Source organism: Coregonus lavaretus (genome assembly GCF_964263955.1).
Source record: "Coregonus lavaretus genome assembly, contig: HAP1_SCAFFOLD_47, whole genome shotgun sequence".
In the NCBI taxonomy this organism is placed as follows: Eukaryota; Metazoa; Chordata; class Actinopteri; order Salmoniformes; family Salmonidae; genus Coregonus; species Coregonus lavaretus.
Genome location: NW_028161510.1, coordinates 1,843,596 through 1,987,774, shown reverse-complemented (window position 1 = coordinate 1,987,774; position 144,179 = coordinate 1,843,596). Strand labels below are relative to the sequence as shown.

Genomic DNA, 144,179 nt, shown 5'->3' with positions numbered 1-144,179 from the left:
AATACAGTATGAACAGCAGTAGTTCTATAGGATGAGCTATGTCCAGAATACAGTATGAACAGCAGTAGTTATATAGGATGAGCTATGTCCAGAATACAGTATGTACAGCAGTAGTTATATAGGATGAGCTATGTCCAGAATACAGTATGTACAGCAGTAGTTATATGGGATGAGCTATGTCCAGAATACAGTATGTACAGCAGTAGTTATATGGGATGAGCTATGTCCAGAATACAGTATGTCCAGAAGTAGTTACAGTGCATTCAGAAAGTATTCAGACCCCTTGACTTTTTCCACATTGTTACGTTACAGCCTTATTCTAAAAATGGACTTATAGAAGGCCTAGCCAACATGCACTGAACAAAAATATAAACACAACAGTGTTAGTCCCATATTTCATGACCTGAAATAAAAGACCCAAGAAATGTTCCATACACACAAGGTGCTCCTGTGTAATGATAATGCTGTTTAGTCAGCTTCTTGATATGCCACACCTGTCAGGTGGATGGATTATCTTGGCAAAGGAGAAATACTCACTAACAGGGATGTAAACAAATTTGTGCACAAAATCTGAAGGGAATTTTTTTTTTTTTTGTGCGTATGGAACATTTCTGGGATCTTTTATTTCAGCTCATGAAACATGGGACCAACACTTTACAAGTTGCTTTTAGATTTTTGTTCAGTGTATGTTGGCTAGGCCTTCTATAAGTCAATAATTTCACCTTATTAGCGTAAAATAAATATGCTATAGGCTATGCAGAGCCGTGGTCGGGTCCATTCAGGTCTATTAGCTGTAGTTACATAGACCCGAGATCCGATGACAATCAAACCCACCCTGACCCGTGGGACAAGTTAGAATTTCAGACCCGAACGGGCCTGGGTCTCGGGTATATTCGGTTCACCTGGACCGTGAAGACCTTTAATTGAAATCCAAAGTTAAGAATCTTTTTATTTATTTAATGAGGCAAGTCAGTTAAGAACAAATTCATATTTACAATGAGGGCCTACCCCGGCCAAACCCGGACGACGCTGGGCCAATTGTGCACCGCCTTATGGGACTCCCAATCACGGCCGGATTGTGATACAGCCTGGAATCGAACCAGAGTCTGTAGTGACGCCTCTAGCACTGAGATGCAATGCCATAGACGGCTGCGCCACTCGGGAGCCAAATACACACAATATGAGTGTATTGTTATGTCATGATCTGCTTGTAAACTGTGTCAAATATTGTCAACTATCCTTCGACTGAATTATAAATAAAAACAGTTCAAACTGTCTGTGTAACACCTCTTCTTCATTGAAAGTGTATTATGTTGGTAGATTGTCTTCATCGATGACAAGTCGTATAGTAACATGGTAATAAATGATAAGGATAACAGATGCTATACACTGCACTGTTGGAATAATATAACATCACACTGCAGATAGAAATTAACTGTATTGATTGCGGTCTTGTGTTGGTTGAAAAATCTATTTGCATTTGTTTTGCCTGACTTCTTTCTGTCAGAGAGGCCAGCAAAACATGCACAGTGACTAAGCTGATATGACGCTCACGAACATTTCCTACATCATCTCATAATCCAGACCAAACGCACTCGGAAACTGGAGACATTTTTCTACCAGATCTCACCATTTCCTCAAATTATTTTCAGCCAAACAATTAGATACAGGAAATCAGTTTCAGGTAACCTATTGCTAATTTCTAACATTTTAAAATGATGCTTGTAGCACGGTATGTAAACCAACGCATTCCATGATGAAACGGCAGTGGTTGCCGAGGCCTGGCTTTGTTGTTATTTTAGCTAGCTGTTAGCCAGTTAGCAAGCTAACTACACATTTCCTGTCCAACCCGTTTGTGTAGTTAGCTAGCGAACATGCTAACTTCATTTCAGGATCACGGTTGAAGTGTGACTTTTATTTAATAGTTAGCCAGCTGTCGTGTCATCATGAGTAAAATGACTGTAGCGAGGAATTAGCTAGCTAGCTAACCGGCTGCTCATTGTTTAGCAACAGATAGGTTAGTTTATATAAAATATTTGGTTTAACGTTAGCTTTCTAGATAACGTTAGATCGCTAGCAAAATTAGCTGGACTAACAGTTGCTAAACTACCCGGCTACCGGTTTATGCAAACAGCTAATCCCAACGCCTCGAACGCGCCTACAGTGAAATTGCGAAAAATGGTACGCAGCATCATCTGGATATGTGTGCAACAAAAGTTCTACCTTCAGTTACCATTTCTGTCAAGCCTTCCACGCATACACTTTTATGCATACCTTCGATCAATTCAGCAAATGCACTGCAATGCTGTAAGGCAAGCGCAGCGTTACATTGGAAACCCTTAATGATGACTCACCTAGCTTTATAGGGCCATAAGCAAACGCTCATCCAGAAGCGGCGCACCTAGTAGTCGGTGCTATTAATGCAGGAAAACTTATATCCGTTTTACTTTTTACATTTTAGTCATTTTAGCAGACGCTCTTATCCAGAGCGACTTACAGTTAGTGAATACATTTTTTTTTTAATACTGGCCCCCCGTGGGAATCGAACCCACAACCCTGGCGTTGCAAACGCCATGCTCTATCAACTGTGCTACATCCCTGCCGGCCATTCCCTCCCCTACCCTGGACGACGCTGGGCCAATTGTGCGCCGCCCATGAGTCTCCCGGTCGCGGCTGGCTGCTCTATACTCCTGATTCCTGTTTACAAGCAAAACTCAAACAGGAAGTAACGATGACACGCTCAATACGGAAGTGGTCGGATGAAGCAGATGCTAAACTACAGGACTGTTTTTCTAGCACAGACTGGAATATGTTCCGGGATTCATCCGATGGAATTGAAGAGTTTACCACCTCAGGTTCGGGCTTCATTAATAAGTGCATCGATGACGTCGTCCCCACAGTGACCATACGTACATATCCTAACCAGAAGCCATGGATTACAGAAACATTTGCACTGAGCTAAAGGCTAGAGCTGCCGCTTTCAAGGAGTGGGACACTAATCCAGACGCTTATAAGAAATCCTACTATACCCTCAGACGAACCATCAAACAGGTAAAGCGTCAATACAGGACTAAGATTGAATCCTACTACACCGGCTCTGACGCTCGTTAGATATGGCAGGGCTTGCAAACTATCACAGATTACAAAGGGAAACCCAGCTGCGAGCTGCCCAGTGACGCGAGCCTACCAGACGACCTTTAAATAGGTTAACATTCACAAGGCTGCAGGGCCAGACGGATTACCAGGACATGTACTCAGAGCATGCGCTGACCAGCTGGCAAGTGTCTTCAATGACATTTTCAACATCTCCCTGACCCAGTCTGTAATACCTACATGTTTCAAGCAGACCACCATAGTCCTTCTGCACAAGAACGAAAAGGTAACCTGTCTAAATGACTATCACCACGTAGGACTCACATCTCTAGGCTGGTCATGGCTCACATCAACACCATCACCCCAGATACCCTGGACACACTCCAATTCCCATACCGCCCCAACAGTTCCACAAACGACCCAATCTCTATTGCACTCCACTCTGCCCTTTCCCACCTGGACAAAAGGAACACGTGAGAATGCTGTTCGTTGACTACAGCTCAGCGTTCAACACCATAGTGCCCTCCAAGCTCATCACCAAGCTAAGGGCCCTGGGATTAAACACCTCCCTCTGCAACTGGATCCTGGACTTCCTAACGGGCTGCCCCCAGGTGGTGAGGGTAGGCAACAACTCATCCGCAACGCTGAAACGCAACATGGGGTCCCCTCAGGGGTGCGTGCTTAGTCCCCTCCTGTACTCCCACAACTCCAACACCATCATTAAGTTTGAAACTCAATTCCAGTTTTATTTGTGACTCAATTCCAGTTTATCTGACAATCAAAGGATGATTATCTACAAGGTTATGGTTGAATGACTGTTTTAATGTTTCACCAACTTGTGTTTTGGTATTGGTTATTGATTGTATACACTGAATTCGGAAAGTATTCAGACCCCTTCCCCTTTTCCACATTTTGTTACATTACAGCCTTATTCTAAAATTGATTAAATAAATAAAAATCCTCATCAATCTACACACAATACCCCATAATGACAAAGCGAATACCGGTTTTTCGAAATGTTTGCAAATTTATTCTAAATAAAAATCAGAAATACCTTATTTACACAAGTATTCAGACCCTTTGCTTTGAGACTCGGTATTGAGCCCAGGTGCATCCTGTTTCCATTGATTATCCTTGAGATGTTTCTACAACTACATTGGAGTCTACTTGTGTTAAATTTGATTGATTGGACATGATTTGGAAAGGCACACACCTGTCTATATAATGTCCCACAGTTGACAGTACATGTCAGAGCAAAAACCAAGCCATGATGTCAAAGGAATTGTCTGTGGAGCGCCGAGACAGGATTGTGTCAAGGCACATATTTGGGGAAAGGTACCATAAAATGTCTGCAGCATTGAAGGTCCCCAAGAACACAGTGGCCTCCATCATTCTTAAATGGAAGAAGTTTGAAACCACCAAGACTCTTCCTAGAGCTGACTGCCCGGCCAAACTGAGCAATCAGGGGAGAAGGGCCTTGGTCAGGGAGGTGACCAAGAACCCGATGGTCACTCTGACAGAGCTCCAGAGTTCCTCTGTGGAGATGGGAGAACCTTCCAGAAGGACAACCACCTCTCCAGCAGGTCCACCAATCAGGCCTTTATGGTAGAGTGGCCAGACGGATGCCACTCCTCAGTAAAAGGCACATTATAGCCCACTTGGAGTTTCCAAAAGGCACCTAAAGGACTCAGATCATGAGAAACAAGATTCTCTGGTCTGATGAAACCAAGATTGAACACTTTGGCCCGAATGCCAAGTGTCTGGAGGAAACCTTGCACCATCCCTACGGTGAAGCATGGTGGTGGCAGCATCTTCCTGTGGGGATGTTTTTCAGTGGCTGGGACTGGGAGACTAGTCAGGATCGAGGCAAAGATGAACGGAGCAAAGTACAGAGAGATCCTTGATGAAAACCTGCTCCAGAGCGCTCAAGACTCAGACTGGGGTGAAGGTTCACCTTCCAACAGGACAACGACCCTAAGCACACAGCCAAGACAACGCAGGAGTGGCATCGTGACAAGTCTCTGAATGTCCTTGATTGGCCCAGCCAGAGCCCGGACTTGAACCCGATCTAACATTTCTGGAGAGACCTAAAAATAGCTGTGCAGTGATGCTCCCCATCCAACCTGACAGCGCTTGAGAGGATCTGCAGAGAAGAATAGGAGACACTCCCCAAATACAGGTGCCAAGCTTGTAGCGTCATACCAAGAACAATCGAGGCTGTAATCGCTGCCAAAGGTGCTTCAACAAAGTACTGAGTAAAGGGTCTGAATACTTATGTAAATGTTATTTTTCCGTTTTTAAAAATAAATAAATGTGCAAACATTTATAAAAACCTGTTTTTGCTTTGTCATTACGGAGTATTGTGTATAGATTGATGAGGGGAAAATCGAGGCTGTAACGCTACAAAATGTGGAAAATGTCAAGGGGTCTGAAAACTTTCTGAATGCATTGACTATTAAAGACACCATACTGTTGCTCTTGTTTTGGTGTGTTGACAATCAAGACTCTCAACACTATACCACTGCTCCTAGTGGATGAACATTGTTCAACATTCTATTGTTCTTACACTTCATACGAATGGATGGAATTAAACCAAACAATTCTAAACTAGAGGCCTCCCAAGTGGCACTGCGGTCTAAGGCACTGCATCGCAGTGCTTGAGGCGTCACTACAGACCCGGGTTCAATCCCAGGCTGTGTCACAACCGGCCGTGACCGGGAGTCCCATAGGGCGGCGCACAATTGGTCCAGCATCTTCTGGTTAGGGGACGGTTTGGCCTGGGGAGCTTTACTTGGCTCATCGCACTCCTTGTGGCGGGCCGGGCGTCTGCAGGCTGACTTCGGTCGTCAGTTGAGCAATGTTTCCTCCGACACATTGGTGCAGCTGGCTTCCGGGTTAAGCGGGTGGGTGTTAAGAAGCGCGGTTTGGAGGGTCATGTTTCGGAGGATGCATGACTTGACCTTCGCCTCTTCCGAGCCGGTTGGGGAGTTGCAGATGAGACAAGATCGTAATTGAATATCACGAAATTGAGGAGAAAAGGGGGTAAAATACAAAACAAATTAAAAATAAAACTACTTTTTAAATGATACAAAAACACATTTACTTGAAGAACAGTAAATGACGGTTTGTGCTGTTTGCTGTCAGCAAACTTTGTGGAATATTTTTTTTTACAGTGATAATTCTGTGTATCGGCATCACTCTGTTACCTTGGAATTGCCCCTAATTCTAACACAAGAAAATGCTTGTGTTGCCTAATAGCCTGTAGGCAAATGTAGAAATAGGCTACTGAGGATGGGGTCGTAATTTCAATCACTGAGTGAATCAGATATTAATAATATGAATATAAAATGAATATGCTTGTGCTCAACAGACGGTTTTCTTTTTTTTTTTTTACTTATAGCCTAATCTGAATGGCTGTTGCCGTCAAGCTTATATTTTTTTTAGGGAAAAGGGGTTTCTGCTGGACGGGATGTGGTTAGCTAGCTTAGATACATTTTTGTTGTATTTTCTGGAGCTATACCACGATCTAGGTTTGTGAAAATCACCCAGAACTCTTTGGGTCTCCTCTTTTAGATCCACCTCTAGCCTACCATGTCTGAACCGGGTTCTGGCTGTGGTGTTCCAGCCCAGAGGAGCTCACAGCGGGGTCCAGAGATGCTGACAGTGAAGCTGGGGGACTGCAGTCAAACAGTGGACTTCAATGTGATTGTCAAAGAGGAGGAGGAGGAGAGAGAAATCGATGAGGGGGAGGAGGAAGAGGGAAAGGAGGACAGGGACTCAGTTGACTCAGGTAAATTCAGGCTAACATCCTCTTTGGTTCAGAGAGGTAAACAGCCCAAAATAACTATTGATTTTCTGGTTCATTAAGAAATGTAAACTTAGATATGTTTTTGGTTGTTGAGTCAATTAGGCCATGCCAATTTCAAGCTTATCTTTCTCAAAAATAAAATGTTATTTCAGAATATTTAGGAAAGTTGTGAGGCGAGTGCCAAGACAAAAATGGCTACCAACCATTGCGCAATGCATTGTAATTTGACAATATGTGTGATGCAATGCAACAAGCCCCTTGCAAAGTATTTATTTCAATACTCTGTTAATCCAAATTAATGTTGAATCCTGCATTGTTGTTAAGCTAAAAGCTTTTTGTTCCTCTAAGTCTGTTTCTTACCCTATATATCTGTTCATATTCTTACAGAAGAGAGCCCCATCCCAGACTCAGTCAACAAGCCCAGTTCCACAGCATCAAGACTATCTGGACGTGGGAGTTACTTCTGCCCTCAATGTGAGAAGAGTTTCAGTTCCTCAACTATTCTAAGGAATCATCAAAGAGTACACACTGGAGAGAAACCTTTCCACTGCTCCACATGTGGGAAGAGTTTCAGTGAGAAAGTAAATCTTAAGAGACATGAGCGAGTACACAGTGGAGAGAAGCCTTACCACTGCACCCAATGTGGGAAGAGTTTTAATCATTCTGGAAGCCTTAAGGAACACCAAAGAATACATACAGGATTGTAGCATGCGTTTCGGTCAGCCAGGAAGTCTTAAGAAACATCAGAGAATTCATACAGGGGAGAAACCTTACCACTGCCAACAGTGTGGAAAGAATTTTCGTTTTGCAGGAGACCTAAAGAATCATCAGAGATCACACAGTGGTGAGAAGCCTTACAACTGCTCTCAGTGTGGCGAGGGATTCACTCAGCTAAGACGTCTTAAAAGTCATCAGAGAATACACATTGGAGGGAACCCTGTCTGTGCTTTAAATGTGATTGTCAAAGAGGAGGAGGGTGAGAGGGACATCAAAGAGGAGGAAAGAGAGAAGTTGAGGAAGAGGAGGACAATAGTCATGTAGTTGACCCAGATAAATCAAGACTACCTGGCCATGGTCGTTACCCCTGCCATCAATGTGGGAATAGTTTCCATTCCTCAAGTAATCTAAAGAATCATCAAAGAGTACACAGTGGAGAGAAGCCTTACCACTGCTCTCAGTGTGGAGAGGGATTCACTCAGCTAAGAAGTCTTAACAGTCATCAGAGAACACACATTGGAGGGAACCCTGTCTGTGCTTTAAATGTGATTGTCAAAGAGGAGGAGGGTGAGAGGGAAGTCAAAGAGGAGGTAAAGAGAGAAGTTGAGGAAGAGGAGGACAATAGTAGTGTAGTTGACCCAGATACATCAAGACTACCTGGGCGTGGTCGTTACCCCTGCCATGAATGTGGGAAGAATTTCCGTTCCTCAAGTAATCTAAAGAATCATGAAAGAGTACACACTGGAGAGAAGCCTTACCACTGCTCCAAATGTGGGAGGGGTTTCAGTGAGAAGGTAAACCTTAAGAGACATGACAAAGTACATAGTGGAAAGAAGCCTTATCATTGCACCCAATGTGAGAAGAGCTTCAATTATTCAGGAAGCCTTAAGGAACATCAGAGAATACATACAGGGGAGAAGCCTTACCACTGCTCTCTTTGTGGGAAGAGTTTCAGTCAGCCAGGAAACCTTAAGAAACATCAGAGAATACATACAGGGGAGAAGCCTTACCACTGCTCTCTTTGTGGGAAGCGTTTCAGTCAGCCAGGAAACCTTAAGAAACATCAGAGAATACATACAGGGGAGAAGCTTTACCACTGCTCTCAGTGTGGGGGTGGATTCACTCAGCTAAGAAGTCTTAAAAGACATGAGAGAATACACATTGGAGAGAAGTCTGCCTGTGCGTTCAATGTGATTGTCAAGGAAGAGGAGGAGGAGGATGAGGAGGAGGAGGAGGGAAAAGAGGAAGAAGTTGAGGGAGAGGAGAGTGACGTGAAATAAAGGTGAAGTGAGGATACATAGCTAACTATAGGTCTGGAAATTCACATCTATCCTTGCAATGGCGTATTCTGTGACAGCATGGTCATGGGCAGCACCGTTGAGGGCTAGCTTCATCTTCTTTTACTTCTATGAGTGTATTGGAACTTCACAAATGAACTCAACTTGAATACCACCACCTAATGTGCTGGAGTGTGTGCCTAAACCCTGGATAGCACCACAATACACATCAAAATGCAATGAACACATTCAACTACACATTCATATAAACATTAATATACAAGAAACACATTAAACTACACATTCACACATTCATACTACACATTTTATACATGATTCTAATATACACGTTATAATATTCTGAACAAGATAGCACCACCTAATGTGCTGTAGTGTGTATATTCTGAACAGGTACAAAGTCAAGGCTGGTGTTTTACTGCTACCTGCAGTTATGGAATGTTAGCGCAGGGTGTAATTCATTGGTTGACCCCCTCCTGTTGACCTGGATGGAATTATGCGATCCTTCCTTAACACATAGTAAGTCCCACCCAGTTGACCACTTCAAAATGGTGAAAACCCTCAATGGTGCTGCCCATGCTAAAACAAGCTTTGTCCAGGTGCGCCCTCTATCCACCTCTATGGCTAACGCACACAGGAGGCTCCCAGTGTGGGAGGAGCTTCTGTCAGGTAGGAGAGCGTCATCAGAAAATAAATTTCTCCCATGGGAAATATATTGTTCAATAAAGCATGGGATATACCGTATATCTGTATCTGGGCTGTGTTCTGGTTGCATACGTGCTACATCTTCGACTGCACTCCAACTACTCCAGGTGGCTCACAGATTCAGGCCAGTATTCAATCAGATTGCGGATGGTCATACAGCATGCAATGACACTCTAGACGATTCTGTGCTTCCAACTTTGTGGCAACAGTTTGGAGAAGGCCCTTTCCTGTTTCAGCTTGACAATGCCCCTGTGCACAAAGCGAGGTCCATACTGAAACGGTTTGTCGAGATCGGTGTGGAAGAACTTGACTGCACAGAGCCCTGACCTCAACCCAATCGAACACCTTTGGGATGAATTGGAACGCCGACTGCGAGCCAGGCCTAGTCGCCCAACACCAGTGCCCGACCTCACTAATGCTCTTGTGGCTGAATGGAAGCAAGTCCCCACAGCAATGTTCCAACCTCTAGTGGAAAGCCTTCCCAGAAGAGTGGAGGCTGTTATAGCAGCAAAGGGGGGACCAACTCCATATTATTGCCCATGATTTTGACGAGCAGTATTGTATTTTGGCCATGTATTGTATCTTCCTCCATTTTTTTTACTGCAAAATATAGAAACGCGCCATTTTCACATATGTTGATGTTGGGGTGGTGCTGGAGATGATGAATATGTAGTAGAATTTGTTAGAAATGTCCCTTTAAAGTAACGTATGCCCATGTACATGACTAAAATGTAAATGTAGTCGAATCTTTTTGAAATCTCCCTTTAAAGTAACATATAATACATTACTAAACTTTTAATGTAAAACAGTTCACAGTAGCATATTCTATATAGGCCTTGAGCTGAATACTTAGGCTGAGTGTCCCAAATGGCACCCTATTCCCTCTGTAGTGCACTACTTTAGACCTTGAGCCCTATGGAGTATTCTATTGAATACAAAGTAAGCCCATAGAATCAGTATGAAAGAATTCAGTTATAAATATTTATAAAGTCAACACAGTACAGTTATAAAGTCCATAGAATCAGAATGACAGAATTCAGCTGTGAATATTTTTTATACATGATTCAACTCAGTAGAAGGGCTGGTTTGTATTGACATCAAGTGTATTGTTATGTCATGATCTGGATGGAACCTGTGTTTAAAATATTGTAAAGAATCCATTAATTGAATAATAAATGCAAACAAACTGTAATCTTCTTCTTCATTGAAGGTGGATGATGTTGGTAGATTGTCTTTATCCATGAAAAGTCAGTATTGTATCATAGTGATAATAAATCATAAGAATAAGAGAAGCTAAACACTGCATTGTTGGAATAATATAACATCACCCTGCAGAAAGCTGAAGATAGAAATGGGCTTTCTTCTTTTAGTTGATAAAAGCTATTTGCATTTATTTTATGGAGTGGCTGCTGTTCTGGATTTTCTGGGACTCGTATTTTCCGGATAAAATATACAGAGCATTCTGCGCATGTGTAGGATTATCTACTTTACACACAGTCTCTGATCTACTCGTTCAGGATTATCTACTTTACATGCGGTCTCTGCTCTACTCATTCAGGATTATCTAATTTACACACAGTCTCTACTCTACTCGTTCCGGATTATCTACTTTACACACAGTCTCTGCTCTACTCGTTCAGGATTATCTACTTTACACACAGTCTCTGCTCTACTCGTGTAGGATTATCTACTTTACATACAGTCTCTGCTCTACTCGTGCAGGATTATCTACTTTACACACAGTCTCTGCTCTACTCGTTCAGGATTATCTACTTTACACACAGTCTCTGCTCTACTCGTTCAGGATTATCTACTTTACACACAGTCTCTGCTCTACACGTGCAGGATTATCTACTTTACACACAGTCTCTGATCTACTCGTTCAGCTGCCCAGAGAAGAGGCTACTCTGGATAATGTTTTTGATGAATGGAGAGTGGATTATCTACTTTACACACAGTCTCTGCTCTACTCGTACAGGATTATCTAATTTACACACAGTCTCTGCTCTACTCGTTCAGGATTATCTACTTTACACACAGTCTCTGCTCTACTCGTACAGGATTATCTAATTTACACACAGTCTCTACTCTACTCGTTCAGTATTATCTACTTTACACACAGTCTCTGCTCTACTCGTACAGGATTATCTAATTTACACACAGTCTCTACTCTACTCGTGCAGGATTATCTACTTTACACACAGTCTCTGATCTACTCGTTCAGCTGCCCAGAGAAGAGGCTACTCTGGATAATGTTTTTGATGAATGGAGAGTGGATTATCTACTTTACACACAGTCTCTGCTCTACTCGTACAGGATTATCTAATTTACACACAGTCTCTGCTCTACTCGTTCAGGATTATCTACTTTACACACAGTCTCTGCTCTACTCGTACAGGATTATCTAATTTACACACAGTCTCTACTCTACTCGTTCAGGATTATCTACTTTACACACAGTCTCTGCTCTACTCGTACAGTATTATCTACTTTACACACAGTCTCTGCTCTACTCGTACAGGATTATCTAATTTACACACAGTCTCTACTCTACTCGTTCAGGATTATCTACTTTACACACAGTCTCTGCTCTACACGTGCAGGATTATCTACTTTACACACAGTCTCTGATCTACTCGTTCAGCTGCCCAGAGAAGAGGCTACTCTGGATAATGTTTTTGATGAATGGAGAGTGGATTATCTACTTTACACACAGTCTCTGCTCTACTCGTACAGGATTATCTAATTTACACACAGTCTCTGCTCTACTCGTTCAGGATTATCTACTTTACACACAGTCTCTGCTCTACTCGTACAGGATTATCTAATTTACACACAGTCTCTACTCTACTCGTTCAGTATTATCTACTTTACACACAGTCTCTGCTCTACTCGTACAGGATTATCTAATTTACACACAGTCTCTACTCTACTCGTGCAGGATTATCTACTTTACACACAGTCTCTGATCTGCTCGTTCAGCTGCCCAGAGAAGAGGCTACTCTGGATAATGTTTTTGATGAATGGAGAGTGGATTATCTACTTTACACACAGTCTCTGCTCTAATCGTTCAGGATTATCTACTTTACACACAGTCTCTGCTCTACTCGTACAGGATTATCTAATTTACACACAGTCTCTACTCTACTCGTTCAGGATTATCTACTTTACACACAGTCTCTGCTCTACATGTGCAGGATTATCTACTTTACACACAGTCTCTGATCTACTCGTTCAGCTGCCCAGAGAAGAGGCTACTCTGGATAATGTTTTTGATGAATGGAGAGTGGATTATCTACTTTACACACAGTCTCTGCTCTACTCGTACAGGATTATCTAATTTACACACAGTCTCTGCTCTACTCGTTCAGGATTATCTACTTTACACACAGTCTCTGCTCTACTCGTACAGGATTATCTAATTTACACACAGTCTCTACTCTACTCGTTCAGTATTATCTACTTTACACACAGTCTCTGCTCTACTCGTACAGGATTATCTAATTTACACACAGTCTCTACTCTACTCGTGCAGGATTATCTACTTTACACACAGTCTCTGATCTACTCGTTCAGCTGCCCAGAGAAGAGGCTACTCTGGATAATGTTTTTGATGAATGGAGAGTGGATTATCTACTTTACACACAGTCTCTGCTCTACTCATACAGGATTATCTAATTTACACACAGTCTCTGCTCTACTCGTTCAGAATTATCTACTTTACACACAGTCTCTGCTCTACTCGTACAGGATTATCTAATTTACACACAGTCTCTGATCTACTCGTTCAGGATTATCTACTTTACACACAGTCTCTGCTCTACTCGTTCAGTATTATCTACTTTACACACAGTCTCTGCTCTACTCGTTCAGTATTATCTACTTTACACACAGTCTCTGATCTACTCGTGTAGGATTATCTACTTTACACACAGTCTCTGATCTACTCGTTCAGTATTATCTACTTTACACACAGTCTCTGCTCTACTCGTACAGGATTATCTAATTTACACACAGTCTCTACTCTACTCGTGCAGGATTATCTACTTTACACACAGTCTCTGATCTGCTCGTTCAGCTGCCCAGAGAAGAGGCTACTCTGGATAATGTTTTTGATGAATGGAGAGTGGATTATCTACTTTACACACAGTCTCTGCTCTAATCGTTCAGGATTATCTACTTTACACACAGTCTCTGCTCTACTCGTACAGGATTATCTAATTTACACACAGTCTCTACTCTACTCGTTCAGGATTATCTACTTTACACACAGTCTCTGCTCTACATGTGCAGGATTATCTACTTTACACACAGTCTCTGATCTACTCGTTCAGCTGCCCAGAGAAGAGGCTACTCTGGATAATGTTTTTGATGAATGGAGAGTGGATTATCTACTTTACACACAGTCTCTGCTCTACTCGTACAGGATTATCTAATTTACACACAGTCTCTGCTCTACTCGTTCAGGATTATCTACTTTACACACAGTCTCTGCTCTACTCGTACAGGATTATCTAATTTACACACAGTCTCTACTCTACTCGTTCAGTATTATCTACTTTACACACAGTCTCTGCTCTACTCGTACAGGATTATCTAATTTACACACAGTCTCTACTCTACTCGTGCAGGATTGTCTACTTTACACACAGTCTCTGATCTACTCGTTCAGCTGCCCAGAGAAGAGGCTACTCTGGATAATGTTTTTGATGAATGGAGAGTGGATTATCTACTTTACACACAGTCTCTGCTCTACTCGTACAGGATTATCTAATTTACACACAGTCTCTGCTCTACTCGTTCAGGATTATCTACTTTACACACAGTCTCTGCTCTACTCGTACAGGATTATCTAATTTACACACAGTCTCTACTCTACTCGTTCAGTATTATCTACTTTACACACAGTCTCTGCTCTACTCGTACAGGATTATCTAATTTACACACAGTCTCTACTCTACTCGTGCAGGATTATCTACTTTACACACAGTCTCTGATCTACTCGTTCAGCTGCCCAGAGAAGAGGCTACTCTGGATAATGTTTTTGATGAATGGAGAGTGGATTATCTACTTTACACACAGTCTCTGCTCTACTCGTTCAGGATTATCTACTTTACACACAGTCTCTGCTCTACTCGTACAGGATTATCTAATTTACACACAGTCTCTGATCTACTCGTTCAGGATTATCTACTTTACACACAGTCTCTGCTCTACTCGTTCAGTATTATCTACTTTACACACAGTCTCTGCTCTACTCGTTCAGTATTATCTACTTTACACACAGTCTCTGATCTACTCGTGTAGGATTATCTACTTTACACACAGTCTCTGATCTACTCGTTCAGGATTATCTACTTTACACACAGTCTCTGCTCTACTCGTTCAGGATTATCTACTTTACACACAGTCTCTGCTCTACTCGTTCAGGATTATCTACTGAGATGGTGGTACGGCTTTTTACCATATTCCATGTAACTCTTTTGCCAAGAAATCTTTCAGCCCCAGGAACCGCTCCGCCGCAACCACAATGATTTCTATCTTCCTAGATCTTTTCCCCATCTTGGCAGTTCCATTAATCACCATTGCTATAAAGGCCACAAAGTCCTTAACCTTTTTAAAATGTAAGGATCATCTTGTTGAAATGCAACCCCTGCATCTTGCATTGAAGGCTTATCTACCACCATTGACTCTTCACTGGCCACTTTAAGAAATGGAACACTAGTCACTTTAATAATGTTTACATATCTTGCACTACTCATCTCGTATGTATATACTGCATCCTATTCTATAATATTCTACTGTATCTTAGTCCATGCCGCTCTGTCATTGCTTGTCCATATATGTATATATTCTTAAATTCCATTCCTTACTAGTTTTGTGTGTATTGGGTATATGTTATGAAATTGTTAGATATTACTTGTTAGATATTACTGCACTGTCGGAGCTAGAAGCACAAGCATTTCGCTACACCCGCTATAACATCTGCTAAACACGTGTATGTGACAAATACAATTTGATTTGATATTATGTATGGGTTTTCTTTTGTTACATGGAATATTGGCAAAAGCCGTATCTCTCTCAGGTCCTAGAGACTGAGAACTAAAAGAAGGAAGAAATTTGAGTGTTGTTTGTTTTGGCAATGTATTATTTTTATTAGGGTGGATGGAGTAAGTTAGTATCACTAAGTATGGATTTATTTTTATTTTATATATTTTGTGGTTTCAAACTGTCCAGTTGGTGGCGGCAATACAACTTTTGGATGTAGTCCGCCATAAAACCCAGAGAAGAAGAATAAAATACATGTTGACGTTTCCCTCCGAGGCTGGTTGATTTAATTCAGTATAATATCCTAATTTAGCACAAGTAAGTATTGGATTGAACAAGAGAGGCCAGCAAAACATGCACAATGACTACGCTGAAATGACTCTCACGAACATTTCCTGCCGCTTCTCATAATTCAGACCAAACGCACTCGGAAAGTGGATAAAAAATTTTCCACTTGCTCTAGGAGATCTCACCATCCTCCTTGGCAGTTATTTTCTGCCAAACAGTTAGCTACAGGAAATCAGTTTCAGGTAATGTATTGCTAATTTCTAACATTTTAAAATGATGCTTGTAGCACGGTCTGTAAACCAACGCATTCCATGATGAAACGGTAGTGGTTGCCGAGGCCTGGCTTTGTTGTTATCCCAGCTAGCTAGCCGTTAGCCGTTAGCAAGTTAGCTACACATCTCCCGTCCAATCCATTTGTGTAGTTAGCTAGCTAGGATGCTAACTTCATTTCAGGGTCACGGTGGAAGTGTGACTTTCATTTAGTAGTTAGCCAGCTGTCGTCTCATCGTGAGTAAAATGACTGTAGCGAGGAATTAGCTAGCTAGCTAACCGGCTGCTCATTGTTTAGCAACAGGGAGGTTAGTTATACCAAATATTTGGTTTAACTATCTAGGTATCTCTCTAGCCAAATTAGCTGGACTAACCGTTGCTAAACTACCCGGCTACAGGTTTATGCATACAGCTAACGCCTTGATCACATCGACAGTGTCAATACATGTTGGGACACCTGAAGTACATTCATTTCCAATGGGACGCTGCGTTTGCCTTGCAGCGTTGATTTGCAGAGGCAGTGCGTTCTGTTTGGTGCATATGTTGAATTTATCGAACATATGCGTCAAATTGTATGCGTAGACGGGGCTTGAAAGAAATGGTAGCAGAAGGTGAATGTTGAACTTTTGTTGCACACATATCCAGATGATGCTGCTTACCATTTTGCGCAAAACACTGTTGGTGTGATCAAGGCATAATCCCAACGCCTCCAACACCCCTACAGTGTCATTGCGCAAAATGTTGGTTTGATCAAGGCTTACCCTTTTTCCATAATGTTTTCAAGCAAATTAAGAAGGAATGTCAACATAAGCAAAATAAGGGTTTCCATCAAAATAATACAGCTGTGACGCGGGCAAGAATAACTAAGTACTTCCGGGCCACTGATCTTTTGGAATCCTTCAGAATAAGAGTCCCCTCATGTATACCAAAGATTATGGATGTACTGACAAGATACCCGCCCTAACAATTGGAGTGGTTGTCCACAAAAGCGGCACGGTGGGCTGTCTAGCTCCCGCCTATCCTTTCTTTGAATTGGTGGATACATCTCATTATTGTAATCCTTTTTTGAATATTCGATGAGGGTTGTTGACGTCAACCACCTGTATTCAATGGAGAATATAGTGTCCTACTTATATCAGTACACTCATAACGACTTAAGGAGGATCTGGATAAATCCAGAAAATCACATTGTAGGATTTTTAATGAATTTATTTGCAAATTATGGTGGAAAATAAGTATTTGGTCACCTACAAACAAGCAAGATTTCTGGCTCTCACAGACCTGTAACTTCTTCTTTAAGAGGCTCCTCTGTCCTCCACTCGTTACCTGTATTAATGGCACCTGTTTGAACTTGTTATCAGTATAAAAGACACCTGTCCACAACCTCAAACAGTCACACTCCAAACTCCACTATGGCCAAGACCAAAGAGCTGTCAAAGGACACCAGAAACAAAATTGTAGACCTGCACCAGGCTGGGAAGACTGAATCTGCAATAGGTAAGCAGCTTGGTTTGAAGAAATCAACTGTGGGAGCAATTATTAGGAAATGGAAGACATGCAAGACCACTGATAATCTCCCTCGATCTGGGGCTCCACGCAAGATCTCACCCTGTGGGGTCAAAATGATCACAAGAACGGTGAGCAAAAATCCCAGAACCACACGGGGGGACCTAGTGAATGACCTGCAGAGAGCTGGGACCAAAGTAACAAAGCCTACCATCAGTAACACACTACGCTGCCAGGGACTCAAATCCTGCAGTGCCAGACGTGTCCCCCTGCTTAAGCCAGTACATGTCCAGGCCCGTCTGAAGTTTGCTAGAGTGCATTTGGATGATCAAGAAGAGGATTGGGAGAATGTCATATGGTCAGATGAAACCAAAATAGAACGTTTTGGTTAAAACTCAACTCGTCGTGTTTGGAGGACAAAGAATGCTGAGTTGCATCCAAAGAACACCATACCTACTGTGAAGCATGGGGGTGGAAACATCATGCTTTGGGGCTGTTTTTCTGCAAAGGGACCAGGACGACTGATCCGTGTAAAGGCAAGAATGAATGGGGCCATTAATCGTGAGATTTTGAGTGAAAACCTCCTTCCATCAGCAAGGGCATTGAAGATGAAACGTGGCTGAGTCTTTCAGCATGACAATGATCCCAAACACACCGCCCGGGCAACGAAGGAGTGGCTTCGTAAGAAGCATTTCAAGGTCCTGGAGTGGCCTAGCCAGTCTCCAGATCTCAACCCCATAGAAAATCTTTGGAGGGAGTTGAAAGTCCGTGTTGCCCAGCGACAGCCCCAAAACATCACTGCTCTAGAGGAGATCTGCATGGAGGAATGGGCCAAAATACCAGCAACAGTGTGTGAAAACCTTGTGAAGACTTACAGAAAACGTTTGACCTGTGTCATTGCCAACAAAGGGTATATAACAAAGTATTGAGAAACTTTTGTTATTGACCAAATACTTATTTTCCACTATAATTTGCAAATAAATTCATAAAAAATCCTACAATGTGATTTTTCCTCATTTTGTCTGTCATAGTTGACGTGTACCTATGATGAAAATTACAGACCTCTCATCTTTTTAAGTGGGAGAACTTGCACAATTGGTGGCTGACTAAATACTTTTTTCCCCCACTGTACATATGGGGTAAACAAAACATAAAGTCAGAAATACAACAGAAAATATATATACAGTATGTGCGAATGTAGTAAATTATGGAGGTAAGGCAATAAATAGGCCATAGTGCAAAATAGTTACAATTTCGTATTAACACTGGAATGATAGATGTGCAAATAGAGATACTGGGGTGCAAATTAGCAAAATAAATAACAATATGGGGATGAGGTAGTTGGGTGGGCTAATTTCAGATGGGCTGTGTACAGGTGCAGTGATCGGTAAGCTGCTCTGACAACTGACGCCTAAAGTTAGTGAGGGCGATAAGAGTCTCCAGCTTCAGAGATTTTTGCAGTTCGTTCCAGTCATTGGCAGCAGAGACCTGGAAGGAATGGCGGCCAAAGGAGGTGTTGGCTTTGGGGATGACCAGTGAGATATACCTGCTGGAGCAGACTACGGGTGGGTGTTGCTATGGTGACCAGTGAGCTAAGATAAGACGGGGAGTTGCCTAGCAGTGATTTATAGATGACCTGGAGCCAGTGGGTTTGGCGACGAATATGTAGTGAGGGCCAGCCAACAAGAGCGTACAGGTCACAATGGTGGGTAGTATATGGGGCTTTGTTGACAAAACGGATGGCACTGTGATAGAATACATCCAATTTGCTGAGTAGTGTTGGAAGCTATTTTGTAAATGACATCGCCGAAGTCAAGGATCGGTAGGATAGTCAGTTTTACGAGGGCATGTTTGGCAGCATGAGTGAAGGAGGCTTTGTTGCGAAATAGGAAGCCGATTCTAGATCTAACTTTGGATTGGAGATGCTTAATGTGAGTCTGGAAGGAGAGTTTACAGTCTAACCAGACACCTAGGTATTTGTAGTTGTACACATACTCTAGGTCAGACCCGCCGAGAGAAGTGATTCTAGTCGGGTGTGCGGGTGCAAGCAGCGTTCGGTTGAAGAGCATGCATTTAGTTTGACTAGTGTTTAAGAGCAGTTGGAGGCTACGGAAGGAGTGTTGTATGGCGTTGAATCTCGTTTGGAGGTTTGTTAACACAGTGTCCAATGAAGGGCCAGATGTATACAAAATGGTGTCGTCCGCATAGATGTGGATCCGAGCGTCACCAGCAGCAAGAGCAACATCATTGATATACACAGAGAATAGAGTCGGCCCGAGAATTGAACCCTGTGGCACCCCCATAGAGACTGCCAGAGGTCCAGACAACAGGCCCTCCAATTTGACACATTGAACTCTATCTGAGAAGTAGTTGGTGAACCAGGCGAGGCAGTCATTTGAGAAACCAAGGCTATTTAGTCTGCCAATAAGAATGCGGTGGTTGACAGAGTCGAAAGCCTTGGCCAGGTCAATAAAGACGGCTGCGCAGTACTGTCTTTTATCGATCGCGGTTATAATATCGTTTAGGACCTTGAGCGTGGCTGAGGTGCACCCATGACCAGCTCGGAAACCGGATTGCATAGCGGAGAAGGTACGGTGGGATTCGAAATGGTCGGTGATCTGTTTGTTAACTTGGCTTTCAAAAACTTTCGAAGGGCAGGATGGATATAGGTCTGTAACAGTTTGGATCTAGAGTGTCACCCCCTTTGAAGAGGGGGATGACAGCGGCAGCTTTCCAATCTCTGGGGATCTCAGACGTTACGAAAGAGAGGTTGAACAGGCTAGTAATAGTGGTTGCGACAATTTTGGCGGCTAATTTTAGAAAGAAAGGGTCCAGATTGTCTAGCCCAGCTGATTTGTAGGGGTCCATATTTTTCAGCTCTTTCAGAACATCAGCTGTCTGAATTTGTGTAAAGGAGAAGCGGGAGGGGGGGGGGGGGGCATGGGCAAGTTGCAGCGGAGGGTACAGAGCTGGTGGCCGGGGTAGTGGTAGCCAGGTGGAAAGCATGGCCAGCCGTAGCAAAAGGCTTGTTGAAATTCTCGATTCATGTAGATTTATCGGTGGTGACAGTATTTCCTAGCCTCAGTGCAGTGGGCAGTTGGGAGGAGGTGCTCTTATTCGCCATGGACTTTACAGTGTCCCAAAACTTTTTGGAGTTAGTGCTACAGGATGCACATTTCTGTTTGAAAAAGCTAGCCTTTGCTTTCCTAACTGATTGTGTATATTGGTTCCTGACTTCCCTGAAAAGTTGTATATCGGGGGGGTTGTTCGATGCTAATGCAGTACGCCACAGGATGTTTTTGTGCTGGTCAAGGGCAGTCAAGTCTGAGGAGAACCAGGGGCTATATCGGTTCTTAGTTCTGCATTTTTTGAATGGGGCATGCTTATTTAAGATTGAGAGGAAAGCACTTTTAAAGAACAACCAGGCATCCTCTACTGACGGAATGAGGTCAATATCCATCCAGGATACCCAGGCCAGGTCAATTAGAAAGGCCTGCTCGCTAAAGTGTTTTAGGGAGCGTTTGACAGTGATGAGGGGTGGTCGTTTGACCGCGGACCCATTACGGACGCAGGCAATAAGGCAGTGATCGCTGAGATCCTGGTTGAAGACAGCGGAGGTGTATTTAGAGGGTAAATTAGTCAGGATGATATCTATGAGGGTGCCCATGTTTACAGATTTTGGGTTGTACCTGGTAGGTTCGTTGATAATTTGTGTGAGATTGAGGGTATCTAGTTTAGATTGTAGGTTGGCCGGGGTGTTAAGCATATCCCAGTTTAGGTCACCAAGCAGTACGAGCTCTGAGGATAGATGGGGGGCAATCAGTTCACATATGGTGTCCAGGGCACAGCTCGGGGCTGAGGGGGGTCTGTAGCAAGCGGCAACAGTGAGAGACTTATTTCTGGAAAGGTGGATTTTTAGAAGTAGAAGCTCAAACTCTTTGGGCACAGACCTGGATAGTATGATAGAGCTCTGCAGGCTATCTCTACAGTAGATTGCAACCCCAACCCCTTTGGCAGTTCTATCGAGACGGAAAATGTTGTAGTTGGGGATGGACATTTCTGAATTTTTGGTGGCCTTCCTAAGCCAGGATTCAGACACTGCTAGAACATCAGGGTTGGCGGAGTGTGCTAACGCAGTGAATAACTCAAACTTAGGGAGGAGGCTTCGGATGTTAACGTGCAAAAAACCAAGGCTTTTACGGTTACAGAAGTCAACAAATGATAACGCCTGGGGAGTAGGAGTGATACTGGTGGCTACAGGGCCTGGGTTAACCTCTACATCACCAGAGGAACAGAGGAGGACTAGAATAAGGATACGGCTAAAGGCTTTAAGTACTGGTCTTCTAGTGCGTTGGGTACAGAGAAAAAAAGGGGCAGATTTCCGGGTATGGAAGAATAGATTCAGGGCATTATGTACAGACAAGGATATGGAAGGATATGAGTACAGTGGAGGTAAACCTAAGCGTTGGGTAACGATGAATGAGAGAGCATCACTGGAGGCACCGATTGAGTCGGTCTCCGCATGTATGGGGGGTGGGACAAAGGAGCTGTCTAAGGCAGGTTGAGCTGGGCTGGGGGCTCTACAGTGAAATAGTACAATAAGAAATAACCGAAACAGCAATAAGCAAGGCATATTGACATGGGAGAGAGGCATAAAGCAATCACAGGTGTTATTCGAGTGAGCTAAGACAACAGCTGGTAATGGCAACATAGTTTGGGCTGAGGCTAAACATAAACAGGATGTGGTACCGTATAAAGGAACAGTCCAGCAGGCATCAGCTGTATAGCTGAGTTATCATAAGGTCCGGTGAACAGCAATAAGAGAGTTCGGAGGTAGTTCGGGGGCTGCTACAGCACTGGCGAGCAAGAGGCCCGGCTTGCTTGTGCTAGCGGGCCGGGGCTAGCAGATGGATCTTTGTGGTCAACGTCGTAACGGGAAGCCTGTTGAAACCACATCAGACTATTTAATCGGCAAACCAGTCGTGTTGGATCGGCGGGGCTCCGTGTCAACACTAGGAGGTCCCGTCCGGTTGACAGAGAGGTAGATAGCCGGGAGATGGGCCTGGCTTGAGGCTAGCTCAAGGATAACTGGTGCTTGCTAATGGACAATGGTAATTAGCCAACTACAACAGCCATTTGGTTGCAGCTAGCTGGTTGCGATGATCCGGCGCTAGGGTCCAGTGATTCCGGCAGAAAATCCGATATGCTCTGGGTCGATAGCACGCTGTGCAGACTGGCCGACAAATTGTCCAAGCTAGAGCTGGCTGGTGGGTAGTGCCCCGGACAATGGTGAAGACGCTAACGGTGGCTAAATGCAAGTAGCCATTCGGTTGCAGCTAGACTAGTTTCAGCTAAAGGTTCTTGATAAAAGTTATAAAGAAATAATATAATCCTTTCCACGTTGGGTGAGGTGGATTGCAGGAAAGTATATTTAGTTAAAGAATGAAAAGTCAAATTGAGAAATATATACAAAATAGACAAACAAAAAAAACTGGCTATTTACACAAGGACACCTCTACGCCATCTTGGAGTGTATACTTTGTAAATTAATAATTAGTGCGAATGTGCAGAATTATCTATATATTTTATACTTGTTATACAAATAATAATTAAATGTATTTCTATAAGATATGTGATTTTATTTGTTAATATTTGCAAGCCTAAATGGTCAACAATGTTTTTTGTGTGTGTACTCCTATCATTTGTTGCACCGTACACAATTATCTGTACGTTGTGCTGCAGTAAAATGGCTGTCCATTCTACTCAGGAGCATTTCTAGTTTCCAAATCCACTGAGTTTACACCCAGAGGAGCGTCGCTGCTCATTCCGCGGCCCTTAAAGAGTGGCCAATCAGCTTAAATCAACTTTTTTATTTTTATTTTTTATAATCCGTTCACCTGCTCTGCGTCTCACAAAGACACAGCGGTTGGAACAAAAAATCTCAAATTTGGACTCATCAGACCTATGGACAGATTTCCACCGGTCTAATGTCCATTGCTCGCGTTTGTTGGTCCAAGCAAGTCTCTTCTTATTATTGGTGTCCTTTAGTAGTTTTTTTTTGCAGCAATTCAGCCATGAATGCCTGATTCACCTCTCAACAGTTGATGTTGAGATGTGTCTGTTACTTGAACTCTGTGAAGCATTTTTTGGGCTGCAATCTGAGGTGCAGTTAATTGCCGATTTCTGAGGCTGGTAACTCTAACTTATCCTCTGCAGCAGAGGTAACTCTGGGTCTTCCATTCCTATGGCGGTTCTCATGAGAGCCAGTTTCATCATAGCACTTGATTGTTTTTGTGACTGCACTTGAAGAAACGTTCAAGGTTCTTGACATTTTCCGGATTGACTGACCTTCGTGTCTATCGTTTCTCTTTGGTTATTTGAGCTGTTCTTGCCATAATATGGACTTGGTCTTTTACCAAATAGGGCTATCTTCTGTATACCCCCCTACCTTGTCACAATACAACTGATTGGCTCAAACGCATTAAGAAGGAAGAAAATCCACAAATTAACAATTTTTAGGGCCTTCCTCTAACACGGCCTGGTATAGAGGTCCTGGATGGCAGGGAGCTCAGCAACAGGGATGTACTGGGCCGTACGTACTACCCTCTGTAGTGCCTTGCGGTCGGATGCCAAGCAGTTGCCATACCAAGTGGTGATGCAGCCAGTCAAGATGCTCTCAATGGTGCAGCTGTAGAACGTTTTGAGGATCTGAGTTCCCATGCCAAATCTTTTCAGCCTGTTGAGGAGGAAGAGGCGTTGTCATTCCCTCGTCACAACTGCATTGGTGTGTTTGGACCATGATAGTTCCTTAGTGATGTGGACACCGAGGTGAATGGGATGTGCTCGGCCCTCCGTTTCCTGTAGTCCACTGTCAACACTGAACCATGCATGAAAGCACCAACTTTTCTGGAAGACTGTGTGATCACGTTCTCCTTAGCCGATGTGAGTAAGACCTTTTAAATAGGTTAACATTCACAAGGCCGCAGGGCCAGACTGATTACCAGGACGCATACGCAGAGCATGCGCTGACCAGCTGGCACTGACATTTTCAACAGCTCCCTGACCCAGTCTGTAATACCTATATGTTTCATGCAGACCACCATAGTCCTTCTGCACAAGAACGCCAAGGTAACCTGTCTAAATGACTATCACCACGTAGGACTGACATTTTTAGGCTGGTCATGGCTCACTCCAATTCACATACCGCCCCAACAGTTCCACAAATGACCCAATCTCTATTGCGCTCCACACTGCCCTTTCCCACTTGGACAAAATGAACACGTGAAAATGTTGTTCGTTGACTGCATCTCAGCGTTCAACACCACAGTGCCCTCCAAGCTCATCACCAAGCTAAGGGCCCTGGGATTAAACACCTCCCTCTGCATCTGGATCCTGGACTTCCTGACGGGCCGCCCCCAGGTGGTGAGGGTAGGCAACAACACATCCGCCACGCTGACCCTCAACACGGGGTCCTCTCAGGGGTGCGTGCTTAGTCCCCTCCTGTACTCCCACGACTGTGTGGCCGCGCACAACTCCAACACCATCATTACATTTGCGACTCAATTCCAGTTTATCTACAATCAGATTATCTACAAGGTTATGTTGAATGACTGTTTTAATATTTCACTAACTTGTGTTTTGGTATTGGTTATTGAGGGTTACCGAGTGTGAGAAATACTTTGTTACTCCTTGCTGAATACTGAATGTGGTTTTGGGAAAACTTCTGTTTGTTATTGAGCGTTTAATGCTGATGGTTGGAGAAACCAGTCCACTGCTCTTTATTATTTTAATTGAGTGTTACCAGTGTGAAGCTATATCACAGTGAGTGATTATATACATTGACCATGAAAGACACCATACTGTTGCTCTTGTTTTGGTGTGTTGACGATCAAGACTCTCAACACTATACCCCTGCTCCTAGTGGATGAACATTGTTCAACATTCTATAATTCTTAAACTTCATACGAATGAATGGAATTAAACCAAACAATTGTAAACTACTTCCACTGAAAATGATATAAAAACACATTTACTTGAAGAACAGTGCAGATACAAAGTTTGGTAACAGAATGATGGTTGGTGCCGTTTGTGCCGTCATTGTTACCAAACTTTGTAGAATTGTCAGTGTAAATTGTTAAAAGTAGTCCTTGTGCATAGAGTTGCATGGTTTGTTTAACTTTGCATTCATTGGGTTTTAGTAAAGTGACAACTCTGTGTGTCAGCATCACTCTGTTACCTTGAAATTGCCCCTAATTCTAACACAAGAAAATGCTTGTGTTGCCTAATAGCCTGTAGGCAAATGTTGGAATAGGCTACTGAGGATGGGGTCGTAATTTCAATCACTGAGTGAATCATATATTAGTAATATGAACTGAATATGCTTTTTTACTCATAGCCTTTTCGACTCTGAGTCTCAGCATCACTCTGTTACCTTGGATACCTTTTTGTTGTCTTTTCTGGATTTATACCACGATCTAGGTTTGTGAAAATCACCCAGAACTCTTTGGGTCTCCTCTTTTTAGATCCACCTCTAGCCTACCATGTCTGAACCAGGTTCTGGCTGTGGTGTTCCAGCCCAGAGGAGCTCACAGCGGGGTCCAGAGATGCTGTCAGTGAAGCTGGGGGACTGCAGTCAAACAGTGGAACTCAATGTGATTGTCAAAGAGGAGGAGGAGGAGAGAGAAATCGATGAGGGGGAGGAGGAAGAGAGAGAGGAGGACAGGGACTCAGTTGACTCAGGTAAATTCAGGCTAACATCCTCTTTGGTTCAGAGAGGTAAACTACAAAGCAGTATCAATGAGCTAGCCAGCTAACTTTGATAAACAACCCAAATAACTAGATTTTCTGGTTCATTTAAGAAAAGTTAACTTAGATATGTTTTTGGTTGTTGAGTCAATTAGACATATGCCAATTTCAAGCTTACCTTTCTAAACAAGACAAAGTAATTTCTGAATATTTAGGGTAGTTAGCTGGCTAACTCATTGATTCTGCTTTGTAGTTTACCCCTCAGGCTTCTGTATGTGTAAGAGGGAAGGAGAGTGACAAGACAAAAATGGCTACCGACCATTGCGCAATGCATTGTAATTTGACAATGGCATTATCTATGTGTGATGCAATGCAACAAGCCCCTTGCAAAGTATTTCTTTAAATACTCTGTTAATCCAAATTAATGTTGAATCCTGCATTGTTAAGCTAAAAGCTTTTGTTTCTATCAGTCTGTTTCTTACTCTATATCTGTTGATATTATTACAGGAGAGAGCCCCAACCCAGACTCAGACAACGAGCCCAGTTCCACAGCATCAAGACTATCTGGCCGTGGGAGTTACCCCTGTCCTCAATGTGAGAAGAGTTTCAGTTCCTCAACTAATCTAAAGAATCATCAAAGAGTACACACTAGAGAGAAACCTTTCCACAGCTCAGCATTTGGGAAGAGTTTCAGTGAGAAAGTAAACCTTAAGAGACATAAGAGAGTACATAGTGGAGAGAAGCCTTACAACTGCACTACATGTGGGAAGAGTTTCAGTCAGCCAGGAAACCTTAAGAAACATCAGCGAATACATACAGGGGAGAAGCCTTACCACTGCTCTCTGTGCGGAAAGATTTTCAGTCGAGCAGGAGACCTGAAGAATCATCAGAGATCCCACAGTGGAAAGAAGCCTGCCTGTACTTTCAATGTGATTGTCAAAGAGGAGGAGGAGGATGGGAAGGAAATTGATGAGGAAAAGAGAGAAGTTAAGGAAGAGGAGGAAACTAGTGGTGTAGTTGACCCAGATACATCAAGACTACCTGGTCGTGGTCGTTACCCCTGTCCTAAATGTGGAAAGAGTTTCAGTTCCTCAAATAATCTAAAGATTCATCAAAGAGTACACACTGGAGAGAGAACATTCCACTGTGCCACATGTGGGAAGAGTTTCAGTGAAAAATTCAACCTCACGAGTCATGAGAAGGTACATAGTGGAGAGAAGCCTTACCACTGCACCCAATGTGGGAAGAGCTTCAATCGTTCTGGAAGTCTTAAGGAACATCAAAGAGTACATACAGGGGAGAAGCCTTTTCACTGCTCTCTTTGTGGGAAGAGTTTCAGTCAACCAGGAAACCTTAAGAAACATCAGAGAATACATACAGGGGAGAAGCCTTACCACTGCTCTCTGTGCGGAATTAATTTTTGTTTTGCAGGAAATCTAAAGAATCATCAGAGAGCACACAGTGGAGAGAAGCCTTACCACTGCCCTCAATGTGGGAAGAATTTTACTTCCTCAGGTAATCTAAAGAATCACCAAAGAGTACACACAGGAGAGAAACCTTTCCACTGCTCCCAATGTGGGAGGGGTTTCAGTGAGCAAGCAAACCTTAAGAGACATGAGAGAGTACACAGTGGAGAGAAGCCTTACCACTACACCACACGTGGGAAGAGCTTCAATCATTCAGGAAGCCTTAAAGATCAGAGAATGAATACAGGGGAGAAGCCTTACCACTGCTCTCAGTGTGGGGAGGGATTCACTCAGCTAAGAAATCTTAACAGTCATCAGAGAATACACATTGGAGGGAAACCTACCTGTAATCTCAATGTGATTGTCAAAGAGGAGGAGGGTGACGGTACTCTCAATGTGATTGTCAAAGAGGAAGATGGTGACTGTACTCTCAATGTGATTGTCAAAGAGGAGGATGGTGAGAGGGAAGTCAAAGAGGAGGTAAAGAGAGAAGCTGAGGAAGAGGAGGACAATAGTGGTGCAGTTGACCCAGATACATCAAGACTACCTGGCCGTGGTCGTGAGAAGGTAAACCTTAAGAGACATGACAAAGTACATAGTGGAAAGAAGCCTTACGATTGCACCCAATGTGAGAAGAGCTTCAATTATTCAGGAAGCCTTAAGGAACATCAGAGAATACATACAGGGGAGAAGCCTTACCACTGCTCTCTTTGTGGGAAGAGTTTCAGTCAGCCAGGAAACCTTAAGAAACACCAGAGAATACATACAGGGGAGAAGCCTTACCACTGCTCTCTTTGTGGGAAGAGTTTCAGTCAACCAGGAAACCTTAAGAAACATCAGAGAATACATACAGGGGAGAAGCTTTACCACTGCTCTCAGTGTGGGGGTGGATTCACTCAGCTAAGAAGTCTTAAAAGTCATGAGAGAATACACATTGGAGAGAAGTCTGCCTGTGCTTTCTATAGCTAACGCACACAGGAGGCTCCCAGTGTGGGAGGAGCTTCAGTCAGGTAGGAGAGCGTCATCAGAAAAGCCTCACAATTTCTCCCATGGGAAATATCTTGTTCAATAAAGCATGGGATATACCTTATATCTGTATCTGGGCTGTGTTCTGGTTGCATGCGTGCTACATCTTCGACTGCACTCCAACTACTCCAGGTGGCTCACAGATTCAGGCCATTTATTCAATCAGATTGCGGATGGTCATACAGCATGCAATGACACTCTAGACGATTCTGTGCTTCCAACTTTGTGGCAACAGTTTGGAGAAGGCCCTTTCCTGTTTCAGCTTGACAATGCCCCCGTGCACAAAGCGAGGTCCATACTGAAACGGTTTGTCGAGATCGGTGTGGAAGAACTTGACTGCACAGAGCCCTGACCTCAACCCAATCGAACACCTTTGGGATGAATTGGAACGCCGACTGCGAGCCAGGCCTAATCACCCAACATCAGTGCCCGACCTCACTAATGCTCTTGTGGCTGAATGGAAGCAAGTCCCCACAGCAATGTTCCAACCTCTAGTGGAAAGCCTTCCTAGAGGAGTGGAGACTGTTATAGCAGCAAAGGGGGGACCAACTCCATATTAATGCCCATGATTTTGACGAGCATGTGTCCATATACTTTTGGCCATGTAGTGTATCTTCCTCAATCTTTTTTACTGCAAAATATAGAAATGCGCCATTTTCACATATGTTGATGTTGGGGTGGTGCTGGAGATGATGAATATGTAGTATAATTTGTTAGAAATGTCCCTTTAAAGGAACGTATGTACATGACTAAAATGTAAAGGAAGTCTAATCTTTTTGAAATCTCCCTTTAAAGTAACATATAATACATTACTATTTTTAAACTTTTTAATGTAAAACAGTTCACAGTAGCATATTCTATATAGGCCTTGAGCTGAATACTTGGGCTGAGTGTCCCAAATGGCACCCTATTCCCTCTGTAGGGCACTACTTTAGACCTTGAGCCCTATGGACTATTCAATAATAGAATCAGTATGACATTCAACTCAGTAGAAGGGCTGGTTTGTATTGACATCAAGTGTATTGTTATGTTATGATCTGGATGGAACCTCTGTTTAAAACACAGGTTGGAACCGAAATTATCTTCCAATCATTTCATTCTGAACAGAACCATTATTGTTTTTTGTTCCATTCCAGCTAAATAAAGTTCTGAACCGGTTCGAACCATGAATCACTGGGCATCTTGTTGTTTTGACATGCATTATCTGAATTAGGCCCACGGAATTATACCTACGGAGGAGCGGCTTCTATGAAGAAACTTTGAATGTCTTTGAACTTCAGAGAGTTGGCTTAATTTAAATAAAAGCAAGTCTTACCTTTTGGTAGTTAATAAATCCAATGTGAAATGTGATAACTATAGCATCCTTAACTAGCATTGAAGAAGTGAATCCATGTTCTCTAAAGAATCCCGGCTGTAACGTCAGTAGCTACAGTAGACTATGCGTGGGACTGGAAAAAATGCCCGGAACGTCAAATAACATTATTAATCAGTTCCTATGCTTTTAAAAATAACGGTTCTGTTCCAGAACAGTATAGATCCCAATCGTTGTCAGTTCTGGTTCTGTTCCTCAAAATTCCGGTTTTCGGTGCTGTTCCCTGAACCGGTTCCAACCCCTGGTTTAAAATATTGTAAAGAATCCATTAATTGAATAATAAATGCAAACAAACTGTAATCTTCTTCATTGAAGGTGGATGATGTTGGTAGATTGTCTTTATCCATGAAAAGTCAGTATTGTATCATAGTGATAATAAATCATAAGAATAAGAGAAGCTATACACTGCATTGTTGGAATAATATAACATCACCCTGCAGATAGCTGAAGATAGAAATGGGCTTTCTTGTTTTAGTTGATAAAAGCTATTTGCATTTATTTTATGGAGTGGCTGCTGTTCTGGATTTTCTGGGACCCGAGTGGTGCTTGTTTAATACAGTTAGATCAAAGCTGAATCAATGTAGGATCATAGGCTGAGTTTACACAGGCAGCCAAGATCTGATGTGAAAATATCTAATGTGATTGGTCAAAAGACCAATGAATGGGGAAAAAAAGCTCAGAATTGGGCTGCCATTGTAAACGCAGCCATAATGACAGTATTCTACATTTGTGCTCAACCTCCTTTCACATTTCTCAACATGAATCGTAAAATATAATTCTACAAGTCTTAGATCTTCTTACATTTACATTTTACATTTTAGTCATTTAGCAGACGCTCTTATCCAGAGCGACTTACAGTTAGTGAGTGCATACATTTTTCATACTGGCCCCCCGTGGGAATCGAACCCACAACGCTGGCGTTGCAAGCGCCATGCTCTACCAACTGAGCTACACGGGGCCCCTTGAGTTATGTACAGTGTTATTTTAAAGTAGCCGACAGTGTTCTGAATGATGTACAGTGAATCAACTTCAGAGCAGATGGAGGTAACAAACGAACCCATCTTTTGTTTCAATAAAAGCACATAACCTATTGCCTATAGTGGCTCGTTGTTGAGTTACCTATTGCCTATAGTGGCTCGTTGTTGAGTTACCTATTGCCTATAGTGGCTCGTTGTTGAGTTACCTATAGTGGCTCGTTGTTGAGTTACCTATTGCCTATAGTGGCTCGTTGTTGAGTTACCTATTGCCTATAGTGGCTCGTTGTTGAGTTACCTATTGCCTATAGTGGCTCGTTGTTGAGTTACCTATTGCCTATAGTGGCTCGTTGTTGAGTTACCTATTGCCTATAGTGGCTCGTTGTTGAGTTACCTATTGCCTATAGTGGCTCGTTGTTGAGTTACCTATTGCCTATAGTGGCTCGTTGTTGAGTTTTGTCGTCATGAGAGAAAAATGTGACCATTGGCAAAATCATCCTAAAATCTCCTAATAAAAGAGGGGGTGTTTTGTCTACAGTAACGTTATAACCTACTATGCTATTGTAGCCGACGCGGTCTGCTCGTTGCCGACTACTGCGTTGTGTTCCGGTGCACTGAAGACAAGACACTGGCGTACTTGAAGGCACTTTATTGTGTACAACTCTCTCAATCTGTTCAACATCAAGGAGAGAAAATGTTCAAAACTCTACCCTCGACCAGAATCCGCCTCCCTCAGTCGAGTAGAATGCAGACTCAGTATAATCACATTAAAAAATACAAGGAATAAAATACAACATAATTGGAAAATAAACATCGCATCTGGTGTATATCTTATGTATGTGTCATATTGCATGTTATCTCTGCCAAAAACTCTGAGCTTTTAGCCTTTACATTAATACTGTGCAACATGACATAAACCATCTTTCAAATAGGTAATACATACAGTAATATGCACGAAGCAACATGTAATCCTTCACATTTGAGCTTTTCAGTGCCATTAAACACTAATCAATACATGAAAACATTTTAAATGAACACATATTTTTAACCTGATATAGGGAATACATACCTGTTCAACATCAAGGAGAGAAAATGTTCAAAACTCTACCCTCGACCAGAATCCGCCTAACATAAAAAGAACAACGTGGGCTTCAACACAAGAGGATAGAATGACGATTGCTAACTTACAGCTAAACAAAACACGAGGTTAGCTAAGTTAGCAATTTCTCAAACACTCAAAAATAGCTAAATTCACGACACAGCTTGATTAAATGTACGTACACTCATCATATAATATACATACAAGTTACTATGTGCACTGAAACGTTTTAGTTTTAACAGGTATATCAAGTTTATATCACGCCGAAGTGAACACATACCTCCCTCAGTCGAGTAGAATGCAGACTGAGAAAATCATGAGACAACTCCGCATAGAACCAAACCAACACTCTAGAGGGCACACTTACACAACTAACTCTCCCAATATCTGTAAACTACATGAAATGCTGAACAATACAATATTTTGGTGAAATCAACTCACAAAATAAAATAAGAAATAGAAAATGAACGGTTGCAAAAATCTGTAATTCTTTGACCTGTTACACTATGATATTGGGTTCTGTTATGTAGAATAGTATCATTGTGTGATCCTGCTGACATTGATTCAGAACCATTCTCCATTCAGAATGAGTAGAGCAGAGAGACACAGAACGTGATCCGGATCCTTAGCTTTGAGAAAGATGTTTCAGAATGAGTAGAGCAGAGAGAAACAGAATGTGATCTGGATCCTTAGCTTTGAGAAAGAGGTTTCAGAATGAGTAGAGCAGAGACACAGAACGTGATCCGGATCCTTAGCTTTGAGAAAGAGGTTTCCTGGAGGGGCGGTAACTGCATACTGGAAGTGTGAGGGGGTTCGATTAATCCTGCCCTGGCGCCCATGTAGGCGTGTTTGCGTCGGCTGAAAATGGATTACATTCAATTTGGAACCGGACTACCTCTTGGGCTTGAGCCAGGTGCCAAGTTCAAAGCCTGCAGCAAAGTCGGCTCAAAACAAAAGTGATGTAATTAAGCACGTATAGTAATTACTAGGATTCTGTGTTTTCCCAATGCAAAAGGGATTGCTTTTGATAAAAACACGATCTGCCTTCCCAATGAAAACATGTTAGAAAATTCTAACATTTATTTTATGGAAAAGAGATGTTGTATGTTTCTGGACGATACCATGCTGCCTTGTTGACAACATGACAGAGAGAGTGGCGCAGATTACTGTTCGACAGGCCTATGACCGGAGCCCCGTGGCTCAGCATAACCAAATTGGCCCAGTGTCTATAAGTGGGCGTTGCTAAAGAAGTGGGAGGATCAACAGAAGTGGGAGTTTGGAAAGCCAATGAGCTAATTGGGCAGATTTGTTGCCACTCGACCGTTTTGCATGTCTGATGGGGCTGCACAGCAAGTCGATTGTTGACAACTGTAGTATTTTAGCTTAGCCTAACCCTAACCCTTTTCCTAGCCTAAGTCTCATTCTCATAACTACCCACGTTAATTATCCCAACCTGCTGCATTAGTTATCCTAACCTGCTGCATTAGTTATCCTAACCTGCTGCATTAGTTCTCCTAACCTGCTGCATTAGTTCTCCTAACCTGCTGTGTAAACATTAAACTAACCTGCGGCCAGTTAACCAATAACAGAGCGCTGATGTCACACCCATCACTGTTGATCCTCCTACTTAATGACCTCACGAGATGTGTTCCCCTGAAAAGGTTCCCCTCCAGACACAGAAAATGCTGCGTTCGTAACCAAGTAGAAGGTGGGAATTTACCAGTTGTGAAGTCGTAATTACCAGTTGGATGCGTTCACGTGATTTGAACATGTTAAGAAATGCCTTGGCTAATGGCCAACAAGCTGAGTAAACCATAAACTAAAAGTACAGCTATCATTCTTGTAAACAAATGATAGCCCCGTGTAGCTCAGTTGGTAGAGCATGGCGCTTGCAACGCCAGGGTTGTGGGTTCGTTTCCCACGGGGGGCCAGTATGAAAAAATGTATGCACTCACTAACTGTAAGTCGCTCTGGATAAGAGTGTCTGCTAAATGACTAAAATGTAAATGTAATGATAGTGATTAAAAAACGTATTAATAGATTGCTTTTTATAAATAGTGTTTTGTTGTTACATTTAATTATGTTATTGGGGTCATTTCCTTAGTAGGTGACGTCAGAGGTCAGCATGTGGGAGAAGTGGAAGCTCCAGATGATAGAGGAGCTTCCCCACTAGTAATTACCAGTTGGAGGGCTGTTCAAGTTGATTTTTCCCAGTCGTGTGTGGTAAATTCCATGTTCCCACTTGGTTAAGAACGCAGCACACCCATGCAGTTACTAATACTTGGGACGGGGCAAAAACTCCCTATTTGCAGCAACGGACTTTAAAAAAAGTGATGTCTCTGTCAGACGCCAAAAAATGCACAACTACTATGCTGATATGATGCTCACAAATCCAGACCGAACACAGTCGGCAGGATTAGGGTCATGGCAGCAACACTAGCTGTATAATAATAATAATAATAATATGCCATTTAGCAGACGCTTTTATCCTAAGCGACTTACAGTCGTGTGTGCATACATTTTTGTGTATGGGTGGTCCCGGGGATCGAACCCACTACCTTGGCGTTACAAGCGCCGTGCTCTACCAGCTGAGCTACAGAGGACCACTTGTATCCTATCCACATTAAGGTTTTCGGATTTTGTCTTTAAAATAAAAGTCCGCGGCAAAACTTTTTTGCAGCTTTGCAAAACTCATGTTAAAATGATGTAAAAAAACAAACAAAAAAACAACAAGACCAGCAACACTCCGTATTATTCAGTGCCCCATTTAATGACGCCATATAATAAATGGCCGGTGTCAGTAAACATCGGCAAAAAAGCGTTATTAAATTTTTGACAGCAGCACAGTTACAGTCACCAATGCTCTGCATAACATGAAAACAGCCTAACCAGCTCTGCTAGGACGAGTAAAATGGTGTCTGGAAGTAGCTAGCCAACGTTAGCCAGTTAACTCATCGGCCAGAGCGCTCTGAGAGCCAACACGTTTTCAATTTACGAACGGACAATCTGACAGCACAGTTGCAGTCACCAACGCTCTGGATAACATAACAGCCTAACCAGCTCTGTTAGGGCGAGTAATGTTCAGTGAGCTGGTCTGTCATTTGTTTCTGGAAGTAGCTAGCAAGTTAGCTTGGGTGATTGACTTCTGTTGTTAGTACAGAATGCTCTGATCGACCCTTAAAGAGACGGGTGGGGCTAAAGCTTAAGAGGGTGTGAACGATGCTGAATGGGTTTAGACAAGGAAGGGCTCTCCAGTAGTAGAACCAAAAGATTCAAAGGCCATTTTCTCCAAAGTGAGTTTACAAGTTTATCAACTTTCAAAGCAAAATTACTTTCCCATTGTTCCTCAACTGTAGTGTATGATATAAATTTTGTAGCTCTGAGTCTCCACTTTTAGCCAATGTATAAAACACCATTTCAAATTTTGCTACATAAGACCGATTTGAGCCGGTCGGTCACATATACACTGAGTGTACAAAACATTAGGGAACACCTTCCTAATATTCAGTTGCACCCCCTTTTGCCCTCAGAAAAGCCTCAATTCGTCGGGGCATGGAATGCTGAATCCAATGCTTCCCACAGTTGTGTCAAGTTGGCTGGATGTCCTTTGGGTGGTGGACCATTCTTTATATACACTGGAAACTGTTGAGCGTGAAAAACCCAGCAGTGTTGCAGTTCTTGACACAAACCGGTGCATCTGGCACCTACTACCATACCCCGTTCAAAGGCACTTAAATCTTCTGTCTTGCCCTCTGAATGGCACACATACACAATCCATGTCTCAAGGCATCACATTCCTTATTTAACCTGTCTCCTCCCCTTCAGCTACACTGATTGAAGTGGATTTAACAAGTGACATCAATAAGGGATCATAGCTTTCACCTGGATTCACTTGGTCAGTCTATGTTATGGAAAGAGCAGGTGTTCTTAATGTTTTGTACACTGCTTTGGTCACAATGCAGTGATTTGCATTGTGACCAATGGATTGGGTGGAGTAAAAGGCCAGCACCACGCCGTATAATTTAGTGCCCCATGAAAAGGTACCCTATATACATTCTACAGACCCTACTGATTATTCCCTACAATACCTCCAATAGTTTTTGCTCTACAAGCCAATATGTATTTCATATACAGTGATATGCATTGGGGGCATTTATTTGACCTTGTTTTAAAACACAAATGTAATGCAAATGTCACTTAAATGTGAATAAATAGGAATACTTGTTAATGTTTAGACAATTATTTTTCATATATCATGAATAAATACAGGTTGTTGGCACTTTTCTACTATTACGTGGGGGACTTTTTATTTGGAAAGTAATTCTGTGACCCGGAAGTACATTTTTAATATTGCTGACGACTCGCTGATGTCGGCAGGTGGATGAGTGATTCTGCTTGCGCTCTCACTGGATCTCATCACGTTCTCCTCAACCAAACAAGTAGATAAAGGAAATTAGTATCAGGTAGCCTACTGCTTACATTTTAAATGTGAGCTTGTAGTTGGGTCTGTAACTAACGCATTCCATGAATCGTTAGTGGTTGCCGCGGCCTGGCTTTGTTGTTATCCAAGCTAGCTAGGATAACACTCAAATCCAACCCGTTTGTGTAGCTAACAAAATTCATGGAAAGTTGAAGTGTGTCTTTTTATACTTAGCCAGCTATCGTTGCATTGTGAGTAAAATGTCTAGCGAGGAATAAGCTAGCTGAGCTAGGTAACTAACTAGCTAAATTAGCTTGACCAACCGTTGCTAAACTACCTGGCTACCGGTTTGTGCTAATCCCTGTTGGACGAGATGTGGTAGCTATTTTAGCTACATATATTTTATATTTTTGGAAATATCCCACGATCTAGGTTTGTGAAACCCGGTTCAGACATGGTAGGCTAGAGAATACACAGTGGAGAAAATCCTTACCCCTGCTCCCAGTGTGAGAAGAGCTTCAATCATTCAGGAAGACTTAAGGACCATCAGAGAGTACACCCTGAACTCTTTGGGTCTCCTCTTTTAGATCCACTTCTAGCCTACCATGTCTGAACCGGGTTCTGGCTGTGGTGTTCCAGCCCAGAGGAGCTCACAGCAGGGTCCAGAGATGGTCTCAGTGAAGCTGGGGGACTGCAGTCAAACACTGGAACTCAATGTGATTGTCAAAGAGGAGGAGAGAGAAATCAAGGAGGAGGAGGGAGAGAGCGAGGACGGATACAGTGACTCCGTTGACTCAGGTAAATTCAGGCTAACAACATCCTCTTTGGTTTAGAGGGATATACAAATCAGGATCAATGAGTTAACCAGCTAACTTTGATAAACAACCCCAAATTACAGTTGATTTTCTGGTTCATTAAGAAATCCAAACTTAGATGTGTGTTTTGGGTTGTTGAGTCAATTAGACAATGCCAATATCAAGCTTCAAGTTATTTCAGAATATTTAGGCAAGTTGGCTGGCTAACTCATTGATTCTGCTTTGTAGTTAACCCCTCAGGCTTCTGAATGTGGCAGGGAGGGAAAGTGCCAAAACAAAAATGTCTGCCCAGTACTCACCATTGTGCAATGCATTGTAATTTGACAATTGCATCATCTCTGTGTGATGCAAAACAACAAGCCCCATGTAAAGTCTATTTCAATGCTCTGTTAATGGTTTAAAAAACCCAGATAAAGCAACACCTCAAGGCACAACGCCTCTTCCCCTTTTGACCTAGATAGTTTGTGCGTATGTATTGATATGTAGGCTACATGTGCCATTTAAAAATTGATGTAGTTCTGTCGTTGAGCTGTTCTTATCTATTCATGTTCTGTATTATGTTTTGTGTGGACCCCAGGAAGAGTAGCTGCTGCTTTCCCAACAGCTAATGGGATCCTAATAATACATAAATAAAATGCTCACATCCCACCAAATTAATGTTGAATCCTGCATTTTTAAACCCAAAAGCCTTTGTTCCTCTCTCGGTTTCTTACCCCATGTGTGTTCATTTTCTCACAGGAGAGAGCTCGAACCCAGGCTCAGACAGCAAGCCCTGTTCCACAGCATCAGGAAAACGCAGACAGAAGCCCCTCCCCTGCTGTAGTGACAGTTGTATTTATCCATCTCGGCACAAATCACACAAACAAACTCCGAAAAGAAAGAAGACTTACCTTTGCCCTCAATGTGGGAAGAGTTTTCAGACACCAAGCAAACTAAAGGCTCACCAGAGAATACACAGTGGAGAGAATCCTTACCCCTGCTCCCAGTGTGAGAAGAGCTTCAATCATTCAGGAAGACTTAAGGACCATCAGAGAGTACATACTGGGGAGAAGCCTTACCACTGCTCTCTTTGCGGGAAGAGTTTCAGTCAGCTAGGAAACCTAAAGACTCATCAGAAAAATCACAAGCCTTACCACTGCTCCCAATGTGGGAAGAGTTTCAGTGAGAAAGTAAAACTTACAGGACATGAGAGAGTACATAGTGGAGAGAAACCTTACCACTGCACCCAATGTGGGAAAAGCTTCGATTATTATTCAGTTCTTAAGGAACATCAAAGAGTACATACAGGGGAGAAGCCTTACCACTGCACACTTTGTGGAAAGAGTTTCAGTTGGGCAACAAACATAAGGAATCATCAGTTAAGACACATTGGAGAGAAACCTACATGTACTCTCAATGTGATTGTCAAAGAGGAGGAGGGAGAACAGATACACATTAAGGAAGAAGAAGGAGAAGTTGAGGTAGAGGAGAGAGAAGTGAAGGAAGAGGCTACATAAGCTAACTCCATAGGAATGTAAAGGCACGCTGTCCTGTCCTTGCAATGCTGTGTCAGTACGGGCTTGGGAAGCAACATTGAGGGCGATCTCCATTTTAAAGTAGTCCATATCTTCTATGAGTGTATTGGAAGGTAGCAAATAAACCCAATGTACACATCACCATCTACTTTGATAATGTATAATGCCAAGGTTTGTGATTTACTGCCACCTGCAGTTACGGAACGTTAGTTCAGGAGTATAATTCATTCGGTTGATCCCTCCTGCTGACCTGGATGAAATTATGTGATCCTTCCAAGTGATTTTTGCTTTAACGTGTTGTCCCCTGGGTTGTACTCAGTGCTTGTTTTTCCACAGTAAATCAATCAATCAATAGTAAGTCCCACCTAGTTGACTACTTCAAAATGTTGAAAACTCTCAGTGGTGCTGCCTGTGAGCCCTCTATCCACCTCTATGAAAATGCTGCCTGTGAGCCCTCTATCCACCTCTATGAAAACTCTCAGTGGTGCTGCCTGTGAGCCCTCTATCCACCTCTATGAAAACTCTCAGTGGTGCTGCTTGTGAGCCCTCTATCCACCTCTATGGTGGAGAACAAAGTGCTGCTGGATATGTAGACACAGGCCCCTTAAAAAACATGTTTGTATTTTCCAACTCAGTTTACCTGAGACGGGTAGTAACGTTTTGTTCTCTACCGGCCACGGTGTATTCCATATAAACTCAGCAAAAAAAAACGGTGTTTATTTTCAGCAAACTTAACATGTGTAAATATTTGTATGAACATAACAAGATTCAACAACTGAGACATAAACTGAACAAGTTCCACAGACATGTGACTAACAGTCTGTCTGGTCCAGCGACGGTGGGTTTGTGCCCATAGGCGACGTTGTTGCCGGTGATGTCTGGTGAGGACCTGCCTTACAACAGGCCTACAAGCCCTCAGTCCAGCCTCTGTCAGCCTATTGCGGACAGTCTGTGCACTGATGGAGGGATTGTGCGTTCCTGGTGTAACTCGGGCAGTTGTTGTTGCCATCCTATACCTGTCCTGCAGGTGTGATGTTTGGATGTACCGATCCTGTGCAGGTGTTGTTACACGTGGTCTGCCACTGCGAGGATGATCAGCTGTCCGTCCTGTCTCCCTGTAGCGCTGTCTTAGGCGTCTCACAGTACGAACATTGCAATTTATTGCCCTGGCCACATCTGCAGTCCTCATGCCTCCTTGCAGCATGCCTAAGGCACGTTCACGCAGATGAGCAGGGACCCTGGGCATCTTTCTTTTGGTGTTTTTCAGAGTCAGTAGAAAGGCCTCTTTAGTGTCCTAAGTTTTCATAACTGTGACCTTAATTGCCTACCTTCTGTGAGCTGTTAGTGTCTTAACGACCGTTTCACAGGTGCATGTTTATGGTTCATTGAACAAGCATGGGAAACAGTGTTTAAACCCTTTACAATGAAGATCTGTGGAGTTATTTGGATTTTTACCAATTATCTTTGAAAGACAGGGTCCTGAAAAAGGGACGTTTCTTTTTTTGCTGAGTTGCATTGTATCGCATGGGGGGACAATGGAAGCGGCAGAGTATAAAGTGCTGCTGGATATGTACGACACAGTCCCTCTCATCAAGTAAACATATTGGTTAGTATGTAGGACACAGTCCCTCTCATCAAGTAAACATATTGGTTAGTATGTAGGACACAGTCCCTCTCATCAAGTAAACACATTGGTTAGTATGTAGGACACAGTCCCTCTCATCAAGTAAACACATTGGTTAGTATGTAGGACACAGTCCCTCTCATCAAGTAAACACATTGGTTAGTATGTAGGACACAGTCCCTCTCATCAAGTAAACATATTGGTTAGTATGTAGGACACAGTCCCTCTCATCAAGTAAATGTCGTATATGATGAATGGTGGTCGTCATTGCTGATGAACAAAAGGAGTCTGCTCATACTGAACGTTGATCATAAGGTTTATTCAGATCACAAGCTTCAGCATGAGTAACAGACTTGCAAGGTCTGGAGAGCAGTGTCCTCCAATTCTAATGGCTGCTCTGGGGTTTATTGTCTAAAACCCTTCTTATATAGACAATACCAAAATAAGGGTTACCCCCTCTTCTGGCCAATCACCAGTCTCCCCTCGGGCGTCACCCTCCAAGCGGCACATTTCAAATAACATCATAAAACATCCCCCCTCTGGCCTGAACAACCAACATTCCATTTCGTCATGAAAAACATTTAACAAAGGCATAATCTTCAGATACGATATTCCCCCCTTTCGAGACGAAATAAACGTCTCGAAAACAAACAGAATAAGATTATGACTATTAACCATTTATCTCATTGAGTATCTTTAACATTAAACCAAACACATTCTCCTCTAGAGTGTAAATACCTTTCTATGAAATACCTGTTTATGGAGTGTAAATACATTACTATGATATATGAAGAAATCTCTATGGAGTGTAAGAGCGAAAAACTGTCCAGCAGCCATCCATCCATATCAATCAAGACAGTAAAATTCTCTCACGGTCCCTCTGCCCCAGGCAACCACCGTCGGTACTCCAGATAACCTCATTAACCATGTAAATGCATTTGAAACTATGATGTAATTAAATACACATGTAAACAAAATCCTATCCATAAATATCCATTGTACGGCTGGTCAACCCATCGAATCGTACAATGAATCTCTCCCTTCCTAGACCTTCTGTCCCTAAACCCCATCGAAATAACCAAAAGCATCTAAGATCCTCATCTGCATTCAATAACATCAAACATCATTCTACTAAAATCAATACCTAAGAATATGACACAATTATGTATTACACATGTCTATATTTCATTGCCAACACTGGAATGTAGTCCACTACACTTCATCTCCCTGTAGTGTCCTCTTCCAATGGACTTGTTGATGATGGAATCAGCCACACCCTCCTTGTTTCATCTCCTCCAGTCATATTGTCCCTTCATATTGTCTTTGTTTGAGTATTCCAATCTCCACATGTTCTCCCAAATGCTTCTGGAATGACAAGAAAATAAACGACCAAACAGTATCTTTTGCAAAACAAACACTTTCAAATTAAACCTCAATTTCACCTAAGAATTTAAAAAATGATATATAAATGATGCATGAATCACATAAACCTATTCCCCCCTTTGATTCATAAATCATACCAACATCACCCCAATATTGAAAAAATAAAAATAAAAATAAATAATTTTTTTTTTTTGAAAAATCATCAAAATGATATTTATCCATCAGTAGTCCATCCATCTTCCTCCAGATCCGGAACAGTCAACACCGGCATCTGAGTGTTGTCTCCAGGCATCATTCTCCAACCTATCTCAATATCATAACTTTCTCAAAGATCAGTAACAAATTACAAACATCACAGTGTTATCAAAGCTGAAACTAAAATCTGACCCATCACTGCCCCTACTGGCCTAATTGATCTTGCAACCAAAAATTCTCAGATCTCCCAAACACATCCCTTATAATGCATCTATAACCCCAGTGATATTATCTGAACTATCTGGACTCAAAGTATAACTAATATTTATCAATATTATCTTCCCAAATGTTACACCATACCATGAATGAAGTCCCCCCTTCTCCCTGACCTTATCCTTCAATGATAGACTTGAAGACTATGACATGTCCCTTTTCATCCTATTTTGAACTCTAGTTTCAAATTTCTGTGTTGGTACCACTCCTCTTTTAATGGTAAAAACCTCATATGGAAGCTTAAACGTTGACCTGTAACAACATCCTATCCCCCATAGGGTAAGAATATACTCTATCATCACAAACCCACCAAATATCTCTAAAATTCCCATAGTCACATTGTCAGTCAAAAGCTAATCTTTTAACCATCAAAGTCCTGCTCTTCTTACTACCTGATATATAAAAAGTAACCTATTATTTGTCATTACTACCCTTAAGGTCATACTTATCCAAGGTTATCCTATACTCATCACACTCTGATATTCCCATAAACATACCCCTTACCTCATATGTTTTATTAGAACAACAACAACTTTTATCCTCACTGTTTCACCTGAATACTTCAGGGTTCCGTTGTTACCTGATTTTCCTTTCCCATTGAACAATTCCCATAGGGTAATCCCTTTACCCAAGAACACTTAAACCCTACTGTTCTGACAACTACATTATTTTATCTGTCAATGACTGTTGCCGATACCACAGTCATGACAAAGCATAACCCTGACCCAGACCCGCTAGAGGCTGCGCAACCGTCCAACACGTCTTGGGCTGGCATCCCCAACAGACATCAACCCCCAAGATTCCTCACTGATTCTTCCAGAATGAGTTAATCTATCTCTAATTTTCACAACAGAGGAACGAGCAGTACTGATCAGATACCCCCCCCCTCTGTCATCAAAATCAAAAGACCCCATCCTGCAGCTTCCATGATGAATCTATATTCTCCATTTCAGATTAATCTATATTGTTTCTATCTGCTCTCCTATTTTAATCCTATTCGTACTATCATTGACAGCCCTCTCCATCCGTAACATAAACTCCTGAGTCATTAATTTCTTTCCAAAGTTGTTGTCGATGTCATACTCCCTACATCGTATCATTAATCCCTTCCAAAGTTACCCTTAAAGTAGTTGATTTAGCTGCTGTATCAACCCTAATTACTTCTAGTGCAAAAGTTCCCATTCCCATTATCCTCTGTGTCTTATCTACTGTTGGAGTGACTACTGTAATCTACTCTTCCTGAACTCCTTCGGTGACTGCGGAAGCTTCAACAGATTTCAAATCTTCCATTATAGGCATCACTTTACGAATTACATAGCCCTTTAACCCATAATTCTTAACCGGAACAACTTCTAATGCTTGCACTAGATAAGTACACATATATTCTCCCTAACCTTTCTCTATAACATTACGCAACATAAGTGAACAGTCACTCCTAACCCTCTTCTAAACTATACCTCCTTTTACTCCTGGTCCTGATAACAACACTTATTCTCCATAATTATCTCTCCATATGGGAGAAACGTCCCCATCCTAAACCCTAATAAGTATTTTTCCCCCTAAAATTGGTGCTGTATTGGTTCCCTTATAATCAAATGCGATATATTTATGACTTTAATACCTATCAATGTTGAAAGAGTTAACTTGCTTCTCACTGTTGTTATAATAGACTGAAGTGTTAATGTCCTTATTTACTCCTAGTTTTCCCAAAGCTCTGAACTCTTTACTTGTACTTCCATCCATCACCACTAGTGTCACTTTTTCCCCCTTTCAGTTCTACCTCTAAACTTTAAACCTTCTGATTATAACAAAAGGTACCCACAATTACCTTGATCTTCCTATTCTAAAGTGTCATTCATTACTGTTCTCTCTCTCTCTTACTACTAACGTTAAAACTTAGCTTACTGTCTCAGAGTTCCTTCAACCCTAATCTACTCCTAACTTATTTTAATCTAATCTTTTCTCTCATAACATTTAAAACCTTTTCCCCTGATTTTCACAAAATCCCCTACCACCAAATGTTTAGACTATGTGATTGGGAAAGTTCCCCACCTGCTTCTGACTCATTACACACAGACTTGGCAAAACCGACTAAACACCTTTAGCCTAACCTCAAATCTCTTTGTGTCAGGATGTAACCCAGAATAACAGTCACTCTATTAAGTTTATTTTCCCAGACAGATTGTCTAACAGGTAATCTAATACATTATCATCCTTCCTATGATATTATCTTTTAAGCAAATGATTCCCAAAAAACCCTACTTCTTAAAATATTCTACCAGACAGTCAGTCGTCTAGTGTGCCTCTGATTGAACACTTCAATTTACACCATGCATCTCTTCCCACAATGTCATTGGTATATTGTCTCTTTTAATTCCTATTTGACTTCTATAGCAGAGCTCAATTGATTCCTTAAGAGTAATTAAACTGTTTTACTACTTCCAATCCCTATCCTAACCTAATTAGTTTATTTTACAGAGTGATATGTTTAACCTCTTTAGACTGAACCCAGATAAGTTTTTCCCCTATTCACTATCACTTCTAATGGTCGGTTGTTTTTACTTCAATTGTTGGCTATTTTCTCTTCCTCTCCAATTCTGTGTCTGTCCAGACCTTGGCTGTGGATATAACACCTGGTACCCCCCTTGACTGATACAATTGCATTTGATATTGTTCAGTTGAAGCTGTAACAGTGATTGTTGATTTGATTCACTCTGATTCTTCATAACCAACACTTCTTTTCTTCTTCTCCACCACCAGTTATAAGTTGTATTTGATTGAGTTTTCTTCGTCCGGTTCTTCTCGTTGTGGACCTATCAGTATTCTTCAAAAGGTTATCTTCTAAGTTCTGTTCTTGAAATATCATCTTCTTACCAGTGGCCTTTCCTTTGGCCTCACTGTATTATTCTTCTCCTTCAATTCTTGAGGTCTTCATCCAGTCGTGTTACTTCTTCCACTTCTCCATTTCTTCTTTGCTCTTGTACCTTCAACTTTCATCAGAGATCAAATCTCTAGTATCCATTTCTTCTTTTCTCTCTTGCCACTTCCCTCTGATCACAGAGTCACCTCCACCCATGACCTCTCATCAATCACTCTCATCTTCATCATCCTCTTCTCCTTCACGTTCCAGACATCTCATTTTCTTCCGTCTTCTGGATTCATCTTCATCGTTATTTCTGCGGGTACCCTATCTATTATCTATATTTCTGATGCAATAATCACTCCTGGATGATCATTGTAAGCTGAGAATAAACATCCCTAAGCTCTACTTTTTAAACCTATCTTATCGCTGACATATTTTATCAATTTCTGTTTGAGAATGAAGGGCAACTTTTGTTTCACTTGCCGGATAACCTAGCAACACTTTAATTAAAGGATTACCCCTATTTCAACCCGTGTAATGACTTTCATAGTCCTGATATCTTTTTCCCCATTGTAACACCCTTTTATATTCCTTTATTGTGAACTATCTTATTTTAAACTATATAGCCTATGTAGGCTTCCCCCCTTAAATTATTAATATAAACCTAACAACTCCAAATAAATCCAAATAAGTCAATTAAAAATCATGAATAATTAAAACCAATTTTTATTCCTATATCCTATGTCCCCAATTTATCCATTAGTGTTGACTATATTACCACAACCCATCAAATGCAAGTAAATTAGTCAACTCCCAAGCAATCCCAAAAACAAAGCCTCTAACCCTTCAATACTACAATCCCCATAAACCCCCTTGCTCTATAGGCCCTTGCACTATAAGCACCTAATTATCTTAAATTTAAAGAATAATGTCAGTCCTTGATTCCCAACCCAACTGTAATTAAACCCCAGTGATGCACATAGCCTCCAAAATGCAATTTTTAATGAATCAGTTTGCCACGCCTATGCGAAATGGTCATAACATCACATATCCTGTTAGGGAAAGATTTTGTAACCATAATCAGTACCAAAACCTTTTTGACTTGATCCTCTGCCGCGTCACGTGATCACTTCCTGTATCTCCTCGCTCCCCCTCTCTCCTGTCTCTCATGACAAGGGACAAAGACACAAGAACAGCTTTTAGTAGTTAATGCCATCACTGAGTATTTCCAACCATTCAATATTCATTCGTTCTACATTATTCACTCTAAGACTAAACTCAGAACTAAATAGATCGCTCAAAAACATTATTTTAATCCGTTATTTAATTATTTAATTCAATCCATTATAATCCATTATAATATATTTAATTTATAAATTCAATAGGTCCCAAAACAAGTTTCATCTTAACCCACCGCCGTTTAAACTTATAAGATTCGTGTTAAAATCTCTTTATGCGTATTTGTTCCGTCTTCTGTGTTCCTCTGTCTCCCCCTGCAGTTTAATCAATGTGTTGTTTTGCAGAATCCCACGCATGCGCAAATATCATTTTAACCTCATGCTTGAGTTTTAGCATCCCCTCGTGGTGTCGTTTAGTGCCGTAAAACAAAACGTTCCCTAATCTCGTGCCATAAACTCCCCTTTCTGTAGTGTAGTGTCGCAAAATTAAACGCATGCGCACATCCATTCAAAAACCCGTTTTCACCTCCACTAAATGGATAACAGTCCAGCTGTACCTTTCGTTCCCCTCCTAGTCAACCAACATTTAACAGCGCTCACAAAACATACAACCTGACTTACAGACAGTGACAAGTTTAAGAGACTTTAGTCCATCGCAATGGAATCTCTAAGGATATCCATTAGCATGTAGCACGCAACACAATTAGCCTTCAACATTAGCATTTAGCTTAGCCTAAGGTACACCGTGGCACAAAACACAATTAGCATGTAGCATTAGCATTTAGCCACGATGTACCACGTGACCCATAACAATCCAGCCTTAGCCCTAGCCTCCAGCTAACTGCGGCCTACAACACAAATGAACATCCCGCACCGTGGCCAAATCATCATCATCGCAATTATCTCCCCGTCTAACTTTTTGTTGCCTTGAAAGATGAATCTCATATCAAGCGGTTATCCCCAACATATCTCCCGTCGGCTATAGAAGAAGTATAACATAAATACAACCATTCACTTCATAATTCCCGCTTAAGGAATCAACCTGACCCAATCTAACTAAGTCCAGGATTTGTGGCCCATTCCTAAAGAATCGCCTCGATCAAGAGGTCTTTTCCGTATTCACGGTGCCCTAAAATGCATACGTATTCCTGACTTCATTCTGCCAATATCTGCCGTTCATATCTCTACCATCGATTGCTCTAAAATTATTTACCGTTTACCCATCAACCAAATTTAGAAATTTTCCAGACTCCTAGTCAACAACCATAACGCCACCCGAAACACGGTCGTAAGGGTACATTCCTCCAGTGTACATAAGCAGTAACAAAACCAACAACTTAGCTGTGTTTAGTCGGGTCATGACTCCAAATCAAAGTCAGCTTGAGTTAGCTTGGCGACTCCAAATGCAGCAAAGAAGGATTGCATCATCCCTCCTGGCAAGCTCGCCATTCTGTCGTATATGATGAATGGTGGTCGTCATTGCTGATGAACAAAAGGAGTCTGCTCATACTGAACGTTGATCATAAGGTTTATTCAGATCACAAGCTTCAGCATGAGTAACAGACTTGCAAGGTCTGGAGAGCAGTGTCCTCCAATTCTAATGGCTGCTCTGGGGTTTATTGTCTAAAACCCTTCTTATATAGACAATACCAAAATAAGGGTTACCCCCTCTTCTGGCCAATCACCAGTCTCCCCTCGGGCGTCACCCTCCAAGCGGCACATTTCAAATAACATCATAAAACATCCCCCCTCTGGCCTGAACAACCAACATTCCATTTCGTCATGAAAAACATTTAACAAAGGCATAATCTTCAGATACGATATAAACACATTGGTTAGTATGTAGGACACAGTCCCTCTCATCAAGTAAACATATTGGTTAGTATGTAGGACACAGTCCCTCTCATCAAGTAAACATATTGGTTAGTATGTAGGACACAGTCCCTCTCATCAAGTAAACATATTGGTTAGTATGTAGGACACAGTCCCTCTCATCAAGTAAACACATTGGTTAGTATGTAGGACACAGTCCCTCTCATCAAGTAAACATATTGGTTAGTATGTAGGACACAGTCCCTCTCATCAAGTAAACATATTGGTTAGTATGTAGGACACAGTCCCTCTCATCAAGTAAACATATTGGTTAGTATGTAGGACACAGTCCCTCTCATCAAGTAAACATATTGGTTAGTATGTAGGACACAGTCCCTCTCATCAAGTAAACATATTGGTTAGTATGTAGGACACAGTCCCTCTCATCAAGTAAACATATTGGTTAGTATGTAGGACACAGTCCCTCTCATCAAGTAAACATATTGGTTAGTATGTAGGACACAGTCCCTCTCATCAAGTAAACATATTGGTTAGTATGTAGGACACAGTCCCTCTCATCAAGTAAACATATTGGTTAGTAGAGACCTTAATGAATCAGTGCCAACCCACTTTAACTGAGACAGGTCCTACAGACAGGTCTACAGACCAATATTTTCAACATACTATTTTTCATTATTGGTCTTAAAAAACATTGTCTTGAAAGCTGTATTTGTTTTCATAAATAACTTATTGCATTTTCTTATTAGCACAATAAAGGTGGCCATTGATTAAAATGGAATGTCTTTTGAATCAGTTATTGATATTGTAATTTGTTAAAATGCAGGCTTTTATGTAGAAGGTTTCCAAATTTTTTGCCAGGCTGTCATTGTGAATAAGGTGTTAAGAATGTGTATTTAATCGACCTGCCTGATAAAATAAAGGTAAATAAACTAATTATACGAGCATTACGTCATTGTTTGTGCTGCTGGTAGAACAAAGGTAAAACTCTGCGGTTGAATTATTCTGTGAACTTGTAGATCAAATAGCCAAAAGGGTGCTAAAACATGAAACAATAGATCTCCATGCTCCACTGGGTAGAGGTGAGGCTCAATGTAAGATCAGATACATTTGGGTATATGTGTGGCAAGACATAGAGGCAGCAACAGAAGAATAGATGATGGAGAGAGACACCAGACAAGACACAGAGACAGCAACAGAATAAGATATGATGGAGAGAGACACCAGACAAGACACAGAGACAGCAACAGAATAAGATATGATGGAGAGAGACACCAGACAAGACACAGAGACAGCAACAGAATAAGATATGATGGAGAGAGACACCAGACAAGACACAGAGACAGCAACAGAATAGTAGATGATGGAGAGAGACACCAGACAAGACACAGAGACAGCAACAGAATAGTAGATGATGGAGAGAGACACCAGACAAGACACAGAGACAGCAACAGAAGAGTAGATGATGGAGAGTGACACCAGACAAGACACAGAGACAGCAACAGAAGAGTAGATGATGGAGAGAGACACCAGACAAGACACAGACATCAACAGACGAGACACAGACAGCAACAGACGAGACACAGACATCAACAGACAAGACACAGACATCAACAGACAAGACACAGACATCAACAGACAAGACACAGACATCAACAGACAAGACACAGACATCAACAGACAAGACACAGACATCAACAGACAAGACACAGACATTAACAGACAAGACACAGACAGCAACAGACAAGACACAGACATTAACAGACGAGACACAGACATCAACAGACAAGACACAGACATCAACAGACGAGACAGAGAAAGTGCCAGAAGAGAGCAGATGGAGAGAGAACAGAGGTGGATTGAGAACACAGTAGACCAGGGATGTCAACTAGGTTTGTCCTCGGGCCAAATTCTTTCTGAGCTAATAGTCGGCGGGCCAGAACATAATTAGTATATAATATTAGCACAATTAATTAGCCTACACTACAAATTGAACAACATTTTTAACACACCAGACTAGTACATAATAAATTCAGTGACAATAACATAATAATTTCGATCTGATTACGCTCATAAAATCATATCTCTATTCAAATATTATTTTGTCTATTTCTCTGTGTTGTTCTCAAAAAGTATCAAAAGAAAGGTGGATAATGAAAATCTAAGTTTCAGGGAAGAATGTACAGAGAGATATGCGTTCACCTTACCATATTTTCCCAATGCCAAGCCAGTGTCTCTCATTTGCAAAGAAAATGTTGCTGTTTGCAAATCATTCAATCTCGGACGTCATTATGAATCTAAGCATGGAACTTTCAAAGTGGCCTTCCCACCCCAGACAGAGGCTCGACAAGTGGCGATTTTAAATCTTGGGGGGCAAAAAAAGGAGCAAAGCCACAACACTAAACAGTACATTAATTGCACTATAACGGTGACAAATGGTGCCCACAAATTGTTAGGGCCTACATAAAGCTTTCCCAATAGCAGTCCCAACATCTTACCACTGCTACACCTGGCTATCAGTGGAACCTTGTCAGGCAGCGAAACAGTTCATTCAGCCCCATTTACTGCCTTTTAAAAAAACATACCTGATATGGCTGACTTGCTTAAACAAATGTGGTTTCTAATGACAATTGAGATGTACATACTATGGCATAAGGGGACGACAAGCTGATAAGAGGCAATCCGTCATTTCGATTAAGGCATTAATGAGCGAGCTAGGCCGGATGTAGTCAATATAACTATTTGTTTAGCACTTTTGAAATGTACAGCGACAGAATTCCGAACATGGGCCGTTCTTACAGTATTCTCCCTATACACCAAGTCAGAATCGTAGGATAAATAAAGGGGGCATATAAGCAGACAATGAAAGCTCTTACAATATTCGATGATTACATTTCTCTAAAACAGGTTATAGGCTACATGTGCACCACCAAGTCAGAACAGTAGGCTAAATTATGAGGGGGAAAGGGACCAAATTATTAGGGTGAGGCACATGGGCTACTAACAGCTTACTACACAACATACACTTAGTATTACTTTCTTAGCTATAGTATACACATCTCCCTGGCATATTACATCATTTTTGGACTCACCTTGTTGTGCAGAAACATTGAAGCGTTAACTGCAAGCTACACACACTGCTTTTTTGGCTGACATATTCTGTCACTTAAACGGGTTAAATCTCCAGTTACAAGGAAGAGGGAAAACAGTTGTGGACATGGTGGAAAACTTGAGGCCTTTACTAGGAAGCTTGAGTTAATCGATTTGGACTTGTCATCTAGAAGGCTACTGCAGTTCAGCACACTGAAGAAACGACAGGCAGAGGGACCAGGCCGCAGCATTGTCACAGCGGTGATGGAAGATTTCATCAAGCAGCTGACGGACAACCTCTCCACCAGATTTGAAGACTACAGCATGCCCAAGGATATCATTGCGTTTGTACGTGATCCTCTCACAGTCAGCCCAGGTGGAGAATTCTCCTCCCTTGCTAAGAAAACGATACCCTCGCTGGATTAGGCCACAATTCAAACTGAGCTGATTGAATTCCAGACTTCGAGCCAAATCAGGGATGCGCTCATGAGTGCCGAATCCTTGTGTACGTTTTAGGTGGCATGCTCAGTGGAATACAGCACAATAAAGAAACTTGCATTTTATGTGCTAAGAATGTTTGGATTGACTTACACCTGCGAGTCCTCCTTTTCCTCTATGAACGCGATATAGACTCACGACAGGAACCGGCTTTCACATAAGTCAATCGAGGACTGCCTGCGCATCAAAATCACACCCGTTCCCGGTGCAAAAACAATGTCCTATCCCGGAGCTCGAGTAAATGACATGACTAAGCTGCTCCCGAATGTACTACGTCAGGAGATGGACATCGATTCTATCGTAGTCCATGTGGGTTTTAATGACATTATGAAGGGCAGCTCTGAACAGTTGAAACTGGATTTCAAAGAGCTGATTGACACTAATAAAAGACCCATCATATCTGGCCCTGTGCCCACTCTGAATCGTGGCGTTGAACGTTTTAGCAGGATTCTTTCTCTTCACAACTGGCTACGTGATTATTGCAGCTCAATGGGTGTAACATTTGTTGACAATTTCAATACCTTTTGGAAACAAAACAAGTTTTATAAGGAGGATGGGATCCACCCAAATCATTTGGGTTCCTGGATCCTTTCACAGCATTATAAAGGCTGCGTTGAGACAATGACTTATCAACGACCCAAGCCCAGCTCAGTTAATCCCTACCATTGTGTCGCTGAGTCATCATAATGCTTTAGCAAATGTACATTATACCAGGGGCATTGGTAGACACAATGTAAGTAACCTAATGTATGTCCCTCTAACTGACCTGTATGCCTCTGCTGATCCTACAGCTATTGTATGCAGCAATCATGTGCCTACGAACCAGATTTATGCTGCTCAGTTAGCACTGAGGCGGTGTGCCCTAGTAGGAAGTCCACTGTGTGCAGCTCACCCTGCACTAACATAAAGAACATGAGAATATCTAATTCTGCTAAGCTTCCCAGTGAAGCAATGAAAACAAGCAAGCATCCCAGAAAAGTGCTCAAACTAGCACACATTAACATATGTAGCTTAAGAAACAAGGTTCATGAAATTTATAAAAAAAAGACAAGAATTGTCATTTTGAATTCCGTAAAGTGAATGTGGAAGAGGTGAAAAAATTATTGTTGTCTATCAACAATGACAAGTCACTGGGGTCTGACAACTTGGATGGAAAATTACTGAGGATAATAGCGGACGATATTGCCACTCCTATTTGCCATATCTTCAATTTAAGCCTACTAGAAAGTGTGTGCCCTCAGGCCTGGAGGGAAGCAAAAGTCATTCCGCTACCTAAGAATAGTAAAGCCCCCTTTACTGGCTTGAATAGCCGATCAATCAGCCTGTTACCAACCCTTAGTAAAGTTTTGGAAAAAATGTGACCAGATACAATACTATTTTACAGTAAACAAATTGACAACAGACTTTCAGCACGCTTATGGGGAAGGACATTCGACAAGCACAGCACTTACAGAAATTACTGATGATTCGCTGAGAGAAATTGATGATAAAAATATTGTGGGGGCTGTTTTGTTAGACTTCAGTGTGGCTTTTGACATTATCGATCATTGTCTGCTGCTGGAAAAACATATGTGTTATGCTTTACACCCCCTGCTATATTGTGGATACAGAGTTACCTGTCTAACAGAACACAGAGGGTGTTCTTTAATAGAAGCCTCTCCAACATAAACCAGGTAGAATCAGGAATTCCCCAGGGCAGCTGTCTAGGCCCCTTACTTTTTTCAATCTTTACTAACGACATGCCACTGACTTTGAGTAAAGCCAGTGTGTCTATGTATGCGGATGACTCAACACTATACACGTCAGCTACTACAGCGACTAAAATTACTGCAACACTTAACAGCGACTGAAATGACTGCAACACTTAACAAAGAGCTGCAGTTAGTTTCAGAATGGGTGGCAAGGAATAAATTAGTCCTAAATATTTCAAAACTAAAAGCATTGTATTTGGGACAAATAATTTACTAAACCCTAAACCTCAACTAAATCTTGCAATAAATAATGTGGAAATTGAGCAAGTTGAAGTGACTTAACTGCTTGGAGTAACCCTGGATTGTAAACTGTCATGGTCAAAACATATTGATACAACAGTAGCTAAGATGGGGAGAAGTCTGTCCATAATAAAGTGTTGCTCTACCTTCTTAACAGCACTATCAACAAGGCAGGTCCTACAGGCTCTAGTTTTGTCGCACCTGGAATACTGTTCAGTCATGTGGTTAGGTGCCACAAAGAGGTACTTTGGAAAATTGCAATTGGCTCAGAACAGGGCAGTTCGGCTGGCCCTTGGATGTACACAGAGAGCAAACATTAATATCAATGTCAATCTCTCCTGGATCAAAGTGGAGGAACAGACTATGGGAGGTGCACAGTACTACATAGAGCCATGACTACATGGAACTCAATTCCACATCAGGTAATTGATGCAAGCAGTAGAATCAGATTTAAAAAAAACAGGTAGAATCAGATTTAAAAAACTGATAAAAATACACCTTGTGGAACAGCGGGGACTGTGAAGCAACACAAACATAGGCGCAGACACATGCATACACACACATGATAACATACGCACTAAACACACACCTACACATGGATTTTGTGTTGTAGATATGTGGTAGTGGAGTAGGGGCCTGAGGGCATACACTTAGTGTGTTGTGAAATCTGTTATGAATGTATTGTAATGTTTTTAAAAGTGTATAACTGCCTTAATTTTGTCAGACCCCAGGAATCCATAATAAATACAAATCTTACGCGACATCCACAAGATTGTGTCCGAGGGAAATGCAACTTTTCCCATTGAGTAAGTAACTTAGTGGCCTATTTGACTGTATTTAGTAAATACTAACATTATTGTGAGTGCTTATCCAGGGATATTTAGGTCTCAAGCTGACAGTATTTTCTGTTTGTTCTGTAGTTCCAGGAGCAGGCTATCCCGATACAGGCATTCAGATGCAGACATAGCCTTTTATTCTTTAAATGATTGTTTTAGGTAGGATGCTACATTTTTGGCCAGTTGTAATTGTAAGTAGGCCTAATTTTTAAAAAAAATCCCACTTCTATTATGCCATATTTCTTTTTATTGTGAAATATGCTGTAAACCCTTATAGCCTACCTCAGCCAGTTAAGTTATTTTATATAGGACTCTGAAGAAATAGACTCCAAATAGATAAATATAAATAAATAATTGGTCATTTAGCAGACGCTCTTATCCAGAGCGACTTACAACATCCTCTTGCTGTTTGTAAAGTCAAATTAAAATGAAGATTATTGTTGAAATGAATTACTCGACTGGTGTAGGTTTTCTCCATCTGTTGCTATGCAACACTTGCATAACAACTTAGCTATATTTTCAGCACCAGGCGCTGTTCACCTCCTATTGAATGAAGTTAAAATGTAACTATTGTATTATTTAGGTAGGGTAACTTCCTTCTTGGGACATTGCATTTGGGAGTTTTTGCATCTCGGGTCTGAGATTTCTTTATTATAATAATTTGTTTAAATGAAAAAATATTCATTATTAATTTGGGGGGCTTTGGGGGGCCAAATAATATTGCTGGCGGGCTAGATTTGGCCCACGGGCCACCAGTTGGGGAACCCTGCAGTAGACTGTATTACCTCAAGCTGCTCTATAGATTCTAATTACACTGCACAAAATTATTAATGCAACATGTAAAGTGTTGGTCCCATGTTCCATGAGCTGAAATAAAAAGATCCCAGACAATCAGATTGCCTCATTGGACAAGTCAGAGTCTATGTTTGAAGTTGTTGAGTGGTTTTTGGCAATACACTGTAGATGTACAGCATGTGTTCCAGAGTAGAGAGTAGAGAGTGTTCCGGAATAGAGAGACCCACCGTAGCAACTGTAATTGAGTACTGGCAGTTTCTCCTGTGGCAGGTGGGAAGGTGCAAATGACCTGAAAAAGATCTAATCTCTCAAAGTTCTAATCTCTCAATGTTCATCTCAAAGTGTACCAAATTCATGCATTTAGCTGTTGAAATTCCTTCTTTTTTTTGCCGGGGGAGAATGCCCCCAGACTCCCCTACAGACTCCAATGTCTTCAACTCCTAGAAAAGCCCCTGCCAGTGAGGAAGAGGCACTGCAAGAGGTTTCACTCTCTCCAACATAAATTATGTCCACGCGGGAATACAGCGTTATTCAATGCGTTTCTATAGGCTTAATATGCAGACATAAGCTTGTCACCTTCCTTCCCACCTTTGGAACAACGACTCCCATTCTTAGGGTGGAGACATGAGCATCTAGTCATTATCCAAATACATTACATTGTTACAGCTGTCAAGCTTATGGGCATGTGGCAGCAGCGTGTAGGAGAGAGGTTCCTAGGTGTGCAGAAGGGCATGAGACAAAGGAATGTGTAGCATTGGGGAAAGTAGTGGTATGTGTTAATTGTAGGGGTACCCATGGGGCTGGGGATCAGAAATGTCCGGTGAGAGAGAGGCAGGTTGAGGTTTCCAGGGTTAGAGTAGTGCAGAAGTCGTCTTATGCTGAGGCAGTGAAGAAAGTAGAGGAAGATGGGTCAAGGAGTGCTGTGATTAGTAGATCTGTGCCAGTACAAATCAAATCAAATCAAATTGTATTGGTCACATGCGCCGAATACAACAGGTGCAGACATTACAGTGAAATGCTTACTTACAGCCCTTAACCAACAGTGCATTTATTTTTAACAAAAAAGTAAAAATAAAACAACAACAAAAAAAGTGTTGAGAAAAAAAGAGCAGAAGTAAAATAAAATAACAGTAGGGAGGCTATATACAGGGGGGTACCGGTGCAGAGTCAATGTGCGGGGGCACCGGATAGTTGAGGTAGTTGAAGTAATATGTACATGTGGGTAGAGTTAAAGTGACTATGCATAAATAATTAACAGAGTAGCAGCAGCGTAAAAAGGATGGGGTGGGGGGGCAGTGCAAATAGTCCGGGTAGCCATGATTAGCTGTTCAGGAGTCTTATGGCTTGGGGGTAGAAGCTGTTGAGAAGTATTTTGGACCTAGACTTGGCACTCCGGTACCCCTTGCCGTGCGCTAGCAGAGAGAACAGTCTATGACAAGGGTGGCTGGAGTCTTTGACAATTTTGAGGGCCTTCCTCAAACCATCCTACAGATGGTTAGCCAACAAGTGATACTGTATATGCTTCAGTAAGATTGGATTTTTAGCGTTTATAGCAATGGTTATCAACTGTACCGCAGGGATGGAACATAAGTCGCAGAAAATTGAAGTTGTGGTGGCAGCTGCAGAGAGGTATTTGGGTGTACGAGATTTGACGTCAGGAGAGTTACAGGGTGTGTTGAGTGGTGGTGTCCCGTCCTTTCAGCTGTGGCCTGAGGTACAACCAGATAGATTTAGTGGAGTAGGGTGGTGGGTTTCTAATGAGTGTAGGGTTAGATTGTAGGGTATTTTGTTCATTTACTAACTTTTTTCAAGCAAAGTATAAGGGAGTTATACTCCAGTCTAGTAGGTGGCGGTAATGCAACATTTATTGGATGCCAACCGCCGTTTAACCTCAATGAAGAAGAAGATCTCGTCATTCTATACAGATCTCCTGTTTATACCATAGAATAATACATTGAACGATTCTGCTTGCTCTCACTGGATCTCATCACTTGCAGCCAAATAATTACAGAAAATTAATTGTTCAGGTATTTTTTACATTTTAAATGTGACCTTGTATTTGGGTATGTAAACTAACGAATTCCATGAATCTGCAGTGGTTGCCGCGGTCTGTCTTCCTTGTTGTTTTCCCAGCAAGTTAGCCATTAGCCTACTAGATAGTTAGCTGGTTAAACCTCCCTCCAACCCGTTTGTATAGCTAGCTAGCTAACTCCAGTTCAGGGTAACAGTTCAGGGTAACGTTAGCTAAACAACCTGACTACCGGTTTATGCTAAACGCATTCCATGAATCTGCAGTGGTTGCCGCTGCCTAGCTTTGTTGTTGTTTTCCCAGCTAGCCATTAGCAAGATAGATAGTTAGCTAACTATACCCCTCTAACCCGTTTGTATAGCTAGGTTGCTAACTTCAGTGCAGGGTAACGGTGGAAGTGTGACTTGCGTTTGGTAGCCAGCTATCGTCTCATTGTGAGCGAAATAACTAGCGAGGAATTAGCTAGCTAGCTAAATTAGCTGGACCAACCGTTGCTAATGAGCAACTGGCTACCGGTTTATGCTAATCCCTGTTGGACGTGATGTGTGGTTAGCTCGTTTAGCTACATATTTGTGTGGTCTTTTCTGGAGCAATCCCACGAAAGATCAATTTGTGAAAACCACCCTCAACTATTTGGGTCTCCACTTTTAGATCTACCCAGCCTACCATGTCAGAACCGGGTTCTGGCTGTGGTGTTCCAGCCCAGAGAAGCTCACAGCGGGGTCCAGAGATGCTGTCAGTGAAGCTGGAGGACTGCAGTCAAACACTCGAACTCAATGTGATTGTGAAAGAGGAGGAGGAGGAGAGAGAAATCAAGGATGAGGACGAAGAAAACTGTGACTCAGGTAAGTTCTGGCTGTCTTTTCTCACTAACACAGACTTTGCTGATAGCTACTTTATTGAGGAAAAATGTACTTACTATGATTGAGATATGTGGTTGTCTCACCTACTTAAGATGGATGCACTAACTGCAAGTCAATCTGGTTAAGCGTGTCTGCTAAAATGACTAAAATTGAAAAATGTTCAGACTTACATCCTCTTTGACTTGAGTTCAGGCTGTGTTTGGGAGGGAGGACGAATTTATTTATCCCCAAACATTATAATATTTTATATCTTTCATCTGTGTTATCGCTGTGTGATACAAAGCAACAAGCCCCTTGTAAAGTATTTCTTTCAATGCTCTGTTAATGTACCAGCCCTCCGGCTCACATCTCGACAAATTAAAGAGCAATTGAACGCAAAAAACATCTTCTCTGGTTGAAAATGGCTTATGTGGCATCGATATTAGTCAAACATTTATTCCACTTTCAAAATTGACTAAAGTGTAAGTAGGATAATTTTGGTGATAAAGTATATTCCATAACAGATTTGTGTAACTGAGGTCTTAATGACTTACATGAGGGTTGTGTTTGGATTACAATCGTGCCCACTAACACAGCTGTGCTGATTGCGCTCTATCCAATCGTAGCCTCCAGACAGTGAGACAGACCTGGCCAATACGCAGCGCCTCGCACTTGGACTTGTTTACATAAGACAACAGGTCACCATGTTATGTTGAAAGAACCCTTGGCCCCTAAGCCCTTTATGGAGTGGCCACTTGCTGATGTGTTTAATAGGGATCACCAGGCCTCAAATTTCCTGGGCCATCGATGCCCCCTTGTGTGGCCGTAATGCCCCCTAAAAAAATCCATGCCTTCCGGCCAAAGTATCCGTTGTGCCCTTGGCCTGAATATAATAATTATGATTCCCTTCTCATGGCTGCCAATCGCCCCTGCTCCGAAGCACATATCACTCACATGGCTCTCTCAGATATCTCAATTGTTATTAGCCAATGCCCGTCATGTGGTCGGGTCCTTCTCACAGGCGTCGCAGCTCCGAGGTAGGCTACTAGTGAAAACCGACACATCCGGGATGCAACGGCGCGCCTCCTTCTTATCGAATTCCAAGATGCATATTGAAGATGTTAGAAGAAATGTCCACATTTACTTTTGGTCAGCCAACAAGATGAGTAACTAAAAGTCTACTCCTTTTGCTATGTCAATCTACTATCCCCCATAATACAAAAGTTGACCTATTCTATTGGTCAGCTTGTTGTTCTGTGCGAGAAATAAATATTCCAAACAGACTCTGGGACAGTTGTGGGACGATAGATCCCAAATCAATACAACCACTGTACATCAAAACACCTTTTAAAAGCAATGAGGCTGATCAGAATGTTTAGCTTAAAAAAAATTGATAAAGTATTATTTCTTCACATTATAAGCGCAGCAATTCGCACACGGCAGGAGGCTATAAGCGTTTATGGCTACATTTTCTGGCACCTCCATCCTGTCAGCATCGGTCTGGACATGACAGGTTGTAGCCAATATCATAGTCTATCACCTACACTTTGCCATGTAGGCTAATTATTTATGTACATTGACATACACTTATGTTTTTCTTAACACAATAGCTAGTTTTTCGGTTTTCAAATCAATTTAATTGGCTATTTTGGTTAATGGACTTGGTGCCCTAGTAGATGGCCTTGGTGCCCTGGCAGACTGGGCACCTCTTGAAGGTCAAATGGCCTTGCCCCCAAAATCACAACATTTCAGGCCTGGTGATCACTCCAGTCTGCCACTGTTTTGGGCGAAATGAGAATTGAGAAGATGCACACTTGCATTCCAACTGCCACTTGTCAATATTCCCATTCGCGAGCATCTTGTGTCCCGCCGCGACCTGTTTTGTAACATGATTCACTATGAAATACTGCCAGACGTACACATACTCTGGTAATAGATAGTGAGAAAGTTGTAAGAAACAAAACGGCACCGAAGCGTCACGCGTCACCACTCGCCAGCGACTTGATAAGCTGATTGAGCTAACGTGGCCTGCCTGCTCAATGTGCCTGCTTCATTGACAAACACAGAGATGGAACTTGGCTAGCTAGCTAGTGATTTTTAGGAACGTATAAACAGCGTGTAGCTTGTGCCTTATTTACGATAGTTTGACAGCTTGCTGATGATGAAGTTGTAGACATGTTCTCAGACATCAGTCCTGAGTGTAGCCAGCAGCAGCTGACTCAATACTGTATGCAGTGCACTGACTTCTTAATGCCCTTTTTTTTTACTTGAGAAATACTGCACCAAACACCTTAGCTCGACATAAAGTGTGCAACTAAGAACTCCTTGGCAAAACGACGACATGAATTACAGATATAATTATATACAGTACCAGTCAAAAGTTTGGACACACCTACTCATTCCAGGGTTTTTCTTTATTTTTTACTATTTTCTACATTGTAGAATAATAGTGAAGACATCAAAACTATGAAATAACACATGGAATCTTGTCGTAACTAAAAAATATATTTTATATTTCAGATTCTTCAAAGTAGCCACCCTTTGCCTTGATGACAGCTTTGCACACTCGTGGCATTCTCTCAACCAGCTTCACCTGGAATGCATCCCACATATGCTGAGCACTTGTTGGCTGCTTTTCCTTCACTCTGCGGTCCGACTCATCCCAAATCATCTCAATTGGGTTGAGGTCGGGGGATTGTGGAGGCCAGGTCATCTGATGCAGCACTCCATCACTCTCCTTGGTCAAATAGCCCTTACACAGCCTGGAGGTGTGTTGGGTCATTGTCCTGTTGAAAAACAAATGATAATCCCACTAAGCCCAAACTAGATGGGATGGCATATCACTGCAGAATGCTGTGGTAGCCATGCTGGTTAAGTGTGCCTTGAATTCTAAATAAATCACAGACAGTGTCACCAGCAAAGCACCCCCACACCATAACACCTCCTCCTTCATGCTTTACGGTGGGAAATACACATGCAGAGATAATCCGTTCACCCACACCGCGTCTCACAAAGCCACGGCGGTTGGAACCAAAAATCTCACATTTGGACTCCAGACCAAAGGACAAATTTCCACTGGTCTAATGTCCATTGCTCGTGTTTCTTGGCCCAAGCAAGTCTCTTCTTCTTATTGGTGTCCTTTAGTAGTGGTTTCTTTGCAGCAATTTGACCATGAAGGCCTGATTCACACAGTCTCCTCTGAACAGTTGATGGTCCTCTGTAGCTCAATTGGTAGAGCATGGCGCTTGTAACGCCAGGGTAGTGGGTTCGATCCCCGGGACCACCCATACGTAAAAATGTATGCAAACGTGACTGTAAGTCGCTTTGGATAAAAGCGTCTGCTAAATGGCATATTATATTATATTATTATGTTGAGATGTGTCTGTGACTTGAACTCTGTGAAGCATTTATTTGGGCTGCAATTTCTGAGGCTGGTAACTCTAATGAACTTATCCTCTGCAGCAGAGTTAACTCTGGGTCTTCCATTCCTGAGTGCCAGTTTCATCATAGCGCTTGATGGTTTTGCGACTGCACTTGAAGAAAGTTCTTGAAATATTCCGGATTGACTGACCATGTCTTAAAGTAATGATGGACTGTCATTTCTCTTTGCTTATTTGAGCTGTTCTTGCCATAATATGGACTTGGTCTTTTACCAAATAGGGCTATCTTCTGTATACCCCCCTACCTTGTCACAACACAACCGATTGGCTCAAACACAGTAAGAAGGAAAGAAATTCCACACATTAACTTTTAAGAAGGCACAATTGTTAATTGAAATGCATTCCAGGTGACTACCTCATGAAGCTGGTTGAGAGAATGCCAAGAGTGTGCAAAGCTGTCATTAAGGCAAAGGGTGGCCTTGAAGAATCTCAAATATAAAATATAGTTTGATTTGTTTAACACTTTTGGTTACTACATGATTCCATATGTGTTATTTCATAGTTTTGATGTCTTCACTATTATTCTACAATGTAGAAAATTGTAAAAATAACGAAAAACCTTTGAATGAGTAGGTGTGTCCAAACTTTTGACTGGTACTGAATATTAGACAGTAAGGAAATCAGAGGGGGAGACAGGCAAGTAGGAGAGAAACAGTGGGAAGGGTATTGAACCCTGGTCTCTGGTGGGGAGTCTTCTATGTGATTGGTGAAGGGGACTGTTACCACTACATCACTGCACTAAATACAGATTTCTTGATTTATCTGAGATTAATTCGGACTAATTTGAGGAAGTGGTAGGCTATGTTGTTGCTACCGTGACTCAAGAGGGACAAACAACAGTAACTGCCAGAGTACGATATGCGAACCCAAATCTAGTTTGTTCCCCCGTTTAAGGTTCAATCCTGCCTTTGTTCCGCTTTCTGTTTCTTACCCAATACGTGTTCATGTTCTTACAGGAGAGAGCTCCAACCCAGGCTCAGACAGCAAGTCCAGTCCCACAGCATCAGGAAATCATAAACAATGCAGACAGAAGCCCCAACCCTGCTGTAGCGACAGTTTTATTTGTCCAACTCACCTCAAATCAAACAAACAGACTCCCAAAAGAAGAAAGAGATGCCCCTGCTCCCAATGTGGGAAGAGTTTCAATCGGACAGGAGACCTAAAGCGTCATCAGAGATCACACAGTAAAAATAAGCCTTACCACTGCACTCGATGTGGGGAGGGATTCACTCAGCTAGGAAGTCTAAAAAGTCATCAGAGAATACATACAGGGGAGAAGCCTTACCACTGCTCCCAGTGTGGGAAGAGCTTTAATCGTTCAGGAAACCTTACAGAACATCAAAGAGTACATACAGGGGAGAAGCCTCACCACTGCACCCAATGTGGGAAGTGTTTCAGTCGGGCAGGAATTCTAAAGAGTCATAAGAGAACTCACACAGGAGAGAAACCTTTCCACTGCTCTGCTTGTGGGAAGAGTTTTACAAGGGAAGTAAGCCTAAAGAATCATCAAAGAGTACACACCGGAGAGAAACCTTTCCTCTGCTCCACATGTGGGAGGGGTTTCAGTGAGAAAGTAAACCTTAATAGACACGAGAGAGTACATAGTGAAGAGAAGCCTTACCACTGCACCACATGTGGGAAGAGCTTTAATCACTCAGGAAGCCTTAAGGAACACCAGAGAATACATACAGGGGAGAAACCTTACCACTGCACTCAGTGTGGAAAGAATTTTCGTTTTGCTGGAGATCTAAAGAATCATCAGAGATCACACAGTAAGGAGAAGCCTTACCACTGCTCTCTTTGTGGGAAGAGTTTCAATCAACCAGGAAACCTAAAGAGTCATCAGCGAATACACATAGAAGTGAAGCCTACCTGTACTCTCAATGTGATTGTCAAAGAGGAGGATGGTGAGAGTGAAATCAATAAGGTAAAGAGAGAAGTTGAAGAAAATAATGGTGTAGTTGACCCAGGTACATCAAGACTACCTGGTCGAGGGAGTTACCCCTGCCCTCAATGTGGGAAGAATTTTAGTTCCTCAAGTAATCTAAAGAATCATCAAAGAGTACACACAGGAGAGAAACCTTTCCACTGCTCAGCATGTGGGAAGCGTTTCCGTGAGAAAGCACACCTTAAGAGACATGAGATAGTGCATAGTGGAGAGAAGCCTTACCACTGCTTCCAATGTGGGAAGAGTTTCCGTGAGGCAGATACCCTACAGAAACACCAGAGAATTCACACAGGAAAGAAGCCTCACCACTGCTCTCTTTGTGGGAAGAGCTTTAATCATTCAGGAAGTCTTAAGGAACATCAAAGAATACATAGTGGGGAGAAGCCTTACCACTGCACCCAATGTGGGAAGAGCTTCAATCATTCAGGAACCTTTAAGAAACATCGGCAAAGACACATTGGAGAGAAACCTGCCTGTAATTTCAATGTGATTGTCAAAGAGGAGGAGGGTGACGGTACTCTCAATGTGATTGTCAAAGAGGAAGATGGTGACTGTACTCTCAATGTGATTGTCAAAGAGGAGGAGGGTGAGAGGGAAATCGATGAGAAGGAAAAGAGAGAAGTTGAGGAAGAGGAGGACAATAGTGGTGTAGTTGACCCAGGTACATCAAGACTACCTGGTCGTGGTCGTTACCCCTGCCCTCAATGTGGGAAGAATTTTAGTTCCTCAAGTAATCTAAAGAATCATCAAAGAGTACACACAGGAGAGAAACCTTTCCACTGCTCGGCATGTGGGAAGAGTTTCAGTGAGAAAGCAAACCTTAAGAGACATGAGATAGTACATGAGAAGGAAAAGAGAGAAGTTGAGGAAGAGGGGGAAAATAATGGTGTAGTTGACCCAGATACATCAAGACTACCTGGACGTGGGATTTACCCCTGTCCTCAATGTGGGAAGAATTTTAGTTCCCCAAGTAATCTAAAGAATCATCAAAAAGTACACACTGGAGAGAAGCCTTACCACTGCTCCCAATGTGGGAAGAGTTTCAGTGAGAAAGCAAACCTTAAGAGACACGAGATAGTGCACAGTGGAGAGAAGCCTTACCACTGCACCCAATGTGGGAAGAATTTCCGTGTGGCAGATACCCTACAGAAACACCAGAGAATCCACACAGGAGAGAAGCCTAACCACTGCTATTTTTGTGGGAAGGGCTTTGATAATTTAGGAAGCCTTAAGGAACATCAAAGAATACACAGTGGAGAGAAGCCTTACCACTGCACCCAATGTGGGAAGAGCTTCAATTATTCAGGAAATTTTAAGAAACATCAAAGAATACATATGGGAGAGAATCCTACTTTTACTCGCAATGTGATTGTCAAAGAGGAGGAGGGAGAACAGATACACATTAAGGAAGAAGAAGGAGAAGTTGAGGTAGAGGAGAGAGAAGTGAAGGAAGAGGCTACATAAGCTAACTCCATAGGAATGTAAAGGCACGCTGTCCTGTCCTTGCAATGCTGTGTCAGTATGGGCTTGGGAAGCAACATTGAGGGCGATCTCCATTTTAAAGTAGTCCATATCTTCTTCTACTTCTATGAGTGTATTGGAAGGTAGCAAATAAACTGAAAAGGTACACATCACCACCACCTATTATGGTGGAGTGTATATAATCTGAACAGGTATAAAGCCAAGGTTGGTGATTTACTGCTACCTGCAGTTATGGAATGTTAGCTGAGGGAGTATAATTCATTGGGTGACTCCTTCTGCTGACCTGGATGGAATTATGCGATCCTTCCTTAACCCATTGGAAGTCCCACCCAGTTTGACTACTTCAAAATGGTGAAAGTCCTCAATGGTGCTGCCCCATGTGATATAAATGATATCTGTAAGGCATGTATTTTTAGTGATCCAATTGACATTTTAGTCATTTAGCAGACGCTCTTATCCAGAGCGATTTACAATTAGTGAGTGCATACATTTTTCATACTGGCCCCCCGTGGGCTGCGTTCCAGGACACAGATTCATGCTGGGAGTGAATGCAGGGACTGCCCATGTGATATAAATTATATCTGTATATAGGCTGCGTTCCAGGACACAGATTCATGCTGGGAGTTAATCTGACCGGGTGGGGTTGTCGACAATGCAGCTTTTAAAGGCAATTTCCGACTGAGCAAACGGCAGCATAAGATCTGCGCGAATGTGGGAACGTTGCCTTTTAAAAGTCGGATTGAATCCCGGCTTCAGTCTAGTCATGGTAAAAACATTACATATTTCTTCCATTTTATTTTCTTCCATTTAGCAGAAGCTTTTATCCAAAGTGATTTTCTTCCGGATGCATTTCCACAGACGACACAATAAACAACAATATCTAAACACATTAAAGGGCCAATCCCAAAGTTGAACCAATAACAAAGCGGTCCACCCTTGTTTTGATATAAAGCTGAAGGATGGGCCTGGAGAAATGTAACCACTCTCACATTAATAGTCAGAGCTATGGACTGACCGTCCATGATCTCCAGAATGATCATTAATAGTCAGAGCTATGGACTGACCGTCCATGATCTCCAGAATGATCATTAATAGTCAGAGCTATGGACTGACCGTCCATGATCTCCAGAATGATCATTAATAGTCAGAGCTATGGACTGACCGTCCATGATCTCCAGAATGATCATGAATAGTCAGAGCTATGGACTGACCGTCCATGATCTCCAGAATGATCATTAATAGTCAGAGCTATGGACTGACCGTCCATGATCTCCAGAATTATCATTAATAGTCAGAGCTATGGACTGACCGTCCATGATCTCCAGAATGATCATTAATAGTCAGAGCTATGGACTGACCGTCCATGATCTCCAGAATTATCATTAATAGTCAGAGCTATGGACTGACCGTCCATGATCTCCAGAATGATCATTAATAGTCAGAGCTATGGACTGACCGTCCATGATCTCCAGAATGATCATTTTAACCATGTTCTGGGCTATACAGTGTGTTTGTTTACATTTACAATGTTTCCAAACATTGGAGGAAAACAAGCTTATATTTTGGGTTCTGATGGGGTGTGACAGTTGAAATAATCTCACAAGGCATTATAGGTTAATAGTCTTCAAGAATCAATAGGGATATATACAGTAGACTTCATTTATATGTCAAGAAATTGATGTTGCAACAGCAGACTGCCCCTTTAAACACCACAGAATCATAAAGTAACAGACAGACATTTACATACACCATTAAAACACTTCACAGTCACATAGGCCAGATAGGCCTGAGCTTACTTTGTTGTTAAACAACGGCTTTGCTTTACTTTTTAAACTGATGAGTGAGATGTGTAATGGCACATTTGGAACACTATTACATGCTGTACAAGGTCATTGATAAGTTCATCCAGAATACAACCTGTCCCGCCGCCTTCCTGTTTAAACGAGTAGTACAGCATCGAAGAAAAATGCCCTGTGGGCTATTCTATTGGGTACAAAATAAGGCCATAGAATCATCCCACTGGGCACAGACGTCAGTTCAACGTCTAGTTTTAAGCTATATTTGGTTGAGTTTAACTAATGTGAAATCAACAAAACATTTCACCATGTCATTGGATTTAGGTCAAAAGTTGAGTGAAAAGAAATACGAAATTCCCTTACATTGAAAAACTTTTCTCAAATCCAATCAGTTTTCCACGTTGATTTAACATCATCACATTGAAGGTTTTGGTTGAAATGATGTGGAAACCGTTTTTGCCCGGTGGGATTGTGACTTTTTTTATTTTTTTACTCAGGAGAAGGGCTGGTTTGGATTGACCTCAACTAAACAATATGAGTGTATTGTGATGTCATAATCTCCCGAGTGGCGCAGTGGTCTAAGGCACTGCATCGCAGTGCTAGCTGTGCCACTAGAGATCCTGGTTCGAATCCAGGCTCTGTCGTAGCTGGCCGCAACCGGGAGACCCATGGGGCGGCGTACAATTGGCCCAGCGTCGTCCAGGGTAGGGGAGGGAATGGCCGGCAGGGATGTAGCTCAGTTGGTAGAGCATGGCGTTTGCAACGCCAGGGTTGTGGGTTCGATTCCCACAGGGGGTTGGAAAAATATATATAATGTATGCATTCACTAACTGTAAGTCGCTCTGGATAAGAGCGTCTGCTAAATGACTAAAATGTAAAATGTAATAATCTGGATGTAACCTGTTTGTAAAAATATTGTCAAGTATCCTTGAATTGAATTATAAATGTAAACAGAACCAACTGTCTGTGTAATGCCTCTTCTTCATTGCAGTGTATTATGTTGGTTGACCTCCTACCCACATCAGTGCATTTTTTTACACTTTTTCAGGAAGGTCGGGAAAATGGAGTCCCTTGATGAGGGCAAGAACAAGATGGATGTCAGGAGAAGTGCAATATTATCACAAGGCAGGATGTTCCAACTGGCGGCCCGCGGGGCTGTTATTATTGGACATAATAGACGGAAAAGGAAATCTGTTCCCAGGTAGTCCCACGCATAATAGAGAGAAACGTGATCGTATACGATTTAGTGGAGTAAGGGTGGTGGGTTTTTAATGTGTAAGGTTAGATGGTATTAGTTCATTTATTAACTTAGCGATTAGTCAGTTTGCCATTAGCGATTATCTAGGTAGCGTACCACTCCAAGCCAACCCGTTTGTGTACCTAGTTAGCTACAGTTGAAGTCGGAAGTTTACATACACCTTAGCCAAATACATTTTAACTCAGTTTTTCACAATTCCTGACATTTAATCCTAGTAAAAATTCCCTGTCTTAGGTCAGTTAGGATCACCACTTTATTTTTTAAGAATGTGAAATGTCAGAATAATAGTAGAGAGTGATTTATTTCAGCTTTTATTTCTTTCATCACATTCCCAGTGGGTCAGAAGTTTACATACACTCAATTCGTATTTGGTAGCATTGCCTTTAAATTGTTTAACTTGGGTCAAACGTTTCGGGTAGCCTTCCACAAGCTTCCCACAATAAGTTGGGTGAATTTTGGCCCATTCCTCCTGACAGAGCTGGTGTAACTGAGTCAGGTTTGTAGGCCTCCTTGTTCGCACATGCTTTTTCAGTTCTGCCAACAAATTTTCTATAGGATTGAGGTCAGGGCTTTGTGATGGCAACTCCAATACCTTGACTTTGTTGTCCTTAAGCCATTTTGCCACAACTTTGGAAGTATGCTTGGGGTCATTGTCCATTTGGAAGACCCATTTGCGACCAAGCTTTAACTTCCTGACTGATCTTGAGATGTTGCTTCAATATATCCACATAATTTTCCTTCCTCATGATGCCATCTATTTTGTGAAGTGCACCAGTCCCTCCTGCAGCAAAGCACCCCCACAGCATGATGCTGCCACTCCCCCGTGCTTCACGGTTGGGATGGAGTTCTTCGGCTTGCAAGCCTTCCCCTTTTTCCTCCAAACATGACGATGGTCAATATGGCCAAACAGTTCTATTTTTGTTTCATCAGACCAGAGGACATTTCTCCAAAAAGTACGATCTTTGTCCCCATGTGCAGTTGCAAACCGTAGTCTGGCTTTTTTATGGCGGTTTTGGAGCAGTGGCTTCTTCCTTGCTGAGCGGCCTTTCAGGTTATGTCGATATAGGACTCGTTTTACTGTGGATATAGATACTTTTGTACCTGTTTCCTCCAGCATCTTCACAAGGTCCTTTGCTGTTGTTCTGGGATTTATTTGCACTTTTCGCACCAAAGTACGTTCATCTCTAGGAGACAGAACGCGTCTCCTTCCTGAGCGGTATGACGGCTGTGTGATCCCATGGTGTTTATACTTGCATACTATTGTTTGTACAGATGAACGTGGTACCTTCAGGCGTTTGGAAATTGCTCCCAAGGATGAACCAGACTTGTGGAGGTCTACAATTGTTTTCTGAGGTCTTGGCTGATTTATTTTGATTTTCCCATAATGTCAAGCAAAGAGGCACTGATTCTGAAGGTAGGCCTTGAAATACATCCACAGGTACACCTCCAATTGACTCAAATTATGTCAATTAGCCTATCAGAAGCTTCTAAAGCCATGACATCATTTTCTGGAATTGTCCAAGCTGTTTAAAGGCACAGTCAACTTAGTGTATGTAAACTTCTGACCCACTGGAATTGTGAAACAGTGAATTATAAGTGAAATAATCTGTCTGTAAACAATTGTTGGAAAGATTACTTTGTGTCATGCACAAAGTAGATGTCCTAACTGACTTGCCAAAACTATAGTTTGTTAACAAGAAATTTGTGGAGTGGTTGAAAAACTAGTTTTAATGACTCCAACCTTAGTGTAACTTCCGACTTAAACTGTATCTTCATTTCAGAGTAGTGGTTGACCTGTGATGTTTGTTTGGTAGCTAGTTAGCCAGCTGTCATCTAATTGACCACGTTTACAAGCACACCAATATCCCGTTATTATTCGGGATACTCAAGTATTCCGTTTTTTTGAGTTGGCGTACAGTACCAGTCAAAAGTTGACACACCTACTCATTCCAGGGTTTACCTTTATTTTTACTATTTTCTACATTGTAGAATTTGTATTTATTTTATTTTATTTAACCTTTATTTAACTAGGCAAGTCAGTTAAGAACAAATTATTATTTACAATGACGGCCTACACCGGCCAAACCCGGACGACTCTGGGCCAATTGTGCGCTGCCCTATGGAATAATAGTGAAGACATCAAAACTATGAAATAACACATATGGAATCATGTAGTAACCAAAAAAGTTATTTTATATTTGAGATTCTTCAAAGTAGCCACCCTTTGCCTTGATGACAGCTTTGCACACTCTTGGCATTCTCTCAACCAGCTTCACCTGGAATGCTTTTCCAACAGTCTTGAAGGAGTTCCCACATATGCTGAGCACTTGTTGGCTGCTTTTCCTTCACTCTGCCGTCCAACTCATCCCAAACCATCTGGCCTCTTCAGTTGCTGTCTCTTGTCTTGTAAACAATTGTTTTAAAGCTGCACTGCGTAACTGTGTGTACAGGTGATTTTGGAGACCCCTCTGGCAAAGAAGGCAGTATTTTTTTCTAGATTTGAACACAATATCACAGAATCCCCAGTTTACATTGGTAGTTGCTGCTGGGATGACATAGCATCAACATCCGCGCTGAGACTTTGTGGCTGTGGTAACTAGTGACAACCCAGAGTCAGGAAATTTGAGACTGTGGATGCGGCTGCGATAACAGTTATGGACAAGATTGAAGATGATTCCATTTTAGCAATAAAGTCTCCAGAACAGGTACTACAAATATTATACACTGGGTATAATTCTCATTTTTAGATTGTAATAAAAAATATTCACCTTGTTGTCAGCCAGAAAGGTAGCTAACGTTAGCAATGTCAAGGTAGCTAGCTAGCCAACTTTGCTAGCTAGCTACATGGTTGATGATGGCTACCGTGAATTTCCCTGATTGGAACAATGTTGGATAGCAATATGAAGATAGCTGGCAAGCTAACTTAGTACATTAGTTATCACACTGTAAAATAATGAATTTTGCCAATCATACAGTGCATTCGGAAAGTATTCAGACCCCTTGACTTTTTCCACATTTTGTTACGTTACAGCCTTATTCTAAAATGGCTTCGATTTATGTTTCTCATCAATCTACACGCAATACCCCATAATTACAAAGTGAAAACAGGTTTTTGCACATTTAATGATTTGGAAAGGCACAGTCCTGTCTAGATAAGGCCCCACAGTTGACAGTGCATGTCAGAGCAAAAACCAAGCCATGAGGTTGAAGGAATTGTCTGTAGAGCTCCGAAACAGGATTGTGTCGAGGCACAGATCTGGGGAAGGGTACCAAAACATTTCTGCAGCATTGACGGTCCCCAAGAACACAGTGGCCTCCATCATTCTTAAATGGAATAATTTAACTTCCTAGAGCTGGCCGCCCGGCCAAACTGAGCAATCGGGGAAGAAGGGCCTTGGTCAGGGAGGTGACCAAGAACCCGATGGTCACTCCGACAGAGCTCCAGAGTTCCTCTGTGGAGATGTGAGAACCTTCCAGAAGGACAACCATCTCTGCAGCACTCCACCAATCAGGCCTTTATGGTAGAGTGGCCAGCCACTCCTCAGTAAAAGGCACATGACAGCCTGCTTGGAGTTTGCCAAAAGGCACCTAAAGGACTCTCAGGCCATGAGAAACAAGATTCCCTGAATGCCAAGCGTCACATCTGGAGGAAACCTGGCACCATCCCTATAGTGAAGCATGGTGGTGGCAGCATCATGCTGTGGGGATGTTTTTCAGCGGCAGGGACTGGGAGACTAGTCAGGATCGAGGGAAAGATGAACGGAGCAAAGTACAGAGATCCTTGATGAAAACCTGCTGCAGAGCACTCAGGACCTCAGACTAGGGCGAAGGTTCACCTTCCAACAGGACAACGACCCTAAGCACACAGCCAAGACAACGCAGGAGGGGCTTCGGGAAAAGTCTCTGAATGTCCATGAGTGGCCCAACCAGAGCCCCGACTTGAACCCGATCAAACATCTCTGGAGAGACCTGAAAATAGCTGTGCAGCGACGCTCCCCATCCAACCTGACAGAGCTTGAGAGGATCTGCAGAGAAGGATCGGGGAAACTCCCCAAATACAGGTGTGTCAAGCTTGTACCGTCATACCCAAGAAGACTGGACACTGTAATCGCTGCCAAAGGTGCTACAACAAAGTACTGAGTAAAGGGTCTGAATACTTATGTAAATTTGATATCAGTTTTATTTTTAATATATTTGCAAAAATTTATAAAAACCTGTTTTTGCTTTGTCATTATGGGGTATTGTGTGTAGATTGCTATAATTAAAAAAAAATAAAATAATTTAGAATAAGGCTAACGTAACAAAATGTGGAAAAAGCCATGGGGTCTGAACACTGTATATACACTGAACCAAACTATAAATGCAACATGTAATGTGTTGGTCCCATGTTTTATGAGCCACAGATGTCTCAAGTTTTGAGGGAGCATGCAATTGGCATGCTGACTGCAGGAATGTCCACCAGAGCTGTTGCCAGAGAATGTAATGTTATTTTCTCTACCATAAGCCGCATCCAATGTCCTTTTAGAGAATTTGGCAGTACGTCCAACCAGCATCACAACCGCAGACCACGTGTATGGCGTCGTGTGGGCGAGCGGTTTGCTGATGTCAACGTTGTGAACAGAGTGCCCCATGGTGGCGGTGGGGCTATGGTATGGGCAGGCATAAGCTACGGACAACGAACACGACTGTATTTTATCGATGGCAATTTCAATGCACAGAGATACCGTGATGAGATCCTGAGGGCCATTCTCCTGCCATTCATCCGCCGCCATCACCTCATGTTTCAGAATCATAATGCACGGCCCCATGTCGAAAGGATCTGTACACAATTCCTGGAAGCTGAAAATGTCCCAGTTCTTCCATTGCCTGCATACTCACCAGACATGTCACCCATTGAGCATGTTTGGGATGCTCTGGATCGACAGCATGTTCCAGTTCCCCCGCCAACTTGGCACAGCCATTGAAGAGGAGTGGGACAACATTCCACAGGCCACAATCAACAGCCTGATCAACTCTATGGGAAGGAGATGTGTCACGCTGGATGAGACAAATGATGGTCACACCAAAATACTGACTGGTTTTCTGATCCATGCCCCTACCTTAAATTTTTTTTTTTTTTCCCAGTCGTGAAATCCATCGATTAGGGCGTTATCTATTTATTTCAGTTGACTGATTTCCTTATATGAACTGTAACTCAGTAAAATCTTCTAAATTGTATATTTTTGTTCAGTGTATATACATTTAGATGTAAATATTTATGTCAAGTCTTGAAACATAAAATAGCCTACAGCCATGGAGACATGTCAATAGCCTCCAGCCATGGTGAGTGAAGACATCATGTCAAAGCCTCCAGCCATGGTGAGTGGAGACATCATGTCAATGGATGTCTCTACCCGGACTATTTGCACCCCCACCCCATCTTTTTACGCTGCTGCTACTCTGTTAATTATTTATGCATAGTCACTTTAACTCTACCCACATGTACATATTACCTCAACTAGCCGGTGCCCCCACACATTGACTCTGCACCAGTACCCCCCTGTATATATAGCCTCCCTACTGTTATTTTTTTATACTTTTTTTCTCAACACTTTTTTGTTGTTGTTGGTTTATTTTACTTTTTTATTAAGAAATAAATGCATTGTTGGTTAAGGGCTGTAAGTAAGCATTTCACGGTAAGGTCTACACCTGTTGTATTCGGCGCATGTGGCAAATAACATTTGATTTGATTTGAATAGCCTCCAGCCATGGTGAGTGGAGACATCATGTCAATAGCCTCCAGCCATGGTGAGTGGAGACATCATGTCAATTGCCTCCAGCCATGGTGAGTGGAGACATCATGTCATTAGCCTCCAGCCATGGTAAGTGGAGACATCATGTCAATAGCCTCCAGCCATGGTAAGTGGAGACATCATGTCAATAGCCTCCAGCCATGGTGAGTGGAGACATCATGTCAATAGCCTCCAGCCATGGTGAGTGGAGACATCATGTCAATAGCCTCCAGCCATGGTGAGTGGAGACATCATGTCATTAGCCTCCAGCCATGGTGAGTGGAGACATCATGTCAATAGCCTCCAGCCATGGTAAGTGGAGACATCATGTCATTAGCCTCCAGCCATGGTGAGTGGAGACATCATGTCATTAGCCTCCAGCCATGGTGAGTGGAGACATCATGTCAATAGCCTCCAGCCATGGTGAGTGGAGACATCATGTCATTAGCCTCCAGCCATGGTAAGTGGAGACATCATGTCAATAGCCTCCAGCCATGGTAAGTGGAGACATCATGTCAATAGCCTCCAGCCATGGTAAGTGGAGACATCATGTCAATAGCCTCCAGCCATGGTGAGTGGAGACATCATGTCAATAGCCTCCAGCCATGGTGAGTGGAGACATCATGTCAATAGCCTCCAGCCATGGTGAGTGGAGACATCATGTCAATAGCCTCCAGCCATGGTGAGTGGAGACATCATGTCAATAGCCTCCAGCCATGGTGAGTGGAGACATCATGTCATTAGCCTCCAGCCATGGTAAGTGGAGACATCATGTCAATAGCCTCCAGCCATGGTGAGTGGAGACATCATGTCAATAGCCTCCAGCCATGGTGAGTGGAGACATCATGTCAATAGCCTCCAGCCATGGTGAGTGGAGACATCATGTCAATAGCCTCCAGCCATGGTGAGTGGAGACATCATGTCAATAGCCTCCAGCCATGGTGAGTGGAGACATCATGTCATTAGCCTCCAGCCATGGTGAGTGGAGACATCATGTCAATAGCCTCCAGCCATGGTGAGTGGAGACATCATGTCAATAGCCTCCAGCCATGGTGAGTGGAGACATCATGTCAATAGCCTCCAGCCATGGTGAGTGGAGACATCATGTCATTAGCCTCCAGCCATGGTGAGTGGAGACATCATGTCATTAGCCTCCAGCCATGGTGAGTGGAGACATCATGTCATTAGCCTCCAGCCATGGTGAGTGGAGACATCATGTCAATAGCCTCCAGCCATGGTGAGTGGAGACATCATGTCAATAGCCTCCAGCCATGGTGAGTGGAGACATCATGTCAATAGCCTCCAGCCATGGTGAGTGGAGACATCATGTCAATAGCCTCCAGCCATGGTGAGTGGAGACATCATGTCAATAGCCTCCAGCCATGGTGAGTGGAGACATCATGTCAATAGCCTCCAGCCATGGTGAGTGGAGACATCATGTCAATAGCCTCCAGCCATGGTAAGTGGAGACATCATGTCAATAGCCTCCAGCCATGGTGAGTGGAGACATCATGTCATTAGCCTCCAGCCATGGTGAGTGGAGACATCATGTCAATAGCCTCCAGCCATGGTGAGTGGAGACATCATGTCAATAGCCTCCAGCCATGGTGAGTGGAGACATCATGTCATTAGCCTCCAGCCATGGTAAGTGGAGACATCATGTCATTAGCCTCCAGCCATGGTGAGTGGAGACATCATGTCAATAGCCTCCAGCCATGGTGAGTGGAGACATCATGTCATTAGCCTCCAGCCATGGTGAGTGGAGACATCATGTCATTAGCCTCCAGCCATGGTGAGTGGAGACATCATGTCAATAGCCTCCAGCCATGGTAAGTGGAGACATCATGTCAATAGCCTCCAGCCATGGTAAGTGGAGACATCATGTCAATAGCCTCCAGCCATGGTGAGTGGAGACATCATGTCAATAGCCTCCAGCCATGGTAAGTGGAGACATCATGTCAATAGCCTCCAGCCATGGTGAGTGGAGACATCATGTCATCAGCCTCCAGCCATGGTGAGTGGAGACATCATGTCAATAGCCTCCAGCCATGGTAAGTGGAGACATCATGTCATTAGCCTCCAGCATGGTAAGTGGAGACATCATGTCAATAGCCTCCAGCCATGGTAAGTGGAGACATCATGTCAATAGCCTCCAGCCATGGTAAGTGGAGACATCATGTCATTAGCCTCCAGCCATGGTGAGTGGAGACATCATGTCATTAGCCTCCAGCCATGGTGAGTGGAGACATCATGTCATTAGCCTCCAGCCATGGTGAGTGGAGACATCATGTCAATAGCCTCCAGCCATGGTGAGTGGAGACATCATGTCATTAGCCTCCAGCCATGGTGAGTGGAGACATCATGTCAATAGCCTCCAGCCATGGTGAGTGGAGACATCATGTCAATAGCCTCCAGCCATGGTGAGTGGAGACATCATGTCATTAGCCTCCAGCCATGGTAAGTGGAGACATCATGTCAATAGCCTCCAGCCATGGTAAGTGGAGACATCATGTCAATAGCCTCCAGCCATGGTAAGTGGAGACATCATGTCATTAGCCTCCAGCCATGGTGAGTGGAGACATCATGTCATTAGCCTCCAGCCATGGTGAGTGGAGACATCATGTCAATAGCCTCCAGCCATGGTGAGTGGAGACATCATGTCAATAGCCTCCAGCCATGGTAAGTGGAGACATCATGTCAGGCTGTGTATCATAGCGGGGTCATGGATGACTTATGTCTGATTGTGTAACACCCAATTTGCCAGCCAGATATGGTCTTAATTGCTTGCTTTTAGCATTTATCCACGTCTCAACCAACCGCAAAGAGCAACACGTGTCACAGTTAGAATGTATTATTGTCATAATGCATAGTGTCATATCATGTCATACATAATCATATCATTCTGTCATAATGCATAGTGTCATACATAATCACATCATCCTGTCAATTCATATCTGGCATTAAGGTACTCTACAGAAGCTATTTTTGAGGTTGTATCACTAAACTAACCACTAGCTTATTCAGTCATGGTGAGTGTGATGTCTAATGGCACATGTAGAGCACAATTACATGGATGCATGTGGAGGACTTTTATTTAGAAAAAAAAAAACATATCCTCAGTGAGAGCAGTAGGGAAACCACCAGCAGTACTTTGGCCATTGAGGCCTGGACACATTCTCAATTCATCATTCCCTGATTCCTCACATTCTCTCTCTTAGCCTCCTTCTCAAAATGCATTGAAGAAGAAAGTCAGAGAGGAGGGAGGGGACCTTGGATCTTCTCCATTACAGTTGAGAGGAGAGTGGAGCGAGGAACCACAGAAAGACAAATCATAGTCTCTTCCTATCTCCCGTCCAACTAGACGGTAGTCTCTTTCATATGTTTCTGTTGGTGTGTCTTTAGTGCTTTGGGTACAATGAACCCTTTGCCACACAGGCTACAGACGTACGGCTTCTCCCCTGTATGAAACCTCCTCATGTGCACCTTCAGACTCCCCGAGGTGGTGAACCCCTTATCACAGACAGTACAAGGGTACGGTCTCTCTTTAGTGTGCTTGATCTGATGCACTCTCAAGTTCCCCGACTGGGCGAAACTTTTCCCGCATATGGCGCAGACGAAGGGTTTCTCGCCGGTGTGTGTTCTCTGGTGACTCTTTAGATCCCCGTCCCGTAGGAACGTTCTCCCGCAGTACGAGCAGCAGTACTTCTTTTCCAGGCTCTTGTAGTGCATTCTCGCGTGCACCTCCAGCCTTTTCATGTCCGGGAAACTCTTCCCGCACTCGCACATGTGGTGGCGGACCACTTCCATGTGTATCCTCTTGTGTTTCTTCAGGCTTTCGCTTCTGGCAAAACGTTGGCCACACACAGAGCAGCTGTGCGGTTTTTCCTTGGTGTGGGTCAGTATGTGGGTCGCCAAGGACGTTTTCTGAGTGAAGCCCCTCCCGCAGTAGGAGCAATGGAGGAGGTTCTCCCCTGTGTGGATCGACCGGTGGGTCTTCAGGGTGTAGAAGTGGGTGAATGTCTGGCCGCATTGGTCACAGAGGTACGGTTTCTTGTTGTTGTGTGTCTGCTTGTGCTCCCTGTACTCCAACAGGTTGCCAAAGCTCTCCGGGCACTTGGAGCAGTGGTACGGTTTCTCTCCTGTATGGATGCGCTGGTGAGTCTTCAGGTCCTGCAGCAGAGTGAAGGTCTTCCCACAAGGTTGGCAGATGTGCTTGGTCTTCTCTCCTGTGTGGATCGTCACATGAATGTTCAAGTCGTCGAGCTTCAAGAAACTCTCCTCGCAGACAGAGCACTGGTGGGGTTTCTCTGTGCTGGCGCCCTCTCCTGTTTTAATGACAACATTACAAGGGTTAAAACACTGCAAGACGGAGAGGAGAAATGAATCGGTGCCCACCGTAACACAAACAAAGCGTTTCTTATTGGAAAAGATCTGGTAGTCCCTCCCTGTTTCTGCCCGTTTGCTTCAGTGTGGTTCCCTAGTGAACACGACCCAGGTGTGTGGGTCTCTCTTACCTTTGTGGATCACCTGGTGTCTCTTCAGGTCCTGGAATCGCAGGAAACACTTCCCACAGACAGAGCACTGGTGGGGTTTCTTTCCTATGTGCGTCATCATGTGTGTCTTCAGGCTGCTGGCTGCAGTGAACCTCTTACCACACTGGGAGCAGAAATACGGTTTCAGCCCCTGGTCAGGGTCCCCTGGGCTGTCAGGGTCAGAGCTGGTGCCCTCTCCTGTTTCAATGACAACATTATAAGGGTTAAAACGCAGAGGAGAATGATGAGGATAGCAAGCACAACTCCAACCTGGTGTTCCTCTCACCTTTATGGGTCACCAGGTGTCTTTTAAGGTCGTAGGGTCGAAGGAAGGCCTTGCCACAGACGGAGCACTGGTGGGGTTTCTCTCCGCTGTGGATCTTCATGTGTGCCTTAAGTCTGAAGGCTGCGGTGAACCTCTTACCACACACAGAGCAGGGGAACGGTCTCTCCGGATCTAGTTCCCCTGAGCTGTCTGCGTCAGAGTTGGCGCCCCCTTCAATGACAACATTACAGGGGTTAAAATGCTGCACTGTCACTGCACACCGTAGCAAAATGTTTCGCTAACGGAAAACAAAAAACAAGCGTTTTATTATTGGATAGTCCCTCCCCCCATTTGTTTCTGTTTGGTTCCTAATGAATATGACCCAGGTGTGTGAACAGAGACTTCAGGGGTGTTATTCACTAGAAACAAAATGGAAGCAAACAAAACAAAATGGAGGGGGACCTACCTGAATTTGTCCAATAGAATTTTGGCACAAAACGTTTTCCTTTCGGAAGTTAACGGTTTCCGTTGCAGAACCTTTTGCTACGTTGCAAAACGTTTGCTACAGTGTGCGACTCGTGTGTGTGTGTGGGTCTTTCTCACCTTTGTGGATCTCCTGGTGTCTCTTGAGGTCCTGTAATCGCAGGAAACACTTCCCACAGACGGAGCACTGGTGGTGTATCTCTCCACTGTGCGTCTTCATGTGTGACTTCAGTAACGGTGCTGTGGTGAACCTCTTGCCACACTCTGAGCAGAGGTACAGTCTTTCAGGGTTAGGGTACGGCTTCTGCCCTTGTTCAGGATCCACTGGGCTGTCTGGGTCAGAGATGGCGCTCTCTGTTTCAATGACAACATCACAGGGATTAAAACACATCAAGACAGAAGAGAGAACAGCAAGCAGCAGCTGTACACATACAGTAGACCTACACCCTGTGGTAACTGTCCTCTGAGCCTCCATAATCACACCCTGTGGTAACTGTCCTCTGAGCCGCCATAATCACACCCTATGCTAACTGTCCTCAGCCTCCATAATCACACCCTATGCTAACTGTCCTCTGAGCCTCCATAATCACACCCTATGCTAACTGTCCTCTGAGCCTCCATAATCACACCCTATGGTAACTGTCCTCTGAGCCTCCATAATCGCACCCTATGCTAACTGTCCTATTTTTATTTTTATTTATTATTTTTGTCATTTAGCAGACGCTCTTATCCAGAGCGACTTACAGGAGCAATTAGGGTTAAGTGCCTTGCTCAAGGGCACATCGACAGACTTTTCACCTAGTTGGCTCGGGGATTAGAACCAGCGACCTTTCGGTTACTGGCACAACGCTCTTACCCACTAAGCTACCTGCCGTCCTCTGAGCCTCCATAATCACACCCTATGCTAACTGTCCTCAGCCTCCATAATCACACCCTATGCTAACTGTCCTCTGAGCCTCCATAATCACAACTGGTCGTACAGTACTGTTTCCGTTGAATTCAACGTTGCACACCGTTCTGTCATTTTGAACGCAATCCTGGGCTTGCAAAGGTCATGTTGTACCAACGAGCCACACAGGACAGTCTTCCAGCAGAGACTTCAGGTGTTTCCCTCACCTTTGTGCACCACCTGGTGTCTCTTCAGAACACATAACCACAGGAAGCGCTTCCCGCAGACGGAACACTGGTGGGGTTTGTCTTCGCTGTGGATCTTCATGTGGATCCTCAGGCTGGTCGGCGAGGTGAACGTCTTGCCACACTCAGAACAGATGTACGGTCTGTCTGAGGTGACTGCTTTAATGACAACATTACAGGGGTTAAAACGCTGCAGGACACAGAGGAGGGAACAGCACACCAACAGTACATATACAATATTATGCACCTATGGCCAATTCCATTTGAACGGAATGGAGACTGACTTTTCACGTAAAATGTATGCTGAACAAAAACCATTGATTTCAAAGTTTAACAAACCATACAACTCTATGCACAATGACTACTTTTAACAATTTACACATAACATTTGACAAAAACACATTTACTGGAAGAACTGTGCAGATGCAAAGTTAAGTAACAGAATTTTGGTAAAATCTCCCTCAGTTTTTTATGTAACCACATTTTCCAAAACTCTGCAGAAAGAATTGGGTGTCAGTTATGACATGACACCTTGAGTTTGAAAGAAGTGAGTGAAGTGGATTTACACCCAGTAACAGAATTGCAGTAACGGAATTTCATCATGGATTCCTGATCTGTACAACACAGAAATGCATAATGATGGATATGAATGGCATGCTCTTCATGGTGATGTATCCTGAATAGGAACACAAAGGTAGAAATATACAATATCCTCCTTTACATATTCGGGTGTTATTCTACACACTGGCTATTATTTTAATGAGCTCTGCAACAAAACAAGACCACATTTGTTTGGTCCAAACCGGACCAAATCTGCACCAATCATAGACGGTTATGTTTCACAAGTTTGGATATCAAAGGACAGTAGAGTAGAGTACAATAGAGTTCAGTAGAGTAGAGTTCAGCAGAGTTCAGTAGAGTAGAGTTCAGGGGGAGAGGGAGGGAGAGGGGGGGGGGGGGAGAGGGGGGGGGGAGAGGGAGGAGGGAGAGGGGGGAGGGAGAGGGAGGGGGGAGAGGGAGGGGGGAGAGGGAGGGGCTGTTTTAACACTCTTGCTTTGACCACCAGACGACAGAAAGAGAAAGAAAACAGTTATGAGCTGAACGTAACAGAATGTCAGTGGAAGGGAGGACAGTAGAAGGAGACCCTATGAGCTGAACATAACAGAATGTCCGTGGAAGGAAGGACAGTAGCAGGAGACCCTATGACAGGGTTCTTCAATTCCGGTCCTGGAGGGCCGAAACACTTCTGTTTTTTATTTCTACCTGGTAGTTAATTGCACTCACCTGGTGTCCCAGGTCTGAATTAGCCCCTGATTAGAAGGAGAGGATGAAAAACAGAGGTGTTTCGGCCCTCCAGGACCGGAATTGAAGAACCCTGCCCTATGAGCTGAACATAACAGTACACCAGTAGAAGGAAGGACAGTAGCAGGTGAACCAACTGTGGTTTGTGACTACTATGATTTCCCATTGTAGCCTATTCCATTGCAGAAATTCTGTTACCTACTTTTTTTTTGGTAAAATAATTTCGATTTTTAATCATTCATAAACAAATTTGATACCAGTCAAATCACTATAACTAATTGATAGGTCTACCATTACTTGTTACTTCTGTGAACTTTCATTATACTTCCTCCTCATGAGAGAGAGAAATGTGAAAATATCTTAAAGATATGTGGGTTTTTAAGGCACAAGGCAATGTTTCTTAAACAGAGAAGGCAGACATTTGTTTACCTAAACTAAATATAAGGGTTGATATTAGTTGGCAGGGTTTTTACTTCAACATTATTGTCTTTTCATGTATTTCTAATAGCTTTTAATATTTTTTCTGGTAGACCCCCCTTTTCCATCTGTTTAAAAATAAATCAAAGCCTTTGCTTATTCTTATTGTTTGGGATGGAAAATGGTTCAAATGTATACAGTGGGGAAAAAAAGTATTTAGTCAGCAACCAATTGTGCAAGTTCTCCCACTTAAAAAGATGAGAGAGGCCTGTAATTTTCATCATAGGTACACGTCAACTATGACAGACAAAATGAGAAAAAAAATTCCAGAAAATCACATTGTAGGATTTTTAATGAATTTATTTGCAAATTATGGTGGAAAAATAAGTATTTGGTCAATAACAAAAGTTTCTCAATACTTTGTTATATACCCTTTGTTGGCAATGACACAGGTCAAACGTTTTCTGTAAGTCTTCACAAGGATTTCACACACTTTTTCTGGTATTTTGGCCCATTCCTCCATGCAGATCTCCTCTAGAGCAGTGATGTTTTGGGGCTGTCGCTGGACAACACGGACTTTCAACTCCCTCCAAAGATTTTCTATGGGGTTGAGATCTGGAGACTGGCTAGGCCACTCCAGGACCTTGAAATGCTTCTTACGAAGCCACTCCTTCGTTGCCCGGGCGGTGTGTTTGGGATCATTGTCATGCTGAAAGACCCAGCCACGTTTCATCTTCAATGCCCTTGCTGATGGAAGGAGGTTTTCACTCAAAATCTCACGATACATGGCCCCATTCATTCTTTCCTTTACACGGATCAGTCGTCCTGGTCCCTTTGCAGAAAAACAGCCCTAAAGCATGATGTTTCCACCCCCATGCTTCACAGTAGGTATGGTGTTCTTTGGATGCAACTCAGCATTCTTTGTCCTCCAAACACGACGAGTTGAGTTTTTACCAAAAAGTTATATTTTGGTTTCATCTGACCATATGACATTCTCCCAATCCTCTTCTGGATCATCCAAATGCACTCTAGCAAACTTCAGACGGGCCTGGACATGTACTGGCTTAAGCAGGGGGACACGTCTGACACTGCAGGATTTGAGTCCCTGGCGGCGTAGTGTGTTACTGATGGTAGGCTTTGTTACTTTGGTCCCAGCTCTCTGCAGGTCATTCACTAGGTCCCCCGTGTGGTTCTGGGATTTTTGCTCACCGTTCTTGTGATCATTTTGACCCCACGGGGTGAGATCTTGCGTGGAGCCCCAGATCAAGGGAGATTATCAGTGGTCTTGTATGTCTTCCATTTCCTAATAATTGCTCCCACAGTTGATTTCTTCAAACCAAGCTGCTTACCTATTGCAGATTCAGTCTTCCCAGCCTGGTGCAGGTCTACAATTTTGTTTCTGGTGTCTTTTGACAGCTCTTTGGTCTTGGCCATAGTGGAGTTTGGAGTGTGACTGTTTGAGGTTATGGACAGGTGTCTTTTATACTGATAACAAGTTCAAACAGGTGCCATTAATACAGGTAACGAGTGGAGGACAGAGGAGCCTCTTAAAGAAGAAGTTACAGGTCTGTGAGAGCCAGAAATCTTGCTTGTTTGTAGGTGACCAAATACTTATTTTCCACCATAATTTGCAAATAAATTCATTAAAAATGCTACAATGTGATTTTCTGGATTATTTTTTCTCAATTTGTCTGTCATAGTTGACGTGTACCTATGATGAAAATTACAGGCCTCTCATCTTTTTAAGTGGGAGAACTTGCACAATTGGTGGCTGACTAAATACTTTTTTTCCCCACTGTAAATGCCTTAATTTCTTAAAAATATAGACTCTTTGCTTTCATTTGACACCCAATTCGACGTGCTCCAATGAACTTCACATGTTGGTGCTCATGGGTCCTTTTACATGGAAATGCCACTACACCGTATAGATCAACTTATTTAACTGATAAACAGACACTGATGTCAGTGTTTCTTCAAGACACCAATGTCAGTGTTTCTTCAAGACACCAATGTCAGTGTTCCAGCAGAGATCTCAGGTGTGTGGGGAGAGACGCAAGGTGTGTGAGGAGAGACGCCATGTGTGTGGGGAGAGACGCCAGGTGTGTGAGGAGAGACGCAAGGTGTGTGAGGAGAGACGCCAGGTGTGTAGGGAGAGACGCCAGGTGTGTGAGGAGAGGCGCCAGGTGTGTGAGGAGAGACGCCAGGTGTGTGGGGAGAGACGCAAGGTGTGTGAGGAGAGACGCCAGGTGTGTGGGGAGAGACGCCAGGTGTGTGGGGAGAGACGCCAGGTGTGTGAGGAGAGACGCAAGGTGTGTGAGGAGAGACGCCAGGTGTGTAGGGAGAGACGCCAGGTGTGTGAGGAGAGACGCCAGGTGTGTGGGTCTCTATTACCTTTGTGGGTCATCTGGTGTCTCTTCAGGTCTGTGGATCGCAGGAAGCACTTCCCACAGACAGAGCACCGGTGGGGTTTCTCTCCGCTGTGTCTCTGAATGTGTGTCTTCAGGCTGCTTGGTGCGGTGAACCTCTTACCACACTGGGAGCAGTGGAACGGTCTGTCTCGGTCTAAGCTGGCACCCTCTGCTGTTTCAATGACAACATTACAGGGGTTAAACACAGGAGGAAAACGATGAGGACATACAACTCTTGTCTTCTATGTTATATGCTATACTTAAGCAATAAGGCCCGAGGGGGGTGTGGCATACGGCCAATATACCACGGCTAAGGGCTGTTCTTATTCACGACGCAACGCGGACTGCCTGGATACAGCCATTAGCCGTTGTATATTGGCCATATACCACAAACCCCCAAGGTGCCTTATTGCTATTATAAACTGGTAACCAACGTAATTAGAGCAGAAAAAATAAATGTTTTGTCATACCCGTGGTATACCACGGCTGTCAGCCAATCACCATTCAGGGCTCGAACCACCCAGTTTATAATACTGTATATAACACTATGCATTGGTCCAGTTTATAATACTGTATATAACACTATGCATTGGTCCAGTTTATAATACTGTATATAACACTATGCATTGGTCCAGTTTATAATACTGTATATAACACTATGCATTGGTCCAGTTTATAATACTGTATATAACTGCATTGGTCCAGTTTATAATACTGTATATAACTGCATTGGTCCAGTTTATAATACTGTATATAACACTATGCATTGGTCCAGTTTATAATACTGTATATAACACTATGCATTGGTCCAGTTTATAATACTGTATATAACACTATGCATTGGTCCAGTTTATAATACTGTATATAACACTATGCATTGGTCCAGTTTATAATACTGTATATAACTGCATTGGTCCAGTTTATAATACTGTAATATAACACTATGCATTGGTCCAGTTTATAATACTGTATATAACACTATGCATTGGTCCAGTTTATAATACTGTATATAACACTATGCATTGGTCCAGTTTATAATACTGTATATAACACTATGCATTGGTCCAGTTTATAATACTGTATATAACTGCATTGGTCCAGTTTATAATACTGTATTTAACACTATGCATTGGTCCAGTTTATAATACTGTATTTAACACTATGCATTGGTCCAGTTTATAATACTGTATATAACACTATGCATTGGTCCAGTTTATAATACTGTATATAACACTATGCATTGGTCCAGTTTATAATACTGTATATAACTGCATTGGTCCAGTTTATAATACTGTATATAACACTATGCATTGGTCCAGTTTATAATACTGTATATAACACTATGCATTGGTCCAGTTTATAATACTGTATATAACACTATGCATTGGTCCAGTTTATAATACTGTATATAACTGCATTGGTCCAGTTTATAATACTGTATATAACACTATGCATTGGTCCAGTTTATAATACTGTATATAACACTATGCATTGGTCCAGTTTATAATACTGTATATAACACTATGCATTGGTCCAGTTTATAATACTGTTTATAACACTATGCATTGGTCCAGTTTATAATACTGTATATAACACTATGCATTGGTCCAGTTTATAATACTGTATATAACACTATGCATTGGTCCAGTTTATAATACTGTATATAACTGCATTGGTCCAGTTTATAATACTGTATATAACACTATGCATTGGTCCAGTTTATAATACTGTATATAACACTATGCATTGGTCCAGTTTATAATACTATATATAACTGCATTGGTCCAGTTTATAATACTGTATATAACACTATGCATTGGTCCAGTTTATAATACTGTATATAACACTATGCATTGGTCCAGTTTATAATACTGTATATAACACTATGCATTGGTCCAGTTTATAATACTGTATATAACACTATGCATTGGTCCAGTTTATAATACTGTATATAACACTATGCATTGGTCCAGTTTATAATACTATATATAACTGCATTGGTCCAGTTTATAATACTGTATATAACACTATGCATTGGTCCAGTTTATAATACTGTATATAACACTATGCATTGGTCCAGTTTATAATACTGTATATAACACTATGCATTGGTCCAGTTTATAATACTGTATATAACACTATGCATTGGTCCAGTTTATAATACTGTTTATAACACTATGCATTGGTCCAGTTTATAATACTGTATATAACACTATGCATTGGTCCAGTTTATAATACTGTATATAACACTATGCATTGGTCCAGTTTATAATACTATATATAACTGCATTGGTCCAGTTTATAATACTGTATATAACACTATGCATTGGTCCAGTTTATAATACTGTATATAACACTATGCATTGGTCCAGTTTATAATACTGTATATAACACTATGCATTGGTCCAGTTTATAATACTGTATATAACACTATGCATTGGTCCAGTTTATAATACTGTATATAACACTATGCATTGGTCCAGTTTATAATACTATATATAACTGCATTGGTCCAGTTTATAATACTGTATATAACACTATGCATTGGTCCAGTTTATAATACTGTATATAACACTATGCATTGGTCCAGTTTATAATACTGTATATAACACTATGCATTGGTCCAGTTTATAATACTGTATATAACACTATGCATTGGTCCAGTTTATAATACTGTTTATAACACTATGCATTGGTCCAGTTTATAATACTGTATATAACACTATGCATTGGTCCAGTTTATAATACTGTATATAACACTATGCATTGGTCCAGTTTATAATACTGTATATAACACTATGCATTGGTCCAGTTTATAATACTGTATATAACACTATGCATTGGTCCAGTTTATAATACTGTATATAACTGCATTGGTCCAGTTTATAATACTGTAATATAACACTATGCATTGGTCCAGTTTATAATACTGTATATAACACTATGCATTGGTCCAGTTTATAATACTGTATATAACTGCATTGGTCCAGTTTATAATACTGTAATATAACACTATGCATTGGTCCAGTTTATAATACTGTATATAACACTATGCATTGGTCCAGTTTATAATACTGTATATAACACTATGCATTGGTCCAGTTTATAATACTGTATATAACACTATGCATTGGTCCAGTTTATAATACTGTATATAACACTATGCATTGGTCCAGTTTATAATACTGTATATAACACTATGCATTGGTCCAGTTTATAATACTGTAATATAACACTATACATTGGTCCAGTTTATAATACTGTATATAACACTATGCATTGGTCCAGTTTATAATACTGTATATAACACTATGCATTGGTCCAGTTTATAATACTATATATAACTGCATTGGTCCAGTTTATAATACTGTATATAACACTATGCATTGGTCCAGTTTATAATACTGTATATAACACTATGCATTGGTCCAGTTTATAATACTGTATATAACTGCATTGGTCCAGTTTATAATACTGTATATAACTGCATTGGTCCAGTTTATAATACTGTATAACACACTATGCATTGGTCCAGTTTATAATACTGTAATATAACACTATGCATTGGTCCAGTTTATAATACTGTATATAACACTATGTATTGGTCCAGTTTATAATACTGTAATATAACACTATGCATTGGTCCAGTTTATAATACTGTAATATAACACTATATATTGGTCCAGTTTATAATACTGTATATAACACTATGTATTGGTCCAGTTTATAATACTGTATATAACACTATGCATTGGTCCAGTTTATAATACTGTATATAACTGCATTGGTCCAGTTTATAATACTGTAATATAACACTATGCATTGGTCCAGTTTATAATACTGTATATAACACTATGCATTGGTCCAGTTTATAATACTGTATATAACACTATGCATTGGTCCAGTTTATAATACTGTATATAACTGCATTGGTCCAGTTTATAATACTGTATATAACACTATGTATTGGTCCAGTTTATAATACTGTATATAACACTATGCATTGGTCCAGTTTATAATACTGTATATAACACTATGCATTGGTCCAGTTTATAATACTGTATATAACTGCATTGGTCCAGTTTATAATACTGTATATAACTGCATTGGTCCAGTTTATAATACTGTATATAACACTATGTATTGGTCCAGTTTATAATACTGTATATAACACTATGCATTGGTCCAGTTTATAATACTGTATATAACACTATGCATTGGTCCAGTTTATAATACTGTATATAACACTATGCATTGGTCCAGTTTATAATACTGTATATAACACTATGCATTGGTCCAGTTTATAATACTGTATATAACACTATATATTGGTCCAGTTTATAATACTGTATATAACACTATGCATTGGTCCAGTTTATAATACTGTATATAACACTATGCATTGGTCCAGTTTATAATACTATATATAACTGCATTGGTCCAGTTTATAATACTGTAATATAACACTATGCATTGGTCCAGTTTATAATACTGTATATAACACTATGCATTGGTCCAGTTTATAATACTGTAATATAACACTATGCATTGGTCCAGTTTATAATACTATATATAACTGCATTGGTCCAGTTTATAATACTGTATATAACACTATGCATTGGTCCAGTTTATAATACTGTAATATAACACTATGCATTGGTCCAGTTTATAATACTGTATATAACACTATGCATTGGTCCAGTTTATAATACTGTATATAACTGCATTGGTCCAGTTTATAATACTGTATATAACACTATGCATTGGTCCAGTTTATAATACTGTAATATAACACTATGCATTGGTCCAGTTTATAATACTGTATATAACACTATGCATTGGTCCAGTTTATAATACTGTAATATAACACTATGCATTGGTCCAGTTTATAATACGGTATATAACTGCATTGGTCCAGTTTATAATACTGTATATAACACTATGCATTGGTCCAGTTTATAATACTGTATATAACACTATGCATTGGTCCAGTTTATAATACTGTAATATAACACTATGCATTGGTCCAGTTTATAATACTGTATATAACACTATGCATTGGTCCAGTTTATAATACTGTAATATAACACTATGCATTGGTCCAGTTTATAATACGGTATATAACTGCATTGGTCCAGTTTATAATACTGTATATAACACTATGCATTGGTCCAGTTTATAATACTGTAATATAACACTATGCATTGGTCCAGTTTATAATACTGTATATAACACTATGCATTGGTACAGTTTATAATACTGTATATAACTGCATTGGTCCAGTTTATAATACTGTATATAACACTATGCATTGGTCCAGTTTATAATACTGTATATAACACTATGCATTGGTCCAGTTTATAATACTGTATATAACACTATGCATTGGTCCAGTTTATAATACTGTATATAACACTATGCATTGGTCCAGTTTATAATACTGTATATAACACTATGCATTGGTCCAGTTTATAATACTGTAATATAACACTATGCATTGGTCCAGTTTATAATACTGTATATAACTGCATTGGTCCAGTTTATAATACTGTATATAACACTATGCATTGGTCCAGTTTATAATACTGTAATATAACACTATGCATTGGTACAGTTTATAATACTGTATATAACACTATGCATTGGTCCAGTTTATAATACTGTAATATAACACTATGCATTGGTCCAGTTTATAATACTGTATATAACACTATGCATTGGTCCAGTTTATAATACTGTAATATAACACTATGCATTGGTACAGTTTATAATACTGTATATAACTGCATTGGTCCAGTTTATAATACTGTATATAACACTATGCATTGGTCCAGTTTATAATACTGTATATAACACTATGCATTGGTCCAGTTTATAATACTATATATAACTGCATTGGTCCAGTTTATAATACTGTATATAACACTATGCATTGGTCCAGTTTATAATACTGTAATATAACACTATGCATTGGTCCAGTTTATAATACTGTATATAACACTATGCATTGGTCCAGTTTATAATACTGTATATAACTGCATTGGTCCAGTTTATAATACTGTATATAACACTATGCATTGGTCCAGTTTATAATACTGTAATATAACACTATGCATTGGTCCAGTTTATAATACTGTATATAACACTATGCATTGGTCCAGTTTATAATACTGTAATATAACACTATGCATTGGTCCAGTTTATAATACGGTATATAACTGCATTGGTCCAGTTTATAATACTGTATATAACACTATGCATTGGTCCAGTTTATAATACTGTATATAACACTATGCATTGGTCCAGTTTATAATACTGTAATATAACACTATGCATTGGTCCAGTTTATAATACTGTATATAACACTATGCATTGGTCCAGTTTATAATACTGTAATATAACACTATGCATTGGTCCAGTTTATAATACGGTATATAACTGCATTGGTCCAGTTTATAATACTGTATATAACACTATGCATTGGTCCAGTTTATAATACTGTAATATAACACTATGCATTGGTCCAGTTTATAATACTGTATATAACACTATGCATTGGTACAGTTTATAATACTGTATATAACTGCATTGGTCCAGTTTATAATACTGTATATAACACTATGCATTGGTCCAGTTTATAATACTGTATATAACACTATGCATTGGTCCAGTTTATAATACTGTATATAACACTATGCATTGGTCCAGTTTATAATACTGTATATAACACTATGCATTGGTCCAGTTTATAATACTGTATATAACACTATGCATTGGTCCAGTTTATAATACTGTAATATAACACTATGCATTGGTCCAGTTTATAATACTGTATATAACTGCATTGGTCCAGTTTATAATACTGTATATAACACTATGCATTGGTCCAGTTTATAATACTGTAATATAACACTATGCATTGGTACAGTTTATAATACTGTAATATAACACTATGCATTGGTCCAGTTTATAATACTGTATATAACACTATGCATTGGTCCAGTTTATAATACTGTATATAACACTATGCATTGGTCCAGTTTATAATACTGTATATAACACTATGCATTGGTCCAGTTTATAATACTGTATATAACACTATGCATTGGTCCAGTTTATAATACTGTATATAACTGCATTGGTCCAGTTTATAATACTGTATATAACACTATGCATTGGTCCAGTTTATAATACTGTATATAACACTATGCATTGGTCCAGTTTATAATACTGTAATATAACACTATGCATTGGTCCAGTTTATAATACTGTATATAACTGCATTGGTCCAGTTTATAATACTGTATATAACACTATGCATTGGTCCAGTTTATAATACTGTAATATAACACTATGCATTGGTACAGTTTATAATACTGTATATAACTGCATTGGTCCAGTTTATAATACTGTATATAACACTATGCATTGGTCCAGTTTATAATACTGTATATAACACTATGCATTGGTCCAGTTTATAATACTGTAATATAACACTATGCATTGGTACAGTTTATAATACTGTATATAACACTATGCATTGGTCCAGTTTATAATACTGTATATAACACTATGCATTGGTACAGTTTATAATACTGTATATAACTGCATTGGTCCAGTTTATAATACTGTATATAACACTATGCATTGGTCCAGTTTATAATACTGTATATAACACTATGCATTGGTCCAGTTTATAATACTGTATATAACACTATGCATTGGTCCAGTTTATAATACTGTATATAACACTATGCATTGGTCCAGTTTATAATACTGTATATAACACTATGCATTGGTCCAGTTTATAATACTGTAATATAACACTATGCATTGGTCCAGTTTATAATACTGTATATAACTGCATTGGTCCAGTTTATAATACTGTATATAACACTATGCATTGGTCCAGTTTATAATACTGTAATATAACACTATGCATTGGTACAGTTTATAATACTGTATATAACACTATGCATTGGTCCAGTTTATAATACTGTATATAACACTATGCATTGGTCCAGTTTATAATACTGTAATATAACACTATGCATTGGTCCAGTTTATAATACTGTAATATAACACTATGCATTGGTCCAGTTTATAATACTGTATATAACTGCATTGGTCCAGTTTATAATACTGTATATAACACTATGCATTGGTCCAGTTTATAATACTGTATATAACACTATGCATTGGTCCGGTTTATAATACTGTATATAACACTATGCATTGGTCCAGTTTATAATACTGTATATAACACTATGCATTGGTCCAGTTTATAATACTGTATATAACTGCATTGGTCCAGTTTATAATACTGTATATAACACTATGCATTGGTCCAGTTTATAATACTGTATATAACACTATGCATTGGTCCAGTTTATAATACTGTATATAACTGCATTGGTCCAGTTTATAATACTGTATATAACACTATGCATTGGTCCAGTTTATAATACTGTATATAACACTATGCATTGGTCCAGTTTATAATACTGTATATAACACTATGCATTGGTCCAGTTTATAATACTGTATATAACACTATGCATTGGTCCAGTTTATAATACTGTATATAACTGCATTGGTCCAGTTTATAATACTGTATATAACACTATGCATTGGTCCAGTTTATAATACTGTATATAACACTATGCATTGGTCCAGTTTATAATACTGTATATAACTGCATTGGTCCAGTTTATAATACTGTATATAACACTATGCATTGGTCCAGTTTATAATACTGTATATAACACTATGTATTGGTCCAGTTTATAATACTGTATATAACACTATGCATTGGTCCAGTTTATAATACTGTATATAACTGCATTGGTCCAGTTTATAATACTGTATATAACACTATACATTGGTCCAGTTTATAATACTGTATATAACACTATGTATTGGTCCAGTTTATAATACTGTATATAACACTATGCATTGGTCCAGTTTATAATACTGTATATAACTGCATTGGTCCAGTTTATAATACTGTATATAACACTATGCATTGGTCCAGTTTATAATACTGTATATAACACTATGCATTGGTCCGGTTTATAATACTGTATATAACACTATGCATTGGTCCAGTTTATAATACTGTATATAACACTATGCATTGGTCCAGTTTATAATACTGTATATAACTGCATTGGTCCAGTTTATAATACTGTATATAACACTATGCATTGGTCCAGTTTATAATACTGTATATAACACTATGCATTGGTCCGGTTTATAATACTGTATATAACACTATGCATTGGTCCAGTTTATAATACTGTATATAACACTATGCATTGGTCCAGTTTATAATACTGTATATAACACTATGCATTGGTCCAGTTTATAATACTGTATATAACTGCATTGGTCCAGTTTATAATACTGTATATAACACTATGCATTGGTCCAGTTTATAATACTGTATATAACACTATACATTGGTCCAGTTTATAATACTGTATATAACACTATGTATTGGTCCAGTTTATAATACTGTATATAACACTATGCATTGGTCCAGTTTATAATACTGTATATAACACTATGCATTGGTCCAGTTTATAATACTGTATATAACTGCATTGGTCCAGTTTATAATACTGTATATAACACTATGTATTGGTCCAGTTTATAATACTGTATATAACACTATGCATTGGTCCAGTTTATAATACTGTATATAACACTATGCATTGGTCCAGTTTATAATACTGTATATAACTGCATTGGTCCAGTTTATAATACTGTATATAACTGCATTGGTCCAGTTTATAATACTGTATATAACACTATGTATTGGTCCAGTTTATAATACTGTATATAACACTATGCATTGGTCCAGTTTATAATACTGTATATAACACTATGCATTGGTCCAGTTTATAATACTGTATATAACACTATGCATTGGTCCAGTTTATAATACTGTATATAACACTATGCATTGGTCCAGTTTATAATACTGTATATAACACTATATATTGGTCCAGTTTATAATACTGTATATAACACTATGCATTGGTCCAGTTTATAATACTGTATATAACACTATGCATTGGTCCAGTTTATAATACTATATATAACTGCATTGGTCCAGTTTATAATACTGTAATATAACACTATGCATTGGTCCAGTTTATAATACTGTATATAACACTATGCATTGGTCCAGTTTATAATACTGTAATATAACACTATGCATTGGTCCAGTTTATAATACTATATATAACTGCATTGGTCCAGTTTATAATACTGTATATAACACTATGCATTGGTCCAGTTTATAATACTGTAATATAACACTATGCATTGGTCCAGTTTATAATACTGTATATAACACTATGCATTGGTCCAGTTTATAATACTGTATATAACTGCATTGGTCCAGTTTATAATACTGTATATAACACTATGCATTGGTCCAGTTTATAATACTGTAATATAACACTATGCATTGGTCCAGTTTATAATACTGTATATAACACTATGCATTGGTCCAGTTTATAATACTGTAATATAACACTATGCATTGGTCCAGTTTATAATACGGTATATAACTGCATTGGTCCAGTTTATAATACTGTATATAACACTATGCATTGGTCCAGTTTATAATACTGTATATAACACTATGCATTGGTCCAGTTTATAATACTGTAATATAACACTATGCATTGGTCCAGTTTATAATACTGTATATAACACTATGCATTGGTCCAGTTTATAATACTGTAATATAACACTATGCATTGGTCCAGTTTATAATACGGTATATAACTGCATTGGTCCAGTTTATAATACTGTATATAACACTATGCATTGGTCCAGTTTATAATACTGTAATATAACACTATGCATTGGTCCAGTTTATAATACTGTATATAACACTATGCATTGGTACAGTTTATAATACTGTATATAACTGCATTGGTCCAGTTTATAATACTGTATATAACACTATGCATTGGTCCAGTTTATAATACTGTATATAACACTATGCATTGGTCCAGTTTATAATACTGTATATAACACTATGCATTGGTCCAGTTTATAATACTGTATATAACACTATGCATTGGTCCAGTTTATAATACTGTATATAACACTATGCATTGGTCCAGTTTATAATACTGTAATATAACACTATGCATTGGTCCAGTTTATAATACTGTATATAACTGCATTGGTCCAGTTTATAATACTGTATATAACACTATGCATTGGTCCAGTTTATAATACTGTAATATAACACTATGCATTGGTACAGTTTATAATACTGTAATATAACACTATGCATTGGTCCAGTTTATAATACTGTATATAACACTATGCATTGGTCCAGTTTATAATACTGTATATAACACTATGCATTGGTCCAGTTTATAATACTGTATATAACACTATGCATTGGTCCAGTTTATAATACTGTATATAACACTATGCATTGGTCCAGTTTATAATACTGTATATAACACTATGCATTGGTCCAGTTTATAATACTGTATATAACTGCATTGGTCCAGTTTATAATACTGTATATAACACTATGCATTGGTCCAGTTTATAATACTGTATATAACACTATGCATTGGTCCAGTTTATAATACTGTAATATAACACTATGCATTGGTCCAGTTTATAATACTGTATATAACTGCATTGGTCCAGTTTATAATACTGTATATAACACTATGCATTGGTCCAGTTTATAATACTGTAATATAACACTATGCATTGGTACAGTTTATAATACTGTATATAACTGCATTGGTCCAGTTTATAATACTGTATATAACACTATGCATTGGTCCAGTTTATAATACTGTATATAACACTATGCAATGGTCCAGTTTATAATACTGTAATATAACACTATGCATTGGTACAGTTTATAATACTGTATATAACACTATGCATTGGTCCAGTTTATAATACTGTATATAACACTATGCATTGGTACAGTTTATAATACTGTATATAACTGCATTGGTCCAGTTTATAATACTGTATATAACACTATGCATTGGTCCAGTTTATAATACTGTATATAACACTATGCATTGGTCCAGTTTATAATACTGTATATAACACTATGCATTGGTCCAGTTTATAATACTGTATATAACACTATGCATTGGTCCAGTTTATAATACTGTATATAACACTATGCATTGGTCCAGTTTATAATACTGTAATATAACACTATGCATTGGTCCAGTTTATAATACTGTATATAACTGCATTGGTCCAGTTTATAATACTGTATATAACACTATGCATTGGTCCAGTTTATAATACTGTAATATAACACTATGCATTGGTACAGTTTATAATACTGTATATAACACTATGCATTGGTCCAGTTTATAATACTGTATATAACACTATGCATTGGTCCAGTTTATAATACTGTAATATAACACTATGCATTGGTCCAGTTTATAATACTGTAATATAACACTATGCATTGGTCCAGTTTATAATACTGTATATAACTGCATTGGTCCAGTTTATAATACTGTATATAACACTATGCATTGGTCCAGTTTATAATACTGTATATAACACTATGCATTGGTCCGGTTTATAATACTGTATATAACACTATGCATTGGTCCAGTTTATAATACTGTATATAACACTATGCATTGGTCCAGTTTATAATACTGTATATAACTGCATTGGTCCAGTTTATAATACTGTATATAACACTATGCATTGGTCCAGTTTATAATACTGTATATAACACTATGCATTGGTCCAGTTTATAATACTGTATATAACTGCATTGGTCCAGTTTATAATACTGTATATAACACTATGCATTGGTCCAGTTTATAATACTGTATATAACACTATGCATTGGTCCAGTTTATAATACTGTATATAACACTATGCATTGGTCCAGTTTATAATACTGTATATAACACTATGCATTGGTCCAGTTTATAATACTGTATATAACTGCATTGGTCCAGTTTATAATACTGTATATAACACTATGCATTGGTCCAGTTTATAATACTGTATATAACACTATGCATTGGTCCAGTTTATAATACTGTATATAACTGCATTGGTCCAGTTTATAATACTGTATATAACACTATGCATTGGTCCAGTTTATAATACTGTATATAACACTATGTATTGGTCCAGTTTATAATACTGTATATAACACTATGCATTGGTCCAGTTTATAATACTGTATATAACTGCATTGGTCCAGTTTATAATACTGTATATAACACTATACATTGGTCCAGTTTATAATACTGTATATAACACTATGTATTGGTCCAGTTTATAATACTGTATATAACACTATGCATTGGTCCAGTTTATAATACTGTATATAACTGCATTGGTCCAGTTTATAATACTGTATATAACACTATGCATTGGTCCAGTTTATAATACTGTATATAACACTATGCATTGGTCCGGTTTATAATACTGTATATAACACTATGCATTGGTCCAGTTTATAATACTGTATATAACACTATGCATTGGTCCAGTTTATAATACTGTATATAACTGCATTGGTCCAGTTTATAATACTGTATATAACACTATGCATTGGTCCAGTTTATAATACTGTATATAACACTATGCATTGGTCCGGTTTATAATACTGTATATAACACTATGCATTGGTCCAGTTTATAATACTGTATATAACACTATGCATTGGTCCAGTTTATAATACTGTATATAACACTATGCATTGGTCCAGTTTATAATACTGTATATAACTGCATTGGTCCAGTTTATAATACTGTATATAACACTATGCATTGGTCCAGTTTATAATACTGTATATAACACTATACATTGGTCCAGTTTATAATACTGTATATAACACTATGTATTGGTCCAGTTTATAATACTGTATATAACACTATGCATTGGTCCAGTTTATAATACTGTATATAACACTATGCATTGGTCCAGTTTATAATACTGTATATAACACTATGCATTGGTCCGGTTTATAATACTGTATATAACACTATGCATTGGTCCAGTTTATAATACTGTATATAACACTATGCATTGGTCCAGTTTATAATACTGTATATAACTGCATTGGTCCAGTTTATAATACTGTATATAACACTATGCATTGGTCCAGTTTATAATACTGTATATAACACTATGCATTGGTCCGGTTTATAATACTGTATATAACACTATGCATTGGTCCAGTTTATAATACTGTATATAACACTATGCATTGGTCCAGTTTATAATACTGTATATAACTGCATTGGTCCAGTTTATAATACTGTATATAACACTATGCATTGGTCCAGTTTATAATACTGTATATAACACTATGCATTGGTCCAGTTTATAATACTGTATATAACACTATGCATTGGTCCAGTTTATAATACTGTATATAACACTATGCATTGGTCCAGTTTATAATACTGTATATAACACTATGCATTGGTCCAGTTTATAATACTGTATTTAACACTATGCATTGGTCCAGTTTATAATACTGTATATAACACTATGCATTGGTCCAGTTTATAATACTGTATATAACTGCATTGGTCCAGTTTATAATACTGTATATAACACTATGCATTGGTCCAGTTTATAATACTGTATATAACACTATGCATTGGTCCAGTTTATAATACTGTATATAACACTATGCATTGGTCCAGTTTATAATACTGTATATAACACTATGCATTGGTCCAGTTTATAATACTGTATATAACACTATGCATTGGTCCAGTTTATAATACTGTATATAACACTATGCATTGGTCCAGTTTATAATACTGTATATAACACTATGCATTGGTCCAGTTTATAATACTGTATATAACACTATGCATTGGTCCAGTTTATAATACTGTATATAACTGCATTGGTCCAGTTTATAATACTGTATATAACACTATGCATTGGTCCAGTTTATAATACTGTATATAACACTATGCATTGGTCCAGTTTATAATACTGTATATAACACTATGCATTGGTCCAGTTTATAATACTGTATATAACACTATGCATTGGTCCAGTTTATAATACTGTATATAACACTATGCATTGGTCCAGTTTATAATACTGTATTTAACACTATGCATTGGTCCAGTTTATAATACTGTATATAACACTATGCATTGGTCCAGTTTATAATACTGTATATAACTGCATTGGTCCAGTTTATAATACTGTATATAACACTATGCATTGGTCCAGTTTATAATACTGTATATAACACTATGCATTGGTCCAGTTTATAATACTGTATATAACACTATGCATTGGTCCAGTTTATAATACTGTATATAACACTATGCATTGGTCCAGTTTATAATACTGTATATAACACTATGCATTGGTCCAGTTTATAATACTGTATATAACACTATGCATTGGTCCAGTTTATAATACTGTATATAACACTATGCATTGGTCCAGTTTATAATACTGTATATAACACTATGCATTGGTCCAGTTTATAATACTGTATATAACACTATACATTGGTCCAGTTTATAATACTGTATATAACTGCATTGGTCCAGTTTATAATACTGTATATAACTGCATTGGTCCAGTTTATAATACTGTATATAACACTATGCATTGGTCCAGTTTATAATACTGTATATAACACTATGCATTGGTCCAGTTTATAATACTGTATATAACACTATGCATTGGTCCAGTTTATAATACTGTATATAACACTATACATTGGTCCAGTTTATAATACTGTATATAACTGCATTGGTCCAGTTTATAATACTGTATATAACTGCATTGGTCCAGTTTATAATACTGTAATATAACACTATGTATTGGTCCAGTTTATAATACTGTATATAACTGCATTGGTCCAGTTTATAATACTGTAATATAACACTATGCATTGGTCCAGTTTATAATACTGTAATATAACACTATGCATTGGTCCAGTTTATAATACTGTAATATAACACTATACATTGGTCCAGTTTATAATACTGTATATAACTGCATTGGTCCAGTTTATAATACTGTATATAACACTATGCATTGGTCCAGTTTATAATACTGTAATATAACACTATGCATTGGTCCAGTTTATAATACTGTAATATAACACTATGCATTGGTCCAGTTTATAATACTGTATATAACTGCATTGGTCCAGTTTATAATACTGTATATAACACTATGCATTGGTCCAGTTTATAATACTGTATATAACTGCATTGGTCCAGTTTATAATACTGTATATAACACTATGCATTGGTCCAGTTTATAATACTGTATATAACACTATATATTGGTCCAGTTTATAATACTGTAATATAACACTATGCATTGGTCCAGTTTATAATACTGTATATAACACTATGCATTGGTATGTAGGAAGTTAGAAAGGGAAGATAACTCCTCTATTTAATTTAAACTGATCACCAGTTATTTGGTTAGGGAGCACAGTTTAGTACATCCAAGAATGACAGCTAGAACCAGTTCCTCAGCCCCATGGGTCCTTCTGTAAAGTAGTGCTCTATATATAGGGAACTGGGTGCCATTTGGGACGCAGCTTTAGCCATCTGAAACTGGGCTCAATATACTGTAGCTCCCCGCTGGATGTTCTGATCAGTGATTACCTGGGTTGGTCCTATCCCCAACCTCCTCCTCCTCCTCTTCCTCTCCATCCTCCTCTTCCTCTCTGTCCTCCTCCTCTCGGTCCTCCTCCTCTTCCTCTCTGTCCTCCTCCTTCTCTCCGTCCCCCTCCTCTTCTCTTTTAACAGTAACAAGTCCTGTAAAACATCAAACCAAAAGATGGAAAACCCTATATAATATAAATGCCCCCACCAGAGGGAGCTCTATTACCTTGGTTCCCTGTAGAGTCCAGAGCTCCACAGAGAAAAGCTCTTTATTGTCCTCTGTTGCAGTTCTGTGGAACTGGAACCGTTTAAAGTGTCACCTAAAAACGATCTGAAAAGTAACGTAATGGTGTAATTAGGGTTAGGCTATTCTTTCAAGAGGCGACTCTTAAAACGGGCACCTCTGTGCTGTTGAAATTGTTCTAAATTGTTGAATATATATTTCTAATTGATGATACTGTTGTTGTTTTAAATTGCATTGAGGAATAATGTGTGAATCATTCCCACCTGCCATCTCACCTTCTCAGAGGACCACAATGGAAATAAGCATTTGGGCTTTATTGTGTTTTTTTCTCCTGAATAATTGTTAACGTATGTAACGTTGTCTCCGGCTGGAGCAGCCTAATACTTTTAATGACCGAATACATTTCAAATCAATCAATGTTCAAATGATAATAAATCCATCTATTCTATTCCCTGGCTAGTGCACTTTATTACCTGGGTTAGCCTCCGTTCGGGTTCTCCTCCTCTTCTTCCATATCTACTGGAACAACGTCAACACATATGGTCTGTCCGGAATGACACCCTATTCCCTATATAGTGCACTACTTTCTGACTGGATGGGTCCTGGTCAAACGTGGTGCACTATATCGGGAATAGGGTGACATTTGGAACACAGACAGGAGCTAGGGATTGTTTCTGGACTGGAGATGCTGTGCAATACTCCTGAAATATAGCAGACCTGGGTTCAAATAGTATTTGAAATAATTCAAATGATTTATCTGTGTTTTATTGAGGTTGCCTGGAGCATTTCAACCAAATGGGATTGTCCCAAAAGTGCCACCCCACCAACCTGGCTATCTGGCACTCCAGGCAGGCTCAATAGTTTTTGAACATTTTTAATTTTAAAAATTGTAACTAGATCTGAACAATAATTGCTATTAGGATGTAACCTAGCAGCCTAAAACTAATATTAGGATGTAACCTAGCAACCTAAAACTCCTATTAGGATGTAACCTAGCAACCAAAAACTCATATTAGGATGTAACCTAGCTCTCTAAAACTCCTATTAGGATGTAACCTAGCAACCTAAAACTCCTATTAGGATGTAACCTAGCAACCTAAAACTCCTAGTAGGATGTAACCTAGCTCTCTAAAACTCCTATTAGGATGTAACCTAGCAACCTAAAACTCATATTAGGATGTAACCTAGCTCTCTAAAACTCCTATTAGGATGTAACCTAGCTCTCTAAAACTCCTATTAGGATGTAACCTAGCTCTCTAAAACTCCTATTAGGATGTAACCTAGCAACCTAAAACTCCTATTAGGATGTAACCTAGCTCTCTAAAACTCCTATTAGGATGTAACCTAGCTCTCTAAAGCTCCTATTAGGATGTAACCTAGCAACCTAAAACTCCTATTAGGATGTAAACTAGCTCTCTAAAACTCCTATTAGGATGTAACCTAGCAACCTAAAACTCCTATTAGGATGTAACCTAGCTCTCTAAAACTCCTATTAGGATGTAACCTAGCAACCTAAAACTCCTATTAGGATGTAACCTAGCAACCTAAAACTCCTATTATGATGTAACCTAGCTCTCTAAAACTCCTATTAGGATGTAACCTAGCTCTCTAAAACTCCTATTAGGATGTAACCTAGCTCTCTAAAACTCCTATTAGGATGTAACCTAGCTCTCTAAAACTCCTATTAGGATGTAACCTAGCATCCTAAAACTCCTATTAGAATGTAACCTAGCTCTCTAAAGCTCCTATTAGGATGTAACCTAGCTCTCTAAAACTCCTATTAGGATGTAACCTAGCTCTCTAAAACTCCTATTAGGATGTAACCTAGCTCTCTAAAACTCCTATTAGGATGTAACCTAGCTCTCTAAAACTCCTATTAGGATGTAACCTAGCAACCTAAAACTCCTATTAGGATGTAACCTAGCTCTCTAAAACTCCTATTAGGATGTAACCTAGCTCTCTAAAACTCCTATTAGGATGTAACCTAGCAACCTAAAACTCCTATTAGGATGTAAACTAGCTCTCTAAAACTCCTATTAGGATGTAACCTAGCAACCTAAAACTCCTATTAGGATGTAACCTAGCTCTCTAAAACTCCTATTAGGATGTAACCTAGCAACCTAAAACTCCTATTAGGATGTAACCTAGCAACCTAAAACTCCTATTATGATGTAACCTAGCTCTCTAAAACTCCTATTAGGATGTAACCTAGCTCTCTAAAACTCCTATTAGGATGTAACCTAGCTCTCTAAAACTCCTATTAGGATGTAACCTAGCTCTCTAAAACTCCTATTAGGATGTAACCTAGCATCCTAAAACTCCTATTAGAATGTAACCTAGCTCTCTAAAGCTCCTATTAGGATGTAACCTAGCTCTCTAAAACTCCTATTAGGATGTAACCTAGCTCTCTAAAACTCCTATTAGGATGTAACCTAGCTCTCTAAAACTCCTATTAGGATGTAACCTAGCTCTCTAAAACTCCTATTAGGATGTAACCTAGCAACCTAAAACTCCTATTAGGATGTAACCTAGCAACCTAAAACTCCTATTAGAATGTAACCTAGCTCTCTAAAACTCCTATTAGGATGTAACCTAGCTCTCTAAAACCCCTATTAGGATGTAACCTAGCTCTCTAAAACTCCTATTAGGATGTAACCTAGCAACCTAAAACTCCTATTAGGATGTAACCTAGCTCTCTAAAACTCCTATTAGGATGTAACCTAGCTCTCTATAACTCATATTAGGATGTAACCTAGCTCTCTAAAACTCCTATTAGGATGTAACCTAGTGCTCTAAAACTCCTATTAGGATGTAACCTAGCTCTCTAAAACTCCTATTAGGATGTAACCTAGCTCTCTAAAACTCCTATTAGGATGTAACCTAGCGCTCTAAAACTCCTATTAGAATGTAACCTAGCAACCTAAAACTCCTATTAGGATGTAACCTAGCAACCTAAAACTCCTATTAGGATGTAACCTAGCAACCTAAAACTCCTATTAGGATGTAACCTAGCTCTCTAAAACTCCTATTAGGATGTAACCTAGCGCTCTAAAACTCCTATTAGGATGTAACCTAGAAACCTAAAACTCCTATTAGGATGTAACCTAGCTCTCTAAAACTCATATTAGGATGTAACCTAGCTCTCTAAAACTCCTATTAGGATGTAACCTAGCTCTCTAAAACTCCTATTAGGATGTAACCTAGCTCTCTAAAACTCCTATTAGGATGTAACCTAGCAACCTAAAACTCCTATTAGGATGTAACCTAGCAACCTAAAACTCCTATTAGAATGTAACCTAGCTCTCTAAAGCTCCTATTAGGATGTAACCTAGCTCTCTAAAGCTCCTATTAGGATGTAACCTAGCTCTCTAAAACTCCTATTAGAATGTAACCTAGCTCTCTAAAGCTCCTATTAGGATGTAACCTAGCTCTCTAAAACTCCTATTAGGATGTAACCTAGCTCTCTAAAACTCCTATTAGGATGTAACCTACAGTGGGGAGAATAAGTATTTGATACACTGCCGATTTTGCAGGTTTTCCTACTTACAAAGCATGTAGAGGTCGGTAATTTTTATCATAGGTACACTTCAACTGTGAGAAACGGAATCTAAAACAAAAATCCAGAAAATCACATTGTATGATTTTTAAGTAATTAATTTGCATTTTATTGCATGACATAAGTATTTGATACATCAGAAAAGCAGAACTTAATATTTGGTACAGAAACCTTTGTTTGCAATTACAGAGATCATACGTTTCCTGTAGGTCTTGACCAGATTTGCACACACTGCAGCAGGGATTTTGGCCCACTCCTCCATACAGACCTCCAGATCCTTCAGGTTTCGGGGCTGTCGCTGGGCAATACGGACTTTCAGCTCCCTCCAAAGATGTTCTATTGGGTTCAGGTCTGGAGACTGGCTAGGCCACTCCAGGACCTTGAGATGCTTCTTTCGGAGCCACTCCTTAGTTGCCCTGGCTGTGTGTTTCGGGTCATTGTCATGCTGGAATACCCAGCCACGACCCATCTTCAATGCTCTTACTGAGGGAAGGAGGTTGTTGGCCAAGATCTTGCGATACATGGCCCATCCATCCTCCCCTCAATACGGTGCAGTCGTCCTGTCCCCTTTGCAGAAAAGCATCCCCAAAGAATGATGTTTCCACCTCCATGCTTCACGGTTGGTATGGTGTTCTTGGGGTTGTACTCATCCTTCTTCTTCCTCCAAACACGGCGAGTGGAGTTTAGACCAAAAAGCTATATTTTTGTCTCATCAGACCACATAACCTTCTCCCATTCCTCCTCTGGATCATCCAGATGGTCATTGGCAAACTTCAGACGGGCCTGGACATGCGCTGGCTTGAGCAGGGGAACCTTGCGTGCTCTGCAGGATTTTAATCCATGACGGCGTAGTGTGTTACTAATGGTTTTCTTTGAGACTGTGGTCCCAGCTCTCTTCAGGTCATTGACCAGGTCCTGCCGTGTAGTTCTGGGCTGATCCCTCACCTTCCTCATGATCATTGATGCCCCACGAGGTGAGATCTTGCATGGAGCCCCAGACCGAGGGTGATTGACCGTCATCTTGAATTTCTTCCATTTTCTAATAATTGCGCCAACAGTTGTTGCCTTCTCACCAAGCTGCTTGCCTATTGTCCTGTAGCCCATCCCAGCCTTGTGCAGGTCTACAATTATATCCCTGATGTCCTTACACAGCTCTCTGGTCTTGGCCATTGTGGAGAGGTTGGAGTCTGTTTGATTGAGTGTGTGGACAGGTGTCTTTTATACAGGTAACGAGTTCAAACAGGTGCAGTTAATACAGGTAATGAGTGGAGAACAGGAGGGCTTCTTAAAGAAAAACTAACAGATCTGTGAGAGCCGGAATTCTTACTGGTTGGTAGGTGATCAAATACTTATGTCATGCAATAAAATGCAAATTCATTACTTAAAAATCATACAATGTGATTTTCTGGATTTTTGTTTTAGATTCCGTATCTCACAGTTGAAGTGTACCTATGATAAAAATTACAGACCTCTACATGCTTTGTAAGTAGGAAAACCTGCAAAATCGGCAGTGTATCAAATACTTGTTCTCTCCACTGTAGCTCTCTAAAGCTCCTATTAGGATGTAACCTAGCACTCTAAAACTCCTATTAGGATGTAACCTAGCAACCTAAAACTCCTATTAGGATGTAACCTAGCTCTCTAAAGCTCCTATTATGATGTAACCTAGCTCTCTAAAACTCATATTAGGATGTAACCTAGCTCTCTAAAGCTCCTATTAGGATGTAACCTAGCAACCTAAAACTCCTATTAGGATGTAACCTAGCAACCTAAAACTCCTATTAGGATGTAACCTAGCTCTCTATAACTCTAGGCAGCATTCTGCCTTCTCCCTACAGTTTTCAGCCATTAGCATCACCCACGACTGGCTCGTGTGAACTTCAGTCCCGACGCTGTGTTTTAACCTTTAGAAACGTCAATAATCATCGCTTGCGATACGACTTTCAAAACATACGGCCCTTATCTTTCATCTGCGAGAAAGAATCCTTCAAATAGAAAATATACACTTCCTGTAGCAGTTACAGATCCGTCCAGCTATGGGTGCCTCCATCCAACGAACCTATACTTCAGCTACACTTCCCGAGTTACGCGTACCCACAGGTGTTCGGAGCATGCTAACTAGCACAGGAGGTCGCCTCTGGTATTCTGTCTGTTTTCCATAAACAAGCGTTGTAACGTGAAGATATGGCCGTATGGAAACACTAACCCTATCAAGGTGTGTATCAATGTAACCTTTTGTTTTTTTTGAAAATTATAAGGTCCTTATGCTTCCAAAACCGCACCGCGACTTGTGTTAATGTTCAGATTGAGCGTCAGGGCTCTTAACAAAACTCCCCCCTACAGAAGACGCCTTCGTCCAATGACTTATGTGTAATGTAATGAACTGAGAGTCATGATCCAGGGATAGCAGTCAACCAGTGGCAGGTGTGCTTCTACATCTGCATTGCTGCTGTTTGGGGTTTTAGGCTGGGTTTCTGCTGATGTAAAAAGGGCTTTATAAATACATTTGATTGATAGACAACTTAGACTCACCCGAGTCAATGTTATTATCTTCCTCCTCTTGTTCTACTCCCTCTTTCCCTTTCTCATCCTCTATTCTTCTCTCCTCCTCCTCTTCCTCTTTCACAATCACATTGAGCTCCAGTGTTTGACTGCAGTCCTCCAGCTTCACTGACGCCATCTCTTGACCTGGCTGTGAGCTTCTCTGGGCTGGACCCGGTTCAGACATTGTAGGCTAGAGCTGGATGCTTTAAGAAAGGAAAATAATAAATGTAAAACCTCAAATCTAGATATGTTCGGGAATTTAATTAATATATAAATCACAATGGGAGGAGCCAGCTATCTTGCTAGTGAAAGCGTTGCAGCTAAACAATAAGCTAAGGGAAATTTGACTAATCACCCTCTTTGTATAGGCTAAATAGTAATGTAATGGTTGACCGTGCGAAAGAAGGTAAGCTTTCTATGTACAGTGTTTTCACTCCGAAATAATTCATTCATATGGAGTTCCTCCCCTAAACTGTAATGGCTTTTATCGATAACGTTCCTGGCCACAACAACAACCGTGACAGCCCAACGGATGTTAGCCGTTGCTGCCTGGCGCCACACTATTCAACATCTACCACATCGCCGATCGACTATAAACGTTAACTGTAAGTTTCAGCGTCTGGTCATAGTTTAAATTATTATAATTAAAACACGACAGATTACCTGAAATCGCTGGTCTTTTATTGTTTGATTAGACTCGGAGCGTGGATAATCGGTCGAACCGATGAGCCAGTACTGTCAACTTCCGCCTGCGCGCTAGGTTGAAGATACCCAGCCTGCGCGCAGGATGGGAAAGGGCGTCATGTTCACGAGCATCATGTAAGCGCAGCCGTCGGCCATCACAGTTTATCAATAAAAGACCAGCGATTTCAGGTAATCCGACATGCTTTCATGATCATTTAAATGATAGCCAACCGTTGAACATTACAGTAAACGTTTATTGTCGATCGGTAATGTGGTAGGTTGCCGCGGTTGAATAGTGTCAGTTTGTCGGGCTGCAGCGGTTGTTGTGGTTTCCGTCTGTCATGTTTTCTTACCCAGGGACGTAATCGATAAAAGCCTTTACAGTTTAGGTGAGGAACTCTGAATTAATTTATTTCGGAGTAAGAGTATGCTACTGTTTAAAAAAAAAGTGCTGATTAGTTAAATGTCCCTTATTGTTTTGCGTTAGCGCTTCTTGCACAAGCAAGAGAACTGTCTCCTCACACTGTGACAAATATAAGGGAAAGGAGATACCTAGTCAGTTGCACAACTGAATGCATTCAACCAAAATGTGTCTTCCGCATTTAACACAACCCCTCTGTTGTTTTTATATTATCTGTGTTTTTCTGTACGTTCATTTCATTTCTGAACACACTTAGATTTTAGTTTTTTGCATTTATTTATTCAGACCCTTTTATAAATAGAAAAAAAACATACAGTCCACTTCATACCGTGTCTTAACTGGGTTCTGGCTGTGGTGTTCCAGCCCAGAGAAACTCACAGCGGGGTCCAGAGATGGCGTCAGTGAAGCTGGAGGACTGCAGTCAAACACTGGAACTCAATGTGATTGTCAAAGAGGAGGAGGAGGAGAGAGAAATCGAGGAGGAGGAAGAGGAGGAGGACAGAGAAGAAGAAGAGGAAGATAATTACATTGACTCTGGTGAGTTGAGGTTGTCTACGCCAGCCACCGGGTTACATCATAGCCCTTACAGTCCAGATCTAGGTTAAAATAGGATTTTTTAAAAACGTTCAAATACTTTCAGAGTTCGCTCGAGCCTACCTGGAGTGTCAGCTAGGTAAGCGGGGTGATGGGCACTTTTGAGACTATTCCATTGGTTCAAATGGACCAGGCACAGATTGATTTCAGTCAAGCACAGACTGATTTTAAATACTACTTGAACCCAGGTCTGCTATCGTCTAGAGTGTGCCACTCACAGCATGTCCAGTCCAAAACTAACCCCTGTTTTGATGTGGTTCAAGTAGATATGGAAGACGAGGAGGACCAGGGAGAAAGAGACGTGTCTAACCCAGGTAACACATTACACTAGAAAGGGAATAGAATCAAGCTTATTATTATTTGAAGATCTATTATAAAGTGTTTTAATGAATGTTGTGTTCCAGTCTTTTGGTTTGATGTTTTACAGGGCTTGTTATTGTTAAAAGAGAGGAGGAGGAGGAGGAGGAGGAGGAAGGTTTGGATAGGACCAAGCCAGGTAATCACTGATCAGAACATGCATCCAGTGGAGGAGGTAGGGGATGGAGAGGAGGAGGGGAGGAGGAGGAGGAGGAGGAGGAGGGGGGGGGGGGAGGGGAGGAGGAGGAGGAGGAGGTAGGGGATGGAGAGGAGGAGGAGGAGGAGGAGGAGGAGGAGGAGGAGGAGGAGGAGGGTGTGGATAGGACCAAGCCAGGTATTTATTTTTTATTGAACCTTCATTTTGACAGGGAGTCAATGCTGAGACCAGGGTCTCTTTTCCAGATGAGCCCTGGATAGCACCACAATACACATTAAACTACCCATTCATATACACATTAATATAAATAAACACATTACACTACCCATTCATATGCACATTGATATACAATAAACCCATTAAACTACACATGAATATACAATAAACACATTAAACTACCCATTCATATACACATTAATATACAATAAACTCATTAAACTACCCATTCATATACACATTAATATACAATATACACATTAAACTATCCATTCATATACCATGAATATACAATAAACACATTCAACTACACATTCATATACAATAAACACATTAAACTACCCATTCATATACACATTGATATACATGTTATTATAGACAACAATACATGAAAAGCAAAACACAATCATAAAAAAACTGTCACATTCTTCAGTAAAAATGTCCCCTAACAACCGTCTGAAAGGCGCTAGAGGCACCAATTCCTCCAATATTAAAGTTAATTGTAGATCATTCCACACGTAAACTGCAAAAAAAACCTAAAAGCAGATTGTTATGTGAATTATTTAACAAACTATTTCAGTGTCTCTGTGCGTCTCCCAAAAGGTTGTAAGTCTTTTGGATTTAAGAAACGGACAGAGTCCCGGTCTGCATAGTCAGAGATTTTATTCATTGAGAATTCTGCCATCACAATTTCAGAGTCCATCTTTTATACTCATATGTCATACAAAAATCCCTCCCCTCTTTAGGCAGGCTGTAGTTTTCCACTTTATAATTGCTCTCCTGACCATCAGTTCACACACACACTTTTCCAAGCCTAACAGTTTCTCTCCTCCCTAAATTCCTCAGTTATCTTGGTTTCTCAGTTGCCTGGAGACAGTTCTCCTTGTCCTTTGTTGTCTGGCCTAACTCTTACTCACATTGCTAAATAGTAACACAATGTCATAATCTTTACTGGTCCTACTCTCACACATTCTAACACATTTCACACAGTTTCAGGGTGTAATAATTAGTCATTAATAATTAATCTATCACAGATCTACCAAACTCAGTGGATATCGAAGGGATCTCCAGAGTTAGCCATCCCTGAGCCCGGGTCCGGGTACATCTATAGGTTAACAATGAAGTAAAGTATGGCGGACGTTTATGCAAGAGGGCTTTTATAGACAAACAGAGCGTAATGCAGCGATCTATGAGACTTCAAGCCCGCATTCTGATACAAAATGCAATGTGTACTGAACATATCGGCTGTAATAAATCGCAATGCGCAATGATAAACTGCATCCAATGTCTTCAATACATTGGCAGATGCATTCAGATAGACGATACGATATCGCCATAGTCAATAACCGGAATCAATGTTGACTCAATTATTTGTTTTCTGCTATTTAATGAAAGACAGGACCAGTTCCTATAGAAGAATACTATTTTAATTCTTAATTTCTATACTAATTCATCCACATTATTTTTTAAAAGATAGATTTTCATCAATCCAGATGACCAGATATTTTTTTGAGGCGGGGACACGATCAATGAGGGCACCATCCAAAGTACGTATGCATAAACCATCAGATACATTTTTACGTGATTTGGAAAATAACATATACTTGGTTTTACCTGCATTACGTTTCAGTTCAACAAAGGCTTTCTGCAGAGCAATAAAGGCAGATTGAAGCTCTGACAGAGCCTGGTCAGCTAGCTGTGAGGGCAACAGCATACACCACAGTGTCATCTGCATACAGGTGAAAGTTACCATTTTAAGATAGTGAGAGAGAAAAAAACTGACCAAGAATCGATCCAGAACCTGATTTAACACCAGCAGTAGATACACACTATGTTCTGAGGGGTATCCTACGAAGCAAGGTACATCTACTCAGGGTTTTCTAAAGCTAACCGGCTTCAGTTAGCTTCACATTCCAGCTCAGGCTTTGTTCGTACTACGACGGTGGATATTGCTCGTCCGCCTGCGGCTAACTCTACCAGGCTTGTAACTGCGCGTGCATGTCGTACATGGCTAGTCGAACGTCCAATTCTTCGTTGAGACAATGCTGAAACGTCACGCCGTGGGCAAATCAGCGCCACGTTTTTAATTTGAGCCGAAATCATAATGAAAGGACAAGTTATGTTGCAGATTCAGCAGGCTGAGGTGTGAAATAGGCTTTTAGAAATGCCTTCTTATTTGTTTTACTTTGCTGTGCTTTATTCTTATTGATAAAATAATGATCTTAATAATAATGTATATTTTAGTTTCAAATGCATTGTGTCAATACTAAATAATGTGATAGGTATTTTTCAATGTTACTATTTTTTTTACACACAAACATTTGATTCATAAAATATTTAATCAGTCTTCTTCCTCAAATTAAGGAGATGATGATGCAATCTTTGCAAGAGGGAGGGAATCTGATTTCATTGGTCCTCAACTCACGGCTCAGACACTTCATTCAGGATAAATGGAGTTAGCCCTGAGTTAGCCTGCCCCGGAGCAGGTTAGTTCTGAAGGATTCGATGTCGTAGAAATGTAACTGACTAAAAGGTGAGCCACATTCGTATGACTGGTTATCCCGAGTTAACCTCAGAGTTGACCAAAGGTACCTCGCTAACTCATCAAACCTGATTCGTAGGATACCCCTCTGTCCTTTAAATAATTGTCAAATCAACTACATGCAGCCTGGTCCAGGCCAATTGATGAAAGCCTCTGTATAAGTAATGTGTAGTATTTAGTAATATTTATTGGGATCCCCAATTAGCCCCTCTTCCTGGGGTCCAAACAGGAAACAAAACGCAACAAATACATAATATACATATAATATACATAATACTACATAATCTCCTGTCTCATGCTTCAGGAACAGGAGATGGCTCCCTGCCCTATGAGCCATTTCAGCTTGCACAAGCCAAGGCTCGTGGAAGGCTACTTACCTACATACTGTACAGTGCATTTGGAAAGTATTCAGACCCCTTGAGTTTTTCCACATTTTGTTACGTTACAGCCTTATTCTAAAATGGATTAAATAAATAAAAATCTTCATCAATCTACACACAATACCCCATAATGCAAATGTATTACAAATAAAATTCAGAAATACCGTATCTACATAAGTATTCAGACCTTTGCTATGAGACTCGAAATTGAGCTCAGGTGCATCCTGTTTCCTTTGATCATCCTTGAGATGTCACCAACTTGATTGGAGTCCACCTGTGGTAAATTCAATTGATTGGACATGATTTGGAAAGGCACACACCTGTCTATATAAGGTCCCACAATTGACAGTGCATGTCAGAGCAAAAACCAAGCCATGAGGTCGAAGGAGTTGTCCGTAGAGCTCAGAGACAGGATTGTGTCGAGGCACAGATCTGGGGAAGTGCTTCTTATAGCTGGCCGCACGGCCAAACTGAGCAATCAGGGGAGAGGGGCCTTGGTCAGGTAGGTGACCAAGAACCCGATGGTCACTCTGACAGAGCTCCAGAGTTCCTCTGTGGAGATGGGAGAACCTTCCAGAAGGACAACAATCTCTGCAGCACTCCACCAATCAGGCCTTTATGGTAGAGTGGCAAGACGGAAGCCACTCCTCAGTAAAAGGCACATGACAGCCTGCTTGGAGTTTGCCAAAAGGCACCTAAAGACTATCAGACCATGAGAAACAAGATTCTCTGGTCTGATGAAACCAAGATTGAACTCTTAGGCCAGAATTCCAAGCATCACGTCTGGAGGAAACCTGGCACCATCCCTACTGTGAAGCATGGTGGTGGCAGCATCATGCTGTGGGGATGTTTTTCAGCGGCAGGGATTGGGAGACTAGTCAGGTTCGAGCGAAAGATGAACGGAGCAAAGTACAGAGAGATCCCTGCTCTAGAGCACTCAGGACCTCAGACTGGGGAGAAGGTTCACCTTCCAACAGGACAACGACCCTAAGCACACAGCCAAGAAAACGCAGGAGTGGCTTCGGGACAAGTCTCTGAATGTCCTTGAGTGGCCCAGCCAGAGCCCGGACTTGAACCCGATCGAACATCTCTGGAGAGACCTGAAAATGGCTGTGCAGCTACGCTCCCCATCCAACCTGACAGAGCTTGAGTGGATCTGCAGTGAAGAATGGGAGAAACTCCCCAAATACAGGTGTGGCAAGCTGTAATCGCTGCCAAAGGTGCTTCAACAAAGTACTGAGTAAAGGTTCTGAATACTTATGTAAATGTGATATTTCAGTTTTTGCTTTGTCATTATGGGGAATTGTGTGTAGCTTGATGAGGGGGGAAAAAAACAATTTAATCCATTTTAGAATAAGGCTGTAACGTAACAAAATGTGGAAAAAGTCAAGGGATCTGAATACTTTCCGAATGCACTGAACATATCATGCCCCCCCCCCAAAAAAAATGCTAACCTCCCCTGTTATTGTAATGGTGAGAGGTTAGCATGTCTTGGGGGTATGATATAAAATGCTAACCTCCCCTGTTATTGTAATGGTGAGAGGTTAGCATGTCTTGGGGGTATGATATAAAATGCTAACCTCCCCTGTTATTGTAATGGTGAGAGGTTAGCATGTCTTGGGGGTATGATATAAAATGCTAACCTCCCCTGTTATTGTAATGGTGAGAGGTTAGCATGTCTTGGGGCTATGATATTTAAGTGATAATGCTAGAGAAGCTGGTGTTTGGAGGATGTATTGGCACAGGTGTTCTGTCTCGAGCCGGCAGACCATGCCAATATATCCTCCAAACACCGGCTTCTCGAGCACGATCACTTTTACACAAAGGGTTACCAACATATTCAAATAAGGATTGACATATTTTCATTTAAAAAAAGTTATTTTGACGAATTTATTCATACTATTTCATCCTTCCACGAGATATAGTCCCGACACAAATCTAAGGTTGCTACCCAAGCCGGCTGGTCGTTTCTTATCCCTTGCTTGCTAGCTAGCCAACTAAGGCTAACCTACAGTCAGGTCAAACAGTGCAGTCAGAATAACAGGAAAGTAGCTGCATTTGCATTTGTTTAAGCTGTTTTCTAGTGACATTTATTTGGCTACATCCATAACAATGAGCTAATGAAGTGCGATTTCGCCTGGAATAGAAAATGTGCTCTCTCGTCAGGACACTGTTGTTCAGAGGAGCTAGCAAACAACACAGTTAACACAATCACTTCAAACCGAAACTGGAAAGACTGCAAACTAGCTGCTTTTCGTTTAGTTTTACCTGTTTTCTATTGACATTTCTTTGTATATATCCATAAAAATTATGCCAGCTGATTCATGATTTCGACTGGCTGAGAAAAGCTGCCTGTCTGTCTTGTCCCAACTCCTATCACGTTCATTACTATGGGACAGCTGGAGATCGAATTTCAATATTGAAACAATGTTCCAAATGTCGGAGAGATGGACAGCAAGGTTTATACAAATCTCCACTGTTGAAAACTAAATGTTAGTCTAAAAGAACCGTGAGATAATGTCTAGACGCTTTTTATAGTGGAGATCAAGTTTATAAATTGCCTGGCTAGGCTGATGAGACAGTGGATTGCGCAGTGAGATGGAACAGAGTAAATAGGCATTTCTATATCATAGCTTTAGCCGGTGGGAACTTGTGGAATAGACACCGGCTGGAATGCGGTTTTAACCAATCAGCATCCAGGATTAGACCCGGGTAGCCATTTGATTAGCTGTTCAGGAGTCTTATGGCTTGGGGGTAGAAGCTGTTAAGAAGCCTTTTGGACCTAGACTTGGCGCTCCGGTACCGCTCGCCATGCGGTAGCAGAGAGAATAGTCTATGACTAGGGTGGATAGAGTCTTTGGCAATTTTTTGGGTCTTCCTCTGACACCGCCTGGAATAGAGGTCCTGGATGTCAAGAAGCTTGGCCCCAGTGATGTACTGGGCCGTGCGCACTACCCTCTGTAGTGCCTTGCGGTCGGAGGCCGAGCAGTTGCCATACCAGGTGGTGATGCAACCAGTCAGGATGCTCTCGATGGTGCAGCTGTAGAACTTTTTGAGGATCTGAGGACCCATGCCAAATCTTTTCAGTCTCCAGAGGGGGAATAGGCTTTGTTGTGCCCTCTTCACGACTGTCTTGGTGTGTTTGGACCATGATAGTTTGTTGGTGATGTGGACACCAAGGAACTTGAAGCTCTCAACCTGCTCCACTACAGCCCCGTCGATGAGAATGGGGGCGTTCTCGGTCCTCCTTTTCCTGTAGTCCACAATCATCTCCTTTGTCTTGATCACGTTGAGGGAGAGGTTGTTATCCTGGCACCACACGGCCAGGTCTCTGACCTCCTCCCTAAAGGCTGTCTCATCGTTGCCGGTGATCAGACCTACCACTGTTGTGTCGTCTGCAAACTTAATGTTGGTGTTGGAGTCGTGCTTAGCCATGCAGTCATGGGTGAACAGGGAGTACAGGAAGGAACTGAGCACGCACTCCTAAGGGGCCCCGTGTTGAGGATCAGTGTGGCAGATGTGTTGTTACCTACCCTTACCACCTGGGGGCGGCCCGTCAGGAAGTCCAGGATCCAGTTGCAGTTGGAGGTGTTTAGTCCCAGGGTCCTTAGCTTAGTGATGAGCTTTGAGGGCACTATGGTGTTGAATGCTGAGCTGTAGTCAATGAATAGCATTCTCACATAGGTGTTCCTTTTGTCCAGGTGGGAAAGGGCAGTGTGGAGTGCAATAGAGATTGCATCATCTGTGGTATGCAAATTGGAGTTGGTCTAGGGTTTCTGGGATAATGCTGTTGATGTGAGCCTTGACCAGCCTTTCAAAGCACTTCATGGCTACAGACGTGAGTGCTACGGGTCGGTAGTCATTTAGGCAAGTTACCTTAGTGTTCTTGGGCACAGGGACTATGGTGGTCTGCTTGAAACATGTTGGTATTACAGACTCAGTCAGGGACAGGTTGAAAATGTCAGTGAAGACACTTGCCAGTTGGTCAGCGCATGCTCGGAGTACACGTCCTGGTAATCTGTCTGGCCCTGCGGCCTTGTGAATGTTGACCTGTTTAAAGGTCTTACTCACATCGGCTACGGAGAGCGTGATCACACAGTCGTCCGGAACAGCTGATGCTCTCATGCATGCTTCAGTGTTGCTTGCCCCAAAGCAAGCATAGAAGTAATTTAGCTAGTCTGGTAGGCTTGTGTCACTGGGCAGCTCTCGGCTGTGCTTCCCTTTGTAGTCCGTAATAGTTTGCAAGCCCTGCCACATCCGACGAGCATTGGAGCCGGTGTAGTACGATTCAATCTTAGTCCTGTATTGACGCTTTGCCTGTTTGATGGTTTGTTGGAGGGCATAGCGGGATTTCTTATAAGCGTCCGGGTTAGAGTCCCGCTCCTTGAAAGCGGCAGCTCTACCCTTTAGCTCAGTGCAGATGTTGCCTGTAAACCATGGCTTCTGGTTGGGGTACGTAAGGTCACTGTGGGGATGACGTCATCAATGCACTTATTGATGAAGCCAGTGACTGATGTGGTGTACTCTTCAGTGCCATCGGAAGAATCCCAGAACATATTCCAGTCTGTGCTAGCAAAACAGTCCTGTAGCTTAGCATCTGCGTCATCTGACCACTTCTGTATTAGTTTTTGCTTGTAAGCAGGAATCAGGAGGATAGAATTATGGCCAGATTTGCCAAATGGAGGGAGAGGGAGAGCTTTCTACGCGTCTCTGTGTGTGGAGTTAAGGTGGTCTAGATTTTTTCCCCCCTGGTTGCACATTTAACATGCTGGTAGAAATTAGGTAAAACTGATTTAAGTTTCCCTGCATTAAAGTCCCCGGCCACTATGAGCGCCACCTCTGGATGAGCATTTTCCTGTTTGCTTATGGCCGTATACAGTTCATTGAGTGCGGTCTTAGTACCAGCATCGGTTTGTGGTGGTAAATAGACAGCTACGAAAAATATAGATGATAAACTCTCTTGGTAAATAATGTGGTCTACAGCTTATCATGAGATACTCCTTAATATTAGATTTTGTGCACCAGCTGTTATTTACAAATATACACAGACTGCCACCCCTTGTCTTACCGGAGGCAGATGTTCTATTTTGCCGATGCACCGAAAACCCCGCCAGCTGTATGTTATCCATGTCGTCGTTCAGCCACGACTCGGTGAAACATAAGATATTACCGTTTTTTTATGTCCTGTTGGTAGGATATTCTTGATCGGAGCTCATCCATTTTATTATCCAATGATTGTACGTTGACTAATGGGACTGATGGTAAAGGCAGATTTAGCCAATTCTCTCTGTGAACTAAAATATCCGGGCTCGTGTCATGCACCCAGTCATCACTGATCAGAACATACATCTAAGAGGAGTCAACTTCCCTTTCTACCTTTTTAGATACCGATGCATAGTATAGCATATAAAATAGAAAACAAGTGTTTAACCCCTGTAATGTTGTCATTGAAACAGGAGAGGGTGCCAACTCTGACCCAGACAGCCTAGGGGACCCGGAGAGACCGTACCTCTGCTCCCAGTGTGGCAAGAGATTCACTGCAGCCAGCAGCTTGAAGATACACATGATGACCCACAGCGGAGAGAAACCCCACCGGTGTTCCGTTTGCGGGAAGGCCTTCCTGCGATCCTATGACCTGAGACGACACCAAGTGGTTCACAAAGGTGAGAGAAACACCCAAACCCCGAGGTTAAACTATTTTATTGACTATGGTACACTACATAGAATTAGGAATTAGAATACTCTTATGATGGTATAAAAGGTCAGCCATTTTGGTAAGAGAGTTGGTCAACCATAGTCAGCCAGTGCTGTGATAAGTAAGATATTGTGTAAAACAATGGATTTGAAGATGATCTCCACTGTATGTTTGTTAGCTAGCTAGCCAGACAGTTTTCAACATTCCATTAAAACAATGCAGTCAATCCACAGCCATACACTGGCTGAAATCAGTTGATGATAGGAGTCAGACAAGTTGTTAATGCAAGTATGTATCATATAATAACACTCACTGCTTTCCAAGAGAGCAAATGTTGAAACATGATGTTCTGTTGACATATATTTTAGTGGCTATTTATACAGAAAATGTGTATAAAACCTGTATAAACTGTATTTATAATTATATGAGAATATTTTAGGTTGACTAATTTATTACACAATTTCTGATATCACATGCCTTACTTTTATTTTCCTGCATCAGTAAAACAGGAAATGCATCACCTCTGCCTCTACTGCCATTCATTCCAATTAGACTGGTTTGTATTTCTCCCTGACCAAGATGGCTGCCATTTTCTGACCATTCTTGAACTTTGAGGGTTTACGACATAGCCCCTCTAGTAATTGAGTAGGATCTCTATGGGTACAGGTACATACACTGCTCAAAGAAATAAAGGGAACACTTAAACAACACAATGTTACTCCAAGTCAATCACACTTCTGTGAAATCAAACTGTCCACTTAGGAAGCAACACTGATTGACAATAAATTTCACATGCTGTTGTGCAAATGGAATAGACAACAGGTGGAAATTATAGGCAATTAGCAAGACACCCCCAATAAAGGAGTGGTTCTACAGGTGGTGACCACTTCTCAGTTCCTATGCTTCCTGGCTGATGTTTTGGTCACTTTTGAATGCTGGCGGTGCTTTCACTCTAGTGGTAGCATGAGACGGAGTCTACAACCCACACAAGTGGCTCAGGTAGTGCAGCTCATCCAGGATGGCACATCAATGCGAGCTGTGGCAAGAAGGTTTGCTGTGTCTGTCAGCGTAGTGTCCAGAGCATGGAGGCGCTACCAGGAGACAGGCCAGTACATCAGGAGACGTGGAGGAGGCCGTAGGAGGGCAACAATCCAGCAGCAGGACCGCTTCCTCCGCCTTTGTGCAAGGAGGAGCAGGAGGAGCACTGCCAGAGCCCTGCAAAATGACCTCCAGCAGGCCACAAATGTGCATGTGTCTGCACAAACGGTCAGAAACAGACTCCATGAGGGTGGTATGAGGGCCCGACGTCCACAGGTGGGGGTTGTGCTTACAGCCCAACACCGTGCAGGACGTTTGGCATTTGCCAGAGAACACCAAGATTGGTAAATTCGCCACTGGCGCCCTGTGCTCTTCACAGATGAAAGCAGGTTCACACTGAGCACATGTGACAGACGTGACAGAGTCTGGAGACGCCGTGGAGAACATTCTGCTGCCTGCAACATCCTCCAGCATGACCGGTTTGGCGGTGGGTCAGTCATGGTGTGGGGTGGCATTTCTTTGGGGGGCCGCACAGCCCTCCATGTGCTCGCCAGAGGTAGCCTGACTGCCATTAGGTACCGAGATGAGATCCTCAGACAGGTACCGAGATGAGATCCTCAGACCCCTTGTGAGACCATATGCTGGTGCGGTTGGCCCTGGGTTCCTCCTAATGCAAGACAATGCTAGACCTCATGTGGCTGGAGCGTGTCAGCAGTTCCTGCAAGAAGAAGGCATTGATGCTATGGACTGGCCCGCCCATTCCCCAGACCTGAATCCAATTGAGCACATCTGGGACATCATGTCTCGCTCCATCCACCAACGCCACATTGCACCACAGACTGTCCAGGAGTTGGCGGATGCTTTAGTCCAGGTCTGGGAGGAGATCCCTCAGGAGACCATCCGCCACCTCATCAGGAGCATGCCCAGGCGTTGTAGGGAGGTCATACAGGCACGTGGAGGCCACACACACTACTGAGCCTCATTTTGACTTGTTTTAAGGACATTACATCAAAGTTGGATCAGCCTGTAGTGTGGTTTTCCACTTTAATTTTGAGGGTGACTCCAAATCCAGACCTCCATGGGTTGATAAATTTGATTTCCATTGATAATTTTTGTGTGATTTTGTTGTCAGCACATTCAACTATGTAAAGAAAAAAGTATTTAATAAGATTATTTCATTCATTCAGATCTAGGATGTGTTGTTTTAGTGTTCCCTTAATTTTTTTGAGCAGTGTAGTATTGTAGCAAATTTGGCGGGACTCAAACCGGGTCCAGGAGACTGTCAACCCAACAGTGATCTGAACCTCCTGATGAGGTCGCTAGGTGTTGGGTTAAGGTCAATACAGTATTTTACTGTATGTACACTATACTGTTGGACATGCAAGTGATGCTGTTCTCTCCTCTCTGTCTTGCAGCGTCTCTAACCCCTATAATGTTTTCATTGAAACAGGAGAGGGTGCCAGCTCTGACACGGACAGCTCTGAGAAGCTGCACCGCTGCTCCGAGTGCAGCAAGAGGTTCCTCACAAAGACGCGGCTGAACAGACACGCGCTGATTCACAGCGGAGAGAAACCACATCAGTGCTCTGTCTGCGGGAAGTGTTTCTTACGACCCGATGACCTGAGGAGACACATGACCATCCACACCGGAGAGAAAACCAAGCACGTCTGCCATCCATGTGGGAAGACCTTCACCTTGCTACGGCACCTCAAGATCCACCAGCGCATCCATACAGGAGAGAAACCATACCACTGCTCCAAGTGCCCGGAGAGCTTCGCGCACCTGCTGGACTACAGGAAGCACAGACAGACCCACCGTAAGGAGAAACCATACCACTGCGATGACTGTGGCAAGACGTTCTCCCACTTCAGAACCCTCAAGGTTCACCGTCTGATCCACACAGGAGAGAACCTCCACCACTGCTCCTACTGCGGGAAGGGCTTCACGATCAGAGGGAACCTCAACACCCACCTACTGACCCACACCAAGGAGAAACCACACCAGTGCTCCATCTGCGGACAACGCTTCGCCAGATCCCAGTGCCTGAAAAAACACAAGCTCAAGAAGTTACACATGGAAGAGGTCCGCTACCACATCTGCGACTGCGGTAAGAGCTTCACGGATGTAGAGAAGCTGCAGACGCACGCAAGGACGCACTTGAAGAACCTTGAGAAGAGGTTCTGCTGCTCGTACTGCGGCCGGACGTTTGTACGGGCTGGTGACCTTCAAAGCCACCAGAGAACACACACTGGAGAGAAACCATACATCTGCGCTATATGCGGGACCCGTTTCGCCCAGTCTGGGAACCTGAGAGTGCACCAGATCACGCACACTAAAGAGAGGCCATACCCTTGTACTGTCTGTGATAAGGGGTTCACCACACCGGGGAGTCTGAAGGTGCACATGAGGCTCCATACAGGAGAGAAGCCGTACGTCTGTAGCCTGTGTGGGAAAGGGTTTCATGTCCCCAAATTGCTGAAGAAACATCAGGAGCATCACACAAGAGAGATGACAGCCTCCTTGGACATGACATAGGAAAAGCCTAACATTTGTCTGGAGGAGTTTTATTTAGGAAAACACATGTCCTCAATGGGACCAGTACTTTAGTCATTGAGGCCTAGACTTTCTCAATTAATCTTTCCTCGATTATCTCGCATCCTCAACTGTATTGGAGGAGAATGTCTAAAGTCCCTCCCCTCAAACCTTCTTCTCCAATGCGTTTTGAGAAGAAGGTGAGGAGAGAGGATGCAAGGAATCGAGGAAAGATGAATTGAGAAAAAGTCCAGGTTTCAATGGCCAAAAGACTGCTGGTGGTTTCTCTGCTGCTCTCATTAACATTAGCATCACGGGGCCTCGGCACATACCAGTGGAATGCCTTTGTAATGTCTACATTTTAAACTGTCTATAAATCCATTTAAGGACATGGTTTTCAAAATAAGAGTAATCTGAAATTGTGCTCCAAATGTGCTGGTCACGTACTGGTCATGACTGTATTTTTCGTGCTTAATTTAATGATACAGCCCTTATAAAGCGTCTCTAGGTTATCTTAATGCCAAATATGAAGACAGTATGATATATGATGATGTGTTAGATCATGTGTTGCACCCTCTACAGCCATTATGGCTATTATTTGACCCTGCTGGTCATCTTTGAACGTTTGAACATCTTGAAAAACGATCTGTCCTTAATGGCCACATGTATTCTTAAATCTCTACCCGGCACAGCCAGAAGAGGACTGGCCACCCATCGGAGCCTGGTTCCTCTCTAGGTTTCTTCCTAGGTTTCTGCCTTTCTAGGGAGTTTTTCCTAGTCACTTTGCTTCTGCATCTGCATCGCTTGCTCTCTGGCGTTTTAGGCTGGGTATCTGCCGAGCACTTTGTGACAACTGCTGATGTAAAAATGGCTTTATAAAATACATTTGATTTGATTGATATGACAAGATGTGAATGTCAGTATATGTTATGACAATAAATGCTAACTGTGTGACACGTTGTTCTTTGTTGGGGGTTCTCTGAGGGGCGGTTTCCCAGACGCAGATTAAGCCTAGTCCTGGTCTGAAAAGTATTGTCAATGGAGAATGTATAGTGAAAGTGCTCAATTTAAAGTCATGGAGAAGTCCTGTCTAATTGCGCCTGTAAGTCGCTCTGCATAAGAGCATCTGCTAAATTACCAAAGTATAAATGTATCTCCTATTTACACCAATACTACGCCGAATAGTATACTACTCTACCGATCCAAATAGAGAGTGAGAGAAGCGCAATCACTGCGCATACGTGATGCCCGTGAACAAACCTTTTCTGCATACAGGCGGAAGTTTACAGTTGGATTCCCCGACCATCCTCCCTGTCAAATAATTGAAGAAAACCTATCCCAGGTAATCTTTATAACATTGAAATGTGTACCCAAAATGCATATATCAGCGTTTAAGCTACAACCAGACGTAGAAACATAACCGTTGCCAATTCATTGTCGATCATCGGCAATGGTAGCGAATGCTAGCCGCTGCAGAACGACTACCAGCCAGGGAAGCATCAAGTCGAGCTAGCTTGCGTCAATGGCTCTTTTCACGTCATCCACATACCCAGAAGCCACAGCCGATGTATAAGCTACAAAATGTGGGGGCTATTCCCGTCTCAGTAACTAGCTAACGTTAGCTAGATCATTGACCGTTATTGTTTTTTGCTCCAGTGATCTGCAAGCAGTGAACTAGCTAGCTACCCTCACGTCTGATACAATAACGACGTCAGATAGCTAGACGTCCGTATGTTTTCTGAATAGATGAATCGATCACATATCTCCAATGTCCTTTTCATATTTTTAAGACTGAGGCACCATGTCTGAGCCGGAGTCCCCGGATTCTAGTGTTCCAGCCCAGAGGAGCTCACACCGGGGTCCAGAGATGGCGTCAGTGAAGCTGGAGGACTGCAGTCAAACACTGGAACTCAGTGTGGTTGTCAAAGATGATGATGGTAATGACGTGGAGGAGGCTGATGAAGAGGAGGAGGAAGAGGACAGCGATGATGTAGACTCTGGTAAGGTCAGGTGTTGAATCAGTCAGTATTGGGGCTACAATAACCTCTACTGTGCTGTGTAGCCTATGCATAGCCTGAGTGCCAGTCTGGTTCTGCTGTCTTGCCAACTCCTTATGGAATGGGATTTGGCAAAAGAGCAGAAACAGATTGGCAGTCAGGCTAGCCTATTCATGGTGATGGGACTTTCATCAGCACTACTGTCTGTTTTCAGTCAGGCTAGCCTATTCATGGTGATGGGACTTTCATCAGCACTACTGTCTGTTTTCAGTCAGGCTAGCCTATTCATAGTGATGGGACTTTCATCAGCACTACTGTCTGTTTTCAGTCAGGCTAGCCTATTCATGGTGATGGGACTTTCATCAGCACTACTGTCTGTTTTCAGTCAGGCTAGCCTATTCATGGTGATGGGACTTTCATCAGCACTACGGTCTGTTTTCAGTCAGGCTAGCCTATTCATAGTGATGGGCCTTTCATCAGCACTACGGTCTGTTTTCAGTCAGGCTAGCCTATTCATAGTGATGGGACTTTCATCAGCACTACGGTCTGTTTTCAGTCAGGCTAGCCTATTCATGGTGATGGGACTTTCATCAGCACTACTGTCTGTTTTCAGTCAGGCTAGCCTATTCATAGTGATGGGACTTTCATCAGCACTACGGTCTGTTTTCAGTCAGGCTAGCCTATTCATGGTGATGGGACTTTCATCAGCACTACGGTCTGTTTTCAGTCAGGCTAGCCTATTCAGAGTGATGGGACTTTCATCAGCACTACTGTCTGTTTTCAGTACTGTGTCTTGTGTTCTCCACCAGGGCATAACGTTGTGAAAGTGGACATGGAAGAGGAGGAAGGAGATGCAGTGAAGACGGGTGAGTAGTACAGTAGCTAGCTAGAATGGGGTAAGAGAGAGTCCTCTGGGTAGTAGCAGGACAGTAGCTAGCTAGAATGGGGTGGGAGAGAGTCCTCTGGGTAGTAGCAGGACAGTAGTTAGCTAGAATGGGGTGGGAGAGAGTCCTCTGGGTAGTAGCAGGACAGTAGTTAGCTAGAATGGGGTGGGAGAGAGTCCTCTGGGTAGTAGCAGGACAGTAGTTAGCTAGAATGGGGTGGGAGAGAGTCCTCTGGGTAGTAGCAGGACAGTAGTTAGCTAGAATCCTTGCCTGGTTACCTGGTTGCCTGGTTACCTGGTTGCCCGTGCTGGACTGTTGTAGAGGTTTTGATGGATATGATCTGTTCTATTCATGTGAATCTGTATTTTAACAGGGCTTGCTATCATTAAAAGAGATGCAGCGGAGCGGGGAGGTGGCGGGACCAACTCAGGTAATCACAAACCAGAATAACCATTAATGTAGATAATACAATGGTCTGAGCTACAGTGGTCCTCTGTAGCTCAGTTGGTAGAGCACGGCGCTTGAAACGCCAAGGTAGTGGGTTCGATCCCCGGGACCACCCATACACAAAAAAAAAATGTATGCACGCATGACTGTAAGTCGCTTTGGATAAAAGCGTCTGCTAAATGGCATATTATTAGAATGGGGTGAGAGAGAGCTAGCTAGAATGGGGTGAGAGAGAGTCCTCTGGGTAGTAGCAGGACAGTAGTTAGCTAGAATGGGATGAGAGAGAGTCCTCTGGGTAGTAGCAGGACAGTAGCTAGCTAGAATGGGATGAGAGAGAGTCCTCTGGGCACCTAACTGTCTACCCTCATTATTGTACACTCCTGGTTACCCATGTCTATATCCTGGTTACCCATGTCTATATCCTGGTTACCCATGTCTATATCCTGGTTACCCATGTCTATATTCTGGTTACCCATGTCTATATCCTGGTTACCCATGTCTATATCCTGGTTACCCATGTCTATATTCTGGTTACCCATGTCTATATTCTGGTTACCCATGTCTATATCCTGGTTACCCATGTCTATATTCTGGTTACCCATGTCTATATTCTGGTTACCCATGTCTATATCCTGGTTACCCATGTCTATATTCTGGTTACCCATGTCTATATTCTGGTTACCCATGTCTATATCCTGGTTACCCATGTCTATATCATGGTTACCCATGTCTATATTCTGGTTACCCATGTCTATATCCTGGTTACCCATGTCTATATTCTGGTTACCCATGTCTATATCCTGGTTACCCATGTCTATATCATGGTTACCCATGTCTATATCCTGGTTACCCATGTCTATATCCTGGTTACCCATGTCTATATCATGGTTACCCATGTCTATATTCTGGTTACCCATGTCTATATTCTGGTTACCCATGTCTATATCCTGGTTACCCATGTCTATATTCTGGTTACCCATGTCTATATTCTGGTTACCCATGTCTATATTCTGGTTACCCATGTCTATATCCTGGTTACCCATGTCTATATCCTGGTTACCCATGTCTATATCCTGGTTACCCATGTCTATATCCTGGTTACCCATGTCTATATCCTGGTTACCCATGTCTATATCCTGGTTACCCATGTCTATATCAAACACTGATTGAAAGAAATAATAAACATCAGCAGACACTCAGGCTCCTGGTTGCCTGGTTACCTGGTTACCTGGTTGCCCGTGCTGGACTGTTGTAGAGGTTTTGATGGATATGATCTGTTCTATTCATGTGAATCTGTATTTTAACAGGGCTTGCTATCATTAAAAGAGATGCAGCGGAGGGGGGAGGTGGCGGGGATGGGACCAACTCAGGTAATCACAAACCAGAATAACCATTAATGTAGATAATACAATATTTGGTTGTATCCACTTTGATAGTTTATAGTGTTACATGAGAGAACGTTGATAATAAGAGATACATAAGAGAAACCTATTCCCCCTAAGGAGACTGAAAAGATTTGGCATGGGTCCTCAGATCCTCAAAAGGTTCTATAGCTGCACCATCGGGAGCATCCTGACTGGTTGCATCACTGCCTGGTATGGCAACTGCTCGGCCTCCGACCGCAAGGCACTACAGAGGGTAGTGCGTACGGCCCAGTACATCACTGGGGCCAAGCTTCCTGCCATCCAGGACCTCTATAGCAGGCAGTGTCAGAGGAAGGCCCTAAAAATTGTCAAAGACTCCAACCACCCTAGTCATAGACTGTTCTCTCTGCTACCGCAAGGCAAGCGATACCGGAGCGCCAAGTCTAGGTCCAAGAGGCTTCTAAACAGCTTCTACCCCCAAGCCATAAGACTCCTGAACATCTAATCAAATGGCTACCCAGACTATTTTCATTGCCCCCCCCCCTCTTTTAAGCTGCTGCTACTCTCTGTTTATTATCTATGCCTGGTCACTTTAATAACTCTACCTACATGTACATATTACCTAAATTACCTCGACTAACCGGTGTCCCCGCACATTGACTCGGTACCGCTACCCCCTGTATATAGCCTCGCTACTGTTATTTTTAATTATTTGTTACTTTTATTTCTTATTTTTTTATTTGATGTTTTTTTGGTATTTTTTCTTAAAATTGCATTGTTGGTTAAGGGCTTGTAAGTAAGCATTTCACTGTAAGGTCTACTACACCTGTTGTATTCGGCGCATGTGACAAATAAAATGTGATTTGATTTTATACATACTGTCTCTTATCTTACAGTATTTAACCTGTAGTGTTGTCATTGAAACAGGAGGGGGCGCCAACTCGGACACAGACAGCGCTGATGGAGAGAATGAACAGAGTTCGAACTGCCAGAGTACAGTGGAGAAGCCACACCCCTGCTCCCAGTGTGGCAAGACCTTCGTCACCGTGGGGAGCCTGAAGAGGCACACACAGACCCACAGCGGAGAGAAACCCCATCAGTGCTCCGTCTGTGGGAAATGTTTCTCTCGCTCAGACGACATGAAGAGACACCTCACCATCCACACAGGTTATTGTGAACAATTATTTATTTGTTTTCTTTTCTTCAGTGTTTGGCATAGACAATTACAAGATAGAATATAGCTGCAAGCAGCCATGGTGGTGCTCAAGCCTTATGGCACCACAGCGCCACCATCAGGACAACTTGGACTCATTATCCTGGGATGAGCTACTTCTGTACCCCTGACTGCCAATTATCAGAACTCAACATCCATCTGACTATGCCTGCCAATTATCAGAACTCAACATCCATCTGACCATGCTTGCCAATTATCAGAACTCAACATCCACCAGACCATGCCTGCCATAACATTAGAACTCAACATCCACCAGACCATGCCTGCCATAACATCAGAACAACATCCACCAGACCATGCCTGCCAATTATCAGAAGTCAACATCCACCAGATCATGCCTGCCAATTATCAGAACTCAACATCCACCTGACCATGCCTGCCAATTATCAGAACTCAACATCCACCAGACCTTGCCTGCCATAACATCAGAACTCAACATCCACCAGATCATGCCTGCCATAACATCAGAACTCAACATCCACCTGACCATGCCTGCCAATTATCAGAACTCAACATCCACCTGACCATGCCTGCCATAACATCAGAACTCAACATCCACCAGATCATGCAGTATGCTTCTGATGGTTTTGTGACCATTTTTAGTGATGATGATTACTTATCTAAGTAGAAGTACTGTGAAGTGTTGACTGGGTCTTCTTCTCACGTAAATGCTAAATAAATCCATATCCACACAGGAGAGAGGGTCAGTCACATTTGTCACCAGTTTATTTTTGAAATATGTCTTGCAATGGCAAATATCACTTCAATTTGTTATTTTCAATTCCAAAATGTTTGAATTGATATAGACGCTCTTGATCGACTTATCGATTAATCTAACTCATCCCTAGGAGAGAGGGTGAGCCACATCTGTCACCAGTGTGGGAAGACATTCACCAGTCTGGGAGGGCACAAGAAACACCAGATGACCCACACAGGTGTAGTGTTCTTTCTTCCAGGTGTATAGATGATGACGTTATAGGATGTTATTATTGATGATGTTAATGATAGGATGATGTGACGGATTATAACAGATATCGATATTATATGATTGCCTACAAAAAGTTATCAGTGTCTCAACTCTCTTTGAGTGGTCCTCAATGTGGCTTTTAAATCTGTTATTTGTGGTATAAAAAGGTTCTGTCTGTCTGTCCATCTATCTATCAGGAGAGAAACCGTTCCAGTGTTCAGAGTGTGGGAAAGGATTCACTGCGCAGGGTAACCTCAAGATCCACCAGCGCATACACACAGGTCAATTATATTATATATTTAATATGATATATGCCATTTTACCTCTCAGGGTTTATATCTCTCAAAGTCACTAGAGGTTTTGTACCCGCTTCAGTACGGCTTTTAAAAGAAAATGTATTTATGTTCGTGTATACAGTGCATTCGGAATTGTCCTGTTGAAAAACAAAGTATAATCCCACTAAGCCCAAACCAGATGGGATGACGTATCGCTGCAGAATGCTGTGGTAGCCATGCTGGTTAAGTGTGCCTTGAATTCTAAATATGGTTAAAAGTGTGCCTTGAATTCCCAAATAAATCACAGACAGTGTCACCAGCAAAGCACACCATAACACCTCCTCCTCCATGCTTTACGGTGGGAACTACACATGCAGAGATCATCCGTTCACCCACACCGTGTCTCACAAAGACACGGCGGCTAGAACCAAAAACCTCAAATTTGTACTCAAGACCAAAGGACACATTTCCACCGGTCTAAAGTCCATTGCTCGTGTTTCTTGGCCCAAGCAGGTTTCTTCTTGTTATTGGTGTCCTTTAGTAGTGGTTTCTTTGCATTGCTCTGACATGCACTGTCAACTGTGGGACCTTATATAGACAGGTGTGTGCCTTTCCGAATAATGTCCAATCAATTGAATAATACCACAGGTGGACTCCAATCAAGTTGTAGAAACATCTCAAGGATGATCAATGGAAACAAGATGCACCTGAGCTCAATTTCGAGTCTCATAGCAAAGGGTCTGAATAGTTATGTAAATAAGGTATTTCTGTTTTTTATTTGTAATACATTAGCAAAAATATCTAAACCTGTTTTCGCTTTGTCATTATGGGGTATTGTATGTAAATTGCTGTTGAATTGTTTTATTTAATCCATTTTAGAATAATAAAATGTGGAAATAGGGAAGGTGTCTGAATACTTTCTGTATGCACTGTATCTTGAATATCATTTGTATTTTTTATTTTTATTTTACCTTTATTTAACTAGGCAAGTCAGTTAAGAACAAATTCTTATTTACAATGACGGCCTACACCGGCCAAACCCAGACAACGCTGGGCCAATTGTGCGCCGCCCTATGGGACTCCCAATCACGGCCGGTTGTGATATAGCCTGGAATCGAACCAGGGGGTCTGTAGTGACGCCTCAAGCACTGAGATGCAGTGCCTTAGACCACTGCGCCACTCAGGAGCCCTAAATGTATGTGTTCTGTGTAGAGTTCTCATTCTCAGAACACGACGGGGCCCAACGGGTTTCAGGCTTGCTGTGCTATGTTAAGAAATAAAATAAAAACTGTGCATGTCTGCGCACCTTTTAGCCTACTATGGCTCTCTCTCAGCCGCAGCAGCTGACAGGATTCCAATATTGGCGGGGCCAGAGAAATTTGTGGCCATGATTAAACTTATTTTTCTGATGATTTCAAATGTTTCAAATTGCGATACGAATAGGCTTGAGTCTCTACTCGGGAGAATGATGATCCACGAGACCACGACAGGCAGCGCATCTCAGTATCAGGAGAAGCCCATATTCCAAGGGTATCTGTTAACGCCGATACATCCTTACAAAATACACCCTATGGCTGCCCTGCTAATGCGCCTCGCTGGACCTTGTACAACTATCGAAAGTAGACCCGTAGCTGATCCAATTGTTTACTAATCAAACATGCGTTCAGAACACGTGGCTTTTATACCTAATAGAAGTTTGGCAGAAAATCTAGTTATTTATTTAATGTTTAATTATTCAAGGCTCCCTTTTGTTATTTTATTTCTAAATAAATAAATAAATGCTTGATTTGTATTTTAAGGCTCGTATGCTGTGTAATGACATGAATGATTGATTATATTGAAGTTAATACAGATAAAATAAGACGCACTCTCACAGATCCATGGTGGATAGATTATACATATCAGGCTACTACGTGAGTCAAGAGCAAAATAATACATTATTTACATTATTATTTACATAAATATTTACATGATTATTTAGATTATTATGTTAAATATCTCTGATCAGTGATAGATGAGCAAATTAATAAATGAGGTAACATCTCCACTTGCCCAGCCAGAGATCAATTAACCAAATATACAGTGCCTTCAGAAAGTATTCATACCCCTTGACTTATTCCACATTTTGTTGTGTTACAGCCTGAATTCGAAATTGATTAAATGTATTTATTTTCTCAGGCTGTAACACAAGAACATTTAGAAAAAGTCAAGGGGTAGGAATACTTTCTGAAGGCACTGTACTGACAGAGATTCAGTGAAACAAAATCTCATTGACTGATTATCAGACAAGACACAGGCTTTTGGTCGGGAATAGGACAGGCTACTACGTGAGTGAAGAGCAAAATCCACTTGTTAAGCTACATAACATGCTGGCAAAATGTTCTGATCAGTTAATATATGAACAAACTAGAATAAAGATGATCATTAGCACTCACCTAAACTTAGCTAACATTTCCCCCAGCATAATTGTTACCAAATATCCAAACGGAGATTCAGTGGAGAAAAATAAAATCTGCCATTAGTTAAATTGATTTATCAGGACGAGTCACCCACGCTTGTCTTAAAGCAGTGCGATGGCGCTGTCCCAATCAAACGGTGCTGGAATGATCATCTAGGTGACAACACACGACTGTTGCTTTAAATTGGTACAACGGTTGAACATGACATTGGGAGTTTCAGTACAAGCAACTATTTTATACATGCCTTCAAGTGCTTTAGCTTACTTTATTGCAATATTATTTTACTAAGGTGAGTTTTTCTCTCTCTGTTTCCTCATCTCTCTCACTCTGCTTCCGCCGCATTGTTCTCAACACCAGTTTAAATCCAATATAGACTTTATATAAAATTTAGTTATTCTATTCACAGGGGAGAAACCGTACCAGTGCTCCCAGTGTAAGAAGAGCTTCTCCCGTCTGGCCCACTATAAAGACCACCAGCAGACTCACCGGGAGGAGAAACCGTACCACTGCAATGACTGTGGGAAAAGCTTCTCCTACTTCAAGGTCCATTGTTGTTTTACTGTCTTCATTTATCTATTTACTCCTCGTCTGAAAATGTTTTATTTATGTATGAGAAGCACTTTGCACTGCATTTTGTTGTAAGTAATGTTCTATCTAAATAAAGTTTGATTTGATACAAGTCGCTCAAGTGCCACCAGATGATCCACAAAGGGGAGAACCTCCACCACTGCTCCGTATGCGATAAAGGGTTCGCCATCCGCGGCAACCTGAAGACCCACCTGCAGACACACACCAAGGAGAAACCACACCAGTGCTCCGAGTGCGGGAAACGGTTTTCCAGAGCCCACGACCTGAAAAAACACAAGCTGCTCCACACGGGGCAGAAGACCTACCACATTTGCCAGTGTGGCAAGGTGCGTGTCAATTAAAGTTCAGTTATGTAGCTTTGTGTACTAACCAACAGATTTCAGATAGAAATGCGAGTTATAGATTTGCCATTCTCTTAGAAAGCTAGTCTGATAAGCAGTAGATCCGTTCTATGTGCAATATTTCTATGCTTCCCCTCCTTCATTTTTGTTTTTGCATCTTTTTGTTTATCTGTCTCCAATTTAAGAGCTTCACGGAGCTGGGGAACCTGCGGACCCACCAGAGAACCCACACGGGGGAGAAACCGTTCTGCTGCTCCTTCTGCGGCCGAACCTTCTTGCGGGCTGGAGACCTGAAGAGCCACCAACGGACACACACTGGAGAGAAACCATTCATCTGCGCCATATGTGGGACCAGTTTTGCCCAATCTGGTAACCTGAAAGTGCATCAGATCACACACACCAAAGAGAGGCCGTACCCTTGTACTGTCTGTGATAAGGGGTTCACCACACCGGGGAGTCTGAAGCTACACATGAGGACACACACAGGGGAGCGGCCGTTCCTGTGTAGTGTGTGTGGGAAAGGGTTCACGGCGTCAGGGCAGCTGAAAAGGCACCAAGAGTATCACCTGAGAGAGACTGCCCAATCAGCTCCTAGTGAAGACACGGGAGTGGCGGTGGCTTCAAAATAAAAGTCCTCTATAAGAGGACTACAAAATAAAGAGTACTCGAAACGTGCCGTTGTATGTCTGAACCGTGATCATGATGGAAGGTTTTACTGCTTCATGATGTCCCAATTGGCACCCCATCCCCTGGCTCTGGTCAAAAGTAGTGCGCTATAAAGGAAGTAGTGTACCATTTGGACCTACACTGGTTCTCCCTTTGTCCTACTGCAAGAACGTCTGTCGTTTACTCTATAAGCCAAATATGACGCCTCACAATAAAAGCTTTTAAAGTGTCAGAGAATGTGATGTATTCTGAGTCCCGAATGGCACCTTATTTAGTGCACTACTGTTGACCAGGGCCCCATAGGGTTCTAGCCAAAAGTAGTGCACTATAGAGGGAATAGGGTGCCATTTGGGACGCAGTGTGAATATGAATGATACCGATGATCTTTAATGTTAAAAGGATATGTCACGTCACGCATGTAATCTACCCTTTAGAATGTACAGTATCTATCTGATATTGATCGTATAATATGCCATTCCAAATGGCACCCTGTTCCCTATATAGTGCACTACATTTGATTAGAGCATACAAGGGGCCTAAAGTAGTGCACTATAGAGGGAATAGGGTGCCATTTGGCTACGCAGACATACTGTATACTGTATTACAGTACTTATGGACACATTCTCTGGTAAACACAGTTGACTGTTTTGTCTCTTTATCATATGAGTATTGGATCTGATTTGAATAAATAACACTCATGTTATTCTACTAATGCATTTAATCCAGTGAAAACTTAATTTGAAAGAAATGTAGTTTCCCCCTATTGTCTTGTAGGTGGTAACATTGCGTCACATTCACAATGCAGCCAGTGAAGTTTTGGCGTGTTTTTAGCCCCTTAGCGCTCTGGTGGAAAGTAACGGAGTATGAGGGGAATAGTTTGGTACGTAGACTTAGTGTGAATCTAAAGGGAGGGACTAAGGTGTGTTTCCCTTCTGATAAGGAACTCTCCCTTCCTCAGAGTAAACATGTATTACCCCCTAAGAAACCTTGTGGTTTAAACCAAATAATGTACAAAATTAGTCATACCAAAGACTGTAAAAAAAAAAAAAAATGAAGTAGTGAACTACATGTAATTCAAATAGTAATTTAACTATAGAGTTGATCAGGCTGTTGATTGTGGCCTGTGGGATGGTGTCCCACTCCTCTTCAATGGCTGTTCCAAAATTAGAGCGAAATAAGCTTTTTTGTGCGTATGGAACATTTCTGGGCTCTTTTATTTCAGCTCGTGAAACATGGGACCAACGCTTTACAGGTTGGGTTTATATTTTTGTTCAGTGTACATTTTGCAGTACCTTGGTGATAGTTGAACTAGATTCACATTTTGCAAAAAAAGACGAGCTCCATGAACAGCCGACTCCTTCGCTGGAGTCTCGTATTGCAGGAGTTTCCCCCTTGAAATCAGACATGTCCGTGGTGAGGACAACTTGGTTGCTGATTGTCTTTCAAGGGTGGGCAGTCGATACGTTGTGTTTTGTGTTTTAGCCAGTTCAGACATGTCCGTGGTGAGGACAACTTGGTTGCTGATTGTCTTCCAAGGGTGGGCAGTCGATACGTTGTGTTTTGTGTTTTAGCCAGTTCAGACATGTCCGTGGTAAGGACAACTTGGTTGCTGATTGTCTTCCAAGGGTGGGCAGTCGATACGTTGTGTTTTGTGTTTTAGCCAGTTCAGACATGTCCGTGGTGAGGACAACTTGGTTGCTGATTGTCTTCCAAGGGTGGGCAGTCGATACGTTGTGTTTTGTGTTTTAGCCAGTTCAGACATGTCCGTGGTGAGGACAACTTGGTTGCTGATTGTCTTCCAAGGGTGGGCAGTCGATACGTTGTGTTTTGTGTTTTAGCCAGTTCAGACATGTCCGTGGTGAGGACAACTTGGTTGCTGATTGTCTTCCAAGGGTGGGCAGTCGATACGTTGTGTTTTGTGTTTTAGCCAGTTCAGACATGTCCGTGGTGAGGACAACTTGGTTGCTGATTGTCTTCCAAGGGTGGGCAGTCGATACATTGTGTTTTGTGTTTTAGCCAGTTCAGACATGTCCGTGGTGAGGACAACTTGGTTGCTGATTGTCTTCCAAGGGTGGGCAGTCGATACGTTGTGTTTTGTGTTTTAGCCAGTTCAGACATGTCCGTGGTGAGGACAACTTGGTTGCTGATTGTCTTCCAAGGGTGGGCAGTCGATACGTTGTGTTTTGTGTTTTAGCCAGTTCAGACATGTCCGTGGTGAGGACAACTTGGTTGCTGATTGTCTTCCAAGGGTGGGCAGTCGATACGTTGTGTTTTGTGTTTTAGCCAGTTCAGACATGTCCGTGGTGAGGACAACTTGGTTGCTGATTGTCTTCCAAGGGTGGGCAGTCGATACGTTGTGTTTTGTGTTTTAGCCAGTTCAGACATGTCCGTGGTGAGGACAACTTGGTTGCTGATTGTCTTCCAAGGGTGGGCAGTCGATACGTTGTGTTTTGTGTTTTAGCCAGTGTGTAGCCCTGGCTCACTATTTATTTTGACTGCACGTTTTGGAGATGCCTTTTGTTTTGGTTGTGCTCGTTCCAAGGGGACGAGAGTATTAGAAACAGATTATTTTACCCCTGCTTCTCAAAACTTCAGAGTTTTAGGCAACTATATAAAAAGAAATATATATATACATATATATTTTTTAAGTGTGTTTTGTCTTATATTTAACTGTTGACAGCCAGTAGACGCCATGTTTACCTTGGAGAAGGCGATGCATTGAAATTGATTATGTTGTACAATGGAAGTAGTTTTCTGTTGGTGCAAACTGGTCCAACCAAAAATATAGGATATATTTGTTGTCTTAAGGGGTGAAGGTCTTACAGGTTTTGGGTTTTCCCATTTATGTTTTGAGGTTGGAATTTAGCACATAGGGCGCACCGATGGGTGTCACCTCATTCGTCAGTATGTGTTACACATGTGCTGGCTTGTCCGTCTCGTTAGTTGGAAGGTGTTTCACCTGTACTGGCCCATGTGCTATTTAAGAGTGGCTGGCCCAGTGTTCCAGTTCGCTCGAGAGATGTGGAGGGTCAACACCTTTAGTTGGCTCTCCCTATTTGATTTCTTAAAAAACTATCCTATATCTGATCTTCCCTGTTTTTTGTTTTACTCCACTTTTTGCTTTGCTTCTTGTCTTTAAGTTTGGTTTTTATTTTTGTTGGCCTCTTCTTGTGCAGATTTAGTGGCCGCTCATGGTGGGGGTCTTTTAGCTCCCAGTTGTTGTTGCTAGTCAACTTCTAGTGGACGCCCCCATGAGTGTCTTTCCGAACCCCTCTTAAAACCCAACCGGTTTGGTTTTGGTTGTGGTCAGTGACTGTTAGTTCCCCCCTTCTGTTTGAGCGACGTTATTTGGTTTTCTTGCTGGGGAACGTAACAAAATGGGTTAGACGGGAGGGAAAGGGGGGCAGGGAAAGAGGGATGGGAGGGGTTAGACGGGAGGAAAACGGGGTGGGAGGGGTTAGACGGGAGGGAAAGAGGGATGGGAGGGATTAGACGGGAGGGAAAGAGGGGGGAGGGGTTAGACGGGAGGGAAAGGGGGGGGAGGGGTTAGACGGGAGGAAAACGGGGTGGGAGGGATAGAGGGGGGAGGGGTTAGACGGGAGGGAAAGAGAGATGGGAGGGGTTAGATGGGAGGGGTTAGACTTGAGGGAAAGAGGGGTGGGAGGGGTTAGACGGGAGGGAAAGAGAGATGGGAGGGGTTAGACGGGAGGAAAAAAGGTGGGGAGGGAAAGAGGGATGGGAGGGGTTAGACGGGAGGGAAAGATGGGGAGAGGGATGGGAGGGGTTAGACGGGAGGGAAAGATGGGGAGAGGGATGGGAGGGGTTAGACGGGAGGGAAAGAGGGATGGGAGGGGTTAGACGGGAGGGAAAGAGGGGGGAGGGGTTAGACGGGAGGAAAACGGGGTGGGAGGGATAGAGGGGGGAGGGGTTAGACGGGAGGGATAGAGAGATGGGAGGGGTTAGACGGGAGGGAAAGAGGGAGGGGAGGGGTTAGACGGGAGGGATAGAGAGATGGGAGGGGTTAGACGGGAGGGAAAGGGGGTGGGAGGGATAGAGGGGGGAGGGGTTAGACGGGAGGGAACGAGGGATGGGAGGGGTTAGACGGTAGGGAAAGGGGGGAGGGAGGGGTTAGACGGGAGGGAAAGGGGGGGAGGGGTTAGACGGGAGGGAAAGGGGGGGGGGGGGTTAGACGGGAGGGAAAGGGGGATGGGAGGGGTTAGGAGGACTTATTCCCTAGTAGTGGTGATGATGGGGCCCAGTTCTGGTGGTCAGTGGGGCAAACTCAATCAAAAAAAAGGCTAATATCCATCAGAACCACTTCAAACATAAACGTTACAACGTTTGGTTTATGACAATATAAAGATTATATGTGGTTATGATCAGCTTATAGGCTACTTCCCATAGTCAAATTCAGCATGGGTCTACAATATTTCTACATTGTTAAGATTATTGGTTCAAAGCAACAACAACAACAACAACAACAAAAAACGTTCTGAGCCTGTCTGTTACCAAGATGCTCCGCTTAAGAATGAAGCAACAAAGTTTATAAAGTTACTCCCCCGCTTCATGGATTGTTTAGTTTCAGTTCCATGGGTATAACAGTCTGACATCACACATTAACAACAAGACACGTCGTATAGCAACACCCCATTATGACAAAGTGAAAACATGTTTTTAGACATTTCTGCCAAATTTATTGAAAATGAAATACAGAAATATCTAATTCACATAAGTATTCACACCCCTGAGTCAATACTTTGTAGAATCAACCTTTGGCAGTGATTACAGTTGTGAGGCTTTTTGGGTAAGTCTCTAAGAGCTTTGCACACCTGGATTGTACAATATTTGCCCATTATTCTTAAAAAAATTATTCAAGCTCTGTCAAGTTGGTTGTTGATCATAGCTAGACAGCCATTTCGAAGTCTTGCCCCATAGATTTACAAGAAGATTTAAGTCAAAACAGATGTTCGCCACTGCTTCCATCCACCACCAACCACAGCTAAATCTTATTTTCCAGCTTGCTTTATTTTAACAGAGGGCGTTATTTCAACGGATGGCCTTATTTCAATGTTTAGTGGCTGATGAGCACCCGATACGTTTTATCGCTACATTTCCTTCATAACGCTAAGTTTGAAAATGATTCGATAGTCGACATGATTCATGCTAACTTTTCAGCTAGCTAGCTAGAAGACGTGGTAAACAATGAAGCTAACAACACATCAGTCCAATCAAAGTAACCGGAGAAAATACGTCGATTTATCAGTGGCTGATGACCTCAAGCTTTATTGGACGGGCACTGCCAATGTAGCTCTATGGCAGCACCCAAGGGGGCAGAAGTTGCCTGTTTTTGTTGCGCTAACTGATATAATATTGTTGTGGCTGCAGCCTATTAGAGGATCTGGAGGTGTGGCTTGAATGGAGGCGTGGCCTTATATTCGCTCTGTTTGGACACCCGTGAGTGCAAAGGGTAACCACAGCCCGTCATACCATTGGTTGCTCCCCCAAGCGGACGTAGTGCCCAACACCACAGGAGAGAGAGATCCTTGTAACTTTATGATTTTGCCTTTTATATGATGGAGTTCATTCATTCGATAATGTTATTACTTGCATTTGATTTCACTATCTCAGACCATTCTTGATCTCAGTCAGCTATGACTCATAATACTTAATTGCACATTTCCATATTATCTTATGGAGTCAGATAAAATACACTGCTCAAAAAAATAAAGGGAACACTTAAACAACACATCCTAGATCTGAATGAATTAAATAATATTATTAAATACTTTTTTCATTACATAGTTGAATGTGCTGACAACAAAATCACACAAACATTATCAATGGAAATCAAATTTATCAACCCATGGAGGTCTGGATTTGGAGTCACCCTCAAAATTAAAGTGGAAAACCACACTACAGGCTGATCCAACTTTGATGTAATGTCCTTAAAACAAGTCAATATGAGGCTCAGTAGCGTGTGTGGCCTCCACGTGCCTGTATGACATCCCTACAACGCCTGGGCATGCTCCTGATGAGGTGGCGGATGGTCTCCTGAGGGATCTCCTCCCAGACCTGGACTAAAGCATCCGCCAACTCCTGGACGGTCTGTGGTGCAACGTGGCGTTAGTGGATGGAGTGAGACATGATGTCCCAGATGTGCTCAATTGGATTCAGGTCTGGGGAACGGGCGGGCCAGTCCATAGCATCAATGCCTTCCTCTTGCAGGAACTGCTGACACACTCAGCCACATGAGGTCTAGCATTGTCTTGCATTAGGAGGAACCCAGGGCCAACCGCACCAGCATATGGTCTCACAAGGGGTCTGAGGATCTCATCTCGGTACCTAATGGCAGTCAGGCTACCTCTGGCGAGCACATGGAGGGCTGTGCGGCCCCCCAAAGAAATGCCAAACCCACACCATGACTGACCCACCGCCAAACCGGTCATGCTGGAGGTTGTTGCAGGCAGCAGAACGTTCTCCACGGCGTCTCCAGACTCTGTCACGTCTGTCACATGTGCTCAGTGTGAACCTGCTTTCATCTGTGAAGAGCACAGGGCGCCAGTGGCGAATTTGCCAATCTTGGTGTTCTTTGGCAAATGCCAAACGTCCTGAACGGTGTTGGGCTGTAAGCACAACCCCCACCTGTGGACGTCGGGCCCTCATACCACCCTCATGGAGTCTGTTTCTGACCGTTTGAGCAGACACATGCACATTTGTGGCCTGCTGGAGGTCATTTTGCAGGGCTCTGGCAGTGCTTCGCCTGCTACTCCTTGCACAAAGGCGGAGGTAGCGATCCCGCTGCTGGGTTGTTGCCCTCCTACGGCCTCCTCCACGTCTCCTGATGTACTGGCCTGTCTCCTGGTAGCGCCTCCATGCTCTGGACTCTACGCTGACAGACACAGCAAACCTTCTTGCCACAGCTCGCATTGATGTGCCATCCTGGATGAGCTGCACTACCTGAGCCACTTGTGTGGGTTGTAGACTCCGTCTCATGCTTCCACTAGAGTGAAAGCACCGCCAGCATTCAAAAGTGACCAAAACATCAGCCAGGAAGCATAGGAACTGAGAAGTGGTCTGTGGTCACCACCTGCAGAACCACTTCTTTATTGGGGGTGTCTTGCTAATTGCCTATAATTTCCACCTGTTGTCTATTCCATTTGCACAACAGCATGTGAAATGTATTGTCAATCAGTGTTGCTTCCTAAGTGGACAGTTTGATTTCACAGAAGTGTGATTGACTTGGAGTTACATTGTGTTGTTTAAGTGTTCCCTTTATTTTTTTGAGCAGTGTACAAGTGACTAGACTTTGTTATATAGAAATGACATAGTCTTATTATAGGTCCAGGTGAGGGTTTTTTCCGCACCACACTTAGGAACACATTCTCTGGTAAACACAGTTTAACTGTTTTGTCTCTTTAATATTGAAACCCCACCTCTTTAAGGAATACCTGGGATAGGATAAAGTAGTCTATCCACTTACCCCACCCCCCAAAAAAAAACAATGAAATAAAATAAAATAAAACATATTGTAAAGTGGTTATCCCACTGGCTATAAGGTGAAGGCACCAATTTGTAAGTCGCTCTGGATAAGAGCGTCTGCTAAATGACGTAAATGTAAATGTAATATATGAGTGTTGGATCTGATTTGAAAGAATGTAGTTTCCCCTATTGACCTGTAGGTGGTGCCATTGTGTCACATTCACAATCCAGCCAGTGATCTATGATCAAAAGTAACGCACTATATTGGGAATAGTGTGCCATTTGGAATGCAGCCTTAGTGTTAAACTAAGGCCAGGATCTGTGAAACTCTCAGAGTAGGAAGACAGTCAATAGTACTTGAACAAAGCAAGGGTGCTCGCGTCCCAAATGGTACCCTATTCGCTACATACTACATTAGACCAGAGCCCTAACTTTTTCTGTTTCATGTTTCCCCTCCTCAGTAGTAGGACCTACTCTACTGACAACACTACAGTATTCTAGTAGTAGTCTAGTAGGACCTACTCTACTGACAACACTACAGTATTCTAGTAGTAGTCTAGTAGGACCTACTCTACTGACAACACTACAGTATTCTAGTAGTAGTAGTCTAGTAGGACCTACTCTACTGACAACACTACAGTATTAGTAGTAGTAGTCTAGTAGGACCTACTCTACTGACAACACTACAGTATTCTAGTAGTAGTCTAGTAGGACCTACTCTACTGACAACACTACAGTATTCTAGTAGTAGTAGTCTAGTAGGACCTACTCTACTGACAACACTACAGTATTAGTAGTAGTAGTCTAGTAGGACCTACTCTACTGACAACACTACAGTATTAGTAGTAGTAGTCTAGTAGGACCTACTCTACTGACAACACTACAGTATTCTAGTAGTAGTCTAGTAGGACCTACTCTACTGACAACACTACAGTATTCTAGTAGTAGTAGTCTAGTAGGACCTACTCTACTGACAACACTACAGTATTAGTAGTAGTAGTAGTCTAGTAGGACCTACTCTACTGACAACACTACAGTATTCTAGTAGTAGTAGTCTAGTAGGACCTACTCTACTGACAACACTACAGTATTAGTAGTAGTAGTCTAGTAGGACCTACTCTACTGACAACACTACAGTATTCTAGTAGTAGTCTAGTAGGACCTACTCTACTGACAACACTACAGTATTAGTAGTAGTAGTCTAGTAGGACCTACTCTACTGACAACGCTACAGTATTCTAGTAGTAGTCTAGTAGGACCTACTCTACTGACAACACTACAGTATTAGTAGTAGTAGTCTAGTAGGACCTACTCTACTGACAACACTACAGTATTCTAGTAGTAGTCTAGTAGGACCTACTCTACTGACAACACTACAGTATTCTAGTAGTAGTAGTCTAGTAGGACCTACTCTACTGACAACACTACAGTATTAGTAGTAGTAGTCTAGTAGGACCTACTCTACTGACAACACTACAGTATTCTATATTCTAGTAGTAGTCTAGTAGGACCTACTCTACTGACAACACTACAGTATTCTAGTAGTAGTAGTCTAGTAGGACCTACTCTACTGACAACACTACAGTATTCTAGTAGTAGTCTAGTAGGACCTACTCTACTGACAACACTACAGTATTAGTAGTAGTCTAGTAGGACCTACTCTACTGACAACACTACAGTATTCTAGTAGTAGTAGTCTAGTAGGACCTACTCTACTGACAACACTACAGTATTAGTAGTAGTCTAGTAGGACCTACTCTACTGACAACACTACAGTATTAGTAGTAGTCTAGTAGGACCTACTCTACTGACAACACTACAGTATTCTAGTAGTAGTAGTAGTCTAGTAGGACCTACTCTACTGACAACACTACAGTATTCTAGTAGTAGTAGTCTAGTAGGACCTACTCTACTGACAACACTACAGTATTAGTAGTAGTAGTCTAGTAGGACCTACTCTACTGACAACACTACAGTATTCTAGTAGTAGTAGTCTAGTAGGACCTACTCTACTGACAACACTACAGTATTAGTAGTAGTAGTCTAGTAGGACCTACTCTACTGACAACACTACAGTATTCTAGTAGTAGTAGTCTAGTAGGACCTACTCTACTGACAACACTACAGTATTCTAGTAGTAGTAGTCTAGTAGGACCTACTCTACTGACAACACTACAGTATTAGTAGTAGTCTAGTAGGACCTACTCTACTGACAACACTACAGTATTAGTAGTAGTCTAGTAGGACCTACTCTACTGACAACACTACAGTATTCTAGTAGTAGTAGTAGTCTAGTAGGACCTACTCTACTGACAACACTACAGTATTCTAGTAGTAGTAGTCTAGTAGGACCTACTCTACTGACAACACTACAGTATTAGTAGTAGTAGTCTAGTAGGACCTACTCTACTGACAACACTACAGTATTCTAGTAGTAGTAGTCTAGTAGGACCTACTCTACTGACAACACTACAGTATTCTAGTAGTAGTAGTCTAGTAGGACCTACTCTACTGACAACACTACAGTATTCTAGTAGTAGTAGTCTAGTAGGACCTACTCTACTGACAACACTACAGTATTCTAGTAGTAGTAGTCTAGTAGGACCTACTCTACTGACAACACTACAGTATTCTAGTAGTAGTCTAGTAGGACCTACTCTACTGACAACACTACAGTATTCTAGTAGTAGTCAAGTAGGACCTACTCTACTGACAACACTACAGTATTCTAGTAGTAGTAGTCTAGTAGGACCTACTCTACTGACAACACTACAGTATTCTAGTAGTAGTAGTCTAGTAGGACCTACTCTACTGACAACACTACAGTATTAGTAGTAGTAGTCTAGTAGGACCTACTCTACTGACAACACTACAGTATTAGTAGTAGTAGTCTAGTAGGACCTACTCTACTGACAACACTACAGTATTCTAGTAGTAGTCTAGTAGGACCTACTCTACTGACAACACTACAGTATTCTAGTAGTAGTAGTCTAGTAGGACCTACTCTACTGACAACACTACAGTATTCTAGTA

General features: G+C 41.5%; 7 protein-coding genes and 1 long non-coding RNA gene across 12 annotated transcripts; 7 read left to right on the top strand and 1 right to left on the bottom strand.

Annotated features, from left to right (window-relative positions):
* The first annotated feature begins 1,596 nt into the window (after positions 1-1,596).
* Positions 1,597-7,571, top strand: LOC311120575. Its single transcript, XR_014612173.1, has 3 exons — positions 1,597-1,684; positions 6,667-6,883; positions 7,292-7,571. It is a non-coding gene; the product is annotated as an uncharacterized lncRNA (long non-coding RNA).
* Positions 7,572-7,905: 334 nt separating this feature from the next.
* Positions 7,906-10,802, top strand: LOC311120512 (uncharacterized protein; the record flags this gene model as incomplete). The annotated part of the gene is made up of 1 exon (XM_084195097.1): positions 7,906-10,802. A coding segment is annotated over one exon (993 nt), but the record flags the coding sequence as incomplete, so codon positions are not given.
* Positions 10,803-26,259: 15,457 nt separating this feature from the next.
* LOC311120538 (uncharacterized protein) lies at positions 26,260-30,590 on the top strand. Its single transcript, XM_084195121.1, has 2 exons — positions 26,260-26,469; positions 26,983-30,590. The coding sequence occupies exons 1-2, from the start codon at positions 26,271-26,273 to the stop codon at positions 28,908-28,910; spliced, it is 2,127 nt and encodes a 708-aa protein (XP_084051247.1). The 5' UTR covers positions 26,260-26,270; the 3' UTR covers positions 28,911-30,590.
* A 6,682-nt stretch (positions 30,591-37,272) lies between these two features.
* LOC311120569 (uncharacterized protein) lies at positions 37,273-39,861 on the top strand. Its single transcript, XM_084195159.1, has 2 exons — positions 37,273-37,630; positions 38,386-39,861. The coding sequence occupies exons 1-2, from the start codon at positions 37,438-37,440 to the stop codon at positions 39,141-39,143; spliced, it is 951 nt and encodes a 316-aa protein (XP_084051285.1). The 5' UTR covers positions 37,273-37,437; the 3' UTR covers positions 39,144-39,861.
* Positions 39,862-57,613: 17,752 nt separating this feature from the next.
* LOC311120511 (uncharacterized protein) lies at positions 57,614-77,618 on the top strand (the record flags this gene model as incomplete). The annotated part of the gene is made up of 4 exons (XM_084195096.1): positions 57,614-57,744; positions 58,398-58,591; positions 62,985-63,955; positions 77,502-77,618. The coding sequence occupies exons 2-4, from the start codon at positions 58,414-58,416 to the stop codon at positions 77,616-77,618; spliced, it is 1,266 nt and encodes a 421-aa protein (XP_084051222.1). The 5' UTR covers positions 57,614-57,744; positions 58,398-58,413.
* On the bottom strand, positions 76,998-107,893 carry LOC311120545 (uncharacterized protein). The gene is made up of 8 exons (XM_084195130.1): positions 107,818-107,893; positions 101,486-101,638; positions 84,808-84,993; positions 80,680-80,856; positions 79,684-79,917; positions 79,102-79,311; positions 78,798-79,013; positions 76,998-78,608 (listed from the first exon to the last, which is right to left on the bottom strand). Exons 3-8 carry the CDS (start codon positions 84,818-84,820, stop codon positions 77,641-77,643), a joined length of 1,818 nt encoding a protein of 605 aa, XP_084051256.1. The 5' UTR covers positions 84,821-84,993; positions 101,486-101,638; positions 107,818-107,893; the 3' UTR covers positions 76,998-77,640.
* Positions 107,894-109,796: 1,903 nt separating this feature from the next.
* LOC311120510 (uncharacterized protein) lies at positions 109,797-123,398 on the top strand (the record flags this gene model as incomplete). Its single annotated transcript, XM_084195095.1, has 4 exons — positions 109,797-109,842; positions 109,956-110,024; positions 118,637-118,843; positions 121,364-123,398. 4 exons carry the CDS (start codon positions 109,797-109,799, stop codon positions 122,446-122,448), a joined length of 1,407 nt encoding a protein of 468 aa, XP_084051221.1. The 3' UTR covers positions 122,449-123,398.
* Positions 123,399-123,709: 311 nt separating this feature from the next.
* LOC311120546 (uncharacterized protein) lies at positions 123,710-134,522 on the top strand. Of its 5 annotated transcripts, XR_014612167.1 has the most exons (12): positions 123,710-123,787; positions 124,236-124,445; positions 125,252-125,308; positions 125,700-125,756; positions 127,081-127,143; positions 128,065-128,304; positions 129,220-129,306; positions 129,536-129,619; positions 132,479-132,615; positions 132,753-132,986; positions 133,187-134,138; positions 134,232-134,522. XR_014612167.1 is itself a non-coding variant. In XM_084195131.1 (11 exons), exons 2-11 carry the CDS (start codon positions 124,247-124,249, stop codon positions 133,628-133,630), a joined length of 1,602 nt encoding a protein of 533 aa, XP_084051257.1. In that variant the 5' UTR covers positions 123,710-123,787; positions 124,236-124,246; the 3' UTR covers positions 133,631-134,522. The 5 variants fall into 5 exon arrangements, 3 of the variants coding, with proteins under 3 accessions (XP_084051257.1, XP_084051258.1, XP_084051259.1); XM_084195131.1 differs by having other exon boundaries at positions 133,187-134,522; XR_014612168.1 differs by lacking the exon at positions 127,081-127,143 and having other exon boundaries at positions 123,713-123,787; positions 134,232-134,521.
* The last annotated feature ends 9,657 nt before the right edge of the window (positions 134,523-144,179 follow it).

Coding starts and splice junctions, on each gene's coding strand:
- LOC311120538 (XM_084195121.1), top strand. CDS start 26,271: ATGTCTGAACCAGGTTCTGGCTGTGGTGTTCCAGCCCAGAGGAGCTCA. Junction 26,470..26,982: donor CAGGGACTCAGTTGACTCAG/GTAAATTCAGGC, acceptor ATATTATTACAG/GAGAGAGCCCCAACCCAGAC.
- LOC311120569 (XM_084195159.1), top strand. CDS start 37,438: ATGTCTGAACCGGGTTCTGGCTGTGGTGTTCCAGCCCAGAGGAGCTCA. Junction 37,631..38,385: donor CAGTGACTCCGTTGACTCAG/GTAAATTCAGGC, acceptor ATTTTCTCACAG/GAGAGAGCTCGAACCCAGGC.
- LOC311120545 (XM_084195130.1), bottom strand. Junction 79,312..79,683: donor ACACCAGGAGATCCACAAAG/GTGAGAAAGACC, acceptor TTGTCATTGAAG/GGGGCGCCAACTCTGACGCA. Junction 79,014..79,101: donor ACACCTGGTGACCCATAAAG/GTGAGAGGAACA, acceptor TCATTGAAACAG/GAGAGGGCACCAGCTCTGAC.
- LOC311120546 (XM_084195131.1), top strand. CDS start 124,247: ATGTCTGAGCCGGAGTCCCCGGATTCTAGTGTTCCAGCCCAGAGGAGC. Junction 129,307..129,535: donor ACACCAGATGACCCACACAG/GTGTAGTGTTCT, acceptor TCTATCTATCAG/GAGAGAAACCGTTCCAGTGT. Junction 132,616..132,752: donor AAAGCTTCTCCTACTTCAAG/GTCCATTGTTGT, acceptor ATTTGATACAAG/TCGCTCAAGTGCCACCAGAT.